Genomic DNA, 121,896 nt, shown 5'->3' with positions numbered 1-121,896 from the left:
TCACTAAAGATTAGCCGCCATAATTAGGTCTTACCAATCTAACGCTGATTAAACCAAGCAAACAAAATGACCGGCATCCTATACGTACGGTTAATTGCTACACCCACTTACTTCATCGTGTTAACGGCAAATCGCTCAACCTCTGTTTTTTCGCAAGCAAATCCAGTTTCATCCATCTATAGGAAAATATAGCCTAACTCTTGTAGCGCGGCATTCCTTGCAAGGCAGCCGTACAGTCCGCCCTGATGTTTATTGTATGAATGCGCTTCATGTCCAAGTGGTGATGGTTGTGAGGTGGAGAGTGTGAACCTTGCATGTGCATTGTACACGCCTTGGCCAGCGACTCAAGAGAATCTTGAATCAGTTCGAAAGTAGACACTCGGTTGATCGGACGCCCCCGCGTGTACGACGGCGCAGGCGCGCATTCTCGGAAAACTCGCTATTCCAAACTTAAATTTGAAATTCTTAACTTTTTCTAAAATACTTTTTTCTAATTACAAGTGGCTAGTGTTGTGGTTTGAATTGGAATTGGAAATTGTTTCGATCAGTGAATCTGACTGTGAATTGGATCCGTTGATTTGATACCTCCACTGGATTGTTTGTTGATTTTGTAAGTATGGAAAGAATTTGATAACTGTAATTTTAAGATCTTTTCTATCTATAGTTTAGTTTTAGGATACCTTAAAATAACTTTTGATATTCATTATCGATTAAGTAAATTCATTAAATGTTCAGTTTGCCAACTAACATTACTCTAATTTTACGTTGTTGAAATGTTCCCAATACTGCACATTTTTTAAGCCAAAAGCTTCGAAATGTTTGAACAACTGTCTTATTGCATATTTACATACATAGACTGTCTCAACAATAACAGTACTAGTCCCTCATGGTAGATGCTTGGCAACTCTTCGCGGTTACTCAAACCTGTTTGCATAGATTAACACCACACCGCGTTAGTTGCTATTGGTCAAATTTTCCAGTTACTCCAGAGTTCCTGTTAGATGAACTAAATATTTTGTAGGTAAGTATATATATTTAGACATATAGTTCCGTACAGGATAGGTTGAACAACGACTAGGCAGTAGACAGATATTTAATTCACATTGACGTTAAATGTCACCTCTATCTACACCAATGATGATGATGATGGAAGCAGTGGGGTAACCATAAAATGACTGTTTTATAAGCAGATTTGCCTCGGATGGCATTATCTACTTGTCAGGACAAATGGCGTGCGTTGAGGACTTTCAAAATCGATTGATATTATTGTCCTGGTAGCAAAAACATTAAAATGTACTTCATACTGAGATTTTATTTCAGTTGCTTAGAGTAGATTGTAAATGCATTATTTACTTTTTCACATTAACTATAGATGCCCATTTGGTGACATTTTGTAAATTATTCGCAATCGGTTTCGGCTATTCACAATTTGTAATGTCGTAAGACCGTCCGGCGTATTTGAAAACTTTAAGTAATGTATTGACTTTTATTATAAACGTAATTAATGTTACGAAAATTGTGTTTACTTTCCTATACATTTAGCGAAGCTTTATACAGATTTGAAGAAAAAGCCCAGAAAAATACCAATAAAACTATAATTATTTTACCAAGTACACGCAAATATGACAGATATCTTCCGTTTAGCGCCAAAACAAAAGTAGAATAGTAAGTGACGTGACATTTGCCAGCGCTCGAAATTCGTTTTCCTCACAGAAGTTATATTCCATCGTAATATTAGGTATCTATATCTATTACAACAAGATTCCTTCAGTACATGAGTCGAAATCGTCGACGGAATCAATCCATTAGAACACTGAACAGATAAAAAATACAATAGGACATTAATTACAGTTAGCTATTATGTTTTATGTCATATCCCACGTACAATGAACTATTAAATAAAAGTTAAAAGCACCACCCAACACGCAGAGCATCTGTTTGCTCAGAATAAAGTCGGTTAGTGTAAACATAAAATATCAGAACAGATAGAATGATCAATTTTATGAAATTTTAACCTATTCTTAAAAAATATACAATCTGGCCAAATCCTATTTTAAGACTAAGTAGTGACAAATGAAATGAGATTACCAATTGAAAATTGAGATGATTTATTTTTTTATTTTAATATCAATACTTCCTGCCTCTGGTCGCCTGGAAGAAATTGCTCTAGAGCAAGATCGATTGTCAAGGTATCTTTCTTATCTAGCAATAAAGAATATTTGATTGGTTGAGTAAGTCTACAAATTGAGTAGTAAGTAAAAGTATACTTGTAAGTCCCTAATTCTAATCACATTTGTCACTACTTAGTCTTAAAATTGGGTCTTTTTGTCTGAAGGTAAAGGTGATATTGCTTTACCTACACTTATCCACAATAATGATAAATAATATGAATCCAAACGCGAAACTAAGTACATTTCGGGGCGATGCTCGCGCTTCGTCGGCACTTTTCTACTCGATTGAGTCGAGTCATGAATTTTTATGTACACCACTCCGTCTGCATTTTCACTCGCATTCCCGCGGTGGATTTGCATCGGCATCAGCAGCGGTTTTGTGTTTGTTGGCGTTTGAAACGATTTCTCGAACCGCAGGCCTAGATAATATGTAGTTCTTTGGATATCGAAATAAAGCTATGTGGTTGAAGTGAATAGAATATATATTATTATTTCATATTTCATTCCGTAACTTCAAGTATGTATATATACAGGGTGTTAGTGACATCGTAACGAAAACTTTGAGGGGTGGTTCAGGCCATGATTCTGAGTTGATATCAAGTAGAAATTTCCGTCGCAAAAGTATGGATTGGAAAATAATTAAAAAGAAAAGAAAAATTTTCATGAATTTTTTGACACGAAATTCCACTTGATATCAACTCAGAATCATGGTCTGGAACCATCCCCCTCAGTATTCGTTACGGTGTCACTAACACCCATACCTACTTATATGGCTACCGTATGTACTTGTACAGGGTGTAAGTGTCATCGTAACGAATACTGAGAGGGATGATTCATCTGATTATTCTGAGTTAATATCAAGTGGAATTTTCCATCGCAAAAGTATAGAATTGAAAATAATTTAAAAAAACTAATAAAAAATCATGAATTTTGCGACGGAAAATTCCCCTTGATATTAACTCAGAATCATGGTCTGAATCAATCCCCTCAGTATTCGTTACGATGTCACTAACACCCAGTATACATATATTATAAAACATGGATTGTTCATTGTTTTTTTTTTTATTCTGGATACATTTTATAGGGTAACACCTCACAAACGAAAATGGTACACATATTATTCGCAATACTTTTTTTTAATAACTAGAAAGCTGAAAATTGGTTGCACTTTCCTTCTAACAGTTTACTGACTCTACCTAGCTTAATGATTAAGATTTCTGAATTATAACTAAATGATAATTAAAATAATTCTCTTACAGGCAGGTATAAAATTAAATAATTTGAGAAACATAACTGGATACAGCTCAGTGGTATGACATAGTATTTGTGGCGATGTCTCGTACTCCGCCCGTTAACCTAGATGCGGTTTACATACGGACGCAGCTGTGGATACAAAACTATTTTCTAATGTCACAAGTGTATCGTTACAACACTAGCAGCCATTTGACATAAATGCATATACGCGTAAACAGTATCATCATCAGCCCATTAACGTCCCCACTGCTGGGGCACGGGCCTTCCCTATGGATGGATAGGGAGATCGGGCCTTAAACCATCACGCGGGCCCAGTGCGGATTGATGGTTATTAACGACTGCTAATGCAGCCGGGACCAACGGCTTAACGTGCCTTCCGAAGCACGGAGGAGCTCGAGATGAAAACTTTTTTTATTTTTGTGGTCACCCATCCAATGACCGGCCTTTGCGAAAGTTGCTTTACTTCAACAATCGCAGACCGAGCGCGTTAACCGCTGCGCCACTGAGCTCCTCAAATCAGAAACAGTATCACAACGCATGTTTTTCCAATTCGTTATAATCTGGGAGTCTTCAAGTCTAGAGTAAATAGGCATTTGCTATGTAAGCGTGATCCATCCTAGACCACATTGTCACTTACCATCGGGTGAGATTGTGGTCAAACGCGAGCCTATTTAAAAAAAAATTCAAAGGTGGGTATAGCCACAGGGCTCCAGACCCCTTTTTTATTCTTCCTGTTTTCTCGTGTGAGATCAACATTTTTTATTGATATCCAAAGATAGGGCAAACTATATATAAAGAGAAAATTAAATCGAAAATGTCTGACTCGGACGGAATTCGAACCCGTAGCTCTTGTCAAGCTGTGACGAGCGAGTAAACCATTACACCACCGGGTCCTCATTCTGTCCATGCACATTTTAAATAGATAGATAGATAAAAACATTTATTTGGTCTACAGACATGACTTTATATTATAATTATTAGGTATTATAATTATTCTATATCTTACTTTTTTGTGATCACAGTATCACAGGAGCGTAAAATGAAAACAATTTCATGCCGTCACCATATGGGTAACAAATTTGACTGTTCATTGGCATTCCTTTAAATATGTAGTTCTTGCAGTAACGAAACGGATAAGCAACAATTTTCAGCTACAATGTAGAGTTTGTAAACTTAGGATTTGTATAGTTAGGGTGTGTAGAGTTAGAAGCCGAGCTCTACATGAGTTCTGATAACTTTTTGATATTGCCGTCGATATGATCTCGTCTTGGCAACATCATCATCATCAACAACAGCCATTAACGTCCCCACTGCTGGGGCACGGGCCTTCCCTATGGATGGATAGGGAGAGATCGGGCCTTAAACCACCACGCGGGCCCAGTGCGGATTAGTGGTTATTCCGAAGCACGGAGGAGCTCGAGATGAAAACTTTTTTTTTGTGGTCACCCATCCTATGACCGGCCTTTGCGAATGTTGCTTCTTCAACAATCGCAGACCGAGCGCGTTTACCGCTGCGCCACCGAGCTCCTCCTTGGCAACATTTTACATGAAAATGTTTTTGTTTTTTATTATTATATAGTTTTTGTTGGGACTACATTATTGTTACATGACTTTCTGTTAAACTGTACCTACAATAGCCAATTGGCCATCATTATGTATCTGACAGTTGTAATACTATTTATTTATTTATTTAAAATTGAAAACAAACAGCTTAAATAACAATTTGTAACATGCCATTTTATTAGACAAGTTCTTTCTTTATGTATTTACTTATTTGTTTTCTGAGTGTAAATAGTGATCGAATGAAAGTTGTTAGTAGATGCTGTGTTATTAAAACAACATTCTTTGGATTGTCCCGCACATCGAAGACGTACGAGGTGTATTCAAAACATTTTCTAAAAACAACAATCTCCATCCTGTTGTAAATATACTATTATACCTGCTACTAATATATAAACTGTCAATAATATTAGTAGGATATTAAATATATATATATACATACATTTTATATATTCTATTCATAGCATCTAATAATACGGCTACACTCTACACTTCACTCCTGTAAACGGTTTAAAAATCCGTTAAGATTGGTTTTATATGTTCGTGTCTACCAAAAAGAACCTTGTTATATGAGCCTCCACTTAACCTGATTACCTTAAAAAAACTCGCATCATGATTTTTGCTTTAGAATATAATACCGTTACTTACAAGAAAGGCAAAGTAAATAGGCTATCTAATTTCAATTGATCATCAAAATTGGGCACGAATTGTAATCGGAGGCAGAATACCTGGTTATTATTATAATAACAAGCCTTCGATCTGGCAACACTGGTGCCCATACAGATAATAACAATAATTGAAGAACAAGTGGTGTGCAGACACGCAGCTTGCAATCTGAACATCATTATTGACTCTAGGGATCTTATAGAATGATAGATTAGATTTTATGAGATTGAGCGAACCTAAGTCAAAAAGTGTTTTTCATGTATTATAAAAATGATGATAAAGTTTAAAATGTAATATACTAATATATTAAAAAATTTAAAATACTTAAATAATTAATAACGTATCCCTATTACCTATAAAAAAAACTTATTTAGTCACCTTCCATATCGAAAAGAGAATATAATTTCATTTCCGTCAAGATTATTTAAAAATACGTAAATTATTATTACTTTTTTGGAGAAAGGAGTCAAAAATATAGCTAACTATATATTTAAAGGACTTGTTTTGATAAGTTGCGACTGCTTATGCAAGACATTTAATTTAGTTTCATCTCAATTACAACCATACAAAATACTAGCTTCTTTTTGCGAGACATAATAGCACTCTAGCAAAGTAATTTTAGTAATACAACAGATGATCGTTACATCATTCAATGGACAGTTATTTCTATTTCTCAGCCGCTTAACAATTTCACGGAACAATAGTCTCTACGCGCTTTTAAGTAGAACCATCAAGAAATTAATTATAAAACAATTGGAGCGCAATCAGACTCTGACAATATTGATAACTATGTCATGCGCTTATTTATAACAAAAAATATTTCGAAAGAGTCACAGCGATTTTTCTTATTTACCAATAGGCACGCGGTGTGTTTGGGTCATTCATATACAATAAAAAAGAAAAGGCGCAGTGACCACAGGTGGCCCGCCTGCCTGATTGTCGTCGATATAACATAAAAAAATTGCTATAGAATCTTTTACTATTTGAGTGGTCAATGGGTCATTCATAACTTTCCTACAGGTGAAACACCTGTCAGTTAGCCAGTGATTCGTTTAAAACAAAATTGTTATCAAAGCACCTTATAATTATCATTTCAATCTGACTTTGACTTAATAAATGCACAAAGGTCAGAGTATTTTATCAAAGTTAATACCCGCCTCGAAAATTATACAATTAGCCGAGAAGCAATTTGACCACAAGTTCATGACGTGTGAATACTGAACGGGCTAGTTTCAAAGGTTCATTGCCTTGAGATGCATAATATATAATAACAAGTGAATTTCTATACCTAAACCCAATTGTTCACATTTTCAGAAATCGTTTTGACCTAATTGGGTCATTATGGGATCGTCTCATGACTGACGTCACGTTTGTCCTGAAGCGATTTTCTTACATAATCTACATATACTTTTATGTAAATTTGTATTAAAACTCTTTAATAATAAAAGGAACGGAAGGCGATTGGGGCAACCACCGTTCTACACGCCCTATCTATGGAGTAATGAAAATGGAGGCGATTACTCCACCGACAAGAGCGCAACTCTTAAATAAAGAGAGAACTCTTTAATAGTTAAAGTAAATAGAATATATTGTGTGTATTTGGACACTGTACTCACGACATTTAGAAATAAAATATAATTATAAATATACTTAATGTTGTACATCATAATTATCAAGGCTCTAATATGAACGATTAATTAATTTACAACAAGTTTCTCTTTAAATTACTTTTTTATTACATAAATGGCTGACAATTAATTCGTAATTGAAACCAAGCGATAACCAGCGACATTTATTCAATTGCAATCAATTATCAATTTAAACACAAGTTGCAAAGGTCAATATAATCTTTATTGCATTATGAAACATTTTGTTCAAACCGCAAATGTCTTGGGAACCACACTAGTCATAAAAATAGTGATGTTACCATTTTGACTATCATAAATAAACATAAGCTTATGATTATATCCCAATTCGGCTAGTCAGAGGTACATACATCGTGCGATACCCGTAACTAAGTACCCACACCTCGCCGAACTTTCTGTTAGACCAACGTGATAATTATGAAAAAGGTAATTTTATGAAATAATTCGATAGAACATAGCCTTACTGTGAAATACTTCTATAAGTATTTCACCTATACCTATATGTACTTACACACGTTTACCGCTTGTTTATTTTTTATCGGTAAAGAGTATAGAGTAAAGAATATCTCATAGGTATTCATTTCGCTAAACGTTAAAATTCAACATGAAACCGTCTAGTTCAAGTAGTGTTGAATGTGTTGTATTCAAATCCAAAAGTAGCTTATAAAGTTTAACGAACTGTATTATTTCCCGTGTGTATTCAATTTGTAAGTCATGTAACATCACTATGCGAGCGTGAATCTTCGCGTTATGGCATATTGAAGTTGCCCCACATTTAATACGAGATGTACCGTTCTCACATAATATTCAACGGTGCGTTTATTAGCGACTTTGATGGACACGTTACGGAATAGAGCATTTTATTTTTATGTTCTTTTTTATATTGTGTCATCAAATGATACGAATGAATATGTTAAATTTTACAGAAATAGCTATTATTAGTTAAATTGTTCATCGTGTACTAGGCTTTACTTTTTATATAATGTGTTTTTTATTTACATATCAGCGTGAAGTTTTTTTTGCGAATTGTGCTTTCTTATTCTAAGAAATGTGAACTTTATAATACAGTCCTTTTCTGATACTCAATGTCGTTATTCTTTCGTTCATCCATTGCAAAACCTAATTACCTAAAAACTTAATCGAAAAATAATACCGTTATCAACACTATCTAGCATAGATAGTGTAATATTGTTACCACAACAAAAGCAATAAAGCAATTTAAATGTCTGATACCTCAATTAATTTCGTATCAGTAACAAATTGGCATATTTGATGTAACAGGCTAGCCTATAGTCTAATGACTCATTTACGTAACAACTCATCTATAGGCCGATGTAACATCTATTTACATTAACAAGTAGATACAATTGTTATATAACAAATTATAATGCTTGTACGTACTGATTTAATAAGAAAAAGGGGCTTTAATTTGAGGTGCTAAGTTCTCTTATTAACATAAAGGAAGTAGATTATGTTATGTGATGATATTTTATATAGTTTATAACGATTAGGGAGGTAACGTTTCATCACAGTGATCTTTAGAATTCCATCACACTCCCATGCCGAAAGTTACTCTTCATCTTCCTCTATCGTGTAGGTTGTGAGGTGGATTACCAACCCCATCAACCCTGGTGTCAGGGCTATTATCGAGCCGCCAAAGGCCCCTAACAGAAGAAGTTACTACTCGTTATTTAAAAAGAAAGAAAGAAAGTAAGTAAGCTTCTGAAAGTAAGTAAGTACTGACTCGCGTTTTATTATTTTCTAAACTTATCAGTTTCAATACATCAGCGCCGGTTTGTTATTAGACGATTTTTCTAGAACACAATTTCAAATTAAGTTATGCGGAACGTACTATAAATTTTATAGTGGCGTGAACGTCGGTCGTAGATCATAAAAGTCGCGTAGCGCACATACTGCTACTAGTTACTCCCAATAATTATACTTGATAGCTATATTACTTATAAATTCTGAGACGTGAAACCTGTTATTTATCATACCTTCTTTTTGAAGAAGAAAATAAAAGTTTTTGGGAGAGTTTTCTTCATGTTGTACACATTAGAATGATCAAATTAATATAATAAATGGCAAATAGTTAAGAGACAATTTTTGTTGTGATAACCAAAATGATTCCTTCTTTTTACCCGACTTTGGCGAAGCAAAAAGTATTGTTATGTGTTTGACCGCTATGTATGTACGTATGTATGCATGCTCGTCTGTTCCAACCTAACTTCTAAACCACCTGTCCGAATTTAACAAATGAGGTGTCACTATAAGCACAATAGGCGCACAGACGTCGAGTTGCGGAAATCGGCCCGCGAATACCAATACAATGTCTTGAATGTCCGGTGGTTATTATAGGCTATGTGACGTTACGCTAAATTTAATGTGGCGCCTTCTAGAGTAGAGAATTCCAGAGAAATAAGTATGCCTATTTTCTTGTTTCATACTTTTTAGTTTTAAACTTAATATTTTTTTCTAAAATATTGTTCTCTTTTTTGTCCCATTTATCAACTTTCTTTTTCTATAAGTATCACAAAGAATATATTTCTTTGAGTACTTCTGGGCTGTGTGATTGGACTACATCGTTAAGACGAATCAACAAATATCCATCATTTGATATTATATTTTTACCTGATATGAAAATAAAGAACTTTTTTTTTTTGACGTGACTTATTGTAGATTTGCCGCAGATGGCATTAACTACTTGGCCGGACAAATGGGGAGCGCTGAAGGCTCTCACCCGGTACAACGTTTAAGACAACAGGCCTGAGGGTGCCCAGTTGGGCGCGAACCTCGGCTCAGGGCGTCGTCTGAGAGGAAAAATATTTGAAAGAATTAATCGACCCTAGTGGGTCATGAGTGTATTATGTAAATTATAGTAAAAACTTCAAGTAGTAGCAGTTTTGTTCTGTTTTGCCGTAAGTACCTATATAATGTTAGAGTTAGATACTTACAGAATGCTTTTTCCTACAGCAGTAACATCATGGCTCATGAGCGCCGATCTTGGTTTTTTTTTATTCTGTACTTGATATGTGATTTATTTATTCTGCACAGTCGCTGAAGCCGAAATCGGCTAGGAATAATAATAAGAATTATTTATTATTACCTAACTGTCCAATTTTCAGCAATCAGGATGCTAAATCAAATAAAGACCAGAAAATAAACTTTTAAATACATACCTATGCAATACAAACATAAATAAAAAAAATACACGGAACGTTTCGTTTCAGCCTAAAACTGCAGCATTGAAAACCTCGGTAAAAGATTAGGGACATTTACTGGTCAATTTAAGTTATTTCGTTTGGATAATAGAACCCCTCCCTAATAGAATCCCTCGCTAATAATTGCACATGGGATTTTGGTAAGGGTAAGGTAAGGGTCAATCTAAAGCTGCTAATTAGTTGTTCATTTTGTTTTTATTTTTTACACACTGTTCTGCATATTCGTTCAAATACGTATCATTTCAATGACTCCTATACCGACCCCGCCGGTCGACGATTTCCCTCAATCAGCGCTTATCGCTATCGACCCACTAGGGTCGATTAATTCTTTCAAATATTTTTCCTCTCAGACGACACCCTGAGCCGAGGTTCGCGTCCAACTGGGTACCCTCAGAACTGTTGTCCGGGTGAGAGCCTTCAGCGCTCCCCATTTGTCCGGCCAAATCTATATACAATAAGTCACATAAAAAAATCATTTGAACGAACCCGTATGAACCTGCCACATAGTGTAATAGTATATACTCTAGTATGTAACACTCAAGATAGCATTTAGCGTTCATTAGTTAAAGATGATTTAACGGTATGACGTCATCCTGTAACGACAGAGGTACTTATGTCTTACTCATCCACTGTGGCCTCTATACCAACTGGGTAATCGTTTTTTTAAACCAGTCTGGTTAAAACATTTCATACGTATAGAACATAAATGTACTTATGTAATATTAACTCAATTATTATATTATTATTGGTGTTAAATGAAAAAGTGCTGGAAAGAGTTGAAGAAAAGAGAACCATATTGAAGACTATAGAGAACCGGAGAGGTAATATGATTGGCCACCTGATACGACACGATTCATTTATAACAAACATTATAGAAGGAAAAATTGAAGGGAAGAGAGGAAGGGGTAGGCCTAGGATAACATTTATGAAACAAATAAAAGAGAAGGTGCAGGTCGTGTCGTATCGGGAGGTGAAGGTTTTGGCGGGAAGAAGAGAGGAATGGCGGTTACTCCACCGACAAGAGCGCAGCTCTTAAATAGAGAGAGAGAGAATATTAACTCATTCTTTCTGCCGTATCATTGCTATCTTTTATAAAAGTAACGAAGTATATGTTTTACCCTAGCAGCAACAAAAGCAGCAATGCAAGTTACAAGTTAAGGATATATTACATAACATTCACCCTCACTTGTAAAAAATAGTAATTCTTTCAACATATTCAAACGCAAACTAGCTCAGCATATTACACAAAAAAGTGACTATGTGGTTTTTGTGATGTTTTTCGCGCGGTAGATTCTGATCTAAGCAGTTATACCTATTGAGCGATACCTATTCAGTATGGCGGTGCGTACGACACTGCATAACTTAGTTATTAAGTTTAATTATAAGTTCTCTTCTCATGTAAGTGACTGTATGTCTTTTTGAGAATAAAGTATCTTTAAACCGAACATCATATAACAACACAAAACAGTTTATAACACGTGAACAGAACAATTACAAAATGACAACAGAAAAGCAATCGGCGTCCTTGTTGTTAAATTTAAAAAATATATATAAAGTTAATATAATATAATATATATAATAATATCCCACTCTTACACGTACACACACGCACGCACGCACGTACACATACACACACACATTATACAAACATTCTTTAATTGCTTTTTTGTAAAACTTAGAGGTAACAAAACTTTCTTACCTATTTACTACTGTTATAGAAGAGCGGGGTCTCCTGGTACAGACATATTTTGCTTGAAAAGAGGCTTCAGTAACTAGTTTAAGAAAAACATATTAAGAAAAGAAAATAAATTCTTTTTGATTTTTTGATATACATATATTAAAATACAATATATTTACAGTAAATTGAATAGGAGTACGCACCCTAACAGTAGAATTTGACAGATCCAGAAGATGTTTGTAAGAGTTAGCAGTAGGTAGTAAGATTTTGGGAACGCGGTAGAGCGTTTTTAAAAAATACAAAATTGAAGTTTGAATTTTATATTATTAAAAATGGAGCTGTGCTCTACATTCGAGTTATTAGACAAGACTAAAAGCTAAACTAAAACTATCATGCATATCTCGCTGGGCCGGATGCATCCCACACCTCGCTTCCAGTAACAAGAATGGACGAAAGCTTACGCGGCAATTCGCGGTGGCCATGGCGCGACTCGAGTCAGCGGCGGCCACCCGTACTGATAACAATTCTAGGAGGTGTAGGCTGCATAACTCCTCCCCCGTTAGAATCAAAGTCATCATTTCCATTTTGATGACTTTGATAGCATAATAATAAATGTAACTTAAATTTATATACTATGAATATACAGAGACTTATAGCTAAAGATACATATAAAATAACCGTTCCTAAACTAATACTTTTCACCTTTATTACACTTTCACTTTCACCATCACGATTGAATGCTCTTTCCGCTTCCATCGAAACCGTCTGCAGTTCCATCAGTGCTGTTTCATCTAAATTGAGATGTCTGCTTGCTGGTACTGGTTCGGTCTTTAATATGTCAGGTAAGGTCATGAAGGCCGTTTTGTATGAGGTTACAGGTGCGCCAAAAGTTTGATGTCTTTCCAGCATCAATTCGTTGATGTTCACTTTACAGTCATCATCTATAGTAAGTATGTATGTGCCCTTTATGATTTCCCGGTTTTCCTCTAGCCCACACGATTTCTTCAGTATGTTTTCCAGTTTGCTATATACAATCCACTGATTTGGTTTTAAGGGCTCTATTTTGATATTGTTAACTGTGACCAGGATAGGGTTGCAATTGCTGGTGTTAGATGAAAACCTGATGAGATCTTCGATACATGGATCCGCCGGAGGTTGCTGCCATTCATCTTTAAAACACATAAAGAATTCTTTGTCGACTTCTCTGCAGGGTTGCTTTAGCCAGACTGCTTTGGACCCTTCCAGGATAAGGTAAGGATTTTTGGGTAGAATGAGAGTCGTTTGATTAAATGGATTGGTAATAGGTAACGGGATCATTTTATAGTATATATAATTTTCTTTTGAAATTAAAGGTATCTCTAATATAAACGTTATCTGATTTCCTTTTGTGTATGCTTTCAATTGGATATTTTGCTCCAATTTCTGTAAGTTTTCTAAATTAACATCAAATAGTAATCTATGAGATTTGGCGATAGAACTTAATATATTTAACAATTCATTAGTATTAATGATAGATTGATGTAGAGTGTAGAGCCTACTAAAAGCTACAGCAGTTTCAACCTCGTCCAGTTTTATATATATCATTTCAAAGGTGTGTAAAAATAAATTATAAGCATTTACCAGTTGAGTGTACAATAGGGTTTTACTTGTCTCATTTAGTTGTTTGCGAATTTCCCACAGTGATTTATCTACCTGGACGAAATTGTTTCTGGCAGATTTTGAAACATTAACAAATGAATGCATAATTTTGTAGATTAGAGTAATCCTTTCCATAAGTATGTTCTCACGTTTACCTATGCTATTTATCAATTTCTCGTATTTGATTGCGTCCTCGTTATCGAGGTTACCGGTTATGGCCTTTATCAAAGAGCCTAAAGGATTTAAAATTCCACGCCTAGATCTCTGCAGCGGGATGATTTGACTGAATTTGTCTATTGTCATGTTCATTAGATGATCTGTCTGGATTTTAATGTTATGTATCTCGTATTGTAGTTTCTGTTTATCAAAAAAGGATAAGACGTGATTGTTTAAATTAGAGTATCGGTTGACGTTGAATTCCAAATCCTCTCGTAACACTTGCAAATCTAATACTTTTAGAACAATCCATTTGTCAGAACTAATAACCGCTTGGCCTTCCTTAACGGGTAAAACGCCTGGGTTGTTATTGATTTTTTGAAGTTGAAGGCCGAGGGCTGCCATTGCCGGCACCAGTAGCAGCGTGAACCTGTGAAGGACGTTTGACGTCTTTAATGGGGACTTGTGTTTCGCGACCCTTAACTTCCACAGGTAATATTCCTCTCATAATCTCACCTGTTACGTGTGCCTTCTGAAAACGTGGTTTATCTTTACTTCTTCGGGTATTCACACCTTTTACAAATACATCATCCTCTTCACTCACTCCGAACTCTTTCTCACCTCCCCGTTTATTCCTAATCTTTTCCTTTCTTTCAATCATCTTGTCAGTCAAATATTTGTAAAGATATTCAGTTCTCTTGGCATGATCCCTAACCAACTTTTGGGTATATTGTTTAGTAAAATCTACATGAAACGTGCTACATGCATTCGTATGTCCAAAGGCGACCTCAAAAGGTGTCAGACCAGTAGTGGAATGAATAGTATTATTGTATGACATAACTGCATACGTCATTACCGTTGCAGCATCTGTTAATTTGTGCTCGTACTTGGCAAGTCTGTATATTTCCAGAATGGTGGAATGGAAACGTTCAACTAGACCCATAGAATTTGGGTTATGAGGTGTCGAAATATGAAGGTCGATTTTGTAAAATTGTAATGTTTCTTTGAGTAAGGCGTTATTAAATTCACTTCCAGAATCTGCGCTAATTTTGGAGGGGGTCCCGTAGTATGAAAAATATTTAATTAAAGCGCGCACTACTTCCGGGGTGGATTTGTTTGATATTTCTAAAGCTTGACCGATTTTACTGAAGGCGTCTATGATAGTAAGAAAAGATTTCCCTTCGATTGAGAATAAATCAATAAAAAGTTCCTCAAAAGGTTTCAACTGAGTTTGCGTTAGTTGTAGTTCGGGCTTAAAGGGTTTTCGGTCATATTTCATTTGTTTGCAGACTTCACACGCATTTATAACACTTGCGATCGTCACTTCCATGTTATTCCAATAATAAGTTCGTTTCAGTTTTATGAGAGTTTCCCGAATACCACGATGTGTCGTAGTACCAGAATGGTATTTCAATATGATTTGACGTTGTTCTTCTTCATCTTCAACATTAATTACTCGTTGTGTGCATTCGAAAATTTTAACTATATCCTTTTTAAAAAGTTTAATGATCGCATTTGTAAATAATTTTCTGTGTAAGTCGTCTTCAAAATATATGAAATATTTTATTTTAGGTTTAATGTGCTTCAAAAGAAAATCTTTTACTAATTCCGAATTATCTGTAGGTAAGTGAACTTCTAAGATTTTTTGTTTTTTGTTAGAAAGATCTTTGACTGTAGTTTTTTGTCTATTCCATGAATATATAAGTAACTGATTTGGTTTGGTATCTATCGCTTCGTGAAGGATTGGGATGCCATTAGTATCTATGTCCGGGGCAGAGTGAATTGTGTCCGATTTAGAGCTTGCTGCGGTGATTGTACTAGAAGTAGGCGACACTATCGGATATTCACTTTCCAGTTGGTTTCTGTCAAGATCGTCATAGCTATTTGCAACACTTAGTGTCTCTTCAGAGTCAGAAATTTCGATCGTCTCATTGTCGTCTATATTCACCCTAATTGAGGAAGTCTCGTCGTTATTTAAAATATTTAATTTTATTCGCGACAGTGCGTCCGCATTGGTGTTCTGTTTACCGTTTTTGTAGATTATCTCAAAGTCGTATGCTGCTAGGTGTAATTTCCATCGCGTTAACTTACTGTTCGGCTCTTTAATTGAATTTAACCAAGCAAGTGGTCGATGGTCAGTAAATATTGTGAATTTTCTTCCGTATAAATAGGGACGGAAATGTTTCACCGCCCAGACTATGGCTAAGAGTTCCTTCTCTATCGTACTGTATCTAGTCTCTGCAGCGTTTAGCGATCGACTAGCATATGCTACTGGTTTGTCACTACCGATGGGGCCTTGAGAAAGTACTGCCCCTAAAGCGTAATCTGAAGCGTCTGTAGTAAGTATGAATTGTTTAGAAAAATCTGGAAATTGAAGTAAGGGCGCATTTACTAACAGTTCCTTGCACTTTTCGAAAGCTGTTACAAATTCAGGAGTAATTTCAACTCTTTTGCCCTTTTTTAAACAGTTTGTTAAGGGTTGAGTTAATTTTGAAAAATCTTTTAAAAACTTTCGGTAATAGCCAATCAAGCCTAAGAAACTTTTAATTTCTGTAGGGGTTTTAGGTAAGGGAAATTCCAAAACAGCTTTGATTTTATCGCTGTTAGGTTTTAGGCCATTTTTGGTAATTTGATGGCCCAAATATAAAACTTCTTTTTGTAGGAACTCACACTTATCTAAGGTCACCTTTAAGTTGGTTTGCCTTAGTCTTTCAAAAACTCTACGTAGCTTGTCGAGGTGTTCCTGTAAACTTGAAGAGTATATGATTATATCGTCAAGATAGACAAGGCAGTGAATGCCTTGTAGACCACGTAGTACGTTGTCTATGGTACGTTGGAAGGTGGCAGGCGCCGTCTTGAGACCAAACGGCATTCTCAGAAACTCATAATGCCCTGATGATGTTGTGAAGGCTGTCTTCGCTCTGGATGCTTCTTCGACCTCTATCTGGTGGTAGCCACTTGCCAAATCGATCGTACTAAAATAAGTTGCGCGTCCCAAACGATCAAAAAGGTCGGAAATATTAGGCAAGGGGTATCGATCATCCACAGTTATTTCATTTAGACGTCGATAATCGATAACCATTCGGAATTTTCTTTCACCAGTAGCATCTAGCTTTTTAGGCACTAGATGCACGGGTGCACTCCAAGGTGAATAGGATTCTATGATGACGTTATCCTTAAGAAGTTTTTCGATTTGCCTCTCTATTTCATCGTTTTCGGCGGGTGCGTGACGGTATGGCTTGGAATAAATCGGATTTTCGTTATGAGTCCGGATTTGATGCTTGACCTGGTTCGTAAAGGTCAATGGCAAACTCTCGCAGTAGAAGATGTCTTTGTATTCATGACAAAGAGCAATTATCGCCTTTCTCTCCTCAGAGTTCATGTGATCGGTACGTAATCTATTTAAATTTTGTTTGAGCATTTCGTCAATTTCAAAATCGTTGTTGTTTACCGTGTTTACTTCACATGCGTCATTTTGGAACTTCGTAACTTTGAACGGTCTTTCAAAGGTTAGGGTCACTTTGTCGTTTGATATATTTTGTAGGACTGTATAAGCGAATGAGTTTTTACATGTTATAAGGGCGCTTGGCATGCGTACACCTTTACCAAGATCTAGGTAGTCTAAAATCGCCTCACCATTTGGAAGGTCAACGGGAACCTTTACACGAGTTTCAGTTCTTGGTTCAAGGGTGATTTCATACGGTGGATTATAAATGATCGGAATCTCTACATTTTTTGTACGTAAGACTTGATTTTCCATGTCCACTATCGCGCCTAACTGTTTTAATAAATCTGACCCAATCAATCCGTCGTACCGCTCATCAACACTGTAAATGTAGAATTTATGTTTGTCGAAGCTTTTAAAGGTCTTGAAAAGAGGTATATATATAACTTCACCGTGGCAACTACGTGCATGTGTGCTCACTACTTCGAAGGGTTCGTTATATTTAAAATCAGAAAAGTACTGATTGGCTTTTGTAGGGCTAATGAATGATCTTGTACTACCGGTATCGATCATGAAACGAGATTTAATTTCAGGGATGTTAATATAAGGAAGTTTCAATGTGTTGTTACAATTTAACTGTACTATCTCGGGACTGTAGGGCATGAGGCCGTTGAACGAAAATTTGACTCCTTATGTTCACATTGTGGGTCACTCTCTGTAGATTCAATAACTTGAAATTCGACAGGGGTCTCGTCAATCAATTGGGGTTCGAATGGGGTACCATCATTAAAATAAAATTGATCTTCGCAATAATAGTTTTCGTAACCGACAGGAGTAGATTCAGTCTCAGAGTCAGTGTAAAATACGTCTTGTTGGTCATAAATCATATTTTGTCTAATAGGCGGTGCGGTGCGCATTGAAACGTCTCCAGACCCTATTTGAGGGTTTTGAACGCGATTTTGTTGCGGTTGTGTATTCGGAACACCAAATCTAAATTGATTTTGATTTTGGTTAGGTTGGAAAAAGCGCGTATTTGGTTGAGGGTATGGATTACCGAATCGATACTGATTAGGAACGCCAGCATAATTTTGCCGAGGTATTATAAAACCGGAATTTGGTACTGGGGCTCCAAATCGGTGTTGTAACGGAATTCGGAAACCTGAGTTCGGTACTGGAGCTCCGAACTTATGCTGTACAGGAAAACGGAACCCTTGTTGCACAGGAAAACGGAAGTTTTGCTGGTCAACGGGTTTAGTAAAATTTTGAATAGGAATAGTTTGAAAGTTTGTAGGTTTAAAGCCAAATACATTTTGGGGGTTCTGTGAAGTTTGAAGATTTTGTGAATTTTGGTTACTTTGCCTGGTTTGTTTTTTAGACATGTACTGATTTCGAAAATTCTCTTCTTCAAGAACCACGCTCAAAGCCTGCTCTAAATTACTACAATTTTTTAACCGCACGATACGAATCATGTCTTCGGACAGGTTGTATAAAAACGTATTAAGAGCTGTGTTATTATATATAATCATCTTTGCGGCCTTAACACCCTCGTCATTCAAAAGGTTTACTTTCGAGAAGAGCGTGCTACGCACGGATTGAATACGATGGCAAAAGTCTAAATGAGATTCACCCTGCTTTATTTTAAGCGACTCTAGTTCTATTGCGACACACTCTTCCGATCGCGGATCACCGAAATGTTGCACTATCAGAGATTTCAATTGCTCCCATGTAGTCACATCCTCTCTCTCACTTATTAGTGCTGCCGCTCTACCACCAAGCCTACTTGAAATTGAATGCAGAACATAAGTGTTCTGGGCAATATTGTTTTGTCGTGTAAAACAGTCCAAAACGTATTCGCTCTTTCTGACAAAAAGATTGATCAAATTGGGTTCCCCTTCGAATCTGGGAATGAGACACAGCATCTCTCTCGGAATAACAGTAATGTTTCCTTCCATTTTTATTTTTTATTTTTTTTATTATTATTTTTTTTTTGGGGTTTCACAATTATAAAAGATAAAAAAAGAAACGTAAGCTATACACAAGTAAAATAAGACACAGGAAATAGCACGAAAACACAAAAAAAAAAATAGTTAAAAAGGTAAAATAGAATAATAAAAGCTTCTTCCTAAATTAAAAGCACACTTATAACTCCGATTTAGTGAGTTATATAATTTAAATCACTTAATTAAAATATGGGTATTGCCAATGTAGTGCAATACGAGCAAAAGAAAATCAGATAAGGTTCAGCTATGTCGTCTGAAACGTTACCTACACTAAACTAGACTGCCAAAGGGAATAGAACTGGACAAAACAGGAATGAAGGGTTTTACTCACAGCCTGGCTGCTCTCATTTCCTCCCTCTATAGCAGTGCTGCTCCAGATGTTGAGTCTTGTCTCTCGCGCCGATAATCGTTACTTATTTATTTGGTTCGCAGATTATTCACTCGTTTCACCCGAAAACCGATGTTTAGAGTCCTCGAGATCAGTCCTTTTTCGCGAATAATCCTACCGGCTGCGCCAGTAAGATTTTGGGAACGCGGTAGAGCGTTTTTAAAAAATACAAAATTGAAGTTTGAATTTTATATTATTAAAAATGGAGCTGTGCTCTACATTCGAGTTATTAGACAAGACTAAAAGCTAAACTAAAACTATCATGCATATCTCGCTGGGCCGGATGCATCCCACACCTCGCTTCCAGTAACAAGAATGGACGAAAGCTTACGCGGCAATTCGCGGTGGCCATGGCGCGACTCGAGTCAGCGGCGGCCACCCGTACTGATAACAATTCTAGGAGGTGTAGGCTGCATAACTAGGTACTTCATCCATTTTTCATGTTTGTAAATAAATGTTTTAGCACCAATTTATTGCACATTCCAACCTGCTTTACTCAAGTATGACAAAGCCTCTACTAATGAAGCTAAGCGTATTTATTTCCTAGTTACTATGTACTCCAGTAGCAAACAGGCATTAATCCTACCATGTAACACCTAGGCTAGCGTGACTGCTCAATACATCTTACCTTGTCGGCACAGTTACATTTTTTTAAACGGACTTTTCTACTACTTGTCTGTTTGCTACTATTTTATTATAACAATAAAATAGTATTTGTTACAATATATTATATTATATTTGCTACTATTTTATTGTTATAATAAACAATAAATATAATTAATTAATAGCAAATATAACATAATATATTGTAACAAATATAATCCAAAGCCTTGCTTTAAATAAATACGTCGACACACTTCTGATATATTCTGTAACTCCCGCGGTGTTTGTCATAAGTTTTGTAATGTGATATCGCGTTATCCTGTAAAAATAATTGCTGTTTGATATTTGGATCACATTATGTATATAATTATTGTGGGCATCTAGGTGTGGTCGATGCTCTGCGTGATGGAATACAGAATAACACAGCTGGACAGTGTTGTTGACTGCACTTTTATTAATTTTTATATTATAAAGTTTTAACACACGATACACGTTAGTTAGATTCTAGATTCAGAGGGAAAGGGCAAGTATTGCCATACTTAAAATATGAAATATAATTTTGTTGGGGATGCCAACAATTATGTTGCTGCCTATATTGCTTCTCTTTATTTTGATCTGAATAATAATGAGCGGAAGATGTAATTATGTCTGGGGTGAAATAAAAAAGGTCATCATTTATACCCAAAAACAAAGGTAAAAATGCATATATCTGTTCCATGAAATTAGAAGGCTAAACGAGGTAAATCTGTATTGTTTTTGAGAAACGTCGCATGGAAAGTCCAATCATTATATAACAAGAATTGAACGTGTTTCTAAACTACTCACTAAAATTTTCGCCGTCTATATTTTTTTTAATGTTTGTTTTAATTCCTAAAACAAAAAGCTATGAAATGGTCTCTTGTTTCATAGCAAAACCTCAACTGTACGAACAGATCGCCAGTTTTTTTTTTTTTAATTTCAATCAAAACAAACGTAAGTAGACTGCGAACTGCTCCTATTTTGCTTATCTCTGTCTTATTTGCTTTCGTTTCCGTCTCAAAACAATTCTCTTTTTTTGTCGTGTCGGGCTAATAATCTGGTAATAAAGGGTTATTGTACGTTGTATATTTTTTTGCCCGTATTAAGATGTGTCGTAACAATCAGCGGGGGGGGGGGGGGGGGGGGGGGGCGCCGTGCGTTACCGCGTGACGCAACAATACATGATCTGCCAACTTCCCGACTTAGTGGAAGTGCATTTTTAATTCACACTTTACATAATTACATGCAAACACTGCAGATCCACTTGCGGTGATGCAACAGGTGTTAAAAACTGGCTGCCTACTTTCAAAACAGCTTGTTATGGAGCCGACCATGTACCCAGTATCACAGATTTAGGTCCAACTATGTTTTGCGTTATTTCGTGTATGTACGGTCACGAGCATTAATATTTATACACTTTGGTACCATGTCACATTAACTTTTTTGACAAATTGAACTGTAAGTCTCACTAAATGTTAAATATGTAAGTGCGACAGAGTCCTAAAGTGGGTACATTATATTGTTCATGACTGTACTTGATGTGTGAATGTCAAAGCTATATTGTGAAAATAGTGGTTGTAATTATAAACGCGACGTGATCGTATGAAACGATTGATGAATGTGGAGGAAGCAAGAGAAGTGTGTCAGGATCGACGCAAATGGAAGTCCATAGTCTCTGCTTACCCCGGTGGGAAATAGGCATGAGTTTATGTATATACTTATCTAATAATTATAAAACTATTTGAACTCCATCATCCAAAATACAATTGACCCTATTCGATTCCAATGAAAAGTAAATAAAGAAATTGGAATGGTGCGAATTTTGGCATCTTTTACACAGCTAGTTCTCAGTAAATACCTATTAAAAAGAAAGTCTTATAAGGACTCCTGTTTTCTTGTAGGTATGAGTCATTATCGTAAATCTAGTGCTAACGATCGAAACGGTCACGGCTTGCCTAAAGACAACAGACGTTCTGACCCCGTTGTGGGTACTCTACAATTGTTAACATTAAGTTGAGTTTGAGACGGTTACGATATAGAAGTATTGGAATTCATTTTAAAGTCGTAATGCCGACAGTTCTCTTAAAATCCAAACTCCATTGTTTTACTATTGTGTCTGGAAACCTCGGCTTTACGAGGATAATATGAAAGGAAGAAAGAAAACATTTATTTCCATATTGAACACCACATTAACAGACTTAAATTGACTTAAAAACAATAAGACAAACAGCAATTAGAAATATATCAATCACTATTATTTATGAAGGCAAGAAGATTTTTTTGCCGTGACTTAGTGTAGATTTGCCATTTCATTTGCATTTGATCAGATGCCATTAACTAGGTACTTGGCTGGAAAGGCAAGAGAAAACGTCGAAAATAAAGGAATCCCCAAAAAATCATAACATAAAATAAGCTCACGACTATATTTCAATTGGGGTAATCAGAGGTACATCCTCGCAAAATGAACTAAGTACGGTCACGAGCATTAATATGTATACACTTTGGTACCATGTCACATTAACTTTTTTGACAAATTAAACCGTAAGTCTCATTAAATGTCAAATATGATAGTGCGACAGGGTTCTAAAGTGGGTACATTATATTGCTCATGACTGTACACATACGCTACCTTGCCTACTTTATTATTTTTGCTCAAAAAGTTATTTTGTAACAACCTCGAATACAACATCGACTTAATCTAAGTTAAGCTAAGTAATTGATGTGATAGGTAGAGGTAATAGTGAAAGTAATATGAAACTCAAATGGCGACATTATCCGTCGTCAAATTGCATTAGTAATGTGATAGTAATATCAATCTAACCGCTCAGGAATGTTATCATTATTTTTATACTTGAATTACGCAGCAATCATTGTATTCTATTGGATTTCAATTTATGATGAAAAACAAATCATGCAGAGGCCAACCCAATGACCAATGATTTTCAAATTTGTTTTCGAATTCATGTTTGGATCATAAGATTATCACGTTAAACCCACATTTCCGAGTAATCCATTTTCGGAGGTATGTGACCTAACCCGTATTGGGCTGGTTTTCCCTTCGCGTGTTGGAAGCTCAGACAAGCAGTCGCTTTTGTAAAAATCCGGACCTGTCAAATCTTCAGGTTAGGTAAGCGGACCCTATGAAAAACGGGATAATGCAAGGGGATATCTAAATTTCAATTTATTTTGAAAATAACAACATGACGAAAGCTCATGACTATATCCTAATTGGAGAGAGGTACATCCATCGCAAGATGAACTAAGTACCCACAGCCCACCGATTTCTGTTAGACCATTGTGATAGGTGGTGAGCCGTATCACCGTATATACTGAAAATACGAACTAAAATGATACTTTCAATAAATATGTATTGTATTCAATCTGATACAAATTATTGCGGAAATAAACATAACTATACATACCTAGTGTTGTTTTTCCTATGATTAAAAATTAAAATTATAAAAAGCTATGAATTTACTGTTTCCTAGAGTAAAAGGAAGTGCGTGACATTAGTATTCTCCCGTGCGTTGCGCAGGAGTGGTATTAATGATAGCGACCGCTAACCACCATGTGTACTTAGAATCGTCGTGTGTCGCCGTAAGTACGTATACGAGTACGCGTACATACATAAATTGTGTGTACAATTATGTTTTATAGTATAAGTAGATATGTTCTTGAGATTGATATGTTCTTCAGATCTTATATTGACAGCCAAAACATGAGTCTCATTTTTCCTTTGTCGCAGTGTTAAAAGATTTTGAATTTAGATTGCGCGTGAACTAGGCGGTTGAAAAGACCACATCGAAGCAATTCATCTAAAAAAGCAATATTGCATTTTGACATTTGCGCATATAAAAGTGAGTGCGCAATGCAAACAAATGTCAAATAGCAATATTGATGTAGTTAACCGCCCTGTTTGAAACATGACACAGTTCTTGTCTTGTCAGTTTTTAAGTAATTATGAAGTTGTTGTATTAGCCATATCAGGGGTCTTTGGCGGCTCAATAGTAACCTTGACACCAGGGTTGATAGTCGGTCATTGATCACAACTCACACGAGAGAAGATGAGATGAAAATTACATTTAGAAACACTTGTTAATCCCTACTTTATGGTCTAATGTTTCTATAAATCAAAATCTTACCAACAGCGTAGGTATTTTTACATATAACTGCCGTCTAATTTCTTCAGTACATGAAGAAGGCAGTACGTTTTTATATTCACACAAGTTCATGCGAGGTCAAAAGCTTGTAAGTAGAGGTATGTGAATGAACCACTAAAGGGGACACTCGTGCGAACAGATGAATTACACGATTATGTATCAAGGCCAACATTTTTTTAAGTAACATGCTTGTTTTGTATGTAAAACAGGTTTTTGACTAAGGGAAGATGATTGTTATTGCTTCATACTCTTCTTCTATCGTGTGGGTTGTGAGGTGGAGTACCAACCTCATCAACCCTGGTATCAGGGTTACTATTGAGCCGCCAAAGGAATGACATGGCTCATGTAACGACTACTTACTTACATCAATAAGTTGTAACTGTGACCAACGGGAAGCACGGATCATCTTACTTTCGGATAATCTGGTGATCAGCCAATAATGTCTTAACCGAACTAGGGACCACGAAGTAATTTTTGTGTATATATTTCTAAATTCTTTATATGATTATCGACCTCATAGTATACAAAAAGATATATAATACATGCAGCTTTTATATTTGTGAAACACTGATCGTCTAGTGACAAAAAATAACTTTTTCTACTGAATCAACCGATAAGAATCTAATCTTCCATTTTCTTTGTTTTTGAGTACTTACCTACTTAAATATTTCAATCGTAAGTAGTAACTTGAGCTTAAATCTATTATACCTTTCTATAATTTTATCTCAACGACTCCGATTCCTGCAGAGACCATCTAATTTTATTTTAAGTTTTTAATATAAAAGTTATGGAAGACACCTCAATTTTATGTAGAAATTTAAAAACCCTCCCAACATGCTATAATGGCTAATAACCCGACTTAATTAAGTTGACAGCACACATCAAACGGGTTGCATATTCATTTTAAAATTAACGCTTGTCAATCATCCGTCCCTCTCCTTTTCGGCGGATAAGAAAGTGACGGGTATAAATTAAAATTAAGAGGTATATGCAGGAATCGGGGTCTGTATCCAATAGCTATTAGCAATATTATTTTAAAACAATCGAAACTTTACGCAACTCTGTTACAAACACTGAAATCCTATACGAATTAATTTAAACTTTTGTAATAGACATTTCGTAATTTATTCACACTATTCCTAGTATAACGGCTTTTATTCAATTTGACTTCATGTACGGCACGTTAAGCCGTCGAAGCCAATAATTGCATCGACAGCTCCGTTAAGCCAATTCAGACAGAGGCTTTCAGACGGCTTGAAAACTGACAATTAAGCCGCTGAACCGTAGGTATCGGTTAGATCATGCTTGTTGTTGTGAAACATTTTATTAGCCACCATGTAGGTAGAAATATTAACGTTAGCCTTTGCGTTTCTGTTTTACAACAGATTTTAGCGCTGTGTAGTATGAAAGACCAGAAACCTACTATCTATTTATTCCGTTTTCAGAAACATTTGCGAACTTTTCATAGGTACGTGAAAGTAAAAGGACCCTCGCAAGAATAGAGTGTTATTGTTGCCTGCCTTTGAAGGGTTAAAAATATAATATTATGGTCATTTGGTTACCTATATATAAAGATCTTCTGGCCTAAAACTATTACAAACCAAGAACTATGGAGATTGATTGAGCAAAATACTGTGGAGGCTGATATCCGCACAGGGAAATAGCAGTAGAGTGGTCATGTCCTTAGAAGACATGTGGAACACCCGTCCCAAAGAGCTCTGATCTGATGTGCGCGTGGAAAACGCAGAAGAGGCAGCCCAAAGTGACCTGGCGACGCTCATTGACCCAGAGCTAAAAACTCTCGGCATGTCATGGGAGCAAGCTACAGAGGCGAGGAGTGGAAATCTGTTATTCGAGCCCTACATCCCAACAGGGGATAAAAGGATTAAAAGAAGAAAGAATAAGATTTGGTTATGGTTTATAAATTAGACTTTCAAAATAGAAAACACAAGACAACAACCGTTTATCTATTCACGCGTACCCAAAACCGCAAGAGAATAAAAACAAAACAACATCATTACTTCGCGATCAGAATGCTGTAGAATGCCGCTGCAGTCTCCAAACGGCATTCTAAGCGTTTAAAAAAAGTTGTTCTAAACAAGAAAGCGGAAAAGTGGAAAATATCGGGTTCCGCAGCGTAGTGCGAGTACGTGATAACATTCGTACGAGACATCGCAATGATGTCAATGGTCCCCCGAGAACATGGTATTGGGGTAATGGGCACACCTCATTGTCTATTATGGACACGGATTGAAGGATTACGCGCGCCTTGTTAGGTCGCCATTGTCGATGGAACGAGAAGGGTGACTTAGTAAAACATAATAATATAGAATAGAGCACTGCGGTCGTTGTTCGATTATTCTTACCTTAATTTCGGTACTCTCGACATTGCAAATTCGGTGACAAATCGACGAAAAAGCACAAACTAATAACAGGAGCTTCTTCTTCTTCTATCGTGTGGGTTGTGAGATGGATTACCAACCTCATCAACCCATCACACAGGAGCAGAAACAACAACACACAGTGTTCATTAACAAGAGCTAGAAAATATACTTATGTGCGACAACTAACCTATTTTTTATAATTTCGAATTGACAGTTGGAAAAATACTTGCTCAAAATTGCAACAATGATGGTGCATTTGGTTGTGTTTTCAATTCATAACAATAAGATTTCGTTGTTATCCAGCATCTAGCTAGACATATATCATTTTAATACAGTTATTTGATCTGTTTAGTATATTATTTAGAAAATAAATAAAAAATGTAATATACCCAGGTAGGTACCTATTTAAATCTATTCGTTACGACTGTTTTAATTTTCTTCTAGCTTGTACTTACAAAAGATTGCAACAAGAAGAACCCACCTGCCATTTTCAGTATGCAATGAATATGTAACTAACAAAGTTAAACACTACCTTTAACATGTTACCAAAGCCTGGCTAACGAGCAAACATACACTTAACTGCAGTTGCAATAGCGTCAAAAATTTCAACACTGCGGAAACAAACAGTGAACTAGGAAATATTTGCACATCAGCCTACATTTACGTCTATTGAGCATGAGCCTGCCCTCATTAATCAGAGGGGTTTTGAAGCAGATTACCGATGCTCGTTTAGGTCGATTTGTAGTGAGTTTTCTTGCTTCGTTGATCTCGGGTTCAATTCTTGTTGGGCGTTTAAACACTGATATGATATATAATTAATTGGTAGTGACATATAATCGAATATACCTCTAGTTTGGGCTCGTCTTTAGTTTCTGAATCATGGAATGGAGCGGAGACGTGTGGAACGACCAATAACAGCGAGCTGGAGATAAAACTCTATGTTACTCTCTCGGTCGCTATGTTCTCCGTTCATCTCTGCTCATCTCTGTTTCTATCAGAACATACCTCACTACACAGCTCTTTATACTACGGGCAGTGGAAAATCCGTGTTACACTTGTCAGTCTATCCGAGACAAAAATGCGGCCACCAAAGCAAAATAGACTAAAATATTTTTTATTATTTATTCAAAATCTATCGCACTGAAACTTAATGCAGTAGTTTTTACCGACTTCAAAAAAGGAGGAGGTTCTCAATTCGACCGTATATTTTTTTTTTTTTTTTTTTTTTTTTTTTTTTTATGTTTGTTCGGGCATATCTTCGTCGTATATGAACCGATTTTGATAATTCTTTTTTTGTTTGAAAGGAGATGTACCCAAGGGGGTCCCATGTCAAGGAAGTCAGGATCTGATGATGGAAGACCAGAGAAATCGAGGGGAATTTTCAAAAATCGTAGGAGCGACTAGTGCGTTTGTAAAGTCATATTGATCGGATCGCTCTTTAGGCTTCGGGAAAACTTCCCGACCTTCGAAAACTGGTCAGCATCAGGGAGACACCCTATGGCCTGGCAAAACTATACAACCTGGAGCAATTTTTCTTTCACGAAACGTATTTAAATCTTGATCAAATCCAAACGCCGGTGCAAAAAAACAAAATGGCGGAAAAAAAAGATGGCCGCCATACAAAATTTTGTCGATTTTAGAAGAAGCCCCTTTGGGTAAAAATAATGTATGGGGCGCTTACTCAAAACGTCATGTAGAGTACGGAAATACTTTCTGGTCACCAAAAACTGCTCCGCATCAGAGAGATACTCTACGGCCTGGCAAAACTATCGCACGTGAACCAATATTTCTTTCAGAGCACTTATTTAAATCTTGGTCAAATTCCATAGCGCGTGAAAAAAAAACAAAATGGCGGAAAAACAAGATGGCCGCCATAGACAATTTAGTTTTTTCAGAAAATGTCTCGGGGTATAAAATATATATCGGGGTTGTGATCGGATCGTCATGTTAAGTATGGAAATACTTCCCGATTTTCGAAAACTGCTCCGCATCAGGGTGACACCCTACGGCCTGGCGAAACTATCGCACCTGAACCAATTTTTCTTTCACGAAACCTATTTAAATCTTGGTCGAATTTAATGGCCGGTGAAAAAAATACAAAATGGCGAAAAAACAAGATGGCCGCCATACAAAATTTTGTTTTTCCAGAAAATGTCTTGGGGTTAAAAATGATGTATAGGGGTGTGATCAGAACGTCATCTTTGAAAACTGCTCCCAATCAGGGAGACATCCTACGGCCTGGCAAACCTATTGCACCTGGATTTTGTTTGTTTCCACGACACCCATTTAAATCTTGGTCAAATTCTGTCGCCGGTGAAAAAAAACAAAATGGCGGAAAAACAAGATGGCCGCCATACGAAGAGGGACAGTTTCGAATAAACAGGACACGCGAGCTGCTTTAGCAGCGAGCGAACCACGCGAAATCTACTGTATCTATATGTGTGCGTGAGTGTGTATGATAGCAGCTTCCACTGACAACCACATGTGTGTATGTGTGTGTGTGTGTGTGTGCGCGCGTGTGTGTGTGTGTGTGTGTGTGTGTGTGTGTGTGTGTCTGTGTGTGTGCGTGTGTCTGTGTGTGTGCGTGTGTCTGTGTGTGTGCGTGTGTACGTGCGCGTGTGCTCGTGTGCGTGTGCGCGTGTGTGAGTGTGTGTGCGTGTGTGTGTGTGTAAACATGTTCATCAATAATAATTGTGATCACTACTAATCATATATTATTATATATCAATATAAATCAGAAAATCTGTCTGTCTGCATCCTTGCTCAGTCTAACCATCACTTAAAATCGTAAAATAAAATAAAATTTTTAACAAAAAAAAAACCGACTTCAAACGCAAAACTAAAAAGCAATAAATAAATTTACTTCGCACAAAGTAATTAGTACGTATTTTCAATTAGTTAATTAATTTTATAAATCTGAAGTCGGTGCCAAGTAAATGCTACAACAACCCTACTACAATATCAAATTACAATGTACACACAATATTGTTTAATACCTATATCAAAGCAATTACAAAACAATGTCAAACAAAAAATTACAAAACAATCAGTATTGAAAAATATAAGAATCGGTACTTCGTTGTAGCATTTCCTTGGCACCGGCTTCAGATTTATAAAATTAATTAACTAATTGAAAATACGTACTAATTACTTTGTGCGAAGTAAATTTATTTATTGCTTTTTAGTTTTGCGTTTGAAGTCGGTTTTTTTTTTGTTAAAAATTTTATTTTAGGCGGATGAGATGTTATGTAAAAATTGACGATTCAGAGTGTAACTATGTTACCTACTGAATAAAGATATTTTTGAATTTGAATTTGACTCTAATTTTTACCGACTTCAAAAAAGGAGGAGGTTCTCAATTCGACCGTATATTTTTTTTTTTTTTTTTTTTTTTTATGTTTGTTCGGGCATATCTTCGTCGTATATGAACCGATTTTGATAATTCTTTTTTTGTTTGAAAGGAGATATACCCAAGGGGGTCCCATGTCAAGGAAGTCAGGATCTGATGATGGAAGACCAGAGAAATCGAGGGGAATTTTCAAAAATCGTAGGAGCGACTAGTGCGTTTGTAAAGTCATATTGATCGGATCGATCTTTAGGCTTCGGGAAAACTTCCCGACCTTCGAAAACTGGTCAGCATCAGGGAGATACCCTATGGCCTGGCAAAACTATACAACCTGGAGCAATTTTTCTTTCACGAAACGTATTTAAATCTTGATCAAATTCAATCGCCGGTGCAAAAAAACAAAATGGCGGAAAAAAAAGATGGCCGCCATACAAAATTTTGTCGATTTTGGAAGAAGCCCGTTTGGGTAAAAATAATGTATGGGGCGCTTACTCAAAACGTCATGTAGAGTACGGAAATACTTTCTGGTCACCAAAAACTGCTCCGCATCAGAGAGATACTCTACGGCCTGGCAAAACTATCGCACGTGAACCAATATTTCTTTCAGAGCACTTATTTAAATCTTGGTCAAATTCCATAGCGCGTAAAAAAAAAAACAAAATGGCGGAAAAACAAGATGGCCGCCATACACAATTTTGTTTTTTCAGAAAATATCTCGGGATATAAAATATATATCGGGGTTGTGATCGGATCGTCATGTTAAGTATGGAAATACTTCCCGATTTTCGAAAACTGCTCCGCATCAGGGTGACACCCTACGGCCTGGCGAAACTATCACACCTGAACCAATTTTTCTTTCACGAAACCTATTTAAATCTTGGTCGAATTTAATGGCCGGTGAAAAAAATACAAAATGGCGAAAAAACAAGATGGCCGCCATACAAAATTTTGTTTTTCCAGAAAATGTCTTGGGGGTAAAAATGATGTATAGGGGTGTGATCGGAACGTCATCTTTGAAAACTGCTCCCAATCAGGGAGACATCCTACGGTCTGGCAAACCTATTGCACCTGGATTTTGTTTGTTTCCACGACACCCATTTAAATCTTGGTCAAATTCTGTCGCCGGTGAAAAAAACAAAATGGCGGAAAAACAAGATGGCCGCCATACGAAGAGGGACAGTTTCGAATAAACAGGACACGCGAGCTGCTTTAGCAGCGAGCGAACCACGCGAAATCTACTGTATCTATATGTATGCGTGAGTGTGTATGATAGCAGCTTCCACTGACAACCACATGTGTGAATGTACACATACACATGTGTGTGTGTGTGTGTGCGTGTGTGTGTGTGTGTGTGTGTGTGCGTGTGTCTGTGTGTGTGCGTGTATCTGTGTGTGTGCGTGTGTACGTGCGCGTGTGCTCGTGTGCGTTAGCGCGTGTGTGAGTGTGTGTGTGTAAACATGTTCATCAATAATAATTGTGATCACTACTAATAATATATTATATTATTATATATGAATATAAATCAGAAAATCTGTCTGTCTGCATCCTTGCTCGGTCTAACCATCACTTAAAATCGTAAAATAAAATAAAATTTTTAACAAAAAAAAACCGACTTCAAACGCAAAACTAAAAAGCAATAAATAAATTTACTTCGCACAAAGTAATAAGTACGTATTTTCAATTAGTTAATTAATTTATAATTCTGAAGTCGGTGCCAAGTAAATGCTACAACAACCCTACTACAATATCAAATTACTATGTACACACAATATTGTTTAATACCTATATCAAAGCAATTACAAAACAATGTCAAACAAAAAATTACAAAACAATCAGTATTGAAAAATATATGAATCGGTACTTCGTTGTAGCATTTCCTTGGCACCGGCTTCAGAATTATAAATTAATTAACTAATTGAAAATACGTACTTATTACTTTGTGCGAAGTAAATTTATTTATTGCTTTTTAGTTTTGCGTTTGAAGTCGGTTTTTTTTTGTTAAAAATTTTATTTTATGTTTTTCAGACTATTCTTACATAAAATTGCCTATCACGATGTAAATACGTGACAAACAGACTGTGACATATTAGTTTAGCCACATCGTGTTAAAAAGCCAAGGCTTGTAAAAGTGAATATTGATTGGAATCGATTGCTTCCACTAGGAAGGCGTTGCAAGGTAAACAGTGCATTATATAAGGAGACTGCAATCTAAGAAGTATTTGCTCATGAATTAGGTGTAGCGGACCCAACTAGTTGGCCACCTAGTTCCGCTCACATGCAACAGATGGCGCCACATTCAATAACGCAGTAATAATGCAGTCTTCAAGCGGTCGTGAAACGCGGTATCGAAGTTTACACGGCAAGACGCATACATACAACTTCCAACACAATACTGTTGGATCGTCGATCCCTAGTCACACTACCAACTTGTGGCTAGCGGGGTACTATGATCTGTTCGGTACCCCGAAAACATCCTTTGGCGGCAGCACACCCTCGCCGCCAAATAGGTATTGGTGTTTTGCTAACTTTACTCGCTATCAAACATTCAAATTCTGCCACTCAAGGTAGGACACAAAAAATGTGTCATAATTCCGTTTTTAAGTTTCACCTGTGATTACATGGTAGTAAGTCTCACGTATTTGACTGGAATTTCGAATGAGTATTATGGGAAGACACTCGATATTATTTATTCTATCTAATATGTTAACAACTTATTCAGACTTGCCTTCCACCCCAACGCAAGAGAAGGGAAATGAAGGACGGAAGGCAAGAGGGAAACCACTGTCCTATTTTTCCCTAAAAAGTAGCATGGAGAATGCTACACCGACAAGAGCGTGGCTCTTAAATTATGATGATTCAGACTTGGATCGTAATCAGTACGAATCAACAGATTGTAAACCAAAGAGGTCCAGCAGTGACTATGGGTACATAGTCAACGGCACAAAAACCCTCTAAGGTAACGGATACCGATAATACGTGACAGAAATGAATAGAAGCTAAGGTAGAGTCGTAATGACTGCAATCTGCAGGCATTGAACAGCCACGCGGTTTATTTATAAGTCTTTAGTCACTATTTCCGTCCGTAGGTACATTATATTTGTAGATACAATATGCCGTCATTGAAAACCATTTATTTTGTCCGGTCGTGTAGGAAAATCTGTAGATAAGTTAACGTACAAAAACGTATGCAGCGAAACAGACAATGAGTAAGCATTGGTATTAGCCCTCTATTCCTATACAATTAAAGTTTAAAAAAATATATATGCAAGAGAGAAAAGAAATGTATTTTATCACCAAAGATAAGTGCGGTTTCTTATAAATATATTTAGGATTGTTTTTACAAAAATACGTTAGTTTAATAAATAAATGGCTTTTTTTGAAACGCAATGGTTTAGTGTTTGAAGTAAAATATTTCTTACAATCATACTACATAGTTTTAAGATTTAGAAACAAGTTTTAGTAACAATTTAGAAGTTGCTCCTTGGATTTTTTATACTTTTTTGTACCCATTTAGACAAGTTTACTGTGGAAGGTCAAACTAATGTGTCTGACTTCACCTTAGTGACTTGTCGTGTAGCTATCAAGTTATGTAGGTATCTACATCAACCTCTTTTAGCCTTGAGTGTACGGTCACGCTCTGTGGAATTGCTACCGAGTTGGCTACCTATCGATATAGCTATGGGATGACTTCATTTTACATACTGTTGTATAGAACAAAATCGGTCGGCGTAATCTCGGCTGATACATCACTACGCTAATGAATATTACAACACTGGCTTCTGTACTTTGGCAGATCTAATTCAATTCTAAAACATTATCGAATATTGAAATATAATCACTGAACGAATCTATTTCCCACCGAGGTAAGCAGAGACTGGGAATTCCATTTTCTTCTTGCTTCCTCCTTATTCATCAATCGTTTTATACGCGTTCACCGATTTGATTGGATCGTACTAAGCCTTTCTTAAGAACATCCCCAATTTGGTCAATATACTAACAACTTTCTATACCAATTACACTTACTCTACCTACCTATCTATCTTACACTTATTTATTTTCTTTATGACTGTATAAAACCTATCCTACACTTATCTTTATTCTTTATGCAAAAAATGTATTATTATTTTATTTATTCACTTGTGTCAAAGATAATTACAGCCACAGACTTGGTTTTTAAACGGTAATGGTCCATTGGGAGTCGTCTTCTGACAGCAATCATTAGCGTTTGGAAATTAGCCAAGAGTTCAAGCAATGAATACCTACAAACCGACTTTTGTATTTAAAAAGAAGAAAAATGATCGTGAAAGTTTTGGGCTCGTCTCGTTTAGTAGCTCAACTTGGCTTCTTTTTCTCTTTTGTTGCTTTCAAATAACCCTTTTCGCGCTACTTACGCTTTATTCGATTTCAATTAGAAAACTGCAAAATATGTTTAATAGGGGAATGAACATTAAAACATAAGACCCGTTAACACATTTTTGTGGGTTGTGAGGTGAATGATCAACCTCACCAACCCTGGTATCAGGATTATTATTGCACCGCCAAAGGCCCCTGACATGGCTTATGTAACGACCACTTACTTACATCAGTAAGTAGTAACCGAGATCAATGGCTTGAAGTGCCTTAGGAAGTACGGATCATCTTATTTCCGAACAAACGGGTGATCAGCCTGTAATGTCCTAACCGAATTAGGCATAAAAAAGTGATTTTTCTGATATGTCCCCACCGGGACTTCCGGATTGTGAGCCCAACGCCCAACCACTGGACCACGGAGGCCGTTATGCACTCGCTAATCATCAGGAGATACAGGTGTTAAAGTGCTTGTTATGAATCTGTAAGCGATAGGTCCGCAAATCATGTTTATAAAATATTACCAACGACTATAAGCTGAGTCTTCTCAACAAGTAACATGAAAGGGGAGATGATAGCCAATATGTTTGGATATACTATAAAGAGGATTATGTTTACAAAACATTGCTACTTTCTTTCAAACAGTTATAACAATTACGACACGTCTGAGATGACGTAATTAGCCCGGCTTCGGCAAAGCAAATAGGATGGTTAGGTATGTGTTTAACGCTAAGCCCAAACCGACTAATACTAGAATATAATTTTATTACTTTTAGGAAGATTAACAGCTGAATAGTTAAGAAAAGTCACTAATATCTATAAGCTAATTAGAATTCTCCACCTTATAGGTTTCAATATAGTTACTCTATAAAGTAAGCTAATTTAATGAACGGAAAAAGCACATTTGATTGCTATAAATTTCAAATATGCGTCAACAACAGAAATAATAACAATCACAAACAGTGCCAGTATGGAATTATACGGAATTTACTAGGTGACGGTATTTAAAGCCTTGTGTCAGTACTTATCTGATTTTTTTAACAAATGAGGTGTCTCTGGAAGCGTCTTGATTGCCCGATGGTTATTTTAAGTATCTCAGAATCTCGTAAATATAGTCCCTCATTAGACATAAGCATTATTAGATAAGTGTAGCGTATTACAAAATAGTTATACGTATACGTAGGTACCTGTGATTGCGACTAGTAAATATCAAATATGGTAGACAATAGAGTTGATTGGCCGACTTCCTCCGGCGATGGATAAACAATTCCAACGAGCCAGCAATGCAATCACAAACATGGCAATAACTGGTATGTTAGTCAACTCTGGGAGATATATAGAAATGTTACATGTACAAATATGTTATAAAATGAAACATTTATGATACTTAAATATACCGTATTTTGTTAAGTATCTGAACAGCTGTTCACTCTATGTTTGAGATGCAATAGTATGATGAAGTTATGAGACAAAGCAGCGTTTAATTTCGTTGCATTACTTAATAATTTAAATATACTAACCAGAGGAGCTCGGTGGCGCTGCGGTAAACGCGCTCGGTCTGCGATTGTTGAAGTTAGGTAACTTTCGCAAAGGGTAACCACAAAAAAAAAGTTTTCATCTCGAGCTCCTCCGTGCTTCAGAAGGCACGTTAAGCCGGTGGTCCCGGCTGCATTAGCAGTCGAAAATAACCATCAATCCGCTCTGGGCCCGCGTGATGGTTTAAGGCCCGATCTCCCTATCCATCCATAGGGTAGGCCCGTGCCCCAGCAGTGGAGACTTTAACGGGCTGATGATGACTAACCAGAACTCCGACAAACAGGAAATTCATCGATGATAATTTCTTGATGGAAGTACATTTTTAAAGCTTTTATTTTTTTTATATATGAAAGACCATATACATATATTGCGACGGAAAATTCCGCTTGATATCAACTCAGAATCATGGTCTGTCAAAGTTTTCGTTATGATGTCACTAACACCCTGTATATTGAGGACATTATGATGCCCTTGCGCTTCGCTTCGCTCGTCTTGCCGGGGGCACTACCGTGCCCCCAGATTCACACACGATATTTTTGCTTGCCATAACCATATAACGTACCTATAATATTATAATTAGGGAATACAATCCCGATTTCGCGAGATCTCGTCTAATTTTACGGGATCCCGAAGCATAATATGACGAGATCCCATTCGAGATTGACGGTATTGGGCGAATCTCCTTGAGTTATACTTTTTGTTTTGATTATGCTGATTTCCAAAGAAAACTTAAATATTTAGTTAGTAATATTGAATAATAAAGGATTTTGTTTTCTTTGAAAACCTCACTATCACAAGCAAGCAGTTTTCATCGTTTTGAGCCATCCTTGCTTTACATTTTTTTTTTATGAACTAGATGACATCTCGAAAATTTCGGGATATCGCGGGATTGATATTTCCAATCCCGCGGGATCTCGAACTTACGATCTCGAGTCGGGAATTAAAACATTATAAAATAAACGAAACTCCCGCATAAGATTACTAATAGTTATTAATTTATTACATAAACACAATCCTACTTCTAATAATAAACTAAGAATGTAGAGCAAGCCACCAAAATAAATATTGCTGTGCCAGACTAAAATCCACATCATTTAAACCATATTTACATAAATAGCACTATAATTAAACATTCTTAACTACCCGCGGTTTCCTAACGCTTGCTTAAATATGACGAATTTCAAAATTGTAGAATCGTGCGCAATCTCCTTTGTAAATTGGAGTAAAACCACATTAATACCTACCTTTAATGTAAACGTGTGAAATTATTTCCAAATTGAAATGCATATTTTTTAAATAATGCCAACTTTAAAGTTCAATAGACAATACAATACCTACAATATTTTTTGCACACAAAAGTAACATTAACTTGAACATTTACAACAAGAACAAAAAACAAAAATCAAATCAATCTAAGTATGTCAACATTATAATCAATGATGCTATCAGAAATATCAGGCTGTAGAAATGTCCCGAACTAACGCGCATACGACTATTTTACATAATTCTCTCTGTTAGTATAAATGTATCATAATAATACATCTGGTTCACAGATTTATAGCTCATGAATTAATGTTTAGATATAAGTACGCAATTATAACACACGACTATACAGGCTGTTAGTGACATCGTAACGAATAACTGAGGGGGCTGATTTAGCTCCACTTTAGAGTTAATATCAAGTGGAATTTTCAATCGCATTCGATGTCACTTACCCCGTACCAGTGCATACAGGTAGCCATACAAGTAAGTCTGTGACAGGAGGATTATTCTATGGTGTAGATAAAATTATTATAAAATAATTAAAGGTTATTTAATATTTAATATTACCTCAAGGTTTTCTTCGAAAGAAAGTAAATCTACATGACATATAGATCAGATTAGTATTTATAGAATTGGTAATACATGATCTATCTATCAAATAGTAACACTTAAAAGAAATTGTCTCGAACACATTTCATAGATTATCTTTATCACATTTTATAGATACCGTACGTATACTTAGATGTAAACGAAATACGAGAAAGCATTTCTTTACATAACTTCGCATCACATACGTTTTACCGAGTGAGAGGCGTCAGCGCTCCTAATTTGTCCGGCCAAGTAGTTAATTCCATTTGCGGCAAATCTTTAATAAGTCACGTCCAAAAAAATGGCAAACGTTTTAGGGAATTTAGCAATCATTCGATGATAAAACATTTTCATATTTGGTATCACTTCCTAAAATTGCGTTACTGCGGTTTCCCTCATAAATCCTGTAATTAAAACCAGTAATTATTTCAGACACCGAATGATGCTATGAACTTCGTAAATTAGTTAGCCGGATGCAATTTAAATATAATTGCTTTGAAAACCACGGTTTACGCAATGTATATCTAGTGCGTACATTATTTGGTAGCGATTGCCTTACTTAGCGGTTCGTTATGTCTTCTTCTTTTAATCCTAGGGTATTATTATACCTTATTCTTTGTCTTAGGCTGTTATCCCCTGCTGAGATATGGAGCCCGGTCAACAGATTTCCATTCTTCGCTACCTCTTGTAACCCTGTAGCTTGCTCTCTTGACATGGTTTGTCGTGTACAAATGGTATTTCAAAAGAAACGCTTTCTTTATTTTTTATTTTATATACTTACACTCACGCCCATAATCCCTAATGGGGTGGGCAGAGCCAAAAGTAAACTAAGGTAACTTGTAGCCACTGTTAATACGAAGTCCTAAAGGGATGTAATGAGCCCTTACAGTGACAAAGGCTTAGAAAGAAATACAATCTTTTGTTTTTGTAGTGATATATTGTAGATTTGCCGCAGATGGCATTAACTACTTGGCCGGAGGGATATACAATCTCTTTTAATCTTTTCACATACAAAATAAAGTTAAAGCAGCACAATGAGCTATCTACGGAACCAATAATGAGCATGACACACAGCCGTACTTTAAAAAATAAATCATATATATATATCTACGAAAACGTTTTGGACTACTTTCGACTCTACATAAGATGAAATATGTGCATTTCTTTATACTTACCTAGTTTAAAGCTTACTCTTTTATTGCAGATTCTTTGTCTCACTCTTTCCTTAGGTAACATGTGCGCTAGCATTGAAATATACTTACATATTATTAAAATAATAAATGTTTCACCTTCAAACGCATCACGAAATCGTACGGCTCGTAAATATTATATGTTTATTGTTTATTATGATACTCTTGCGATATTTTGTAAACTTACACGCAGTGTGCTTATAAAACAAAAAGAGAATAATTCACACCCGAAACCCCTTACTTGATGGGGAGGGTCAGAAGACGTTATTCTTTTTCTCTAGTGTGAGATTATCAACTCCGCACCACCCAAATAACAGTTACGGCTTTCGAATACATCCCGCTCAGAGACGGTGTTGAAAAGTATCGGCGTCCGAAGGCCGTAATATACGATCCCGACGACCCAATCACTCTAGCCATAGAGGCGGCCAATCAACTCGCGACACCAAACACTTCAGAACCCCGATACCGAATCCGCCGGCACGGTCGACGATTTCCCTCATTCAGCGCTTATCGCTATCAACCCACTAGGGTCGATTAATTATTTCAAATATTCTTCCTCTCAGACGAAAAAAAATGCTTAATGTAAATAATAACCGAAGTACGGATCATCATACTTTCGGATAATCAAGTGATGAGACTGCAAATGTACTAACCAAACTAGAAGACATTATGACATAGCGCATAAAACCATTCTATATTTCACTACTTCACCTAAACTTAAGATGTGTTGAACTGATACTGTCCGACTTTCCAATTTCCACCTATCTGGGTTACCAACACTTTCAAACTAAACAGACTTTAATGTCACAGTCGTCGATACATATTATGACAAATATGCTAATGCATTCGAGATTTCGAGTCTCCTATTGCAGTTTGATTGTGTCGTGGTTTGTGCTACATTATTTAGTAGACGGATGTCACGACTGGCTGAATGTATAAACAATATTTTAAAAGTATCATATCAATTGCTTCGGTTTTATGCAAGTCTAATAATTGCTTCGCATTATTACCTCATTGTCATTCGATTTTAAAACTGATAGTCTTTATGAGAACGTTAACGACCATTTCTTTATTCACTTATTTCTAATCAACTCAACTCTATTCATCCCTTCATACTACATTGTCCTATTTGTATTCTACCTAACTTCTTTGATGTGCGATTCAGAGTAACAATAAGTAGGAATGAGCAAAAACCGGACCTGTTTTCGTTTTTTCTTGTCCTCCATTGAACTACTGTGTGTAAATATGAAACGAATTTGAATTAAATTCTGAACGTTTTCTTCAGACTGACTATCCTTAGACAGTCGGCCTCTACAAGCATTGGGAATAGGCATAAAGGCCAGAGTTCGACAGTTATTTTAATTGTTAATGATAAAAATAGTATTATAATTTGAATTCAATATCGTCGGACGCATCAAAGTATGTTTCCTTCTGTTTATGAATTGATAATGCGGCCTTCCATCGTGGTATGTGTGTCGACCAATTGTTCCGCATTTGCCTCGCCTAGTTTCGCCTCGATTGAAAATTCCGCTTATGCCCCACATTTTATTCCTCTTTCGCCTCGAAAGTCATTTTTGTAAGTAAATTATTATTTTTTTCCTGTTTTGCCTCATTTTATGTACCTGTTTCGTCTCGCTTTTTTGTTTAAGCATTTTACTTCGACATTAGTACAGACAACCAAAAAAAAAATGTATCACGAATATTTGAAAAAAAGAAACTTAGTATCTGTGATGTATGAAAAATCACATCCAATTTAGTTTTGCTAACTGTACATTAAGTGATGTAGGAATGTGGGACGAAACAGGAAACAAATTTAAAAAGGGGCAAATGTGGAAGTTTTTAGAATGCGGGTCGAAAAAGCGGGGCAAATGCGGAACGAGAGGTGTCGACCTCGCGTGGCGGTGAATTCAGAATAGTAAACTGTTTTTGATACTTGTCCATTGTAAAGTACATTACGATCATGTTTATTACTTTTTTATAGTAATACCTGTATTCGTATATAGTCAAGGTTTTTACCAAACAGATATTTAGGTACTACAAGGAACTCATTGGTATAAAAATGACTTCTTACGTCGTCTTACCCGTCATGAAGGCATTTTTGTTAAAAATAGAGCTCATTAATAAATACATAATATAATTGACCCGACTTAAAATAATTTCAAAGTAACCATAAATGAAGGCTTTGATTTCAAATGATTTAAAATGAAACTGCGTGGAATTATCGAAATTTTTCTTTTGGAATTACATACATTACATAGGTACATAAGCTCACGACCATAGCCCAATTGGGGTAGACAGAAGAACGTTCATGTAGGTGGGATGACAAGCTATGTCGGTGTAGTCCACATCACTTACTTCCATAATATGATGCCATACATAGATTTTTCTTTAACGACCTTGTAAATTATACCTATTCACCTCATTTCTTTCTCAATTTGTTGACATTTGTAAGCAAAATGCCTTGTAATGTATTTACTAATTAGTTTACTATGCATATTCACTCAGTATAATGGGACTATAGAAAACATCTTGTTTGTAAACATTGAACTGACCCAGTTATCGATTCACCTTGTCAAAACAAGACAAGCAGATTAGCATCTTATTACACGGACTTAAAGTAGGTGTTACTGAATTCGAAATTTGCGTCTGAAAACCTGTTTTATAGCACTAGGCATTGACCGATATAAAATGAGACATACAATATCGGGGATCGTAACTATACTACTGAATTTATTAAATAAACAATTCATAAATTAAATTATTTAACAATTAGGCGGGTTCTACTTATAATTGTCGACTAAAATGGTTTGATATTTAGTTTTAGAAACATACCTAAATCATTGGGATACTACATGCGAATTAATGAAAATAAAAAGTAATAAGTATAACCTGTTGAAATTAAGGTCAACATGACTTGTTTGTTAGGTATTTTGATTTGCACGTGAGGTTGACCTAGACATAAAGAGAATAAAATATTACCACTTACAAAAAACACAAAAAACTTGACAAAAACTGCAATCAAAAATGGATTATTTCTTTTATACTTAATATATATTCGCTTTTTTCCGTTTAGGTTCAGATACTAGAACTAAAAATGTTTGTAAAAGTACAATAAGAAAGCAATTCGACCAAGGCTCATCCATGACATACAGGTACATTGTTTTTAACAGCTCCGATATTTAAGAGCCTTTTAGCAGCCATTTTGAGCAATTATAACTGGCGTAACGTGTAAAGCAATGCGTTTGTATTGGTACCTAACATCCTAAATGCCATTGACACCAATGCTCCTATGAGAATGTACTTGGTACTTACAGCTATTAGAACCTGATGGGGCCAATTCACTGAGCGAACCATCGCCTGCGGTGTTTCGTAAGCCTCAGGAATGTGGTTTATGATATATGAAATATACAATTATAAAGGCATTTATATCTGGTGTGTTGTTGGTTCTTTAAGTTTATATCGACTTTATATCTAAGTATGATACTTGAGTTAAAATGAAGCTGGAGTGGTACTCAAAACAGAAGGTACGTACCTAGTTACATGCCACAATCCGAAAATACATAACATAACATAACAAATACTTTATTGCACAAACAGGAAAAAACAAAATACAAAACAAAAGAGAAATAGAATTAGTACAATAGGCGGCCTTATTGCTAAGTAGCAATCTCTTCCAGGCAACCTTTAAGTATAGGTGATATTGAATATTATGTAATATAGCGGGATAGTGCAGCATGGGAATACTTATACATATAAAAATAAATACACTTTCGACTACATAAACTACATAATAATAATACACATAATTATAATTGTTATAATAACAAAAAGAAGAAAATACTTCGTTTAAACCATGGTTGATTTAATGTTATTTCTTTTGACTTCTTTTTTATTTTTACATTTAAAAGTAAGTAAGTATACTAAGTATGTATTACAATACATACATACATAAGATCACGCCTATTTACCGTTGGGGTAGGCAGAGACTACGAAATTCTACTTACTACGATTCAATCTCGTCAGTACATTTTCTTTCACACCAAAACACTCCCTTATCAGACTATTTCTTATTCTATCATGTAGGTAGGTACTACAAACCAGAAGAAAAACACGTTTGCAAAAAAGTAATTATGTTCAAGATTTAACTCAAACACGCCACGCACCTTATTTGTAATTCTTTTCATAACGTATTCCTATCTGATGGCGGCAAAATAATAACCAATGATTAAATTCCGAGCACATTTGCTATGAGCATCGTAACACTATGAAACTGGCCCGTGGGACGGAGTTATGTGCAATTAAAATTGTTATTACCGCCTCTCAAGGTCGTTGTTACGATGCCACTGACTCGTAGCACACTTCAGAAGCCACTTTGAATTTAGAACGATATCCGCGCATTGTTCATTCAAGTAAAGTTTAGAAGGAAGGATGCCATTATTTTTAAACAGATAAGTAATTAAGTACGATGTTATATTGAACCAGTACATTTTTCAGAACCAAATCATGACAAAGCAGAAAATTCTACCAAACTTTTTTGGAAAAGGAATCTGATTTAAACAAGCCATAGAGGATAAGTAAAAGAGGAGCAACACGATTTAGACACTTTACAGCGCAAAAATCTGTGTCCTGTAGAGCCACATTAAAGCAATTACATTAATAAGCAGTCAAAGACCAACCACCATAAACAAACCACGAAAAGGTATTAAAGTCAAACAATAAACTTCTCAGCCGCAAGTTGGTGACAGAAAATTGCTTTTACAATTGCTACGCCCATGAATACAGGAAGAGCGACAGTAAGGCACGCAAAGTATTGCGTACAAAAACGACGCCGACGCGCGGAACGACGTATTATTCCACTATGTTCAGTTGAGTGATCACATTGATTATACTTATCAACTTTATCAATGTTTGAAAGCCTGTTTTATGTGAGTGAAGTACTTAAGTACATTAAAATTAACAAAAATTGTCGCCTTCGTTCAATCAATCAATCAATAATACTTTATTGTACAACGACATATACAAAGGCCATAAATATACGAATAAAAACATAAGCACAATAGGCGGCCTTATTGCTAAACAGCAATTTCTGCCAGGCAACCTTAAGGTGAAAGAAGTTAACTCAAAAGTTAACTAGTTAGTAAGTTAGTTAGTTATTAGTGAATAAAGGTACTGGTAATGTTGAATTATTTATTTCACTACGTCACCTAGGTGAAATGGTCCAGAGTTGATATTAAGACACTAAAATTCTACTTTATTCATCATCATCGTAATCTCGGAATATGTGGGTTTCTTCGCGATGTTTTGGATGTGCATTGGGTATTTAAAATATAAAAACTCCTCTTTTTTCACTAAGGTGATATCACCCAGGTGAACATAGTGGAATAAACTCGGCGATCGCATGACGATCCATCGCGCTGTGAGGAATATTATTACCATCTGATGCTTTCCGATAGACAATAACAGGGCTGGGACATACAGCATGATGGTAAATTACTTTATTTAAGTGTAGGAAGTTGGTTGTACTGGCCAACAACATTGCGTCCTCTTGTGTATTCACATTTTGAAAGAAATTGACGGAATATAGCCGGAGTCAACGTCGACCGGTGCCATCGACCGGCAATCGATCGATTGGGTAGTCGAACATTATCTAGCGATCAATTATAGTCACCAGACCATTCGATCGACTTCGATCGACGTTTATCGATGCCGTTGATCGACGATCGATCGACTGGTCTGGTAACACCCTTAGATTGTCGCTGAGACTATAATACGTAGGTATGAAGGTACTATCGTGCGTTAGTGTACTCAGAGTAATTCCAATGATGGAGTGTGTTATCTCAATGTTTGCCATGTGACTGAGAGGGCAAATTGCTATACTTACACAACATGAATTTATTCATCCATACCAATTCATAATGAACCCACGTCTTTCTCTATAATAAGAAAATTAATTTCACCTGCCTACGCCACTTCAAAGAGCAACTTTCAATGATGAATAATGTGCAAGCCGTTGAATAAAGCCTTAGGCTGTTGCAACGCCATTGTTACTACTAACTTGCGGCCAAATTACGACAGCGAATACTTCTGTCCATATATATATTACCTACTTATTATTCAATTAGTGGGCAGCCCCGAACTGCATATAAATGTAAGCAAAATGTACTTAATATGCTCTTTGAAATGATAATTATATCAATAAAGAGCCCTACACGGCAGTTGGCAACCACATCGTATAAAAATTGATCACATTTTTAAGATAATTATTATTTTCGTGAAACAGTTTCGTTACAAAAACAAAATGATGGTGAAATAATCCGTTGGATTAATTAAATTGTGTTCTTGGCGTTCTATTTTTCTTTGATGTTTGTTTGTTCTAAATTATTTCGTCTATTTTTATTTTAGTACCGATCTTTTCGAAGCTAGTGAAGAGAGAACGGAAACCGATTAAAAAAAAACACAAATGAAATAGAACCGAGTGTGAATTACTAAAAACTACACTATCTTCTCTCGTGTGGGTTGTGAGGTGGATTATCAACCTCATCAACCCTGGTGTCAGGGTTATTATTGAGCCGCCAAAGGCCCCTGATATGGCCCCTGTAACGACTACGTACTAACATCAGTAAGTAGTAACCGGGACCAACGGCTTAACGTAGTGTACGTTGTGTAGTGTAATAGGTAAGTCTTTACTCACAGACAAAGCTTCTTTTAATAAAACACAACATATAACAACATATGTGTGGAATAACCATGTACTTACTTACCTAGTGTAAGTAGGTACCTAACCTACTCTGTCGATGTTGCCAATTTCAAAAGAAAATGCAATATAAAATCACACTGAGGAAACATTTCAAATATTCCTTTGAAAGTGAGCAAAGTTACCACAACGACCGGACTTATGCAAGTAAAACTGTACTATAAAGGAGATCCGTTGGCTACTTCCAATTTCCTCTGGAAAACATGCATCCACAACTTTATAGTGCGCAAGAGCCTTATAACCATCGGATAATTCGTTGAATGTCTCCTTTATGATATGTACGTAGAAAATATCCGCTTTTCCGCCGCTTAAATGTTTTCAAAGCCATTTATTTACGGTCAAGTTAGATCATAGTTACATGTACATACATACAGAGACTCACGCCTGTTTCCCGCGGGGCTTAGCAGAGACTATGGAATTCAATTTGCTTCGACCCTGACATATTTCTATTGTACTTACTACGTAGGTACTTACATCAGGAAGTAGTAACCGGGACCAACACCTTATTTTCGGTCTATGGGGTGATCAACCTGCAATCTCGTAATCCCCTAGTTTGATTACATCATAGATTGATTTTTGTGATATGTCCCGGGATTCGAACCCGGGATCTCTGGATCGTGAGCCCAGCGCTCAACCATTAGATCACGGAGGCCGTGAGGGAGCAACTTAATTATGAGATGTAAAAGCCAGTAGTCATCAATAAACGAACTAAAGACATTTTTACGGATTAGCTTGGACCAGTCGAATTTTATTTTTCAGATCGTAGGTTCATTCCCAAAAAGGTCTAGTTTCTTTCTTAATTTTGTTAAACACGTTGGTTGGTAACTGTAAACAAGTTTTCTTTAAAAATCAAGGATTTAAAATAAAGCAGTTATTATGTAAAAACTGACCAGACAAGAATTCAAGTGGCATTTACGTAACGATATAAGATGGAAATATCTCTGAATATATTTCAATTTGTACCTATTTTGATGAAAGTCTTATGTAAGTAGATGTTCTTAAATTAAATTACAAAAATCTGTTTTATACATTACCTACATCGCAATTAATAAAATAAGAAATTCTCTAGCTAGGTATAGCATTTGAGAAACCTCAGCTAGAGAAGTATCTATCTATCTACTCAGCCTGTATCCACCCACTGCTGGGTATAGGCCTCCTTTCTTTCATACAACACAATTTTAATATTTAGTGTAGATAAATCTGTAAAAATATAACTTTAAAATTAAAAATTTAAATAATTTTTGTTTAATATTGATTACGTAATGAATAAGTATTGATTTATTTATTATATTTCCTCTGTGCAACGTAATATTTATTTTTATACCTGCTTCTTTTTCTTAATAATACGTAATTTTCTTTACGAAATCAATTAAGACAGATAACCGTGGCCAGCAGTTTTCATCATGTTTGTAACTGCAAGTATGTCGGCAGTGGAATGTATGGGTGTGGTCGTCAAACTACTACATGCTTCGAATAATGTTAGATCACGATCTCGAATCACAGTCGTTTCATATATAAGCTCAAACAAAAACATAAAAACACCTGGTACCCTTAGGCAAAAACGTGCATTTGTAAAACCGATGCGATTTATTGAGTAATGTTACTTCAAGTTTCTCTTGAAACGCGCGATTTAAAGCATACGTTATAATACGTGCCTACTCAATTTATGTTTTACGACTTTGACCAGATCTTACGATAGTAAAAGGAAATGGTCAAACAAGACGTACTTATCTACATCTTAATACTAATAAGTACATTTTTCTTAATATTAATACTAATATTATGACTTCTGCAAGAACAAAAGAAACAACATGTACATCTTGTAATATAATATATAAGGTAAACTACACTAAACACGGAATTTATTGATTGATTGAATTGAAATGAATATCATATTATGATATATGAATAGCATTATTTTTGTTAATTATTTATGTAATTTCGTGTTTAGTTTAGTTTACCTTTTAAGTATTCTATTGTAAAATTATTTATTACGGATATTTTGTCAAGTGTTTTTTTACTTTATATATACTGATATGTTTGTAGTCTACATTTAGTTAAAGTGCATATAGTGGAGATTCTTTGTTGGCATTTAATTTTTAGAATATAATTCATTTGCATTATTTTGCTGTTAATTTCCCTAAAAATAAATAAAACTTAGATGATATAAAATGGAAGTAAAAATGCACAGGACCAGACCGGACTCCTATGAGAGAAATTGTGTGTACGTACTCAATCGATCCCGATTTAATATTCGTTTCATTTTTGCTGAATGTATCTACCCTGGGAATTCTCTCAAGTTCCTACATAGACGCGTAAATATAGGTAGGTACCAATGTATAATTCATTAGCCTATTTACAAACTGTATATTTATCCCAATTAATGTAATGACGCGTCAACAATTACCCTTTTGCAATCCAAAGCTGAGCATTACACGCTTTCTTCCCTTCAACCTTCAGTTATAATCTGCTAGATTGGAGTCAAGCACCGTGTAATAGTCGGTAATCGGACTATTGTATTACAAGTACTTACTTACTCATATGTACCTAACTTAGTATATAGTAGAACTTAACAAGGTGTTACTACACTACACACCCCTGACCGACGTCGCAACAAGTTTGTCGAAAAAACTATAGCCATAGAGGCAGCCAATCAGCTCGCGACACCAAAACACTTCAGGTCCCCGATACCGACCCCGCCGGCGTGGTCGACGATTTCCCTCATTCAGCGCTTATCGCTATCGACCCACTAGGGTCGATTAATTCTTTCAAATATTTTTCCTCTCAGACGACGCCCTGAGCCGAGGTTCGCGCCCAGCTGGGCACCCTCAGGCCTGTTGTCTTACACGTTGTACCGGGTGAGAGCCTTCAGCGCTCCCCATTTGTCCGGCCAAGTAGTTAATGCCATCTGCGGCAAATCTACAATAAGTCACGTCAAAAAAAAAACGAAAAAACTATAATTTACCGCTATCACATTATTCAACTTTGTTAATAGGTTATTTACTTCGAATAACTAACGGCCTCCGTGGTCCAGTGGTAGAGCGTTGAGCTCACCATCCGGAGGTCCCGGGTTCGAATCCCAGTGGGGGACATATTACAATAAATAAATAAATAAATAAATCACAAATATCACTTTATGATCCCTAGTTTGGTTAGGACAGGCTGATCACCTGATTGTCCAAAAAGTAAGATGATCCGTGCTTCGGAAGGCACGTTTAGCCGTTGGGCCCGGTTGCTACTTAATGATGTAAGTAAGTAGTCGTTACATGAGCCATGTCAGGGGCCTTTGGCGGGTCAATAATAACCCTAACACCAGAGTTGATGAAGTTGGTAATTCACCTCACAATCCACAGGATAGAAGAAGAAGAGTCGATAAACTGAAACATCTACATTATCTACTCTTTGACCAGTTAGTACCTATCTTTTCGATATGGATTTGGATTTAAGTATGTTTTGCACAACAGCTGCATTTCATCTACATTTGTTTCATATTATTTTTCTTCCATTGAACTAAATATTGACTAGTTTGTTGCGATTCAGATTCAGATTCTTTATTTGAATTGGACATAGGTACATAAAATTGGTGTTACAGGTTTAGGTTATAGTTAGTTCTCTACGTTCCACGTACAAATAGTTATACAAATATTTAGCGACTACTTGTGACATTAATATACTTGCGTCTATAGAATATCAATAGATAAAAGTGTTTGTGTTGTATATTGTAATATACAAAAATGTATATCTCGTTCGACGTCGACGGTATGTGTGTGGTAGCACCCTAACCCTTGCGTTATTAACTAAGGAGCAGCAGTGTGAGTTAGATAATTGAAAGCGGTAATGAACTTAGTTCAGAAGGTGCCTTGTTTGTTAGTATCTAGACTGAATAGATCCTGTATTAAGTTCTAACTACGTTACAAAGTTCACAGCTCTCTATCTACAAGTTTTAAAGAGTTAAGAACGACTTAGAATATTCATTTCTTTAATATCAGTAATAATCTTTATTTAACAAAAAAGTTGTTCTAGTATCCGAGTCATCATCACTAATCTAAGAGCCACGCTCTTGTAGGTGTAGCATTCTCCATGCTACTTTTTAGGGAAATATTAGGGCAGTGGTTTCCCTCATGCCTTCCACCCCGCAGTACTCTGACGCAAGTAGGATGGCGCCAGAGTAGTCTATTCAATACTATTTATTGAATTTAAAAATTCTTAACTATGTAATAAAGTACTTATAGGTACTGATTCGTGAAGACGAATTAAGTATTATTACTTACCTATATTTGATCAAATTATTATAGCCTATTTCATATCGTTACATTTTGTTGAAATCTTTAGGTATTTCTTTGTAATTTGGTAAGTATTTCTTTAGCTGAAAGTATGTGCATTTCGTAACTGTTAACACGTCAATTAAAAAAATGAAATATTGCTAACAAGTTTTATAGTTGCACTAATTAATTTAAAAGCATGTATACATGTCATAAAAACACTCCTTGGCGTTTTATGCATTTGTACAATCACGAAGGAATTGAAATAGCGGCCCGAAGTTTTATAACCCTGAAGCATAGACTACTGTTACTACGTAATAGAACGGACACTCCCCGCCCCGCACTGATTCGTCTAGGTGCCGAGCTAGATTTACCTCACCCCCGCAAATGGAATTAAGTCACTTTAATTTATGTAGTGTGAAAGTATGTGTGTATTTGGACACTGACACAGAAGGACAGAGAGAGACTCGAGGCCTTTGAAATGTGGTGTTGGAGGAGGATGGAAAGAATAAGTTGGACAGAAAGGGTTACAAATGAGGAAGTGCTAGTAAGAGTAAGGGAAAAGAGACAAATACTGAGAATTATTGAGGACAGAAGAGGCAAGATGATTGGACACCTAATAAGACACGACGAATTCATTAAAAACATCATAGAAGGAAAGCTAGAAGGAAAGAGAGGAAGGGGAAGACCAAGAAGAGCTTACATGGAACAGATTAAAGAAAAGGTTAACGTCGTGTCTTATAGGGAAGTCAAGGAATTGGCCTTTGATAGACTGGAATGGAAAATGCTACACCGACAAGAGCGTGGCTCTTAAATTGATGATGAATTTATGTAGCAATAGGCCATGAAGGAGTCAGCTGATTGTATGGAGTGTCCGATTTGGGTCGTGTACTAGGTTCAAGATAAATTATGTAATTCTGATTACTAAATAAAGGCAGATCTAAAACTAACGAAAAACATTTCCTTTTTTCTATTTAACTTATTTAAAAAATTTAATCAAGTAAAACGTAATAATAAGTCCGACATTAATATCACGTTTTTCTTTGTTAGTACCTATGCTCTCTCATACTAAATCTATAGTAATTTTGTATTTTGACGTTGAGCAAAAAGTAGCTGATTTAACTAGTTGAAAACTAACCCAAGAATATACGTGTTTTATAACTGGTCACCATGTACACTGTAACTAAACAATTGTATGCAATCTACACTACGATCATGTAACAACTCCTTCACGATAATATTAACTTACTATCCATCGCAAGTTTATCAACTAACCACTTCGAAGACAGAAGCATCTTACTCGCATTGGACTCGCACCATTAAGCGAACGTCAACCAGTCATCATACACAAGACATTTCGTCGAGGAGATCACCACAGGTTGATGACCTCCGCGGTATAGCCCACCGGTGGGCGAAGAATGGGAGGAAACGGGGCCAGGTGTTCAATGGCATGTAATGTATACCTTGACTCGAGTGATTTGGTCGAAACGGCGATGAGAAGATAAATATTCGAGTTTTTAGCGAGCAGGTGGTAGAAAATTAAAGACCTTTTTAAATGTGTATGATTTTGATTTGGTCGCGAACCTTTTGGGGAGACAGTGTGCGCTAGTTAATAGACATACAATACAATACACACAGGACAACGAAAAAAATATATTTCTTTTCCAATTTTTTTTTTTTTTTGAGGAAAAGTTATGTGCAATAAAGTATATTTGATTTGATTTGACAATTACGCTGGAATTATTTAAGTACACAGGAATACGGGACGCAATAAATCTGCCTAAATTCTATACCGGTTTTTAATGCAAGTTGATGATTTATTGCTTATTGCTATTTAGCAATAAGGCCGCCTATTGTACTTATGTTTTTATTCGTATGTTTATGTCTTTTGTATATGTCGTTGTGCAATAAAGTATTATTGATTGATTGATTGATTGATTTATCTTTAAATAGGTACCTACAAATAGGTAAGTACGTTTGGTTTAAATTTTACTTATTAGGTATCAAACTAACAAATCAAATCAAATATACTTTATTGCACATAACTAAATTACAACAATCAGATTATAACACATGAATACAGTATAATTTGGGCGGCCTTATTGCTCTAGGGCAATTACTAACCTATGTTCTACGTATTTTTGTTCAGTTTAAATAAAAAATCACCACACTAGCCGCCTGTTAATACCTACTTTTCAAACGTCCAATTTATAATCTAACAATCATCAGCGCGATACATATTACCACCACCTTCTAAGATTGCCTAATAATCATCACCTCAGTATTTCCTACAATGCATCTGTACAATTACATCCTACATACAATGGCTCATCTTATCGACGCTGATGTCGCGAATTGACGTATCTGCAACTTTTGGCGAAACCGATTCACACCTTTTACAATTGCCAATAAGAAACAAATTACTTTAGCAAAAAATTACGTCAGTTGGCAAAGTCAGCCATGTTATGACGTACCATTCTTCAAAGGCTGAACACGTGGGTGTCTCCGTTACCGTTGGAGCGGAAACCGTAGCCTCTTTAAATACAATGAGAATGTATTCGTTTATATCATAAGCATAATGGAGTAGGAAGAAATATTCTTTGTTTTAGGTTTACGCTGTTATTATCATAATTAAAACACAAGTCATCCCGTGATCATGGCACTTGCAACAGTGTCGAAATATCGGGAGTCGCAATATCCCTGATTTAAACGCGGTAAGAACCCGTTATTATGTGTTTTAATTAGAAATATTCTTATTCATAGCATTTGTTATTTCGTTTTTTTGTGTCTAAGACTGCAATAAGGAAACCGTGAAAACTCAAAAGGTGCTATTTGGTAGATAGATAACATAACATAATCTTCCCTTCTTCTATCGTGTGGGTTGTGAGGTGAATAACCAATTTCATCAACTCTGGTGTCAGGGTTATTATTGAGCCGCCAAAGTCCCCTGATGTGGCTCATGTAACGATTACTCACTTACATCAGTAACTCGACATATCATCACGCCTGTATACCTGAAAGGGTAGGCAGAAGTATAATAGTAACACCCACTCCTCGCTATCCCTGTTTAAGTCCCATGTAGTGAGCCAGGCACAAATCCTAGAAACCACGTGATATCAGTTATCTATAATCCAAACATCAATTCATACTCATGAAGTCGAATTCAGTAGTTCAGATCCCAAGCCGGTATTCAAACCCGAGGCAACATCGATATAAGCCATGCGTTCTCTGAACAGGGCGTTCCCAACGACCCGATTACTCTAGCCATAGCGGCGGCCAATCACCTCGCGACACCAAACACTTCAGGACCCAGATACCGACCCCGCCGGCGTGGTTGACGTTTTCCCTCAATCAGCGCTTATCGCTATCGACCCACTAGAGTCGATTAATTCTTTCAAATACTTTTTCTCTCAGACGACGCCCTGAGCCGAGGTTCGCGCCCAACTGGGCACCCTCAGAACTGTTGTCTTTTTAAACGTTGTACCGGGTGAGAGCCTTCAGCGCTCCCCATTTGTCCGGCCAAGTAGTTAATGCCAACTGCGACAAATCTACAATAAGCCACGTCAAAAAAAAATGGGCTGTGCACGGCAAGGTAGATAGGTCATTATCTGACACGGAAGTGCCCCCGCCAAGACGAGCAAAGCGAAGCGCAAGGACTTGGTTTTTACATAACCTAAAAGCCTTCGCACATCGAGTCAAAATAAAGAGTTCACATGTGAAGTTTGCATCGTCCCTTCTATTTTCAGAACTTTCCACTAACGCCAATAAAATACAACGATCGACTATAAACATTTATAAACATAATGATGTAACTGATGCTTTCTCAAGCGTATGGTTGTGTGATTGTGTGCCAAACATATCGATTTTAGCCTGTGGCGAAAGGAAGACGATTGTATAACAAACCAAACTCGAATCGAAATGCAATTTAAAGGTGCTGAGAAAAAGACGTATGAATACACTACGCCTGCAAGTAAAAGACGTGTGGTGAAGTAATTGATAAAAGGTAAGTGTACGTATATTGAACTCCTGGAATGAAAAGAAAATCTTAGAATAGTCTGTTGATCATCCGAAGGGTCTTATCAAACGCAATGAATATTTCGTTACAACCACCAAGGTCCAGTGGTTGAGCGTTGGGCTCACGATCCGGAGGTCCTGGGTTCGATTCCCGGTGGGTACATATCACATAAAATACTTTGTAGTCCCAGTTTGGTTAGGACATTACAGGCTGATCACCTGATTGTCCGAAATTAAGATGATTCGTGCTTCGAAAGGCACGTTAAGTCGTTAGTCCCGGTTACTACTTACTGATGTAAGTAAGTAGTCGTTACATGAGCCATTTGGCGGCTCAATAGTAACTCTGACACCAGGGTGATGGGGTTGGTACTCCACCTCATAACCCACACGATAGAAGAAGAACATGTCGTTACGAACACAACACAAGTACGGGCACTAATCGGAGAGAATATGAAATCAACTCTAATAACCTACCATGTTGTTTCTCTAAAGGTTCATGACAGACAGAACACTCGTTCAATGTTTTGGTCCACGCTTATTTCATTCACTCAGACATGTCTCGAATGTGCCTAATGGTATGTTACATTATCGCTACACCCACCAATGTATTTCTAATCCACATACAAATTTGACACTACAGTATTGATGGCATAATAGAATGTCCAGTAGAAAAAGCGCAGTCCTTCACTTTCTCGGCTTTCACCGCGGCCTGCGCGGGCGCACCTATCGACCCGAACACAAACAATGCATATTACGTCACTTAGAGACATGTTAGACATATCTGATCGCTTCTTTCTCTACGCTTGTAATTGATATATAATTGCATTAATTATATGCAATCACTCTATTGAAATAGATCACTCAGAGTGATATAAAACTGTAATTGTTCCGTGCTTATCGGCTTAGTTTCTCCTTAAAGCAATATTTTTTCTCTTCCCGTGTTTTTAAATTACTTATTTCTAGTTTATAACAAACAAGCCTCTTGCTTTCGCTAAACTTTCCTCTTTAAGTAATGATAACTATAAACAAATTATGAGCATAGCTATGAGGAAATTAGACTATAATGACTATACTGAGCGTACCGTGTAGTGTATATGCGAGTGTCACGGCCAGTTAGCACGCAGAATGTTCACAGCACAAATTAGGTACTTAATTGAATAATTGCACATTCACTCGCTTTTGGGCGCCGTAAATTGTCGAAAATGTCGTAAGTTACAGGTTAAAACTATATTGCCTACACGGGGTTCTTGCTTAAGCACGTAAGTTGATTAATTTGGTGAAAGGTTAATCAGGTACATAGGTCAATAAAAAGGTCAACCTGTTTAATAATCATCGTCTTCAACCAATACTTGTGGGGATCAGTATTTGTAGTGGACACAGCTCTAAAACAACTTCAGCGCTATCCTTCTGGCCCGGGCTCTGTGACGTCATCAGTCAGCTCCGTACAGAAGGCGCGAAGTAATACCATAGAATATAGAGTAATACTACGTATAGAACGTCCACTTTACGCCCTGCACCAATTCGTACGCGCCTACCTCATCCCCTCTGGGTCTTACTTCAGTCTCAAATGGTTGTAAGCCGCTAAGGACTAAGGGGAAAGCGCAGACTGTTTGTTTCGCTCACACTTACGCGTTAAGAATGAGATGTATGGAGTGTCTGGGCTGTATGAGCTCCTTACTGCGTCCTTACTCCTACAGTCGACAGTTAGCCAGTGTTGACCACAACGTCAGCTTACGTCAATGCCTTATAAACACTCCCCTGGTGTTACAGACTACCTCATTAGATAACAATGAATGTAAATAAATGATCATTATGCTATCTATGATACACTAATCCCCAGTGGGCTTCAGCTCTTGTTTACGTCACTCAGTATTACGAACAGGCAGCGAATGACGTAAGGAAGAGCCCAGGCATAACGCGCCGGAGTAATTTTCATTGTTTTTCTTTAGTCAGTCTGTTATACTTCGGCAGCTTTTTAGTCATTATTTTTGATTGATTTACAAAAACAATTCAGCCAATATTTATATTACTGTACATAGCTATTGCATTCTTGATTTTAGTGCTAGGTATACTTGTGCTTAGGGAAACTCAGAAAAAGAAAATTTAAGTCGAAAAGGAATTCTGATTCGGACGGGACTTGAACCCCCAGCTCTTGTCAAGCCGGTACGAGCGTGTTAATCTTTACACCACCGGGTCCTCCTCCTGTCCGTGCAAAATTCTTCCGATCTATGTATCGTCATTTTTTTCAGAAAACCATTAAGGTAGTTACGTACCTTCTACTATTAGTAGGAGATATTGAGTTTCTACGGTGAACTATAAGTAAGTTGTCATTTATATTTAAACATTTTATTTTATTTAAACATGACTATAGAAAAGAAAGTTCGATTGAAAGTCACATTCTGCAAATGTCGTATTCGAAGGCTTGGTAAACCGCGGCCAAGGAGAAAGTTTCAATAATTTTTAATAATGAAAATTCGACATAACAAATGTTGTTATAGATCTAGCTTATCAATATGAAACGTATGAATAGAATATGAGGCATACAACCAAATTATAGGTAAGCTACAAACTGACATGCGTATTCATAACCTATGCCGTCGCTGGTAAGTAGCAGTGTTTCATGGATGTTTTCCAACAAGATTGGTTATATAATTCAAATAATTATTATTTTTTTCAGATTAATATCCATAATTATAAGTACATTAGATTAGAGAAATTAAAATCAAATTAAAATATAAAATCAAATAAAATTAAAATTATCAATGTCGTAATAAATAAAATAAAATTAATATTATTAATAAAAATGAAATAAAATACATTGGTGCCCATTCGGGTGCACACAAACTTACCCCAATTTTAGTTCGACAGCTCTTAAACGAGTGCCGTCCTGCACTTGCAATAAGTGCAAGAAAGGGTAAGAGCTAATTTTAGTCCTGTCAAACTAAGTCAAAATTAGTTCGGTGGTTGCTAAATGTAAGCCACATGCGAGCACATGACCGTCGGAGTTGAAGCAGTCATCGTAGCCGAAACCGTCATCATCATCATCAATTTCATCTATTTACCTAAATACTTACTTATGCCATTTAATTTCCAATCCAATAGGTATAAAATACAAATTAGGCAATGAACATGGTTACAGGCTACACAATTGATAATTTCAACTTAAAATGAGCCTAGAAAGTAATAAAACTAAAGTTGTCAAGCGCCCGACGCCCGTGCCCGAGTGGCCCGACGGAATTGATATGGCTATTATGGTGACGGCTGCATTCACGGTTAATTTGTACGTTTGCCGTAAACCTGTCACTAGCTCTCACGTCCGTCACTTTTGACATTTCTTACTTAAGTCACAAAAAAGTTTCACTTTTTATGGCCCGGTGACTAACGTAGCGTACTCGTAGTAAATATAATTTGGAGCAGGTTCATACATACATAATAAAGCTCAGTGAGGTGTGGGTACTTAGTTCACCTTGGGATGGATGTACCTCTAACTACTAGAATTAGGATATAGTCATGTGTGTGAGCTGGTGTTATGTGTGTTATGCATACATAACTACATATATTCACGCCTATTTCCCACCGGGGTGGAATGCCATTTGCTCCGATCCCGACATACTTCTTTTGCTTCCTCCACATGCATCAATTGTTTCAACATCACATGTGGTTGAATGAATTTAAAGCATTTAAATAAGTATTAAATGTTTCCCTTATGAGCCCAATGCAATACCAACAAGATTAGTCTTTGGTTCATCATCACCAGCCCATTACTGTCCCCACTGCTGGGGCACGGGCCTTCCCTATGAATGGATAGGGAGATCGGGCCTTAAACCGCCACGCGGGCCCAGTGCGGATTGATGGTTATTAACGACTGCTAATGCAGCCGGGACCAAAGGCTTAACGTGCCTTCCGAAGCACAGAAGAGCTCGAGATGAATACTTTTTTTTTGTGGTCACCCACCCTATTACCGGCCTTTGCGAAAGTTGCTTAACTTCAACAATCGCAGACCGAGCGCGTTTACCGCTGCGCCACCGAGCTCCTCCAGTCTTTGGTTCGTGGTTGAAAATTACAATCCTTGATTAAAATGCCTTCAAATTACAATTAAGTGTTATAATTGCACTTAAATCACTCAACACTTGATTGATTGATGCATGCTCTACTTGCTTATAATTCAAACGCATGTTTTAATTCGTTTTATGTATGTATGCCGTGTTTCAGAATCTAGTGTTTAGTGCATACTACAAAACAAATGTTACTTAATAATAAAATTGTAGAAACAACTATTTTGCTGTTTAACATGTTTATATTCATTCAATGGGTAACATTCATTCTGGTAGGGAAGGCAAACATTCCTAACCTACAAATCATAATATGCATTTCTCTACGTATTTGTATTGTTACCATAAAAAAGTGGTTGTATTTTTCGACTTATTGTTTTACTGTTTAATAATATGGATACGGCTCTTTATTTTTTCGACGTGACTTATTGTAGATTTGCCGCAAAAGGCATTAACTACTTGACCGGACAAATGGGGAACGCTGAGGGCTCTCTCCCGGTGACGAATACCACGCACTTTATCTCTAGATATAAACTGACTTTATAGAGCAAGACATGCTTAGATTTAAATTAAAAAAAAACTGCTTTTTACTTGATATAAGTTTTACATAAGCTACGCCTGTGAACGTCATTTTAGTCCACTAACTAGAAATAATAACCTCAAATATTTTTATGTTAAAAGCCAAAAGTGCAACGGCTACTCCAAACAAATTACGCGGTGAGTTTATTTAGTATTTAATAACAGGCAAATAGAAAAAAATAAGAGGAACGAATGAAGAAAGATTATAGATACGCAAAAACGTATAACTTTACTACTGAGTTTCATACCTGTTGTTTAAGTAATACGGTTTGGTTTCCTTATAACATATAGATACTCAAAATTATATTGCGTGGTATTAATATTAATATGCACAACATGTTCACTGGATTTAATTTAAACGTCGAACATTAAAAATAAATGTACTAAAATAAAAAATGGTCTCATTAATTGCTCTTTACAAGGAGTGATGTAAGTAGTTTTTACTCACGTTTCTACCTTTAAGTAATGAATTAATTTGTGTTTAGTTGCATTTAAAATAAGTATCTAATTAATTAAGCACCTGTTATGTTATGTTGTTATAATGCGCGAAACAACAGGACAGAAAGTGCGAAAGAGTCTACGCGGTTATTATCATAATTAGAACACATAATAACGAATTCTTACCGCGTTTAAAGTAGGAATATGAGACTCCCGATATTTCGACACTGTTGCAAGTGCCATGATCACGGGATGACCGATCATGGCACTTGCAACAGTGTCGAAACGCGGTAAGAAGCCGTTATTATGTGTTTTAATTATGCGAAAGAGTCGTTAGGATGTCGCTAACATCCTGTACCCACTCCTCGCCAGCTACGTTTAAGCCCCATGTAATAGGGAGCCTATCAACCGTCAACCGGGCACCATAAATGCTGTAAGTATTTCAGTGTGTTTAGTTAGTATGTTTACGTGACATATGTGGATTCACGTTCCCGCATAGCATTCCGTATATAGAGTGCGTTTAGGTGAGTATTGAGTGCGTGCCTGTAATTATATCGGACTCACTAGCCAAGCGTTGCAAACCGTTTCGTTACCGCCACATTACTGTTGCAAAACTACTGTTCGTGCACTTGGACTGTGTAAGTGATAGACTTATGACGTTATTAGGGGCGTGTGATAGACTTGTGACGTCAGCGGAAAAGCAATCATTAAGTAAGTAAAGACTTATGAGATATCACATTACCAACATTATTGGTAAACGCCTTAGTTCTAACCTAATCAGTAGAGATAACATAAAATAAAAAAAATAAAAAATATGATAGTGATAAAAGTTTGTCACGGTCATTTTATCGATTCTGACGTTATAATTATGTCGTTTTGTCGATTGGTGCTTATATGTGAACCCAAATAAGTCATGTTGTTCTGTGAAAATACGAACAAAATCAGGTCACATGCATGTGAAGGAAAAAAACAAACTCTTCGGGTTCGACAAAATTTATTGAATCGATCGATAATTTTATCACGTTGCTTATTAACATGCGCTAACGCCTAAAGGGCTAACGCCCTGCTGGACAAGAAGACCTTTAAAATGATGGAACGGATTACCTTAATTTTCATTCACTTTATTCAAAATTTACAGCTAGGCTCGGGAGCTCTTTCTAGATTTGTCGATTCTTCGGAAGTTTCTTGACTTCGTTGTATAGCGAGTGGTGGATCTTTACCTCAATTTATTGATGGAAGAAGAGCTACGAACACCATGGTATATATGTATACATAATACATATATACCATGACGTGGTATATTGTATATATATTATCATGGTCTGTATCTCACTTAGTAGTTTTCGTAGGAGTGTTATGGATGCGTTAGAATTATATTAGGCAACCACAAACTTAATTTGACAGGATTAAAACTAGCTGCATCTCTTTCTTGCGTGTATTGTAAGTGAAAGACAGCACTAATTTAAGGACTGTCAAACTAAAATTAAGTTAAGTTTGTGTACGCCCGGAAAGGCACCAATATCTGTTCTTCAGGTGATTTTTAATTCGGCCTATCCATTATGGAAAAGAGACTGGGAACGGAGGCATGGACATAGTATAAAGTACGTCTAAAGAAGCTATAGGAGCTTCTGTCACCAAACCCTCGCTAACACTTTCTCGTTTAAGCCACTCTATATAAGAGTGTTGTCGGCTATTGATATGCAAGGCGCACGATACCAGTCCACACGTCACTCAAATGTTGCTCGTATTCCTAGCTGCAGTCAGTACGATTTCACAACACATAAATATGGCCTTTGATTGTAGCCTTTGTATTCTATTCAAAATCATACCTAACCCAGATTCACGCCCGTATTCCTCGTCATAGACAGAGTCACAACTCTCTGGTGAATTTGCTTACTCCCAAAAAAACATTTTTGGTGCCTATCAATTCCAACACAATTTCCTTTCCATCATGTTTGTGTGTGGCGTCGTTTAATAATATGACTTGATCTAATACACTAACACGATTGATTACGTCATTTAATGAGAAATAAAAAATTATATCAAATTATCGAACATCATTATTACCTACTGGATGATACAAAACTATCAAAACCAAAACAAGTTACACAATATTGATTATAAAACAACGGACTCGAACATTTTCTCAACGCAGTGACATAATACCTAATAGTATGGTTATCATTAGTGTATTCTTCAGACAATACAATAATACAAATACAATACGTTACAAATACAATGGATTCGGGAACACGTTGATCAAAATCTCGATTGATGGGCTCAGTCGACTTTATGTTCAATGCGTGACTTGTTTAACCAAACAAGATGTTTGGAGAGAATGGTGAATTGTTCATGGATAAAATTTGTGGTTTGTTAACGTAGAAATTGCTTATTGATTTACAACTTACCTACTTATCTATTGTAAAATGGGCTGGTATCCCGTGGTCATTACTTTTGTATCGTGTGTAGCCAATAAAGTGCGGGATTTTGTATGAAATTGCTAACGAAATTCCGCGTCCCAGCCCCCTTGTCATAGAGTAACTAATTAATAATACTACATACCCCTGTTGTGCACATTTCGTAGCTGACTTTGCTAACTGTCGTATCTACTATTATTTGCTATAGTGATTTGTATCTAATTGACAATTGTAAAAGGTGCGAATCAGTTTCGCCAAAAATTGCATTATACGTCAGTTCACGACATCAGCGTCGATTTTACGCCCGATTAATGAAAATAGACTCGCCTCGCGGGACTTAAACAATAAACATAGCGAGCGAACAGTAGGTGTACGGCCTCGGTGGTCCAGTGGTTTAAGCGTAGGGCTCACGATCCGGAGATATACAGATATAATTTTTTTACCGGGGGATATACAGATTTACTGTAAACGCAATCATCACAACTGTTAGGCTGGACAAGTAGGAAGCGCTGAAGGCTCTCACCTCTTAGATAGATAAATACTCTTTTCAGCACAATGGACATGGGATGCTGAAATTAAAAAAGGGCAACAGGTACAGAATGGACCAACAGGCGGCCTTAATGCTCATTCAGCATTTTTTCCCAACCTTTGGTTATAGGAAAATTTTGTACAAATATACCTAATAGTAGTAACGGGTTAGTGCATTCTAACATAAAAAAAAATAAAAGAACTACCTTCATGGGATACGTATATTAAACTATCTATATTATACATAATATACAGGGTGTTAGTGATATCGTAACGTGGGATGGTTCAGACCATGATTCTGAGTTACTGTCAAGATTCTGTGTTTAAACTCAGAATCATGGTCTGAATCATTCCCGTCAGTATTCGTTACGATGTCACTAACACCCTGTATATACAGGGCGACCAAGAAGTAATCTTACGACATCTTATCCTGATTAAACTTCGCATCATACCTAAATGTATTTGTATGCATTGTGTAAGTAAGTCAACAATTAGCAATCCAGGCTAATAGCAGAATGAATAATCTAACTCTGAACTTCTCCATAAAGCCGTTTCCCTCTCTCAGCTAAATCTGGACCGGGTAATGAACTAACGAGTGGGGATCTGCCGACTATACTTGGGTACTAGTTTGAACCAAGTTGCAACGGAACATTCCTTGCAAAACGAACGACATGACCGCATGGATATTTGTTGAGTTGTTGCTGGAAGGAGCACAGCGAGAAAGATGTGGATGTTTGCAGATAACACAACATAAGTTCACAACTATACCATATTATTCTATATCCCAATTGGGATAATCAGGGATATATCCGGTCACGAGCATTAATATGTATACACTTTGGTACCATGTCACATTAACTTTTTTGACAAATTGAACTGTAAGTCTCACTAAATGTCAAATATGTTAGTGCGACAGAGTCCTAAAGTGGGTACGTTATATTGCTCATGACTGTACCTACACCTCACCGAGCTTTTTATTAGACCAACATTACCACGTTAATGTTATTTGTAGATGTCTGTCAGTGGTATATTATATTCAGATACCTACAACATGTTTTAAATGCAAAATTAAGCCGTATTGATTTTAAATGTATAAAATTTTAATATTATTGAAAATTACAATATTTAGATAGATAGATAGATATTTAAAGTTCTTCAAATTATTTATCGCCTAAATTATTATGTACGGTACAAAAATACTAGGCGTTGCCTCGTAACAAGTATTAGTTAACATAATACTCAAGTTATACCAGTGCAGAACTCTGTTCAAATAAATCTTAACTATAGTTAGGTATGAACTAGCGAGCAAAGATATGTGCATCTTTAATGTTCCACTCAGCATTCCTCGCAAAACGACCAACATGACGACATGAATGTCAGTCACAGGAATGGCACTAATTTTAGACAACACTTTAGCAGCACTGGAAGCTAAGTTTAGATTCGTTACTAAGGAGTGTTTATATTAATAACGTCTTGCCTCTAGTGGTGTACTTATGTCAAGTTGTACTTTGCTAATAAGTACGCAAGTATTATATCGTGCGTTTGCAATCTTCGCGGAGGTGCGCAGAGATGGATTTGCTGTCATTCTGGGAAAAAAGATCCCGTCTTTGTTACACAGAAAGCGAAGCAGTAACAGCATCCTGAGATATCGGATAAAGGACTGTTCCCAGATGCAACATTTATAAACTACTAATATACGCTAAGTATTTGACTACTTTTAATTGTTTTAACACCTAGATAGCACTTGTGAGAGCACGATTTCACCAAAAGGCTATGATTTTGATGTGTTGTATTTCCAGAAGCTAATATAACTGTCTGTGCGAAACATATGCTTCAAAAAAATACCTTCGCATACATCGACGCTGCTTTTGTATTTTTTTTTTATTTATTGTTAATTACGTCATCAAAACTCATGCATGTGCATTAAACATTTCTCGCGAAATAACGCGACCAAACTGGTGTCAGTTGCCGGAATGGAACTAATTTTAGAACTGCTGGATATATCGTACTTTCAGTTCTGTTTCTAGGAAGAAATAAATTATAGTTTAATTGCGTTGAAGCTCTGCTTGGTAACTGTATAAATGATTAGAATGACGTCACTCTTACGCTTTCATCATCATCATCATCATCAGCCCATTAACGTCCCCACTGCTGGGGCCTTCCCTATGGATGGATGGGGAGATCGGACCTTAAACCATCACGCGGGCCCAGTGCGGATTGATGGTTATTAACGACTGATAATGCAGCCAGGACCAACGGCTTAACGTGCCTTCCGAAGCACGGAGGAGCTCGAGATGAAAACTTTTTTTTGTGGTCACCCATCCTATGACCGGCTTTTGCGAAAGTTGCTTAACTTCAACAATCGCAGACCGAGCGCGTTAACCGCTGCGCCACCGAGCACCTCCACTTCAGCATTATTCTATGCTAAGTTACTGTAATTTGATATCTCCAGATTTTGCATCCACTTCAAATCAAAAGTTGGAACTGTTTGAAATAGCGCATAGTGCGACGTCTGTAATAATGCTACTGGTGCAATAGACTCTTCAAGAACTTGAAATCATTTATTACATCTTGGAATAGAGCTCTTTGATGTGGTTTAAGTACCTAGTGCTTTAGCCTTTTAGCTTACCATTAGGAATGTTGTGCTCAGTTACTCGTACCAAGGCATGTTTATTGATGTTTATAAAGTTAAATTCTGTGCTGCTCAAATTATGTGAACAAATAATGTTTTGTAAAATAGAGTCTCAGTTTCGTGACCTAACAAAGGAAATTTTAAATGTTTACAACGTCACCCGATCATATTTTACTGTGAATTATGTTACCAGAGCAGTGTGTTTTCTTACACGTGATTTTTCGATTGTTACTTCATCATCATCATCAATTTAAGAGCCACGCTCTTGTCGGTATAGCATTTTCCGAATACTCTCCATGCTACTTTTTAGGGAAAAATAGGGCAGTGGTTTCCCTCTTGCCTTCCGCCCCGCAGTACTCTGTCTGACGCGAGTGGGATGGCGCCCAGAGTAGTCTATTACAAAGCCATACTAGGACTCCTGTCCTCTGCCTCTGAATAGTACTGACAGTTACTGCTGCCCTCTGTCAGGTTCCAGGTTACAGTCCCTGTGACATGCCCCTTCCGTCCTGCATTGCCGTACCGATGGCTCCCATTTGGGACTTAAATCTAGATAAAACAATTAGTTTTTTGTTTACTTACTCTTGTTACTTACTCAATTATTAATGTTTACGACTGTTTTGAATATGGTTGTATAAGTACCTAATTTTTGTTATAAATGAATCGTGTCGTATCAGGTGGCCAATCATATTTCCTCTCCGGTTCTCTATAGTCTTGAATATGGTTCTCTTTTCTTCAACTCTTTGCAGCACTTTTTCATTTGACACCATTTCAGTCCAGCTTATACCCTCCATTCTTCGCCAACACCACATCTCAAACGCTTCCAACCTCTCTCTGTCTCTCTGTGTCATAGTCCACAACATTATAGAAGGAAAAATTGAAGGGAAGAGAGGAAGGGGTAGACCTAGGATAACATTTATGAAACAAATAAAAGAGAAGGTGCAGGTCGTGTCGTATCGGGAGGTGAAGGTTTTGGCGGGAAGAAGAGAAGAATGGCGATTACTCCACCGACAAGAGCGCAGCTTTAAAATAGAGAGAGAGAGAGAAGTACCTAATAGGTACGAATACTTGAATCTCAAACTTGACGATGCAAGAAACGAAGAAACTTTCATTAAATATTGCCATTCATTTTGCTGCTTATGAAACATTCAATTTGTCAGTCAATATGATTTTAAGTACGGCTAAATCATTCACTTTCTACTATCAATATCAGAAATAGCTCCTTTATGTGCAAATAACGTCATATCCAACAGCGCAAGTCACTTATAAATGCTCACACGTCATTACTAATTAATAAACACAGCATCCTATCTAAATCAACAGCTTACAATTGCACAATGCATGATAACGTCTATAGCGAATGCACAAAAACTTGTCAATCCAGCCCAGTATAATAGTAGCAAGAAGTTACGCACTAATAGTCGCATATTATAGTATAGATACTATCGCTATGAAGGGGTGACACAAGACACAGCAGCACAAAAACGTGTGAGATGTATTGTCTATACTGTGTTCCGTAAGATAAGCGAAGATCACGGACGTCTGTGAATGATGAATGTCGTGATAAGATGCCGTGACGAATGAAACCGCTGGTTTACGAGGAAAACCGAGTTGTGAACTTCACTTTGTGTAACAGTATCACCAGGAACAGTTGTCTAAAATTGTTTTCACCGGGAATAAACACCCCGGGGTGTTTGAAGTTTTGCTATTTTTTCGCAAGTATCCTAATAAGTAGATAGGTGTTAATTTCCACATTGAAAATTTTAGTAAGTAAGGAATAAGTATATCAAACTCGACTTACACACATAAAGCACGATAGGGAATTTATTTATTTAAGTACTTAAATAATGATTAAGGCACTATTTACACAAATACATCACAATAACAAGTAAAGGCTAATTACAACTTACCACAAGTAGATTGAAGAGAACATTCATATAAAATCGATAAATATTACGACGAAAGTTAATTCATACAAAACACATAATTTAAAACTACCAATTTGAATACATCTGACTGTAATCGCTAGCATGTACTACAAACTGTGTATTTAGATGCAAATTCAGCGATTGTATAGCTTACATACGTGTCTACCAATTTGATACTTACCACATAACATGCCAAGCATTGTTGGGGCTTAATTATGCCATTATATGGAGAATAAAACAATGTGGTGTGCATATGAGCGATGGATCGTTCCCGCAAAAAACTGTTTTAAGCATATCCTTTGTTTGTTGGAACAAAGGTACAGGTTTCTTGCAATTTATGACAAAAATAGATAGGTCTTGGCTGCGGCGTTAAGAAAATTTACATAAATCGTCCTTCAGTCATCCTCTTACTTGTAACTGGACAAAATAATACATATACTAGTTACCTACACAACAGTATGACTGCAGGCAATTGGTACAACTTTGTTAAAAACTACTGAGAACCACTCGAGGCATTTTGAATTACTCACGCGACAAATTAAATAAGGAAAGTCCTCAATTGTTGGTTACTTACATAAAAGTTATTTATATCAAAAATTACTGCAAACTAAGAATTGACTTACTTACCAATGAATTTGTTAAAATATTCCTTGAGTAGATAGATAGATATAATATTTGATTGAGCACGCTACAATGGACACAAAATACAGAGATAAGGACAACATATACAGAAAAGCACAACAGGCGGCTAAGTACTAACCCCTACAACGAAAAATCTATGATTTTTTTTCTAGTAGAATATTCCAGAACCTCTGAAGTAGGATTCTCTCTAGACTGTTAGATGATGGATGAGTTAATCAAAACATACAGAAAAAATACTATACAAAAGCTATCAGTCGAACGAATCTGCCTGAAAGATCTAATCTATATTGCCATGCTTGAGTGAACTGTAAATTCTCTTCCTTCAGTGTCCTATTGTCTACTTTTTCAATCAATTACGTAATTAAGTACTCTCAAATAAAGAAAGTATTTACACGGTAATACTATCATACAGTATTGTAACTCGGCCGTGTCCTTGAAATAAATGCCTACACCCGCGCGGTACGTAAACATGCGATAGGGCTGCCCACCTACAGAATTTTAATTACATCTGCCTACTTTGAGTTTCTATCTAGTTTTGTGATTGTAAATTATGATTTTTTATTTAAACAAATAAAATACTTTGTAATTGGAATAGGAAGTGTTTAATAAAAATGCATGTTTTTTTATTCTTAGTTTTAATTAATATAACAATACGTCACAAAAACAAACTTAAAAACTAGTCATTAAATAACCCGCCCCTCACTGTTCCCGGAGCAAAGGTGCCCACAACACTAGCCGCATTACCGCGTTGAATGGCAATGGCCAGCCTTTGGACCAGGAACGAGCCGGAGCGGGAGTCACCTGTTTTCTCCCTGAGCCTGAGACCCAATTCTGACACAAAGATTTTGGTGTCCGCCCCCCAGCTACCAAAGGTTTCCACGGCAACACGGCACGGCAGTTTTAATTTAAAAAATATATGTTTGTCTTATAAATTTGCGACCGAAAAATATTTGCGCCTCGATTGAGACGTAGGAAATGCCTTATTATTAAATTTTAAAGTAAGTAGCAACCAAATACAGCACAATATGTCCTACTCGTCATATTAAATATGCACTTGTACTTATTTTAACTTTAAGTTTAATGAAAAATCGCGCGGTTATCTTTTAAAATACAACACACCGTCCGTTCGTCACTGTGCGACATTCGCGACTGGTTGCATGCCGAGCGCATGCTGAGATCCGAGCACGTAGGTATAACTCGCGTTTCGCCCGTTTGTATGGAGTTGGAATACTGTATGATAGTATTACCGTGGTATTTACCAGGTATTTATTTACTTATGAGTTTCAATTTTCTAAATTGCGGAATATATTTTACGGTATTTATTTATCAGATAATCTGTTTTAATTTTCTAAATTGCGGAATTTTGTTTTACGCCAACTTAGTTTTATATTTTATTACTATTAGATAAAATTATCGATATACCGTGCATTTATCTACGTACCAATAGATACCTAAGTGTCTTTACATCAGGCACGTTTCTATTATAAATTAATTTCCTCTCTTACTTCGGTAATAACTAACACTACTAACCAATTCGGGTCAATTAATTTATTAGGGTCAGCCTCTATCCTCAGTTTTCCGTAACCGAAGCATACATAAATACGTAAGATCTCGCCTATTTCCTGTTGGGGTAAGCAGAGGCCACGGAATAGGCTAGTTTCCAACTAGTCAAATCAGTTACTTTTTACTAAACGTCAAAGCAACGAAATTACTATGGAATTTGTATGGAAAAGCATACTGTGACGACATGGAAAAACGTAAGAAAATGTCATACTTATAACTTATTATTACGTTTTTCTTGATTAAAATTCATAAATAAGTTAAATAGGAAAAATAAAATAGTTTTTAAATTATGAAATTCTGATTACTTACTAAATAAAGACAGATCTAAGTCTTTATTTAGGGTGGTATTAATAAACTAATCTCAGCTGAGACTGCCTCAAGACCATGCTCAAGTCCCTGTTTTTATATAAGAACTGTCACATTGGCATGATCTTGAGGGCAGTCTCGAAGCTGACATCAGGGGGGTTAAATTCATCTAAGAAAGCTATATTGCTATTTGACAAGCAACATTGCGCACTTACTTTTATATGCGCAAATGTCAAATTACAATATTGCTTTCTTAGATGAATTGCTTCGATGTGGCCATTTTAACCCCCTAGTTTATTCATACCACCCTTAGTAATCAGAATTTCATAATTTTTCTTGAACCTAGTACACGACCCAATTCCACTTACTACGATCCTGTGACAGACTACTTTCGCTTCTACCACTTCCATCACAGGCTTCATGCATACTCGCTGGTTAAGAATACTCTTGACCTGGCCTTTCTATAAAACATCCTGGATCTCTCAACGCGGTAACTGTAGCATCACTCTTAAATAAGAAAAAAGTCGCGGTTTTGTATTTTTTGACGTGACTTTTGAATTGAAGATTTGTCGCAAATGGCATTAACTACTTTGGCCATAAATTTGTATTTTGTGAGAGAGATGAGATTTCTTCATAATAATCATCATCAGCCTATTAACTTTCCCACTGCTGGGGCACGGGCCTTCCCTATGGATGGATAGGGAGATCGGGCCTTAAACCATCACGCGGGCCCAGTGCGGATTGATGGTTATTAACGACTGCTAATGCAGCCGGGACCAACGGCTTAACGTGCCTTCCGAAGCACGGAGGAGTTCGAGATGAAAACTTTTATTTTTTGTGGTCACTCAACCTATGACCGGCCTTTGCGAAAGTTGCTTAACTTCAACAATCGCAGACCGAGCGCGTTTATTCTTCTTTCTTCTTTATTCTTCATAATAATAACGTCAATAAAATCCGCGTTCTCAACAGTAATAATTACTCGTTTCTCACATAAATTCTTAATGACAGCAAGCACTTATAATTTTGAAGTTCACTGGCATCACACGTGAGACGGTCGTGGGAAAGTCATTGTCGACCAACAGTGGCACAATGAACAACAGTCGCACAATAAACAGCATAAGGCATTGTCGTCGTTGTGTTTACTAAATGCATCCGTACTGACAACAATACACAAATTATGTTCGACAGTCTCAGCCGACGACACTTGATCGATTGGTTAATAGCTCTATTGACACTCGACCTCCGTGGTCCAGTAGTTGAGTGCTGGGCTCACGATCCGGAGGTCCCGGGTCCGATTCCCGGTGGGGACATATCACAAAAATTACTTTGTGATCCCTAGTTTGATTAGGACATTACTGGCTGATCACCAGATTGTCCGAAAGTAAGATGATCCGTGCTTCGGAAGGCACGTTAAGCCGTTGGTTCCGGTTACTACTAACTGATGTAAGTAGTCGTTACATGAGCCATGCCAGGGACCTTTGGCGGCTCAATAGTAACCCTGACACCAGGGTTGATGAGGTTGGTACTCCACCTCACAACCCACATGATAAAGAAGAAGAAGAAGGTTGACGCTAGATGTGCAGTTAGTTGATGTTTATGTCTGAGCTATTGTTGTTAACGAATTGATAGTTGGTTGGCTGATTGATTAATAGCTGGCTTTATATTGAAGTTTCGCTGTCAATTAATACAGATGTTGACGTGATTTATCTCTATAGTTGAGCATAGAACGGCAACTCTCCGCTCCCCACCAGCGGCTGAGCTAGGTTTACCTCAAGGGTCATACTTTAGTCAGTCAGACGTCACACACACAGATGCGCGTGTACCATAACGTCAATGTGTAGTGTCTGTGTAAAACGAGGTTTTTTCTATGAAGCTTCCATGGTGAGCCTTATCGTTGAAACGTCAACGTTTAATGATATTTGAATAAACGTTTGGCCATATCGTTAATGCTGTGTGGTGTTATAAAAATGCGAACAGTCGATTAATTTCTTAGGTTAAAAATGATGTATTTATTCGATATGGAAAATTGTACAATTTCATTGATTCATCGATTATTATCAATCAAGTTTTAAATATAATAGACACCAGCGCCACTACCAGTGGAGAAATGATCAATTCTAAGATCTGGCCACTACACCTATATAGCTCACAATCCCCTCTCCTTGTTGCAGGTGACTATACAAACGATGTCCCAGTAAGCGAGCAATGGACCCGCTGACGTGGTTGTCTTTAGGGCTGCAGTTGGCAGCGCTCTGCTCCATCGTGGGAGCCCTGCTATTGTACCTGCTGCGGAAGGTGCGGGTCGCCGAGGTCCTCCCGGTGGACAGCGCTAAGACCGTGCTGGTCACCTCCGTGGACACCGCGCTCGGGTTGCAGGTTGGTTAACCATATATAAACTCACACCCGTATTCATTTATGCAGACACAATACCAATATCAAGGTCCACAGAATACCAGCGCCTTCGCTTCGCGGGAATGCAAAGTCTCTTCCCGTTCAGTCTTCTTTCTACACATAGACATTTTTTATTGATACGTGGGACGGCAATTGGGCCGCGAACTGTATCAAGATCTTCGACCAATAGCCGTTCGACGTCTACCTATCTACGTAGCTAGCAGTCGTTGCGATAAGCGATTTAAAACCTACCTATTACGTATTATTTAGTAGGTATACTAAATAATACTGAAAATGCAAACAAACTTCTAACTATCTGTCTATAACATACCTACGTACTATAAATAAGCCTACCCTAGTAAATATAATGTACTATTACAGGGCACAGTTTTACGCTCAGTAATTAAATTAATAAACAAATATAATAATTTCCATCAACAGATAGCAACATACCTGAGCGGGCGCGGATGGCGCGTGATCGCAGGATGCAGGCAGGGAGGGTTGGGGGCCCGCCTGGCAGAGTCGTGGCTGCAGGCCCACACGGGGGATTCCGACGAGCTGGCCCCCCGCCTCAACACGCTGGAGCTGGATGTGGCCCGTGAGGATCTACTGGAAGAAGCTGCCCGAGCCACTGCGCAGCATCTGCCGGCCGGCGAACATGGTGAGATATCTATCATACATAATAATTATTATGTACAGTCATGTACCCACTTTAGAACCCTGTCGCACTATCATAGAATAAGAATAAGAATAAAATAAATTTATTGCCAGTAACAATTTACATTTGCTATATAAACTAAGTAATTATCATATTTGACATATAATGAGACTTACGGTTTAATTTGTCAAAAAAGTTAATGTGACATGGATTCAAAGTGTATACATATTATTACTAACTCGTGACCGTACTCACACACACACACACACTAATTTAACAACCACGCTCTTGTCGGTGTAGTATTCTCCATGCTATTATTTTAGGGAAAAGTAGAAAGAAAAATCGAAAGAAACGTTTATTATAAAGGGACGGAATAACACATAATTTACAATCAAAACACGCAAGAAAAACAACTTACACGGTACACACACAGTGGTTTCTCCAGGCAAGAGCCTTCCGCCACATAAACTCACGTCTATTCCTCATCGGGGCCCAGGATGAGTTGAGAATTATAGGTATTTTTGATTGAGATCAGATGTAGATGGGTCATTTTTATGCAACTTTAATTGGGTAAGTATATTAAATTTGGTGTACATTACAATACACTATTGACGTGGTTAAATTTTATTACTAACGTTAAAACACATTATTATAAAGTATTACCTCTCGGGATGCATTACTCCTTTTGTATATCGATAATCAACATTTGCCATTCAAAAAAACCATACAATTTGGCAAAAAGAGCGTGCACTGCCCGGGAATCGAACCCGGGTCGCAAGAATGGGAATCTTGCATGATACCACTACACCAGCAGTGCTCGTTTGTATAAGATGAAATTAAGAGTATATTCTTTATTATGACTTAAAAATAGTTTAGTTCTATTATTTAAATACATTTTTTTATATTTAATAATGCGATTGGAATTGATTTAAGACAATATAATAGACATTCATTAAAAAAGTAAAGTAGATAAATTCGCTAGAGTGCCATCTATCGGCTAAGTAAGTACTAACGTAGCCGGTCACTTTATTAGTAAGTGACTGGTGTTGTTTCAATGTTTGCTAGATAATTAGCTACCGCTTCCATAGATGGCGCTGCGGTGTAATATTTGTTTTCATTACCTTGTACGAGTTATAAGTTGTACAAGAAACAATCCGAAAAAATAAGGGAACCAAACCTATTGCATTGTTCCCTTTATACATACATACATACATAAACTCACGCCCGTAATCCCTAATGGGGTGGGCAGAGCCACAAGTAATCAAAGACAACTTGCAGCCACTGTTGATACGAAGTCCAAAGATGGATATGATGAACCTTATGGTGATAAGGGATCAGCCTATCGCCCATAACATTAGTCCATCATGTTAGAGGACACAATCCCTCTGTCGGTTTTTACGACATGCCCGGGAAGAGAAGCAGCTGAACGTGTTCTATGTTTTTTATATGCTCCCAGAACAGCATAGAAGCATTATAACATAAGTTCCCTTTATAACATAACAAAACAGCCTATATACGTCCCATTGCTGGGCACAGGCCTCCCTCAATCAACCGTTTATTATATAATATTACCTCTATATCCGTATTATTGCAACAAGTAATTGGTAATTTAGTTATCAATTGAAACTGTAGGAAAAAAATGTACCTCGTTGATGTCTTTTATATGAAACTACAACAGGTATCCTTTGTCTAGCGATATGAACGTTGGTCTCTCGATTTGGAGGTCCCCGGTTCGATTCCCGATGGGGACGTATCACAAAAGTCACTTTTGTATATTGTAGTTTGGTTGATCCCGGCTATCGTTAGATAAGCTTATTATAAACCTACCTATCTAGATAGGTATTTATTATTTTGACACTTCACACTATAATCACGCCTAGTCAAGAATACAGCTTACAGTGACTTTTGTAAAAAAGTCCTAAGGCAAATAACTGCGTAATAATAAGTACTATACTTAATAGTATTTTTAAACATACAAAACACGTACGGGTATTTTATGTACTATATGTTGTTGTGTTAATAAGGTAAAAAAATATTAGCTAGCTACCTTATTTATAACTTTCCCGACGTCTCGAACGCGTAGTAGCGACCGTGATCACGGGATGACTACCGACGACGAAATGGCGAGTCGAGTGGATGAAACTACCCTCACTTCGCTATTACACGTGCATAATTATTTGCTATTAAATAATCTAATGCGGTAGAGGCTTGGTTGAGGGAGCTTAAAATGGACATATGAACCACGCAGTATATTTTTTTTATATTTTTGTCATACGCAATGGAATATGCACGGTCTATGAATGTAAGTCATCTTTAACTTATTAGCCACGATTTTGTCAGTGTAGCATCTTCCTTCCGTCTCTATCCATCTATAGGAATATGACTTCGTTATAAAACACAACGTCCGGCATGTTTTCTTTTTTACATATTATAAGTATAACCCATTAAATTTCAGGCGTGTGGGCAGTGATCAACACGGCAGGCAGCAGCGGGCGCGGCGGCGCGGCGTGCTGGGAGGGCGCGCTGCGCGGCAACGTGCTGGGCGCGCTGCGTGTGGCGCGCACCTTCGCGCCGCTGCTCTCCGCTGCCGCGCAACAACACGCGCATGCCGGACGACTGTTCTATATTGGTCAGTTAATAGTGCGCTACAGGACATTGGCTAGGACTTGACGGCCGTCCTAGTGCGTCTTTTAGGGGAATTACGTGGTGCTCGGCGACGTGGCGTGCTTTTCTCGGAGATTACAATACCCGGATAAGTTTTTATACAAAATGATGTACATAGACTTAGAAGATTACGCCTATTTCTCGTTGGGGTAGGCAGAGACCATGGAATTCCACTTACTACAATCCTGAAGCACCAGCTACGCTTCTTCCATTCTCATCAAAGACTTCATGCGTGCTCACCAGTTGCTATGCTGGGGTGTAAACCGTACGATTAGGCTGAAATTCTTAAGATTGAAAATATCCCTTCTGGCTCGCAGGACTGACATCAGACACGGCGTGTGAGAACCTGTCCCGCGAGGCGGGCGACGAGGGCAGCGCGGGCGCGGCGGCGGCGCGCTGGGGCACGTGGGGCGCAGCGCGCGCCCTGCGGGCGTGGCTGCGGGCCCGCGCGCTGCACGTCGTGCTGCTGCACGCGCCCGACCTGGCGGCCAGCGACATCTACGCGCCGCCCGCGCAGCTGCCGCCCAGCCAACCTGCTAGGTAAGCTGTTCATGTGTGAATATTATTCAGTTCAGGAGTAACTTGAGCACTATTAGATTGCTTATGTTTAGCTCTGCATCTAATATTTACTCAATAGATGCCAGATTCATTTGATGCGTGAAAGGTTCCGGATATTTAAATGTTTCTTTAATAAACTCAACTACTTATAACGAATACGAATCCTGATTGTTTCTCCTTTGCATTCCAGTCGTCCAGAAACCCCAAGTTCGGATGTGAGCGCGACTACGGCGAGCTGCGCGGTCACCATGCCGGGAGAAGCAGCGGAATACAGCGCCAAGGTTCTCCCAACCAGCGCCCTCAAGACCTTGGAGGAGGCTCTCACTGCCCCTTCACCCCGCGACGCCTATTACTTGAAGGTCAAACAAGACTCCTGGTTCACACGCATGCCTTCCCTGAGAGTGGCATGAAACCCCAGCTTTATACTCGACCCTAGTGGTTCTCTTTAAGTTATGTTTAAGATCCCAGACAGGATTTTTAACGGTTTTAGTTAAGTATGTTGTTTGATGTCAGATTTTTGTCAACCAAACTTTTTCGTCAATGTAGTCAAATGAACAGTAATTAATGGAATTTTAAGAATCGCAACCGACTGTTAAGTTGTTCTATGTCTGTCTGAGATCTGTAACAATTAAATTAATGTTGACAGAAGAATAATATAATTAGAGTGCTTGGTTTTCTAATAAGCACTTATCACCAAGTGTCAAAATGGAGGTGATGGGTAGGACACCAACTTTCATCATACATGAGCACTGCGCAATCCGCACAGACGCTATTCTTATTTATAATTATAAATCCCATGTGGTTTATTTATATAAACCTAATCTTTATATAATTGTACTTATACGTTATATTGTATGCGTACTCTAGGTGTAGTCAGAGCCCTTTTCATATACTCACTTATATTTAAGTTTCTTGGTGTTCGTAATGTTACTAAGTTTGTTAATTATGTTAACGACCTGCTTATCCCTTTTCGAGGGCACGGGATAGTGGATGTATTGTGCCAAACTCTGAAGGCGCTGGATTGAGAAGTTTGTATAATGTTAGAGCTGGCCGAACGGCCGGATGCTTCGAGACGGCGCCTTCCTCGACCGACGTTGCTGGAACGTCTTCCACACTTTACGATTAAGTTGCAATATTGTTATTTTCGGTGCAGCTTTGCTTATTGTGAGAATTGTACATATTTCAAGCTCACATCGTGCCAATTGTTTAATTAGACTTTTTGTATGAATGAGTGGAAAACTGTATGCTATTCATAACCTATAAATCCAGTGGAGACAGTATAATTGTGAAGGTTTCAGATTGCAAATTTGTAGGTTTCTGTAATCGTTCAGATGTCGTTAATCCTTTGTGATAATGATTAACGATATGGACATTCATATGTAAATAATGTTTGTGTTGTATATTAAACATTCTCTATAATGCATAGTCGTGTTTTATTTGTCGATCAGATATTCAGTTGACTCTATGGTACATAACGGGCGCTTCAGTAGTAGCTCAATAATAACCCTGACACAAAGATTGGTGAAGTCGATGATGGATTTCACAACCTACACGAACCTATTCCTAGTATCTACCTAATAACTGGTAGTATTAGTTGCAAGAATAGTTTCGCAATATCGAGTACCTAGATAGCATTTTTTCAAAAATTAGGTAAGTACTTAGGTAATTAAAACAAAATGAAAAAATACTATAATTCATTATCAATCAACACGACGGTTCAGCTACTTTCAACTTGTCGAAACTGTACCAGATGTGGTAGTTATTGACACAAAACAGCATTCCACCATAGCCCGTGATATCCTCTCTATCCAGGGTGCCGACACAGGCAACGTAGGTATTCGAAGCCCTGCCCTTTTTCTGCCAGTGTGCCGCAGTGCTCACTGCGATACGGACCGCATCCGAACTGGGCTTTACGTACTGAACAAATGCGTTGCCTGACTCGCGCGTCTTCATTGATATCGCATCTATACTGCGGATGCTGCAAAGTTATAAAATACAGTTTAAAGTTATCGTATAAGAACAAAAAGGTAACCAAAGATAACATGTTTCATATAAATAAGTACCTACTTATTTATAAGCTACCTAGCTTAAAGTTCAATGCACTTGTCGAAAAGAAGGAAGGACACTTTCGAGTAAAAACCTACTATTTCAGATAAAGTTACTTTGCGATAAAATAACGTAAACCACCCTGGTTCGCGGAGGTCCATGTTGCTCTATGAAATCACCCCGTCAACTCATCTCTATGTCTCTTATTTGTTTTCGACGGACATGTCACAGACGACAAAGTGGCATAAAACGTTCAAAAATTTTCATTTCATCCTGGACCATGTATTACCTACATAAGAGTTAAATTAGCGGCCACTATGGTGGCCGTTTTGACGTCTGCCCCGCTCATCAAATTTTGTATTAAATAATAAGAGTAGTAAATAACTAAACACCATCCCACTCGCGTCAGACAGAGTACTGCGGGGCGGAAGGCAAGAGGGAAACCATTGCCCTATTTTCCTTAGAAATTAGCATGGAAAATGCCACACCGACAAGAGCGTGGCTCTTAAATTAATGATGATGAATAAATAAGTAGCTGTACAGTCATGAGCAATATAATGTACCCACTTTAGGAACATACGTATTTGACATTTAGTGAGACTTACAGTTCAATTTGTCAAAAAAGTTAATGTGACATGGTACCACAGTGAATACATATTAATGCTCGTGACCGTACCTACTCAAGTACTTCATTGTGTTCATCAAATTTCGTATTAATTTATAAAACGGCCCTCATAGCGTGCCGCTAGGATAGGTATAAAGACTTATTATATAAATTCACCCGAAATTATTGTTGCAGTAGGTTCTCTTAGGCTTCTCATCTGGAGAATAAACGTCAAGGTAGATATAGTTCTTCCTCGCATAAGTGAGGTAAATGCAGCCGGTGTCTCCTGGTATACGGACCGTTAGAGATCCTCGGAGGAAACGACCAGACGTCTCGAAGTTAAACGGTTCCGAAATCATCTTATATCTGAATAAAATATGCACAGTTATAACTCGTGAGGACTAAATAGACACCTACAGCGTCAAGGGGGTAGCATACTAGTATGAGTGTGGTATGTTGTTAATTGCACGATTTATTATCGTAACTAATTATTTGTTCAATTTTATTTAAGTAAGTGAATACCGAAGGCAGACGCAGCCCGTGCTACCCAAACACTTAAAAAAATCCGAAACTAGCGTGAATAGACATCTGTTAGATGAAGGAGTGTGATCCAAATCGCCACTTTGCCTCTCCTTACTTACGAACCACCCTCCCCTGGTAGTTGCGGCTTCCGAATACATCCCGCTTAGAGACGATACTGAAAAGTATCGGCGCCCGAAAAACGTAATTACGATTCCGACGACGCGATTATTCTAGCCATAGAAGCGACCAAGCTCGCAACAACAAACAGTTCAGAACCCCGATACGGACACCACCGGCTTGGTCAACAATTCAACGCTAATTCAATTCAGGCGACGACCCCTGAGCTTCAGCGCTCCCCTTGCGGCAAATCTACAATAAGTCACGTTATAAAAAACGGGTCTTTATCAAGTTGCAAGGCCCAAAACCTTGAATAGTTTTAAAAACACAATTCCTTACTTGGATTCTATAACATTGTTGAAAGCGAAGGCAGGCACGACGCTGAACATACGGTCTGGCACATATAGCGCTGCTATGTTGGGTTTAGTCAGTCGTATCGTGTCGATCATACTGTTCATCGTAGCTGTGCTTAATGACATGCAGAACATAATATGACTGTTCACCAACTCTGACTTAGGGAAATGGACTTTTCCTCCTGTGTACGAGAGATTTTGTATTATAGGGTGGCCTAGGGGTTCATGTTCAAAAAGAAAATTAGATAGAGGAGTTCATTGAGTACTAGAAACCCCCCCTATGTTTGTTCAGCGATTGTTTAAGGTTAAGAGATATGGCCGATTTTGTATCTTTCTCAAGATTTTCTACCTAACCTCAGAAATCACTATTTTGTCGCTATGGCTTTCTGAATAATTATTTTTTATTTTTAAGGACCATTGCCTTTAACCGGGCACAAATAGTACAAACAACGTGATATCAATTACCTATGATCCAAACGAATTTGAACTGGATTCAGAGTGGTTTAGAACCCGAAACATCATTTCGTTTGTTTATTATATTGAATGCCGGTTGCACTTTTCATCGTAATCACTTTTGCATTACTATTTTATTTTACAAAGAAACGTCCCATACTAACGGTTAACATCAGGAAACCCCGGTACACTGTGTCCCATGAAGAATCCGCCTTCGGTATCGGCGAGAAACACCCCCTTTATGGAAGACCCTGGGAAACCCTCGCTTGCCTCCTTCTCATCCAATACCACGTACGCCACATTGTTTGTAACGTCTGACTGAAATTGGTACATGGATTTTAGTAAGCTGATACTTCTGGTGGTGGTCAGCATTGAACTCAGGATCTGGAAGTCTGTGTTCGATTCAGTGGTGGCCCTAGGGCGGAGAGACCGGTGCGATCGCAGCGTGCGCCGTTTTAGGGGGCGCCAAAATTAACCAAGACGGGACCACCGTGGCCGGCAGCCCAGGATCTACAGGGAAGTAACTGGATTGGGCACACCTGCCCTGTGAATTAGACCTCTTGGCGGCCACATAAAACTCATACATGTAATGGGTGGCCGTAAGCGACATTTTTAAAAGATTCAATTAGGTATATTTCGGTGGCCGAAAACTTAAAAAAAAGTGTATTTTGAGGGGCGCCGCTGTGAGGCCTCGCACCACCTAAATATTTTGCTAGGGCAGCTACTGGTTCGATTCCCGATAATACTTCGTCGTCGTCGAAATTCGCTTTGTAAGGCTGTCCTTTCTTTGGTTAGGACCACAGATCATATAATACTAAGTTAGGACATTGCAGGCAGGAAAAAGTGAGATCATTCCGTGAAGGCTTGTTAAGTCATTAGTCTCGGACTACTATCCCAAGCGCCTCCATCAACCCGAAGCGAAGCAGCGTGGAGTATACTCCACCATGCATGCTGCATGTCTAGAGGTTCCTCGATGTCCCCAGGTGAACCCAGATCGAGTAGCCTTATACTTTATAAGAAGCATATTACAATATTGATTTTTACCAAGAACATAGGCGCGAGCGTGTTGTAAAGCATGGAAGATTGAGATATGCTTTTTGGTGCCATCTGCCACCCCATGAGGATATCAGACGTGATGAACGTGTAGTTGTTCCCAGAGAACTCGCCATACTCCTCGTCGAATGGCAACTTGTATATGTACCACCTTAAACAATGTATTTGACATCAGGGACCGTCTCACTTTTAATATCGCATGGGTTCTGAGGTCAATGACCGAAACCTGGTGTCAGGATTACTATTCACCAAAGGCCACCAGGTACCATGGAATAATGTAGGCCTAATTCTTATTACGATCCAATTTAGATTTTGCAATTGTTTTGTATAATTGATCCAATCTAGTAAGTGTTGAACGCAAAATAAATTATGTTACGTTCATTTTGTCATAATTATATATTTTTTTGCAATTCAAGCGTTTTAAATAGCTTAGGTCCCATGAAGTCTCTTTTTCACATACAAAAATAAAAAAAACATACGAAGAAATCAGTTTGACTATTTAAGTTTGATTAAGAGGCAGAAGGGTTTCTAGGATCAGTCAGGTTTTTTCCAGTCTTATTTATGGGTCGCGCTCAGTTCCAGCTGCTTAAAGCAAATAATAGTCGAATGGACCCTAATATCTAGGGCTATAGGTTCAAATACACTTACCAATCAACTGGATTATTACCATGATCCCTGCATTGTGCACTTCTAAATTTACCCGAACAAAAGTGAAAAAGGCTTAATAAAATATAAAAATACGAAAATAACATCTCTGGGCTTGTGTAAAACTTATCACAGAATAAAACTATTTTACCGTGCTACTTATTATTTCGGTAAAACTTATATAACTCCACACTTTATTGCAACATGTATGTATGGATATCAAATGTATAAACATTTTGAAGCTATGTGTACATTGACATATTCGTGTAGATTCTCTTACTAGTATAGTACATTTTATCTACATTGTGAATAAATGAGAGGAATATGTAAAATAAAAATATCAAATAGATTTCGCATTTATTAAAAAAAGTTAGCCTATTTCTATCTTATTATAAATAACCTTTGAGAGAGCTGTAAGCCAAAATTCTGTCGAATTTAGTCACAAATTCACCGGGCACGGCTTTTTCACTCGAAATTTGACTCCTATATAAGACCCTTACAAAGTAAAGTTTACGAAGAAATGATTTACTTAATCTACATAAGATCACAGACTACATACACAGTCACTCATTTATAATATTTGTACTACAACTATACACGTTTAGACACAAAGTACTCAGATATCCAACCACAATACTAGAATGAGTGCGGTGCTAAAATTCAAAACTATATTTATGGCAAAATGAATAGCTTCTACAACTTATTTAATACTAATTTTGGCACAGCACATGTCTTGCTGATCAACAATGTAGTTAGAGCACCTAAATGTCATTTTTTTATATTTCCATCACTCACTCACTTTTTATGCTCAATCATTGAATTAAGCTCGTCTTTGTACACGTTTATCTGTTCTATTTCTGTGTAATTTGTTTGTTTGCAATAAATAAAGTTAATAAATAATCTTCAATAGTAAAAAAAAATGTGGTAATAAGTACACTTTGTTTATCTATTTGAAACGTAAAGCGTATAATGTGGAGAATTGGGTAATAGGAGTCGGTAATGGAATGGAAACTTTGCAATATGACCAAACATCTGCAGTAATCAGATAGCAACGCCGGGGCAATGTTTTCCACAATAACAACCTTCAACTCTTGGGATAGTGGCCCCGATTCCTACACGCACCTTCTAATTTTATTGTTTAATATACCTGTCACTATTTTATCCACCAAAAAAGAAAGGAACGAGTGATTGACAGCTGTCAATTTTAAAATGAAGGAATGAATGAATTAGTGACCCGGGTGAATCAAATAGGCATCTCGCTGATATGCAACCTGTTTGACGTGTGCTGCTTAAAAATAATTCTGTTGGATTATTGACCAATGAAAATGAAACTTTTGAGAGGGTTGTTTAAATTTCAGCCTAAAATTGACGTGTGTTCCATAAATCGTAAGCCTGTCGATTAGCCGTCCCTTTCCTTTTAGGCGGATAAGAAAATGACAGGAATACCTTAAAATACCTTATTATTTTAAACTATCCCAAACACTTCCACCAACCCACAGTGGTGCTCCACTGTGACCTAGTGTAGCCTGGTGGAGTATATGAATGATATCCCCTCTAGTTGATCGAGAGGAGGCATGCACCCTGCAAGATTGCCTGTTTTAGTATTATCAACCTACATTATTGCTTTTGATTTGGACATGCTGACATTCTTACCTTAATGTAATCTACGGGAACTATTTACAACGAGCCTTTTAATTGAGTTAGTACGCGTTAGTTACACGTCTGCACGGATTCGATGAGATGCGCGAAGTTTCCCCACAAGATGGGTCCTGAGGTGCATACGGTGCCGCCCCCTCGAGACTCTTGCGGTAACTGAAATAAAAAACATATTTAGGAACTACAGTAGTTATGTTAATTATACAATATAGACCACAACTACATTGTAAAATATATACCTTGGTCTAACAGAAAGCTCGATGAGGTTTGGGTACTTAGTTCATCTTGCGATGTATGTACAGTCATGAGCAATATAATGTACACACTTTAGGACTCTGTGGCACTAACATATTTGACATTTAGTGAGACTTACAGTTCAATTTGTCAAAAAGTTAATGTGACATGATACCAAAGTGTATACATATTAATGCTCGTGACCGTATCTCTGTAGTCCCTATCGGGATATAGTCATGAGCTAATGTGTTAGGCATGAGAGTGATTGAGTAAGAATTATGATGGTCTGTCAAATGGTAAGCGGTGTGCTATGATAGCCGTTTTGAGGTTTGTCCCGGTTAAAGGGAGAAAATAGCTGTTCTTTAATGTGTTAATCAAGTTTCGTATTAATTTATAACTTTCTACTTAGCGTGCCTCCGGATCATCTTACATTCTTTCGCACAATCGGGTGAGCAGCCTGTAATGTCCTAATCAAAAAGTGATATTTCCTCACCGGCTTTCGAACCCAGGACCTCTGTGAGCCCAACGCTCAACGACGACGGATGCCGTTCGCTTAACAAATGACAAAGGCTTCGAAGTAAAATGTAGTCTTACCGCTCTGTTGATGTCTCCGACGCAGACCCAGTAGTCTGCGACCTTGGTGTCCTGGCTGTTGTGCATCTTGTGCGCCACCGCCACCGCCCACTTGGAGTGGTCGTTGTGCGATGTGAACGACATCTTCGCTATCGGGAACTTGAGCCGTTCTATGTTTCTAACTCTGCAAATATAAAAGATAAATCGTTTATTCACACACCCCCGATTCCTACAGACATATCCGAATTTAATTTTTAGTTATACCTGTCATTTTCTAAAACGAAAAGGGAAACGGAAAAGGACAAAGGGACAGACGATTATGACTGTTAATTTTAAAATGAATAACCCGGGCGAATGAAATAGGCAACTCGCTCATATGCAACCCGCTTGACGTGTGCTGTCAACTTAATTCTGTCGGGTTATTGATCAATATAAAATTTTAAAAGGGTTTTTTGAATTTCCGCCTAAAATTTACGTGTGTTATATAAATTTTATGCCTGTCGATTACGTGTTCCTTTCTTTTTCAGCGGAGAAGAAAATGACAGGTATAACTTAAAATAAAATTAGATGGTGTGTACAGGAATCAGCACCTATAATTACAAACAATACAAGCACTTTTAAATATAAACACGTTATATATAACCTCATGCATGCATTAGACATACGTCTAAGGGGGTATGTTAAAATAATCACGTCTAAAACATATATATGGGAGGAAATATGTAAAGTCAAATAAATGTTGGATTCAAAACTTACTGGAAATTTCTCCCGCACTCTGAGTCCAAGGTGCCGGGTCCATTCGTCCAGGATTCTACAAGCAGATCGGACTGCAAGACCTCAGCCACCAGCCCGCTGTAGAGGTCGTCGTTGAACATTGCACTCTTCGCGAACGACAGGAACTTGCGCCCCACTAGCGTCTCGAAACTTTCTATGTGGTACCTGAAAAAGAGGTCGTGAGTAAATTATAATACAAACACACCCACCAACATACAGAAAAGCAGCGTAAAGTATGCTCCAACCCCTTCCGGTTGATTAGGAAAAGACTTGTAACCAGCAGTGGGACGTCAAGCTATGTTATTTATATAAATAATACAACTCGGCCTACCCCTTCGGGGATGCATTAAGAAAATAGGTAATTAAAATCAGCGTTGTGGCACTCCCTCAATGTCGGAGTGTCACAACATCTTGCTGAGCTGACGTCCCTTTTTAAAAATAAGGTTTAAATTCATTATTTTGTTCACTATTCTGTTCTGTGTGCCACCTACTTATTTCTAAAATAAATGATTTTCTTTCTTCTTTCTTTCTTCAATTATGACGTTAGAAGTGAACAACACCATCTATAGTGTGTTTGGGGAACGTCGATTGGAAAGTCCCCCATTTTGTTTTGACATGCAAAAATGGTTGTGACAAATTGTGTTTATGTTGGCACCGGGTGTTATATGATGTTATGTTGTGAATCACAACAGTCAAAATGTCATCAATAGGTCATGCATGATACATCTTTTACAATAGACTTTATTATTATCATGTGAAGCTTACTTTATGTAAAAAAGCTTATTATAAGATGAATTTAAATGATATAAATGACTGGTATTAAATATGTTCCTCTATTAGTTATTAAATAACTTGTAATGTATACCCTCATTGATTTATAAGATGTGTTTTATATTGAAATTGGTGTTAATTCCTGTAAATACCATCAAATTTTACTTTAAGTTATATCTGTCATTTTCTTATCCGCCGAAAAGGAAAGGGACGGGTAATCGACAAGCATAAAATTTATGGAACACACGTCAATTTTAAGCACAAATCTAAAACAACCGTCTAAAATTTTTACATTGGCCAATAACCCGACAGAATTAAGTTGACAGCACACGTCAAACGGTTTGCATACCAGCGAGATACCATTTTGATTCGCCCGGGTTATTCATTCATTTACTCATTCTTCCTAAAATCCAGAGCTGTCAATCATCCGTCCCTTTTCTTTTCGGCGGATAGGAAAAAGATAGGTATAACTTAAAGTTAAATTAGGAGGTGTCTGCAGGAATCGGAGCCATTGCTTGACTATTTTGACATGAGTCATAACTTAACTTCATAAAACATACTTAATAAAAGTTAATAATAAAGATCAATTAGATACGAATAACGTTTCGTTTCATGTTTTTATAAGCAAGTGACTAAGGCAATGATATAAGTGTTTTGATTTCGTTCAAATTATCACTGATCAGCCTTTCATCAATGATTATATGAATGATCAGCCTGTAATGTCCTAACCAAACTAGGGATCACAAAGTGTTTTGTTTTTGTCCCCACCGGGATTCGAACCCACAGCTATGATTAAGTCCCATGTGATAGGGGACGACCGTATTGCCATTAACCAGGATCAAATTCCGGAAACCATGTGAGATTCAAACATGAATTCGAACTCACAAATGCGAGTGGTTTATAGCCCGAGCTGGGATTCAATCTGTGACATTATACCTTTACAGAGTAAATCTTAAAACTAAATTGCTGGGGTCTCCTTTTAAGCAAAGTATGCCTGTGCCAGGAGACCTCGCTTTTCTATAACATTGGATTTTTTTTTCATTATATACAGGTGCTAAACTAATTAGTACGAGTATAGTAGGTCAGTATTTTTGTGTAGTTGTGAGTGTAAATGTGTGTGTGTGATTGTGTGTGTGTATGTGTGACACTACAATATATGTCAAGGTTTCTCCGAACAGGCTATCACGGATCCACATAGTCTTTACACGAGCCTCAGAGGTCACGAGCATTAATTTGTATGTATACACTTTGGTACCATGTCACATTAACTTTTTTGACAAATTGAACTGTAAGTCTCACTAAATGTCAAACTATGTTAGGGCGACAGAGTCCTAAAGTGGGTACATTGTATTGCAACAGTTGATAACTCACCAAGGCGAAGTATCGATAGTCTTATTCCTGATGACGTCAACTAAATTGGGCAGTTCGCTTTCATATTCCGTCGGCATGTGTTGGTAGACTATGAGTGGCTCGTTATACTTGAGTTGTGTCGCGATCTGGTTCAGCGTGCTCGTCTGGACGGAAACGCACAGCATCGACTGCCCGTACTTCATGCCTGTTGTTGGGTAGTTGTACGAACTCACGTTTAGCCCGTGTACTGGAAGAGAGTTAGTTTGTTATTAGTCTTGACAATACAATAGGCAACTTGTTTGATTCCTGGAAAGTAAGATGAATCGGAAGGCACGTTAAGCCGTTGGTCCCAGTTACTACTTTCTGCCGGGTCTGCATGACAACCGCATCGCGCGCGGCGCGAATTATATTGAGCGCTTCGACCAAGAACCGTTTGACGTCCATCTATGTAGATAGCATTCGTATCGTTTATTGGTCTAAGCGCTCGATATAATTCGCGCCGCGCGCGGCGTGGTAATCATGCAGTCCCGGCTGATGTAAGTAGTCGTTGGCTGCTTAGTATTGGTTGATAGAGTGCATAAATAACACAACTTGACCTACGGCCTACATAAATCAAACTATTTATTCAGGTGGCTCGAGTCGTCATTGCTCATGCTCAATACCAACCTATAGGTATATAAGGCAGTGATCAACCATCGTAGAGAACTTTCCTTAAAACTGATAAGATTGATCGCTTGTTAAATAGGTGTTATGATAGGTCCTCACTTATGTATAATAGATGTTTTCAGTATTATTTTTTGTTTTTATATTGTTTGTTTGTAATAAAGTATCGTACACGAATTACAAAATCGTGTACAAAAGAATCAAAACCCCACAAACAAATGAAAAACGAACGCATGCCACCAGCTTGAAGTAAACCATAATGCTATAACTACAACCGGTGTTATTAGCCAGTCACCAAATTGTACGCAATCCCCTTGACGCGAGATGTCTAGCTAATTCGCACGGGTTATACCTACAAGTCATTATCATACTTACTGTCAGGTACTGGCGGGAACCTTGGCACGGAATGCACGAGCCACAACGAAGTGAACTTGTCACCTAGCAGGACGCCCTTCGTATGACCACTCTCCACTCGCGTCTTCATGAACTTCGAGTGCATTTTACACATCTCCGCCAAGTCGTAGTCGTCGTAATATTTGTCGCCAAGTTTGAACTTCTTGTACTTCTTTATCGTCGCTTGTTTCAGCTGCCCTAGAAAGGAAAATAAATGAAGATCTTAAATTGGAGAATGTCAGTTCGAATGTACTTACCAAATACTATGTTTGGTGAAACAGTATCTAAGTTGGTAATTTCTATGTACCGCCTTTTTATGTCTTAATTTTGCTGCCAAAATAATTGTTGGATTTGGTAGTATACATATAGCAACGCTACCGACAGGCCGGAGGGTATTTGTATTTTATCTAGGAGATAGTCCTATAAAGTTGACAATGTTTAAAAACCTATTTTTAACCTTCAAAAGATTCAGCCATTTAAAAATGGCGCCAGTTTTATGTATAAACTGGTAACTAAAATTATCTTTTTAAAATACCTAATGCTCGAATTTTTTTTTTTTCACCACATCACTAATTTAAGAGCCACGCTCTTGTCGGTGTAGCATTCAAACATTTTCGGGTGCATTTTGTTTTTATTTTTTTTTAATACCACATTTTTTATGCTCTTCTCAACCACTTTTGACAATTCTCAAAACAGTATCACTTCCACAAATCAACTTGTTGTAGGAATCCGAGTGTGTTATGCATTAGGTGTCGTGTACAGTAACTGTACACATAATTACTAAACGGAAGGAAACCAAAACCAGTTGGTTTGTTAATAGTTTATAAAACTAGTGGGAACGATCCAAACTCATATCCGTTCACAAACACGAGTACAATATGTATATACAAACAAATTGCACAATAAATTTACACAATACTGTGCTATTTACTGCACTAGTCAAAAAGTCCGCCCCTGACTTCGCTCGCTTTGCTCGCCCCCTGCCATACAGCCTTCGTAACCTATATCTACAGTGTCGGGGTGCCGCGAATTTCCGTGCTCGCTTCGCTCGCACCCGTGACTACTTCGTTCGTTGGTATTTTTTTTTTGCCAATTTAAAAATTTTGCCAAAAGAAAGTTAGGCGCACTGTTGTAAGACGAATTGAATGAATATAGTATAAGTTAAAATATGAATTGTACTTTATGTAAGCTACACCATTATTGCAATCGTATTTATACCAGTAACGAGTATGACAGTTAAAGTTTATATGAAAAATTGAAGAACCGCCCATTACACTAGCCGCATTTCCTCGCTGCACAGCAATGGACAACCTTTGCGCCAAGAACGATCCGGCACGTCTTAACCGACGTCCGATTTCCGCTATAAATTTCTCAACAGCAAATGGGACAAAAATGTAGCGGTCTTCCAAATCCCTAAATTTATCCCGCTTCCTACGAGCAGCAAACTCAGCCGCGGCGCCAGCTGAAACGCCGTGCGACCAAGATGCGACGCTGCAAAAGTGGTCACACAGTGCAAACACGAGTTAGAAATGTGTATTTAATCGTGACTCATAATGACTCATAGCATTAATACATAGCGTTGAATAATTAAGTGTACTAATGCATCTATTTATTTAAGATACCTACCTCATCATTCTTTTTTATTTGTAACGATAGCTACTATCGCGAAGACGGGTTGGTCTTAGGTTGTCTAGGTAGCAATATGACTACCTACACTAAAGACTATATCGCAAAGCGACTAGATATCATTTCACCAAGATCTGATATATTGACCTTGTCGCAAATTTGCTTGATCGCAGAAAATAACATAGCTTGATTTAACCACGTCATATAAGAGAATACAGTCAAATAAAAGTTACACTACAATCGTTATGCTTTTCATTATATTAGTTCTACTTTGTCAGAAATAAACCTAAGTCTATAATAATGATATCGTTAAGCACTCTAAACCGATGAACATGTATAAATACTTCGGAAACACAAGAGCGAGATGAAACGAAACGCTTTCGACAATAAAATTTTTTATCTTCGCTTTTGATTTGAAGAATATAAGAAACAATGCCGTATTTTTTAAATGTTAGTCTAATAAAATAACGAAAACTTTGATGAGAATGGAAGAAGCCAACCTCAAACCCCAAAGGGAAATAGGCGTGAACTTATATATGTATGGACAATGAACACAGAATGCGTAAATACTTCGCTTGTTTAGATGATACATACATACATACATAAACTCACGCCCGTAATCCCTAATGGGGTGGGCAGAGCCACAAGTAATCAAAGACAACTTGCAGCCACTGTTGATACGAAGTCCAAAGATGGATATGATGAACCTTATGGTGATAAGGGATCAGCCTATCGCCCATAACATTAGTCCATCATGTTAGAGGACACAATCCCTCTGTCGGTTTTTACGACATGCCCGGGAAGAGAAGCAGCTGAACGTGTTCTATGTTTTTTATATGCTCCCAGAACAGCATAGAAGCAATATGATTTAGATGATGCATCGAACATATAACACACATTCCTCAATGTTTATCTTTGATTCTATCGCTCACCGTAGTGTTAAAATCTTGTACTTGGGGGATGATACAGACCATGATTCTGAATTGATATCAAGTAGAAACCATCGCAAAAGTATGATACTGAAAATATTTAAAAAAAGACGAAGAAGAAAATCCACTTGATATTAACTCAGAAACTCGTTTCGTAATGCGTAACTTGCAAAGCTGGATAAGCTATTATATAAGTAACTATTTACATAAGAATTCCTCATTAGTCCTTTGTCCCGAAATAAGTCCATATTATTTTGTGTGTTTTCCAGTTATCTTCAGGAGGCCATAACAGAGAAATCCATATCCTAGAAATCCATATAATCCATAAACCCACATGCAAGCGTATGTGGATACGTTAAAAATTAATAAAGAGAAGTCATTACATAACATAAGCTCACGTGTTCAGCGGTGAAGGAAAACTTCGTGAAGGAAACCCACATTCCCCAGAAATGCGTTTCGGAAGTATATGTGACCTAACAAACCGGACCTGTCAAATCTCCAGGTTAGGTAAGAGGACCCAGTGAAAAACGAGATCTTCTTTGCGAGTCGATGGCGATCGATACTAAATTTTTGCTGACCAATAATTGGCCACGCTTACGGCATTGTCAGTGGCTTCGTAAAGGTCTTGAATAATATACGTAAGATAAGCTCACAACTATATTCCATTGGGGGTAGCCCGAGGTACATCCATTGCAAGGTGAACTAAGTACCTCACCTCACCGAGCTTTCTGTTAGACCAACATGATAAGTGGTGAGCCGTGTCGCCGTCTATAATGCTCGAGCCAACTGTGTTAGTGAAACCTGCACTCAATTATTAATTACCTCTTTTACTCTTGGAGTACATCTCTGCGACTGACTGCAAGATGTCTGGCTGGTTCTCCGCAGCCGGTGGCTGGTCGTTGTACACCACCGACAGAATCCCTCGGTCCTGACAAACACAAACATTTAAGTAAGTAATTAAGTAAATAAAATCTTTATTTCCTCTACAAAATTAAAATAATTTAAGGCTCCAGTCTTTATAAATATTAGCATTTTTTCCGCGATTATATGCACTTGAAATATGTAATTGTTACAGGAGCGGCTCAATAATAACCCTGACACCAGGGTTGATGAGGCTGGTATTCCACCTCACAATCCACACGATAAGAAGAAAATATGCACTTAAAATATATAAACTGCCTATGTGATACCACTGGGCTTAGTCCTCAGAATCAAGCGGAAGGGATATGGATATACCATACCGCACCAGGCTGCTGGTTGGTGATTTCAGGCTTGTAGCCGAAACCAACGGCTTGACAATGCCTTCCGAAGGACGGAATCATCTTACTTATTCGGACAATCACATATATTTCGGATTATCTATTGTATATAAAAACGAAAGGTCACTGATTTAGAAAGTTATCATGAAATCTCAAAAACTACAAGTGACAGTAATCTCAAATTTTCACGGGAGTTTTATAAGGACGGGATTTTGCGAAATTCTTAAATAAAAAGGGTGGTGAAAATTTGTATTAACCTTCTATACTAAATGTTAATACTAGGGTTTCACGCGAACAAAGTCCTTGGTAACAGCTAGTAAAACATGTACCTGATATAAAGGTGCTAAGGTCCGGCCGACCATGGAGCGAGGGTCGCTGATGGCGAGGTCGGACATGATCCATCCCCCCCGCAGCTTGGAGGGGGTGAGGTGCATGTACGCCACCCCCTTCCTCACCAGGGGATTGAGGTGATTCTTCTCCCGCGGTAGCTTGTACACATAGAACCTGGTGAATTAAAAATGAATAAAGAAATAAGATATAGTAAAATGGAATACCTATATACAACACACACACAGCTCAGTACCACAGTATCGGGTACATTTATTGTTAAAAAAAAGAAAAAGAAAATTATATAAATACATATAAATAGACAAAAAAGGTAGGCATATTATTACTAACAAGCACCTAATAAATCGAAGAACTCAAAAATGGGCACTTTGCGTGTGACTTGAGATATACAAAATGACTAGCAATATTTTCTCTGCCAACTACTACTATAAAGACCTTTACGAAGCCACTGACAATGCCGTAAGCGTGGCCAATTATTGGTCAGCAAGAATTTAGTTTCGATCGCCATCGACTCGCAAAGAAGAAGAAGAACCGTAATATAATTATCTACATTGCAATTGGAAGCAATAATGATGTTTGCGCTTATAACTCTCAGGGTTCCTACTAAACTTTCAAATCGTTTTTCGTCGAAAGTACTTTTAAAAGTTTTTGAGTAAGATTAAAATTAATAGTAGAAGTAAATTTACTTATTTATTAACCTACTTGTTCTTCCAATCAAATTATTTAGTTTTTTCTTCTTTCTTTTAATTTAATTAAAATCTTAGTATGTTTGTTTGACCTAACAAATAGATATAGAAATGTAAATGCAGTATAAGACCTTGTTTCTATTAAAGTTGTCAAAGGAAATAAATGACTCAGAGTAATTATTTTATTTATCGCCGAATGACTCACCTCAAGCCGAGATAAATAAGTTTACTGTATAAACGGTTCAAGAAAGGAAATAATTATAATATTGATTAGTCATACTCATAAATGATATAAAATATTTCAATAAATAAATAAGTACCTAGTATAGTTTGCAATTGAATTGAATTTTATTAGTTCTAATAAAGTTCTCTATTATCCACAAAACACTTCTAAGCTCAGGACTACGGCACGAATAAAAGTGTAAATAAAGTAGGAAATAAAGATAAGAACGCACTTACCAATCAACAGGCTCGCCCCTTTCATTTCGGCACTGGGGTGAGAGGCTGGTGCAACTCACAAACAGGGCGACCAGGCCCAAGACGACACTAGACCACATCGCGCGTGTCTGTTCCACTGTACCCGCACGAAGAGTAATTGGACACGGCGGAAGATCCGATTGCAGCTCCCTATGATGTCATGCAATGCGCTCACAACCACCAAACAATTACGTCTATTTACATAACAACGAATTTCCTTCGGCTATAATTGTCGTAATGCTAAACTAAACTGTTGCGTCCAAGAGATTCGGTGTACGAATGATTTCATTGAGCGTCGTCGGCGCAATGAGCTCAGGGCGTTGTTTGTTGTGGAGGGGCGCCCGCGCAGCCGGCGTTGTTTGTATCATTGGATACTGCGCGGATCCGCGAGTTCCGACGCAGGTAAACAAAGGATAACGTCGAATTCTTTTGGATACGGTAAATATGAGTAATAATAAAAAATTAAGTAGTTATAGAATAACACTTATTTTGCTCTTACAAAAGGCATGGTTTTCGCATTGACGTTAATAAATGTAGTCTTAAATTGAGCGTCATTTGTTTGTAATTTTAGAACTTTGTTGTTATTAACTTCCTGTTTCCTCTAGATACTTTAACAAATAATAATACTTATAACATCTTTCAAGTTCACAATTCACTTTATTGTAGTAATACAAATGTTTCAACTTATTTAGAGAAAGTCATATAAAATCACATTTGAATAAAAATATTGAAGGGTTGAATGGGTATTCGAACTCTTTGCTACTGTATTCAAATTAAAAAACTTTTTTATAACTTCCTCAGTAAACACGATAAAGGTTTTATACAAACAACAGTAAATAGAATATAACAATTTATTTTGAGTAAAAAGTCGGTGTACAAATGACAAGCCATTTTTGATCCAGAGTCCTAAGAAGGATATAATATAGTGGCATAGAATAAAGCATAATGATTTTACGTCTAGAGAAAAATACGTAAGCGCTTTTTTTTTTTAAATCACATTCATGTGATTATCTTCCACAAAATCGCGACTCCTTTCACTTTATTTCAATACGGGTAAACATTGAGACCTCAAATATTTACCTGGATTGGTACCAGCTTCCTATTGCGAGGTTTTGTTAACTAAAACCACATTCATGTTGTATTTTTTAAACAGGCGCTTACGTGGTTTTCATGATAAGGCGACGATATATATATAATTGGGCCGTGTTAGGTTCTAGATAAATTAATAAATACTAATTACTAAATAAATACAGATCTAAAACTAACGAAAAACATTTTCTTTTTTCTATTTTACTTATTTAAGAATTTTAATCAAGAAAAACGTAATAGTGAACCGACATCTTTCTATGACGTCACAGTGTGCTTTTTCATACAAATTCCATAGCAATTTCATGTTTTGACGTTTAGTAAAAAGTAATCCTACCAAAAACATTCTGTAAAAAACTAGCCAAGTCTCGATGGAGCTGTTTAAAAAGTAATGAAATCTAGACAAAGTGGTGCCAAGTCTAAGGTTCGTTACTGCGATTTCTTTATTATTATAGTTAACCGTGTCCGTGTGTGATAGTGATCCAACTTAGGATTTCGTATCAAAAGTGGCTGCAAGCTATCTTTACATTGTGGTTCTGCCCATCCCATTAGGGATTACATGCGTTTATGTATGTATATACGTACAAGTGATTCAGAATTCAGACTTTGAATTGTATAACAAATTAATAGAATAACAATACCTAAGGAATTGGAAGACAGTTGAGTATTGTTCTTTTTTTGGGGCTGGGTGCGGGATTTCGTATGAATAGGCAGACAGAATCCCGCGCCTCGGCCGAAATGTGCCGCATTCCCTGCTCTGTGTGCAACAAGCATAGTAACCGCTAGGTATACAGTACAAAAATATATAATTTCAATATATTATTATTATTGGGCTACCTAATTGAATAATAACAAATTCCTGTATTAGGTACATAAATGGCACGAGATCGAATAATGGCATTTTGATAAATAAACGTTACATGATTTTTAAATATTTAGAAATAATAAATAACTACGATAATCAACATTTCCAGACAGCATATTTAAACTTAGTCATTTAACTTTTTAGTTTTCTCTTAAAATACCATGTTTCATTCCCAATTCCAACATGAACACTTGATCATGAACATCTATTGCTGTGTGGGCATAGCAACAGCAGCTTTCGTGTGAGAAACGTCGCTGTGCCTCCAGAACGACGTAACAGTCTTTAATTCCGTGAAGAAATCAACACCTTGTTGACCACAGAAGTGGTTGGTTCCGAGGAAACTGCCCCGAGTGCCAGAGAACGAGAACATTGACAGAGGTACGGGAATAGGCACGTTGATTCCCACTTGACCTGCGTCGATTTCTGCCGTGAATTTCCTGGCGGTTGCTCCGTTTGTGGTGAATAAAGCTGTTCCGTTGCCGTAAGGGTTGTTGTTGATCATTTGAATTGCTTCATCTAGAGTGTCCACGTTGAGGCAGATTAATACGGGTCCAAAGATTTCTTCCTTGTAGCATGTCATTTTGGTCGTCACATCTGTGAGAACGGTGGGACCGACGAAGTTGCCTTTCTCGAATCCGGCTACTTTGACGCCGCGCCCATCCAATACCAGCTTGGCGCCTTCCTTCACACCTGCGGATTGTTTGTATTTGTACATGACGGTATTATGTGTGTATGATTAGAAAGGAATATCACGAAATCAATTTATCAGGACCTTGATAAAATTCGCACCGAGCTGCGATTTCATTATTGGGTGTGGGGTGTACACGAGTATGTTAACAACTGCGTGACGATGGGATATTAATTCTAAACCATTAAATTTGACTTTAGAATTTGAGTTCATGTTTGGATCACAGATAATTGATATCACGTGATTTCCAGAATGTGTGCCTGGTGTGTGGGTAAAGCGGATAAAGGATAATAGGACTACGAAAGCGGTATATAAAGCGAATACCTAGAAGTACGTATATTGACCAAATTGGAGATGTCCTTAGAAAAGGTTTAGTACGATCTACTCTGAACCGGCGTGCGTGTATGAAACGATTGATGAATGTGGAGGAAGCAAGAGAAGTGTGTCAGGATCGAAGCAAATGGAATTCCATAGTCTCTGCTTACCGCTGTGGGAAATAGGCGTGAGTTTATGTATGTGTATGTAACTGCCTGGTTAATGGCAATAGGCTCATCCCCTATTACATGGGACTTAAATATAGCTGGCGAGAGATGGGTGTGTATACCTTACACCTATGCCTACACTTTCGGGTTACAGGTGTGATGCTCATTCATTATTAAATTACGCGCTTGATATGATCAGAAAAAGTTGAACCTTTCTAATGTGGACAACCGATTTTTAGATATTCATGCCGTGGAAGAGATTTAATTCCGACAATGTCGCGGTCAGCAATTATTGTTATATAAATCTAGTAGGTATCTAATAACGACGACGACAACGCGGCGTAATGATGACGTATTATGTTTTTCAGATAAGAGCTCCTCAGATTAGCTCAGACCATAATAATACGCAATAATCGATGACACATGCCACCTCTATTGTTCATAGGCTAGGTCCACAAGTATAAGCATTGGACGAGTCTGAGTTCTCTAGATTCGCCTTTTCAATAGACCTTTGTTCCAGATTGTCTATTGGTCTTTATCATATCTTTTTGTTTAATAGGGAGCTTCGTTTACACTTGATGATTCTTTTAATTTTTGAATGCGCTATTTTCAGTATTCAGTCATATAGTCGGAAGACCGAATGTTCTTTTAAAATCCAAACCCTATTTTTTAACTACTGGAAATCTCGGCCTTAGAAAGTTAAATTGCCAAATCATTTACAGGTCAAATATTATCTCCCTACCAATATCACGTTTTTCACAGGGTCCGCTTACCTAACCTGAAGATTAGACAGGTCCGGTTTTTTACAGAAATGACTGCCTGCCGACCTTCCAACCCCCGAAGGGAAAACCAGCCCAATACAGGTTAGGTCACATACTTCGTAAACTGCATTTCTCGGGAATGTGAAACCCACATTCCCGGAAAATCACGATGTTTTTCGTCACCGCAGAGCACGTGATAATCATTAAATTTTATTACATTTTCATATTTACACATTCAATATAATCTTACAACACATCTCTCTTGCATGTGTAATAAAAACACAATTCTCGCTATCGCCGACGATAGAGAGATGAGACTTTTTTTTAATAAGATAGGGTCGCGTTTGACCACAAGTTCACCTGATGGTAAGTGACGATGTGGTCTAGGGTGGATCACGCTTACCCAGCAAATGCCTATTCACTCTAGCTTTGAAAGCTCTCAGATTAGAACGTGTTGGAAAAACAGAAGACGGCAGACAGTTCCAGTCCTTTGCTGTTCGCATTAAATAGGAAGAGACAAAACGTTTAATGTGGATTGGTGGTATATCCACCACATAAGGATGAAATACCTGCCGACGTCTAGTTGTCCGTAGATGGAATGAAGTGGGCGTTATTACAGTTACAAATATCAGTTTTACAACATGAGCGGATTGAACATAGAACGTCTAGGGCCCTGTGCCGAGGTTTTTCTTGCAGCTTCTTTTCTCCGGCTATACAGGTTGTGAGAAGCTGCAGTAGTTTTAGGCGGATGAGACGTTCGTTATGTAAAAATTGACGATTCAAGTAGTGTTTCAGGACTTAAAAGCAGTGGTACTTATAGTTAGTTAAGTTATAAGTATGTAGTCGTTACATGATCCATGTCAGTGCCCTTTGGCGGTAATAGAGGGCTGATAAGGCTGGTCACCTCACCCACACGATAGAAGATCAGGGTTGCTGAGATCGGTTCAATAGATCTCACAACCCACACGAAAAGACGAGTAGCAGTTTTTGTTTCAAATGCGAAACGTCCCCGACTGTTTTAAAACATACTCGATATAGTTTCAAATTGTTTATGAATACTTATTCTTCAGTGGGTTTATTTTTACAGGCACGCGAAGGTATTTGAATAACATACGAGTATCCGATTAACATGCTCGTAAAGGAATCAATTATTCAACATTTAATTATATTTGACTGTAGCATTCGCGCTGGTAGATTAAAAGAGCTTTTCTAGAGCATCATATCTTACATAGCGTAGGTTTATCAGTCTTTTTATGACGACGCATCATCACCTTGCGATTTGAAATTCCTAGAACATTGTACCACTTACCAATAAAAACTAAACAAACGGTGAACATGTGTTAAGTATTTCCTAGCCAAGCAAAAATCGCTTCTTGACGCGGATATGCACAGTTTGTTTATTTTTATCGGTAAAGCAGTTACTAAAAAGTGGCTAAACATAGTAGACTATTTCAAACTAAGTTATGAATATGAATAATCCTTCTTTTCTCATGTGGGTCGCGCGATCAATGACCCACCTCATCAAGCCTAATGCAGGGGTAACCCACAACAGTAATATTGACCCGCCGAATGCCACTGGATGGAAGTCTACATACTTACTTAAGTAAATAGCCGATCGACCGCTTAACGTGGGCTCTGAAGCACGAATCATCTTACTTTGGGACATTCGGGTGACCAGCCTGCAATGTTCTAACCAAACTACGGTTCACATAGTAAATTTTTGTGATACGTCTCCACCGGGATTCGTAACCGGCACCTCCGGATCGTGAGCCCAATGCTCAACCACTGGACGACAGAAGCCGTTAGTTATTATAAAGTGCAAAGGAGGGGTGCAGTGATATATAGGTACGATAATGCATGCTTCTAGGTTTTGAAGGATCTAAGGAAGAGACAAAGCGGTTCAAGCATTTTATTACAGCCGAGACCATGCGGTAGACCTTGCCATTCCAGACTCAACAATAAAATGGATCAGGAATCATCAGGAATGAAAGTGGCTCGCAAATACAGCTTAAAATAGCCTTCAGTAAACGTTTGAGACGTGTGTGAAACATGTTTTGCTTACCCGACTCGACGAGCTTGAGGATCCTTTGCTTGGCTGCAGGCGAGATGACAGGGCCCACGTCAGTGCCGGGCACGTGGCCCGCGTTCACCTTTAGCGCCTCCGCACGCTTCACCAGGTCTGGAACCCATTCCCTAGCTTCACCTGCGAAAAGAAGATCAATAGTTAATAAGGCACTTGTGCTGATTCTACACCATCTAAGTTTATTTCAAGTTACCTACACGTGTTATTTTCTTATCCGCCGAAAAGGAAAGTGACGGGTAATTGACAGGCATAGTATTTATGGAACACACACACACGTCAATTTTATGCAGAAATTTAAAAATCTCAATTTTTTTTTATTGGCCAATAACCCGACAGAATTAAGTTGACAGCACGCGTCAAACGGGTTGCATATGAGAGAGTTGCCTATTTTAATCGCCCGGGATATTCATTAATTCACTCATTATTTTAAAAAATAACACTTGGCAATTATCCGTCCCTTTCCTTTTCGGCGGATAAGAAAATGACACGTATAACTTAAAACAAAATTAGGGTGTGTCTGCGGGAATCAAGGCCACTGAACTTAAAAAGAGAAAAAGAGAAACAAAAAGTATTTGAGCTCCGGCTCGAATCCCGTTGTAGTTATCCTAGATTAGGATTCGTACCCACAGCTCTTGCCAAGCCGGGCCGGGACGAACCATTGCACTACCGACCCTGGTCCTGTTCATAAGTATGTATATGTACTGACCTACAAAGACTGCGGTGCTGAGCGCCATGCAGCGCTGCCCCGCGGCCCCGAAGGCGGCGCCCGCCAGCTGGTTGAGCGTATGCTCCTTGTTGGCATCTGGCATGATCACGCCGTGGTTCTTGGCCCCCATGTTGCTTTGGACGCGCTTGCCTGGAAAATTAAAATTATATAGGGAAATGTAAATACATAAATTCATAAACTCACGCCTATGTCCCACCGAGGTAAGCAAAGACTACGGAATTCCATTTGCTTCGATCCTGACACAGTTCCCTTGCTTCCTCCACATTCATCAATCGTATCATACACGCACGCCGATACAGAGTAGATCGTACTAAACATTTTTTTTTGCAAATGTACACATACATTCTCATGTACATGATTCTACGGTGGACTGGTGGCGAATAAAAACATCGAATGCGTTCCACTGCTTGCCTAAGCCAATGTATTGTAAAAATCGATAGGGGGCTATGACCGATCATTACGATCAAACCGGGCCCAGAACGCCATGTTGGATTAGGACCACACCCCGGAAACTTCATACAAAGATCTCATTCTTACCGTGTGCCGCCTTTCCGCATAAGTGCGAGCGAGACAGACAGTCTGAGCGCGCTCCCCCTTACTCCTTAGCGGTTTACGGCCTTTTAGACTAAAGTGAGACCCAGAGGGGGTGAGGTCGGCACCCGATGCGAACTTATGCGCGGCAGATTTGCCGATCTATACGTAATATTCCCTTGTCCAGGGATACGGGTGAAGACCTCAACGGTTGCAGAGGCGGAGATGGTACGGCAATGCAGGACAGAAGGGGCAAGTCACAGGGATTGTAACCTGGAACCTGACAGAGGGCAGTAGGAACTGCTAGTACTATACAGAGGTGGAGGACAGGAGTCCTAGTACGGCTTTGAAATAGAATACTTTGGGCGCTATCCCACTCGCGTCAGACAGAATACTGCGGGGCGGAAGGCAAGAGGGAATCCACTGCCCTATTTTCCCCTAAAAAGTAGCATGGAGAATGTTACATTGACAAGAGCGTGGCTCTTAAATTAGTTATGATGACGTAATATTATTATTCTTTATTCTAAGGTAGAACGTCGTATGAAAAGTGGCTGCACGTTGTATTCTGATTAGTATCTATGGTAGTTATTAAAATAGCTTATTATGTTACCATTAGCTGAACCCCTGGAGTATATGTGCTTGCCAGCTGCGTCGCCGCCGACGAACGACAGGGCCTTGATGTCGGGGTGGTCGCACAAGAAGTTCACCACGGGGTGCGTACCGTGCACCACCTGCCAACAATACGAAGTCCATTAATTGATGTGGATAGAAACGGGCGAAGTTTTGGTGTTACTAATCGATTCTCAGATTCCCAAAAACGCCAGCCGGACTCTGCACGATGGTACAAAACCCTTGTACAGAACCTCCCGACAAGAACCACCTAAACCAGCTCTCAAAGCCATATTTCGTACCGCCTGCTTTTCGAACCTTTAGTGTTAGTGTTTCTTATCTCGGATACTATCTATGGAAAAATTGAGGTTCGAAGGCAGAACGGTATAGGTCAATCATGCTCAAACTCAAACCATGCATTTAATTGCAGATTCCCCCTCCCGCACGTCTAACTCTCTAAAACCCAGGCCAAACAGAAATGTCGCACCCACTTCTATCTGTTTGGCGCCGCGTCTCTCTCATATTTTTTTTATGCAAATACATTGAGTATAATCCTCGTAGCATGTTGCAGCTGCGCTCATAGCTTTCTTGAGCTTCAAAGAGCACATATACATACATAAACTCACAACTATATCCAAATAGCTGTAGTCAAAGGTACATCCATCGCAAGATGAACTAAGTCGCCACACCTCACCCGAGCTTTCTGTAAGACTAACGTGATCGGGAGTGAGCCGTATCACCGTCTATAATGGTCGAGCTAACTGTGTTAGTAAAAAATCCAGTACTGAGGTCTCAATCCTGCGCTCCCCGATTGAGAAGCAAGTCGGTGTACCACAGGACTACAGTCTTCTTCTATCGTGTAGGTTGTGAGGTGGAGTACCAACCCCATCAATCCTGGAGTCAGGGTTACTATTGAGCCGCCAAAGGCCCCTGACATGGCTCATGTAGCGACTACTTACATCGGTATGTAGTAACCGAAACCAACGGCTTAACGTGCCTTCCGAATCACGGATCATCTTACTTTCGGACAATCAGGTGATCAGCCTGTAATGTCCTAACCAAACTAGGGACCACAAAGTAATTTGTGATATGTCCCCACCGGGAATCGAACCCAGGACCTCCGGATCGTGAGTTCAACGCTCAACCACTGGACCACGGAGGTCCACGGAGGACCACAGTGTATAACATGTCATTCAATACTAACATTAACAGCACCCGCAGGGAGTCCAGCCTCCTGAAGGAGATCCATCATCATGAGCGTGGCGCCGGGATCCTGCTCCGAGGGCTTGATGATGTACGTGTTGCCCGTGACCAGCGCCGGCGGGATCATCCACAGTGGAATCATCACCGGGAAGTTAAATGCCGCCACGCCTTAACGAAAGAAGTTTAGATCACAAAATTACAGTGAACTATAATATTAGAATCGAATTGTATGTGTATGAAGTTGTCGTATTCATATGATTCGGTCGTCGCAGACCAAAATTCGTACATTTACGTTGGTACTATATAAATTAGTATTATTTCGTAATCAAATTGCAACCCGTTATAGATTACACATGTGACTTTTGTATACAGGTGCATAAGAATAAACAATGAATGCCTTCAGCAAATATACTTGGAAGTTTAGAGTTAATTAGTATAATAAAACAAGTGTACATACCTCCACAAACTCCCAATGGTGTCTTGTAACTGTGCGTGTCCATATCCCTGGCGATGTTCTGAATACAGGACCCAAGCTGCAGGGTAGTGATGCTGCAGCAATGTTCCACCATTTCTACATATCAGAACATTATAAATATAATTCATTTACTGGAAGTAAATTCGAGAGATGGAACAAAACAAAAGCTGGTCATGTGATAATAATTCATTCATTCATTCATTCAATCTTTGGCGGCTCAATAATAACCCTGACACCAGGGTTGATGAACCCACATGATAGAAGCAGATAATAATGAAATTCATTAACCCAACCCGAACGTTCGGGTTGGGTACTGCTACGTAGGCGACAGTAAATTGAGTATGGAGAACTGCATTTCTTGGAACTGTGCCCCCACAAAGGCATAGTATAGTATAGTATCAGTACTCACGACCTCCGTGGTCCAGTGGTTGAGCGTCGGGCTCACGATCCGGAGGTTCCGGGTTCAATTCCCGGTGGGGACATATCACAGAAAATACTTTGTGGTCCCTAGTTTGGTTAGGATATTACAGGTTGGTCACCTGATTGTCCGAAAGTAAAATGATCCGTGCTTCGGAAGGCACGTTAAGCCGTTGGTCCCGGTTACTACTTACTGATGTGAGTAAGTACTCGTTACATGAGCTATGTCAAGAGCCTTTGGCGGCTCAGTAATAACCCTGACGCCAGGGTTGATGAGGTCGGTACGCCACCTCAAAACCCACACGATAGAAGAGAGAAGAAGTACTCACGGATGCCTCTAAGCACGTCTCCCATCGCATCGGCCGTGGTCTTGCCCTGCTCCTCAGTGATCTTGGCCGCCAGCTTGCTTTGGTGCTCTCGCAGGAGACGTCCAAATCTGTAACATTTATCAAATTCAAAATCAAAAACAAAAGTCGTTAGTTTGAAAATATAATCTTCAAACTAACGACTCATCATCTTCATCTTCCTAGCGTCATCCTGTTTTTCACAGGGTCCGCTTACCTAACCTAAAGTTTTTTGACAAGTCCGGTTTTTTTTACAGCAGCGACTGCTTGTCTGACCTACCAACTCGCGAAGAGAAAACCAGCCCAATACAGGTTAGGTCACATACCTCCGAAAATGCATTTCTCGGGAATGTGGATTTCCTCACGACGTTTTCCTTCACCGCTGACTGTGCGAAAATAAGGATTCCGTGCTTCTGAGGGCATGTTGAGCCGTTGTTGGTCATAGTTGGTTATTTAACCTTTATTAAAATTTGTTTATTAAAATTTAATGTGAAAAACATTGTGTAAGGCATCCCAACAGATTGGGGGTTAAGTAAAATATGTAGTTGTTATATGGGCCATGTCAGGAGCCTCTGCAATGTAACCATGACATTGTTGATGAGGTTGGTCACATAATAATAATCCTTAACTTTCTTTTCTTCAGCTGCTTAATATGGTTACATAATTTACTCTCGTTTGTAAAAGTGATGTTTCTAATCCTACATGTGTGCACATTCAAATAAAGCCATATTAACAAAATTTACGCACTGGAACACCATGGTGTAGCATGCTCCAAACATGGGGTAGTAGACGTGTACATACAAAAATTTATAGCAAATTTCTGATTCTTTATCAACTTACTTGAACATAACTTGTTGACGAGTCATGATAGTGCTTCGCCCCCATGATTTAAATGCATTCTTTGCAGCCCCCAACGCCGCGCACAATTCTTCTTGTGTTGCGTCTGGTACACTGGAACATATAAGAAATCACATGAATAAGTATTAAATTGTCTTTTACAATATACTCTTAAAAAACCAAAAGAATTATTATTATTATGTTCTATAGACCACTGCTTCCCGGAAAGTGCCTTCTGCCTTTTTAACAATCGAATTCCCGTTTTTTTTTTTACAATATCGGTAGGAAACCTAATTTAGAAATGTAATAAGACAAAAAGTATAACAATTCTCTAATTTCGCAAAATATAACTAATGACGTGGCTGTACGAATTAAAAAAAAAAAGGAAAAATATAAATTAAAACAAAAACAATCGGGCGCGACTCTCGTCGGCTATACACTACGAATAAATCATATTCGTAGGCTATACAGTTTTAGACGAATGAGACGTTCGACTAAAAATATATTCATGTAAAAATTTACGATTCAAATTGTAACTGAATAAGATATTTTTGAATTTGAGTTGCCTTCGAAACACTCGTTGGTAATTGGTCACTTTCTCCCCTTAGGGAACTGTGTACTATTTATATCTCTTTAGTTCTAGTCTTAAGATTTTTGGTAAAATAATCATGTGTACTTTTGTAAGCTAAAATCATGTATGTGTTTATTTCCGTGTATCTTATCTACCCAATCAAAGATAAAACACCAAAAAAACACCAAGGTAAGGTAAGAATGTGTATACGTAGGTATTATTTACATATATGTATATAGTTCTTGTTCCTTGAAGTACCTATATTATGGCCACTGTTTAGCTAGCTATTCAAATTATTAATACTCCATTTATATTATCAAATCAAATCAAATCAAATATACTTTATTGCACACAACTAAAATTTCAACAATCAGACATAACACATGAAAACAGTACAATAATTATCAGAATTTGACTACCTACAATACTATATCAGAAGTAGGTATGTTACAACTGCAGTAGGGAATAAATTCTATGAGTTTACCCTTTTCGTTCTATTGTATGTAGATTTTTGTATTTAAAGTCGTAAGACCGAAAGTCCTTTTTAAATCCAAACTTCATTGTTTAACTATTGTGTCTGGCAATCTCGGCCTTAAGAGGTTAAAATTACTTATTAAAATGTACATTTGTATGTTACAAAGAAAAATGTAACATGGTATTCAACTTTGGATATTTGTTGTATTTCAAATGCACATCAAACTTTAGAAAGGTTATTGTAACTTATGAGGGACTATTCTGATCAAAATAAAGAGAAGCAATATTGGTAGCAACATCATTCTATACATAATGTGATCCAAATATCGAACATCAATTATTTTTATATATGCTTCTGTCATTATATGTTTATTGCACCAGCCCGTGCTCCAATGAATAATCTTCTTTCACCCTAAGGTTGCCTGGCAGAAATTGCTGTTTAGCAATAAGGCCGCCTATTGTGCTTATGTTTTATTCGTATGTTTATGTCCTTTGTATATGTTGTTGTGCAATAAAGTATTATTGATTGATTGATTGTATTTTAGAATAATTATGTACCTAGGTAAAGCAAATACATAGATAATTGTCACGTTAAAACTGTAGAATGCCATCTAGATATAGATATATTGTTTTTGGTGAACATAGCCTGGAAACTCCCTCATTGGGTTATAGCAGTGAACTTAAGTTATGTTGGGCTCTTTCAATTGAACAGGTTTGGTAAGCAAATGCATTGTAACTTCTAACATAAAGCTTTAAATTAAATTAAATAGCTATTAGATAATAGTTAAATATAAAAAATCTTGTCTTATCTATCAGCAATATACCTATAAAATAAAATGTCGTCAAAAGTTACGCAAATCTGACAAGATAACATTGCAAGGGGTCTGATATAAAAATCACTTTGAAAATTATATTATTATCGTTTGTTTTGCGAAGATAACTTCATAAAGATAAGACCCAATTAAATAACATGTGATGTGGAAGAACCGCCATTTACAACACAAATAAACTGACATCATTAGTCTTGTAGTAATGTATGTTTAAACAAATATAGATTTAGTGATAGGTAAGTACATTAAATAGAAGTAATTCACTAATATTATTTTATCAGTGACTCTAACTCTAGTTTCAAGAATCTGCCTGAATTGATATTTATTTACCTATATATTATTATTTTTCTAATTGGATAAAAGCCATTATGTAGCTCTACAAAATCAAAATTCTCTAAAACACACCCTCTAGTTACCTATTTTTAAGTTCCGATTTAAACTAGACAAGCTATATATGTTCAATAAATAAACTAGGTAGGTATGTGAACTTTGCAGTGATTTAATTTCTTGAAGAGTTCCAACAAACAACAATTTTAGTTCCTACATTCCCCTCATAAACCAGTAAGTACATACGAGGCAAAAAAAATCAAAAACATTTATTCTTATTAGCTTACATAGTTAGCGCTTTTTGAAAGTCAAAAATTAAATTACATTAGCTGTAAAACTACTACCACATGGAAAGACGTGGCTAGAAAACCTCCCAGCACAGGGCCCTACTCTTACTGTTTCATGTTTTTCTTTCTTTTTTTTTAAGTGCAGTTTGTATTACATATAAACTAACTATATTAACTTAAATACTTAATGGTATTCCAATTGTAGATGGTGGAAGGAAAGTGAAAAAGAAATTTAAAATATATCACATTAACTACAAGTTTTTAACTTATATGTACTTACAAGAATTTATACCTTAAAACATAAAGTGAGAATAGAATTTCTAAAAAGTTAAGGCTGACTCTTATTAAGTATTTATGTCATCATGTACAAGACATACCTTCCAATGACTTCATTTGTGGCCGGGTTGGTGAGCTCAATCCACTTCTGGGTTTTGGATTCTACATATTGGCCATCAATGTAGAGTTTTGTAGTTGGTACACAGCTGTAGTTTCTTCGGATGCCATGATTTAGGGTAAAATTCTGCAGAATAAAACTACGGTATATAATTCAGATACAATGTAATATAAGGAAACATCCTAATAAGATTCAACTCCCACTCATTATGCTATTGGAGTCCTAGAATACCAAAGCTGAAAAATTCATACTCTATACCATTTGCCTATGAATGATCCTATTACAAATTAAAATGAAAATGGCAAGTTTCTCAACATTATCCCACTTTGATTTTCGCCCCAGATGGGCAAAAATATTGCCATTGAATTTGTATGACTTACAACAGAATAGAAATAGAAAAACACAAATATGACAAAGGAATCTGTTTCAGGGACTAAGTTAAATCTTGCGGCGTAAAATCATATCATGAATAATGATAGGAACATGGTGAAACTATCAACAAGAGTTACTGCGCAACACCAGCTAGGAGGCAACTATGAATTATGTAGAAAGCTTTAAATACCAAATTCTTAGTGTGGTGTATTTAAATGCCTCTTTGTTTGTTCTGTACACCATGGACACCATTTAGAAGCGAAGGCAATATATAGGCCGGCTTGTCAGAATTCTGAATGTAAAGTACATGTTTTGAATAAACAAAGCAAGTGGAAAGCGTGCATGACTGACACAAACAGGCGCTATTTTAGAAACGACTTCTTATTAAATATGAATGGATCCACGAGACAATTATGCGCCCAAATCATTGGCTTTTTTAGCATACGCTCCAGGGATAGCTGCCAAAGTAACAATAACAAAGTACTTACTGTAGATTTCAACAGTTTCATCATTGAGGAGGACATAGTGAATGTGTTACTGACAATTTACGGAGGCGACTGAGACTGATTTGATTAAAATACAAACATCCTGACCTTGAATTGATAAAACTATTTCAGTCGTCAAGTGAATTGAAGCGAATGTTTTTGAATTTTTGATTTCATTTCACGTTCCGTTCTACATCAGTTATCAGAAACAAATTTGTACGCACGAGTTATAAATTTATTAAAAAAATATATTTTTTTGTCTATTTCGAATAATGAAAATCATTTTTATTTTATGTTAATTTTTTTTTTAATTTATTGCGGCTTTGGTTACAATTATTATTTATTTTATCTTAATACAAATTACGATATAAAACTACATTTTAACTAAAATTGGATATAAAATGGTCGAGATGCATTTGTGATATATAATATATTTTTTTAATCATGATTAGGTATTTAAAAATATAAAAAAGCCACAAGAATGTTTTTTATTTTATAAAATATTGTTTAAGTACTTTTTAATTAAAAGTTTCGAATAGAAAGTAACTTGGAACGGAACGTATTTTAAAAACAAACGCGTCCACAGCTCAGACAGAAGAATAGGTCCACTTTCCAGTCTTTCCACTACGTCCACTGAGGTCCTGAGGTCCACTGTCATTCGAAAAATTGTTCTCTCTTAAAGTAGGGCAAGGATACCTAGGTACTTGGTCTTTGGGGTACCTATTTATTACAATAAAGTGATTACGATCACAAAAAAACCATTACCTACAAAGCAACCGGCCATCTGAAAACTGAATTAGAGAATTACGAGTAAATGATAGAGAAACCTTTGTTAAAAGCTAAAAGCGGCAAGCATGTACTAGTATTATTCTTTATTCTATGCCTCTACTCATCATCAACCAAGTAGGTAGGTAGGGGGTATGGAATTGAGTAGGTACCTATCGAGCTCCCAATCGAACTGTTGTTCTAAGTCGAGGCATAAAATTGGGATACCTTTCATAATGTAGAGGATAGGTACCTACTTAGGGACCCATCTCAGTATATTAAAATTTATAGGTATACAAAAAAAAAATATAGGTATAATTATATGTAAAAGATGATTATATTATGTATTTTACCTAGTACTACCTAAATTCGTACTGTTCGTATTATACATATTAGGTACCTATGAGGTTATAATTATGAAATACCTATACAGATTCCTGTAGGGTTACTAATATTTGTTAGGGCTGCCTGCCTAACAAAGACTTCGTTGATCTATGAGCAGAGAATACCATCCTTGTTGAGTTGTTGATAAGCCGAGCATACCTAACACTTGATCAAACAAACGTGAACGTTCCAAGCTGCCTATCTGTTAACAAAGTTATTTTATCGTGTAAAATGGTAGGTATCTGTGTGGAATGTGTTGTAAATATAAAATAAATTATGTAACGGACATTATACAGGACCAAACTGACTACATAAAGCACTTCACTGCGCACTACTGCGCAGTATTATATTATTTAGTATATGCCTTAACTTAGATGTTTTCATCGCGGAATTTTGTTCTAGATTATTATTGCTATTAACTATTTGCCAGGCGTAATGAAAGTTGGTTTAAATTGGTTATATTTATTATTCCGTGTTCCGTGATAGGTATTTTATTTGTTCCGTTTATGGAATCTATAGTTTATCTATGTTGTTCAAACGTGAGTAGCACGTTGAAACTTCCGCCACAGAGTTTTGACTAACTATTCAAAACAACCCATGGCGGCGATCCATACGGCTTTGATGTGCCTTTCGAAACGTGGGCTTAACTACATATCTACATCATAATTAATCTGTGGACAACCTTATAAAGTTGTTAGTGGTTACTTCGTGTTTTTTTGGAAGATGCGTAAGTAGTTGGACCGAGCTGTTGAGACATATTAAAGTCGTTAAGCCAGCACATGTAGGTATCTATTCAGGCACTGAATAGGTATATTGACGTCTAGGCAGTCTCTTACCCAGAAGACTCCATCAATCCGCAGTGCAGCAGAGTGGTGGAGTAGGTACATATCTTACAAACCTCTCTTAAATGACATTGCAGCGTAGGACCTGCATTTATAATGTTTATAGGTAGATTGATTATGACCTGTACCTACCTAACGTTATGTAAACCTTGAAGGTACATAAACAAGAACATAAAACATAAGTAGGTACTACTAAACGCTATAAAATATCTCATCAAGTAAATATCCGTACTACAAGGTTTGTAGCTAATCAAATAATTAGGTAGGTTAACCTACCTACCTACCTACTTATATTCCATAGTGCGCTTCGCTGAAGCGTACTGAAACAAGATTGAATGCGCCGCCGCATCGAGGTGGCTTGATAACCGGTCGTCGACCCCTGTATCGGTCATACATACCACGGAATACAAGAAAGAGGTCTACGCTATTCATAGCAAATAAAATCATGGTTTTTACTCGATTTACTGAGATCAATAGAAAACAGTGTACCATGTAATATGTAGTGTACTAATAATTAAACATACGTAAACTCACGACTATATACCAATTCGGCTAGTCAGATGTACATGCATCGCAAGATGATCTAAGTACCCACGCCTCACCGAGCTTTCTGTTAGACCAACGTGATAGCAGGTGGGTGCGTTGTATCACCGTCTATAATAATCGAGACAACTTATAAATAATTAAAAGTGGGTAGATAGGTATTTTTATTATTATTTCATAATATCACGTAGTAGGTACTTAGGTCCATAATCCCCTGGTAGTTGCGGCTTCCGAATACATCCCGATTAGGGACGGTACTGAAAAGTATCGGCGTCCGAAGGACGTAATATACGATCCCGACGACCCGATTACTCTAGCCATAGAGACAGCCAATCAGCTCGCGACACCAAACACTTCAGGAACCCGATACCGACCCCGCCGGAGTGGTCGACGATTTCCCTCAATCAGCGCTTATCGCTATAGACCCACTAGGGTCGATTCATTCTTTCAAATATTTTTCCTCTCGGACGACGCCCTGAGCCGAGGTTCGCCCCCAACTGGGCACCCTCAGGCCTGTTGTCTTAAACATTGTACCGGGTGAGAGCCTTCAGCGCTCCCCATTTGTCCGACCAAGTAGTTAATGCCATCTGCGGCAAATCTACAATAAGTCACGTCAAAAAAAAAACTTAGGTCCATGGATCGTCGATCACTAGTCACTACTTGTGGCTAGCGGGGTACTATGCTCTGTTCAGTACCACGAAAACATGCTTTGGCGGCAGCACAGAACAGCACACTTCGGTCCTTACTAAGTACTTGTACAAATATTAATTATTTAGTAAGGATCTAAGGCCTACCCTACATAGGTAGCTACATAGCTATAAGTACTGTACCTATGTAGGAAATACGAAAAAAAACGTATTAATGCATAAATAATACTCATTTATTTTGATAATATTAATTACAGATTAAAATCATGAGACGGGCACAGTGCAGTGCAGTGTAGATAGTTAATTCGGGAAAAACAACATGCGAATTAGTCATCGAGCTACTCATGCGGTATGATTCATATCATGACTCCTTTCCCTAGAACTGATGCACCTTTCTTTAGAATAGTAAAAAAAGTAAACGAAAACAATACCACGTAGTTCAACGTTAATAATTTATTCACACAACCTATATGTAATAATGGCGTACACATACAGAATGTAATTGGCATCGTAACGAATACCGAGAGGGATGATTCAGCTGATGGTTCCGAGTTAATATAAAGTAAATTTTTTCGTCGCAAAATTCATGAAAATGTTAGTGTTTTTTATAACTTTCCGAACCTCAAAAGGAAAAAACAAAGGAAAAAAAAAATTCCACTTGATATTAACTCAGAATCATGAGTGGAATCATCCCCCTCAGTATTTGGTATGGTGTCACTAACACTGTATAGTTTGATGAGTATCGCTTCATCTTCATATGGAAGGACTTCTGGCCGAAAAGTGTTGTATATTGTCGCATCCGTGGTAGACTACCACGTTGTACCACCGAAATAGCACAAGAAATGCCAGCACAGTGTTTTAGTTTAAAAAAGTAACATAACCACTATCTCAATGGGTAGCCAGAGGAACATCTATAAGATAATCTAAGTAGGTACTTATCCATACCTCACCGAGCTATGTCTGTTAGACCAACTAAGCTCGCCGTCTATAATGGTCAAGCCAGTTGTGTTAATGAAAATTCGCGAAATAAAAAAGCGCTCGTCATTTTCTCAGTTCTATGTTAACGCATAGAAGATTGCACTGAAGATAAGAACACATAACAATGCATTGCGGTGTTACGTCAATTATGCGAAGTCAAGTAAGATTGGGTCGTGAAACGATAACCCTTTCGTCTGCCAGATGACAGATATATTTGTTATCTGTGACTTATTTGCAACTGCACAATTGACTTACCGAGTTGATATAATTATGCAGTATTCGTGCTGTTAAATAATAGCTAAATTTAATTCCTTACTATTCGTATTTGTAACGCGTTTTGGAATTCGTCAGATCTTCTGCGTCCCTAAAAATATATCCACAAGCATTTTTTGCCAAAATGCAGACGATGATAACTAGGTATCTACTATAGACAGAACGTCTAGTTCAGTACAATTAGTGATTATACTTCAATATAGATAACATTATTATAATAGCTTCAACGCGCGGTACGAATTAGATTTGTCAAAGTACAGAAGTAGAGTAAGATCGATTTTGTTCTATCTCACAGTACCTACTAATTTATAATACAAGTCCACTTATAGACATAGGGTTCCTCTCAATCAGTATCTTATAATATAGAGCACCTATTAAAGGGAATTTTCATAAAAAAAAGTTATTATAAGGTATAAAAGTGACTATTTAGAAAATATGAATGCATGGGATTAACTTTCTGGGGACTGATATTAGGCAGCCAAATTACTAAATTGTATGACAATATTTTATGTTTCTTTTTTTTAAAGTACTTCTAGGGCCCTGTGTTGTGGTTTTTCTTGCAGGTAACGTACAGTTTGTGAGAAGCTGGAGTAATTTTAGGCGGATGAAACGTTCGTTAAGTACGTAAAAAATACAATTCAAAGTGTTACCTACTGAATAAAGATATTTTTGAATTTGACCATTACAATCATCCTATACTTATCGCACTAATCCAATGTACGTTTTAATACCTAATACCTTATTTCCACGAACTAAAACGTTCTTCGGCCCTTCCAAGACAACCAAATCTGTCCTTGAAGTAAAAATAATGATATCCACCTAGTTATAACAGACGCTAGATGTGAGTTTATGCAACTGCCATTGTAGATACTAGGGTCGTGTACTAGGTTAAAGATAAATTATGAAATTCTGATTACTAAATAAAGACAGGTCTAAAACGAACGATAAACATTTTCTTTTTTCTATTAAATTATTTGAGCGCAGCTCTTAAATAGAGAGAGATTAAATTATTTAAGTACTAACTTTAATGAAGAAAAACGTAATAATTTTCAATGACGTCACAGTGTGTTGTTTCATACAAATTCCATAGTAATTTCGTGTTTTAGTAAAAAGTAACTGATTTGACTAGTTGGAAACTAGCCTAGTTTACTGGAATTTTCGTTTTCGGCGGAGATATAAAATGAGTAGCTTCTATTAGATAAGACAAAAAATATCAGTGCGATGACTGATAGTGTAAGACAGAGGGCAATCATACAAGTTTCCACAAACGAGTAATCTCACACCTTCAATGTTAATGGACATTTGTCTGTGCGTGAAAACTAATCCTTGATACAGCGATATCTTCATGAAATCTATTTTATCAGATAGTGGCATATTACTGCTATATTTAGCGATGATATTGGATATTTACAAGGATTTGTTGATAACCTGAGAAAACTATATAGTAAAATATCATTATTAAGGTCCCATGACACTAGTTTCGCCTCAAATCATCTTCCACAAATGGAAAATTCTTGTACAACTGCTGATGTCTTCTTGTTGAATAAACTGTTTTCGCCAATGATTAATTATTTATGTTTCAGCAACATAGAACATGAAACACTTGGGTATCTGATATTATAAGTGTTATAAACATAATGAGAAGAGTTAAAGTGTTTGTGCGACCACTTAATTACAAAAAAAATATTTGGTAATGAAATCTTTCATTCATCATTTAAATACTCAAAATAAAATATACACACTAGTATACAATACTTGAAGTACTCAGTAGATTAAAAAATTATAGTATTAAGTAAACTCCGTTTAGGAGCTAAGCATTATTCTCTTCAACACGTAATGTGGAATTTATCTCAAAAACCGATCTGCTAATTAGCACGCTTGCATAATATCGACGCAATCTCGCACGTAGCGTTGTAGCCAGGTCATCGGCCGCTGTATCGCTCATTTAGCTATAAACAAAGTTTATCGAACGCACAACAATACAATAGTATAGAAACGACAATAAAACGAACCATTATAACCGCGAAAGGTATTTTTCCAAGCTGCTCTCTAAAGCCGGGTATTCATTGGGAAACATATTAGAGTATTAAAATCGTCAAACTTAAAACGATATAGGGTTTCATCAGCACTACCTACTTGCCTTCTGGTTAGGGCGGTTATAACTAGTATCATTTACGTTTAATGTCGTTTTCTTGACTAAGTATAAGTATGCGGTGACTGCCGTGAGTCAGACGCGAACTTTGAGGATTATATTATGCTTAGCCAAGATAGTCCATTTTTACCTGAGAATTATAGTAAGTACCTAGTTGAAATTGTGAGTGATCCCAAAATTACTAAGGATTAGATACTCCTAGTACGAGTATATAGAGAATACTAGTATAGTTTTTGGTCCTACTATAGATACTCAGTTAGTATCGCATTTTCTAGTATAGTTTTTGTTTGCTTTGGACACGTAGAGCGAATGAAGGATGAGGTACAAAAACGGTATATAAAACGAAGGTTGGTGGTAGGGCTGGCAGAGGGACCTAAAAGGACGCACATTGACCAAATTGGAGATGTTCTTAGAAAAGGTTCAGTACGATCTACTCTGAACTGGCTTATGTGAAACGATTAATAAATGTGGAGGAAGCAAGATAAGTGTGTCGAAACAAATGGAATTTCATATCCTCTGCTTACCTCCATGGGAAATAGGCGTGAGTTTATGTATGTATGTATGTATCAGCTACACTATACAGTGTAGTTTAGTCTAGTTTCGTTACGATCACACCCCGTACAAGTACGTACAGGTAGCTATACGAGTACGTATGGGTGTTAGTTGCACCGTAACGAATACTGAAGGGGATGACTCAAACCTTGATTCTGAGTTGATATCAAGTTGAACTTCCAGTCCGAAAATTCATAAAAAAAATATTTTTTAAATTATTGTCAGTTCCATATTTTGCGACGGAAAATTCCCCTTGATATCAACTTAGGATCATGGTTTGAATTATTCATCAAAGTTTTCGTTACGATGTCACCAACACCCTGTATGCGTAGATGCCAAAACTCAATAGTGGTAAACTGAAACACAATTACTGTAATTATGTTAATATTGTATGTACCTACGTAGCTGCCAAATAAAGACACCATAATGATAACACGTGTAACATTATCTTATATAGTTCATTGCTTTATATATTTCACACGTGTAAAAATATTCACGTGTATCTAACGCTAAATATTAAAACTGTGAATAAGTATCATTATAACAATTTTAATTAATAATGCTTTTAATTATTTGTTTAATGAATATTTGTTCACCAAACTATTCGCTGGTTCATAAAGCTGGGTCTTTGCATATTATTAGTTTTCAGCTGAAAACACAAACGCACACCTAGATAATATGTATAAAACGTTAATTGTGTATAGATATGTACTTACTTAATAACGTAAAATACCTACTTACTACTGAACATACATACATGAACTCACGCCTATTTCCCACCGGGGTAAGCAAAGACTATAGAATTAAGCTTCGATCCTGACAGACTTCTCTTGCTTCCTCCACATTCATCAATCGCTTCATACACGCACGCCGGTTCACAGTAGATCGTACTACTACAGAAAATAAAAAAATAAATAAATAATAAATATCTACTTATTGACCCGCATTGGAGCAGCGTGGTGGAGTATGCTCCATACCCCCTCCGGTTGATTGAGGGGAGGCCTGTGCCCAGCAGTGGGACGTATATAGGCTGTTAAAAAAAAAAAAACTACTTATTACCTACTGGGGAAACTCCTGTTCAGCACGACCTTGCCGCGGGGGTGGGCGTCTCTTACTTCAGTAGACCGGAGTGAGATGGTGGCTGATTTCGGATAGGGACCCAGACCTACGGGGTATAACGTACAACCTTTGCCCAGGGATACGGGTGAAGACGGTTGCAGAGGCGGAAATTGGAGCCATCGGTACGGTAATGCAGGACGGAAGGGGCAAGTCCCAGGAACTTGACAGAGGGCAGCAGTGACTGTCAGTAGTATTCAGAGGCGGAGGACAGGAGTTTTAGTACGGGTTTGAAATAGACTATTCTGGGCGCCATCCACTGCGGGGAGAAGGCAAGGGGGAAACCACTGCCCTATTTTTTCCTTATTTTATTTTTATTCCTTAAAAAGTAGCATGAAGAATGCTATCTCGACAAGTGTGATGATGATCTACTTACTTACAATAAAATACTAAAGACGAAAACCGAATCGGCAGGCTGCGCAAAACCTTTCATTGTCATTTTTATTATTGTTATATGTGTAAATAAAAAATAATGAATAACAAAAAAAAAAATGAGGAGCTCGGTGGCGCAGCGGTTAACGCGCTCGGTCTGCGATTGTTGAAGTAAAGCAACTTTCGCAAAGGCCGGTCATAGGATGGGTGATCACAAAAAAAAAAAATCATCTCGAGCTCCTCCGTGCTTCGGAAGGCACGTTAAGCCGTTGGGCCCGGCTACATTAGCAGTCGTTAATAACCATCAATTTGCACTGGGCCCGCGTGATGGTTTAAGGCCCGATCTCCCTATCCATCCATAGGGGAGTCCCGTGCCCCAGCAGTGGGAACGTTAAGGGGCTGATAATAATGAACAAAAAAATAATTCAAGCACGATACGGTGTGTTCCATCTTAACAGTCGACTATAATTCATTAGTAAGTCAATATACAGGTGGTAAAACAAATATCTAGCCAGTTGATTAAATATCCTTATTGTCGTGCCCTCGTTATTACACATACATTCCTTACCTCTAGAGTGTTTTTAGATTTTTTTTCTTTACAAAAACTCTTATCTAAATACCTATCTGTTAGTGTGAGTGAGAGACCTCCGCGTTCGCTGTTAATCCGACTAAGTAGAAAAATGGCGATCAAGCAAATCGCTCTTTGCTTCGCGCTGTCTTATTTATTTTTACCGGGCCTGCTTCGGCTGGTAAAAGTAAATTTACTATTAAATATAAGTACATAATAATAACATACAGCCCATTATCCCGACAATTACTATAAGTCATATCAAACAATTACGAATCCGCAATATCCTCGTAAAGCCGAGGTTTCCAGACACAATAGTTAAACAAGGGAGTTTGGATTTTAAAAGGACTGTCGGCGTTACGACTTATGGCAAATCGGAAAACGAATATAACTTACCAAAAAGTCGGATGTCAGTCATAAAGGTTGACAACTGCTTCTGTGGTCACGGGTTCGATTCTCACTCACATATTACAAAAAATTTTTTGTTATCCCTAGTTTGGTCCTAATCAAGCTAAGGATTTTTTTTTTTGATGATCAGTCTGCAATGCAAATTGTCCAAAAGTAAGATGACCCCTGCTTCGGAGGGCACGTTCAGCACCTATAACCACCTTTCTAAGGACATCTCCAATATGATCAATTGATCAATATATATGATAACAAAAGAATCTTTATTCTAAAAAGAAATTTACATTTCACTTAATGAGAAATTAAGTAACTCATATATTAAATATAAACACTCTTCATCACATTCTTACCTATTATTGTTAATTAATCGACATTCTCCCTTGCGTCTTGAGTAAAAGTAAAGATAAACCACGGTAAACACTTACGTCTTTTATGACACCTCAACGTGCGACTTTCCTTGATTTAATCTTCACTTGCATGCCTCAACTTCTAAGTATGTTATTTCAAAGTTTTTATAGCGTAATGAACGAGTGAATAAAACGTGTAAGTATAGGAACAGAATATCAAACATCAATTTCCTTCGCGGATATTTAATCTCGTAATACGACGGCGATACGGCTCACCACTCTCACGCTCATGTACCTTTGACTACCCCCATTGGGATAAAGTCGTGTGCTTATAGTATGCTTAGAGTGTACCATACCGTCGGAACAGAAACAGAATAAGAATTAAGAGTAACGAGATGAGTTGTAGTGACAAAAGTAGAAAGCATTTAGTGGAAATACTACCTACCCAAAAAAAAATTGCAAAATATTTTAGTACAAGCAAAATATAAAGTAGTACATTGAATATTCAGCAAATAATGATGTCTAAATAAATAAAATGAAGTATACACAGTTGTGTCAAGCTGTTTATAAGTATAAGAATATTTTGATACCAATGTGTGCTTGTTCCGTCGCATAAGATTCGCATTCTTTCGTCGCATTTTTTTTTTATCAAAATATGTTACCTATGTTTTAAAATATCCAAATATACATATACGTAGATAGCAGAATTAGAAATCGTAAGGAAGCAACAGCTTTTCTTACTTACATTTTAATTTCTTATTTTTCTGTCATGACTTTACTCATAGGGCTAGGTACCCTTAATTGCTTAATACACTATCCTGTCCATCGGGCCCGATGCGTCGCAGGCTCGGGCATCAGGATCGGGCACTATAATAGATCATCGGTGGAAGAGGCTACGATTTCGCCATACATTTTAGACACACATCCGATGCCCGCTTCCTTGACGCATCGGGCCCGAATGCCCGATGGATCGCGTAGTGTAATAAGGGCTTAAGGCACCCGGGACGAGGCCTGTATTTCTCTATGGTCTCTACCTAATATATCTACCTATTCTACCTACCTTCTGGACTGCTTATGGTGTGTCTACGCATCTGACGTACCTGTGTAACGGTGGCCTTAGGGGTTAAAAAGGCCACTGTACAACTTCTGTTGGGCTGAAGGGCTGGCGTGTGGTGGAAACCCGATGCAAGAAAACTAAAATTTGTTGGTAGCTCTTTCACTTATATTTTTCTAAGTTTTCAAAATACAATGCGAACGATGTTCGATGAATCAATATGGCGAATTATCACATATAAAAATAAATATGATAGCTACTAAAAGGAAGTTGGTTGTTAAGTTACGTTGGTAATGTTGCCGTTTCCAACAGCCACATAGAATCCACTTAGAAAAGCAATATTGCTATTTCACATTTGTTGACTTTGCGCATTTAATTTTAGAATAGAATAGAATAACTTTATTCCCAAAACAGTGCAGTACAATAGTAGAGAAGATAAAGATAAGTATACAAATCAAAAATACACTGCCAGGGAAAAGGGACTGACTCAGCATGTTGTTGCGAAGGATAGTAGAAATACCACTCTTAGCAACACTGATATTCTGTCAGTACCTAAGTTACGCTTATAAATACTTTGAACTATCGTGCCAACAAAAAGTGTCAGGATTTACTTACAATACATAAGAAAATAAAGCAAATATAATTATGAAGAAAATATATGAATTAAGGGATTACGAAAAATATAGATGTGTAAATTTTAGATGTGTAAATGTCGAATTGTTATTCTAGATGAACTGATTAAATGTAGCCTTATTAGACCTCCTGATCATAATAATGTCACGCGACATCAAGCACCTTTTATGCACCACAAGATAAAAATATTAAATGAAACGAGTGTAATATGAAAATGAATAAATTATGACGCTATATAAATATATTATTATAAGGAAAAACACTTTCTAGTTCGGTATAATATCAGTAAGGATTACAAAAACATTACGCAGATTCACAATACGTGTTTACTTCAGAAAGTGTTTGTACAATATTTAGCTATCGGATCCGACCTATGACTCAACTATTTGTTAGATAACAGTAAAAGTCATAGATAGAGTGCATAATTTCATAATGTTGGGTAAACGCCTGCCAATTATGCCATTGCAGTAATTTACTGATCGTAAACACGATACGATGCGAGTAAAAGGCGATTCAATACGTATTTGATTTGCGTTCAATATTACTTTGTGATACCTACTAGTTACTTACAGCGCGTATTTGAATGATTTTGAAGTAGGTTTACTTACTTATCTAGGTCATGTTCGGAGGGATATTAAATTATTATAAAAATTTACATTTGTAATTTTGGAGCATCTTTATTTAGGTACCTAGGTATATTTTTTTAATTACTCAGTAGATAGTTCTGTACCTCCGAGGACTTCCGTTGCGACTAGCATGTTTCGACACTTGCACCTAATTCAATAATGGAATTATAGCATTAATTAGAGCAAAGAAACTGTATACAATGCTGATTTAGAGAATAATTATAAAGGACTGAAATACTGAACTAGAAGGTAACCAAATAAAGAAAACTATAAATTAAAATAAAACAAGTTTCCAAGCTAGTAACACTTTGCAGAAATTATTAATTCACAATTATAAACTTTAATGATAATAGCGTTAAACTTAATGACATCATTTTGTAACTAACGGATGCTCAGATAAAGGCGATTTCTCTATCTAGTTCAAATTATTTTATTAGGTATCCCTTACACAAAACATTATTACTTTAGGAGATGAATAATAAACTTATAAAAGTACCTAATAAAAACCATGAGACAGAAACACCAAAGGAAATTACTCTTATCATGATGTACTAGACCACACAGCGTGGCTAATACTATTTAAAAACTCATCATCTCAGTTTTTCCGTTTTCACATAGCTCGAAGATTTAATTTGACAGGTCCGGTTTTTACAGTAGCGACACCTGTCGGTCGCCTGCCCAATGACGTCATCAATAAAAGTGGTTAAACTTTATTCATAAATAAAATTTTATTCATAAATAAAATTCGAAAATAAATCGAAAAGTAAAATGAGCTATTGATTTTTTTGGCTAGCTTCTTATTTTATAATGTATCTTTGACCTAGTCAAATACCCTATTTTTGTCTACAGAGAGTGGGTGTGTATACTATAAGTATACATCTGCCTGCAACTTTGGGTACACAGGAATGATGCCTTGTTATGCTGTTAGACTTTGGAAACTATTACCAGCTAGTAATAAAATAGCAATAACAAGACCAGCTCTAGTTCGTAATAGCGTGTTCAGTTCTCAATAGGTAACTTGGTAACATTGCGTGCGTTTACAAACGGAACTGCACTGGACCAGCTCCTAGATTATCTGATATCAATCTGTAGTTATCTCAGCTGGTAATTAAACAATAAACGCTCAGCAATCAATTTTATTACGAAAAAACGACTAGTCTTATCCAAATGGCGACGAATGCCGTAGCTGGCCTAGATCGTTCTTGTATTTAAAGGGATATAAAATTTATGGGTACGGAGCCGTGGTAATCCAGTTTCGGAGCCGTGGTAGCCCAGTTGGTAGAACGCTTGCCTCTCACTTTGAGATTGCAGGTTCGAATCCAGCAAAGGCCTAAACCAATGATTGTCGAATTTGCTTGTAAAATAAATGATTATCACTTGCTCAGCGGTGAAGGAAAACATCGTGATGAAACCCACATTCGTAGGTATGTGACCTAACCGGTATTGGGTTGGTTTTCCCTTCGCGGGTTGGAAACAGAATTGTCAAATCTTCAGGTTCAACACACGATCAAAATAGTGCAATACCAACCCAACATCAACCAATACCAACTGGGTTCATGGTGCGATCCTGCGATCGATCGTCTGTTACCACTAAAATTCTATGACAACTAGTGATGTT

At 37.4% G+C, this 121,896-nt stretch overlaps 4 protein-coding genes and 1 non-coding gene across 5 annotated transcripts; 1 reads left to right on the top strand and 4 right to left on the bottom strand.

Annotated features, from left to right (window-relative positions):
* Positions 1–378: 378 nt before the first annotated feature.
* Positions 379–77,064, top strand: LOC126372946 (uncharacterized). The gene is made up of 6 exons (XM_050018861.1): positions 379–610; positions 71,542–71,746; positions 72,203–72,422; positions 74,875–75,048; positions 75,401–75,623; positions 75,832–77,064. The coding sequence occupies exons 2-6, from the start codon at positions 71,576–71,578 to the stop codon at positions 76,049–76,051; spliced, it is 1,008 nt and encodes a 335-aa protein (XP_049874818.1). The 5' UTR covers positions 379–610; positions 71,542–71,575; the 3' UTR covers positions 76,052–77,064.
* LOC126372937 (uncharacterized) lies at positions 12,501–14,856 on the bottom strand. The gene is made up of 2 exons (XM_050018846.1): positions 14,507–14,856; positions 12,501–14,420 (listed from the first exon to the last, which is right to left on the bottom strand). The coding sequence occupies exon 2, from the start codon at positions 14,393–14,395 to the stop codon at positions 12,692–12,694; it is 1,704 nt and encodes a 567-aa protein (XP_049874803.1). The 5' UTR covers positions 14,396–14,420; positions 14,507–14,856; the 3' UTR covers positions 12,501–12,691.
* Trnag-ccc (transfer RNA glycine (anticodon CCC)) lies at positions 73,166–73,236 on the bottom strand. Its single transcript has one exon. It is a non-coding gene; the product is annotated as a tRNA-Gly (tRNA).
* Positions 77,065–77,320: 256 nt separating the features above from the next.
* LOC126372956 (uncharacterized) lies at positions 77,321–93,508 on the bottom strand. The gene is made up of 13 exons (XM_050018872.1): positions 93,156–93,508; positions 91,992–92,166; positions 91,226–91,331; positions 87,831–88,046; positions 86,814–87,039; positions 84,654–84,836; positions 83,919–84,081; positions 83,155–83,246; positions 80,781–80,940; positions 79,901–80,054; positions 79,270–79,465; positions 78,469–78,657; positions 77,321–77,619 (listed from the first exon to the last, which is right to left on the bottom strand). Exons 1-13 carry the CDS (start codon positions 93,251–93,253, stop codon positions 77,346–77,348), a joined length of 2,232 nt encoding a protein of 743 aa, XP_049874829.1. The 5' UTR covers positions 93,254–93,508; the 3' UTR covers positions 77,321–77,345.
* A 502-nt stretch (positions 93,509–94,010) lies between these two features.
* On the bottom strand, positions 94,011–108,196 carry LOC126372940 (probable methylmalonate-semialdehyde dehydrogenase [acylating], mitochondrial). Its single transcript, XM_050018848.1, has 10 exons — positions 108,025–108,196; positions 107,148–107,290; positions 104,285–104,395; positions 103,430–103,536; positions 102,666–102,779; positions 102,210–102,376; positions 101,007–101,127; positions 99,845–99,994; positions 99,118–99,258; positions 94,011–95,814 (listed from the first exon to the last, which is right to left on the bottom strand). Exons 1-10 carry the CDS (start codon positions 108,058–108,060, stop codon positions 95,330–95,332), a joined length of 1,575 nt encoding a protein of 524 aa, XP_049874805.1. The 5' UTR covers positions 108,061–108,196; the 3' UTR covers positions 94,011–95,329.
* Between the last annotated feature and the right edge of the window lie 13,700 nt (positions 108,197–121,896).

The sequence above is a fragment of the Pectinophora gossypiella genome, chromosome 15, assembly GCF_024362695.1.
Source record: "Pectinophora gossypiella chromosome 15, ilPecGoss1.1, whole genome shotgun sequence".
In the NCBI taxonomy this organism is placed as follows: Eukaryota; Metazoa; Arthropoda; class Insecta; order Lepidoptera; family Gelechiidae; genus Pectinophora; species Pectinophora gossypiella.
This window is presented reverse-complemented; position numbering and strand designations above follow the sequence as displayed.

Coding starts and splice junctions, on each gene's coding strand:
- LOC126372937 (XM_050018846.1), bottom strand. CDS start 14,395: ATGGCAGCCCTCGGCCTTCAACTTCAAAAAATCAATAACAACCCAGGC.
- LOC126372946 (XM_050018861.1), top strand. CDS start 71,576: ATGGACCCGCTGACGTGGTTGTCTTTAGGGCTGCAGTTGGCAGCGCTC. Junction 72,423..74,874: donor TCTGCCGGCCGGCGAACATG/GTGAGATATCTA, acceptor ATTAAATTTCAG/GCGTGTGGGCAGTGATCAAC. Junction 75,049..75,400: donor CGGACGACTGTTCTATATTG/GTCAGTTAATAG, acceptor TCTGGCTCGCAG/GACTGACATCAGACACGGCG.
- LOC126372956 (XM_050018872.1), bottom strand. CDS start 93,253: ATGTGGTCTAGTGTCGTCTTGGGCCTGGTCGCCCTGTTTGTGAGTTGC. Junction 87,040..87,830: donor GTTCCCGCCAGTACCTGACA/GTAAGTATGATA, acceptor ACTCTCTTCCAG/TACACGGGCTAAACGTGAGT. Junction 84,082..84,653: donor GAGTGCGGGAGAAATTTCCA/GTAAGTTTTGAA, acceptor TTATATTTGCAG/AGTTAGAAACATAGAACGGC.
- LOC126372940 (XM_050018848.1), bottom strand. CDS start 108,060: ATGTCCTCCTCAATGATGAAACTGTTGAAATCTACA. Junction 102,780..103,429: donor AGACGTGCTTAGAGGCATCC/GTGAGTACTTCT, acceptor TCTGATATGTAG/AAATGGTGGAACATTGCTGC. Junction 95,815..99,117: donor CCTCAAGCTCGTCGAGTCGG/GTAAGCAAAACA, acceptor AACAATCCGCAG/GTGTGAAGGAAGGCGCCAAG.